Here is a 144,179-nt window from a genome sequence, read left to right as displayed (position 1 = left end):
AAACAAAACAAAACAAAAACAAAAAAACAAACAAACACCCCAAACAACAAAAAACGTCCTTCTTAGCTCTCTGTGGTAGTGCATAGCTTTAACCCTAGCACTCTGGAGGCAGAGACAAGCAGATCTTTGTGAGTTTTAGGACAGCCAGAGCTACACAGAGAAACAAACAAACAACCCCCCCCAAAAAAAAACACAAAAAAACAGAAACAAAACAATAAAATAAAACAGCTCCCTTCTTTACTTAGTAGCCACAAGTTTGCTTCATCCTGACTTGTAACTTTGTTTCTGCTGCTGAGATTAAAATACCCTGACAAATTGAGACTCAGTGAGGGAAGGATGTTCTTTAGCTCACCATTCAGGTAACAGCCCATCCTTAAGGTGAAGACATCGCTGTAGGAGCTTGAGACAGCTAGCTGGTCACATCTCAGGCAGGCAGGCAAAGAGAAACGAATGCACACATGTTCAGCTTCCTAGTGCTCAAGGAGATTTCTCTGCTCCTCCACAGTTCAGGACCACCACCCCCCACCTCCACCTCCACCCCCACCACCTCTACTCCTCCACCCTCACCTAGGGCATAGTGCTACTCACAAGACATGGCCACAGGCCAACTCAAGGTGGGCAGTCCCTTGCTGAGACGCCTTTACCAAATGATTATAGACTGTGTCAATCTGACAGTTAAAGCTAAGGATCTCACAGACTCCGTCTGGGATTCTTTCCTGAGGCATAAGCCAAGATCCGATCCAGCAATGCCTGCGTGACAACAGTGAGTTCCGTCTCCCATTGCCACTTTGGGGTCTAATCTGGGACCCTCTGAAGCTTTGCTGACTGGTGCAACTGGCCTTCTGGATCCAACCAAGTAAGATAAAAGGACTAAGATGTTTTGAATCTTGTCCTCTCAGGTCAGCTAAAGCCCAGAGGACAACCATCCTCTCTAGGATGGTGCTACAGCTCTCATAAATTAAGGAAATCCGAGGAAAGGTACCCCAGTGGCTAGAGGCTGATGCAACACGGGACTGCACGACAGTAAGACACCATGTGACCACTCAAACTCAGTGAAGACACAGGAGCGCTCCAAACCTGCTGGGACCAGTATGGCTGTGACAGGATTAACTGTCCTTTGTTTCACTATAAAGGCTTTCTTGCACCATGAGTTGAGCAATATGCAAGCTTGTTCAGAAAACCTGGGGAGGTCGGAGCAGGAATGGAAGCAGAAGCCATGGAGGAACACTGCCCCCTGGCTTACTCCTGTAACTTGTTTAGCTTACTTTGTGATACAACCAAGAACCTCCAGTCCAGGTATGGTACCACTCCTGATGGGCTTCCTCCTCCTTCTCCCCCTTCAGGTAAGGTCATTCCGGTTAGAGCATAGAGGGGGAGCCAACTCTCATCTGGGAAAATCCCAACCCATTCTTGGAATTTTCCCCACTTTTTCCTATCCCTCGGTTAAAATGAGTTCCTAAAGTGGGCCGTCCGAGATCCAGCTCACTTCTTAAGAGCACATGCCTGCTTCTTGCATTTCATGTATGCTACCATTAATTGTCTTAATAAAATTCCACATTTCTATTGGCTTAATCCACTTCTTCTCCACTTAATCCCGCCTGGCTTTTGGCAGGGAGGTAAGACAGCATCTGACTCTGTAGCTCAGGCTGGTTTAAAACTCACTGTGTAGCCTAGGATCACCCCAGACTTGTAGCTATCCTCCTGCCTCAGCTTCCCACATACCTGACAGTAGCCCGACTCTGCAACAACAAAAATAGCTGGTAGAGCAGCTGTTCAGAAGCCAATGGTATGGTTATTTGAGTTTGATTCCCCAGCACCGCATTCTCTTTCCTCTCTCTCTCTCTCTCTCTCTCTCTCTCTCTCTCTCTCTCTCTCTCTCTCTCTCTCTCTCTCTCTCTCTGTTGTTTTTGTTGTTTGTTTCGAGACGGGGTTTCTCTGTGTAGCCCTGACTGTCCTGAAACTCACTCTGTAGGCCAGGCTGGCCTCAAACTCAGAAATCCGCCTGCCTCTGCCACTCAAGTGCTGGGATTAAAGGCGTACGCCACCAGCATCATATTCTATGAAAGGATTTTTACCCGTGCTCGGCTTCTTCCATCTGGCGTATTGGATGTCTCCAGTTTTCATGTTTTTAAAATAGTTACAAAATAAGTAGCAATTTCTTTACATGTGCGGGGTGCGGGGGGGGGGAGCATGTCTTATTAGTCTGCTATTCCTGTGAAGATGTCTTCGTCTTCCGGACCCAAGGTGACGTCATGACTCCAACTGCAAACCAGCCAATCAGCAGCAGGGAGACTGGCGCCAAGTTACACCCCAGAAAGCAGCACTTCCACTCACAGTATGGTCGGCCTGGTCAGAGAACCACGCCTGCTTCTCAGGGAAGCTGGGAGTCTTTATGGCAAGGAGCCCAGTTAGAAATGTAATGCAACAAAATAAAACAAGAGAGAGGTTGTGGGGGCCGGAGCCAGCGGGGGGCGGAGCCAGCAGGGTCAAAGCAAGAGGGAGAAGGGAAGAGGGAAAGAGGGGAGGAGGGGCGGTTGGGCATGGTGGGACATGCTTGTAAATCCGGTGCTTAAAGGACTGAAGCAGGAGGATCCTGAGTTCAAGAACAGCCTGGGCTGTACAGTGAGACCCTGACTCCAAAATAAAAATAACAGCAAAAATAAATAAATAAAACAGCAGGGGAGCGGACAGTGAGACAGCAAGTGTGCCTAGGACAGGGTGTATATATAATCATCAAAGTTAAAATCAGGGCAGCACCGGCAGCCAAGCACAGCGGTCCAATGAGTCCTGCTGATGGAGCTGAATTCATGCCGCACCTTCGCCTGGTCTCCTGCCATGTCGAAGATTTATGTTTCCGTTGTTGTTGTTAGTAATTGGTGTGCAGGGGTAGCAGTAGCGCCTGCAATATACAAAAATGTCACAAGCTGAGCATGGTGGTCACAACTGTGATTTCAGCACAAAAGAGGCTGAGGCTGGAGGTTTTCTGTAAGGTTGAGGCTTGCCTGGATTACATGGTAAGTTTCAGGCCAGCTTGGGCTACAGTTTGAGACCTTGTCTTAAATAATGAAAAGAGAGAAAGGAAAAGGAGGAGGGAGGGACGGAGGGAGGGAGGGAGGAGGGGGGAGGGTGGTAGAGGCTCCGGAGGGAGGGAAGGAGTTCTTCTGCTGACTTCTGAGCCTGTTGTTGGAACATTAGTGCTCAGGGGACATTGAAACAGCACACTGCTGCTCTAAGGGGAAACAAAACCATTCTTTACAATTGACTTGGTAATTCTGGGGGAAATTTCAAGACTGCTGGGTTTATTTCTCTCATGAGTTAAAACTGAAAGCCCCAACCCTTGGTGAAGAAGATGGAGCCTGCTGTGGCTGAGTTCTTTGTGTGGTAGACTTCAGAGCCTCTCATCTGCATTGCTTCTCAGCAGAGGAGAAGCCATCTTGAACAGCACCCACAATTACCAATGCTATCTAGGCCCAGAGTGAATGCTGGTTGCCATGGCGCTGCTTTTAAAAGTTAAAATCAGGGCAGCACCGGCAGCCAAACACAGCGGTCCAATGTGTCCTGCTGATGGAGCTGAATTCATGTCGCACCTTCACCTGGTCTCCTGCCATGTCGAAGATTTATGTTTCCGTTGTTGTTGTTGTTGTTGTTAATAATTGGTGTGCAGGGTGTTAATAATTCCTGTGTTGAAGCATCTTGTCACACTGTCATATGCTGCCCCCCCTGCACGGGGACCACATTTCTCTCATCCTGCTGTTTGCTGACTGATGCTTCAGCCCTGCACCAGAAATTGTGCTCCATCACCCAATGAGCAAGTGCATGTGGACGCCACACCCCCTGCCTCGCCCATCTATAAGGTACAAGGGTTGGAAACACCTGCACTAGAAGACCAGCGACCTAGATTTCTACTCCCAATTCTCCACTGCATGCCTTTGGCAGAGGCTTTAATCTCCACTGCATGCCTTTGGCAGAGGCTTTAATCTTTCTGTGCCTTGGGCGCCTCATCTGCACCGTGGAAAAGACCGCAGTCTGTCTCCACAGTCTCTCCCTGACGTAATCACTCTGATCCCACGTGCCTCTTCCCAGCCTCGGAGGCTCAGCTGAGCGCTGCCATCCGAATGCAACTGAGGCAATTCCTGTAAACTCTTGCGCAGCCCTCCCAGGATGACTCTTTCTGAAACTCCCCTCTAGGACCTCAGGGCTGTAAGGGATTTGTTTTGAGTTAATTCCCTGGCAGGATTCCCTGGGGATTGTCAAGAGATTCCCCCCACCACCACCACCACCACCACCACACACACACACTTATGCGCTCAAGGGACGTGTTCTGCTCTGCTCAGGTCATTATTTGCTTTGAAAATGCTTTCTTCTCAAAATCCCTGATTAGTGCTTTGGCCTCAGAGTTAGCTCGCTACCCCAAGAAAGCAAGATCTAAATTTAGAGAATGGCCAACGTGGGAAGCTGGCCTGCAGACCTGATTTTCAGAGGAGTGTCTTAGGGGAGCGAGGGCCAGAGAAGATGACTCTGATACCTGTCTAGCCAGCATGCAGCTGGGCTCGCTGGCCAGAATACAAATGAGGTCATCTTTCTGCTTGTTTTGCCAGACCTCTGGTGTTCACATGCTGGCTGCAGAAGCTGGGCTCCCACCTTCAAATTCTCCTTCCCACCCTCACTTACTTCTGGAAATCCCCAGTTGGGGTTTCACATACAGCTACAAAACCAAAAGGGTGGCCAGGAAACTCAGTTGACAAAGATAGCAGGGTGTCTTGGTACAGATACCCTAATATCAGGTGTGGTGGGGCAAGAGGGGGGATCTTGGGCCTCAATTACAATTCTTTGTTGTTGTTTTGGACTGTTTGTTTGTTTGTTTCGTTGTTTTGGGCAAGGCCTAATATGTTTCAGGCTGGCTTTGAACTCACTAGGTAGCCAAAGATGACCTTGAACACCTGTTCTTGCCAGAACCTCTTGAGGATATATATATAATCTTATGTAGCCCAGGCTAACCTCACACTCTTTCTCCTGCCTCTGCATCTGGAGGACTAAGGTTATAGGTTTGTGACCACTCAGCTGATCATCCTGATAATATGGGCTGCACGTATCAGTTTTCCTGATAAGGAGCAAAGAAAAATCTGGCCAGACTTCAGGGAAGGCAAAACACTGGCTGGCTCTTGAAGACCGGATGCTGGGACTAATGATGACGGTCCGAAGGAATGATGTAGTGAAGCAGGCATCTAGTGCCCTGCTCCTGGGTAATAGAGCTGTGCAAACCAGCCTCCAGTTCGTCTGCTTGCTTGTGTTGCTTAGTGTCAAAAGCTTATTATTATGGCAAAAAGATAATTGCAGCCGGGCGTGGTGGCGCACGCCTTTAATCCCAGCACTCGGGAGGCAGAGGCAGGCGGATTTCTGAGTTCGAGGCCAGCCTGGTCTACAAAGTGAGCTCCAGGACAGCCAGGGCTATACAGAGAAACCCTGTCTCGTAAAAACCAAAAAAAAAAAAAAAAGATAATTGCATGTCCTTTCCGTGTCATGCCTGAGCGTTGTGTGGCAAGCCCACTCATTCTGGAGAATAAACTTCTAGTTAACTTATTTATTATTATTATTATTATTATTATTATTATTATTATTATTTGTTGCAGCCTGCCCGCAGTCCACAACACGAACGGTTCAACTGAGAATGGCAGTTCGAACTGAAAAGAGAGGAATCTAGACGGGGCGGAAGAAACAATGGAGCCAAGACAACAAACATTCTGATCAAGGCTCAATTTTACTATTTTCAGACACTCAGTTATAAAGGAAGGGGGAGGGAACCCAATATCCCGCCAAGTAACTCAGGGTCCAGTAGCAGGACAAACACGTGTGTGCCTCCAGGCAGCAAAGGCAGGTTCCAGCAGTAGGCGTGGCAGGACGAATGAGCACGTAGCTCCACCCTTGAGCAAGCAGGTTCCAGGCTGGGGGAAGGGAGGCCACAATTATTATTTATTAAAGACCAGATTCTGTGAAGTTAGCATTCTGTTACGTATGCCAGTGACTCCCAGTCAATAGAAAAGATAGCTCCAAAGACTACAGCTGATTAGCCTCTAGGAGAGTTACCAGACTTCTAACCTGGCTAACTTATTTCAGGCCTTCCCTATCTCTGAGACAGGCACACATAAGGAATGGCTTAGCAATTTAGGATTCCATTTGGCATGGCCCATGCATACACCCCTCTTGAACAATGCAGCTAAGCAACCTGTTAGTAACCAAAGCCCCCCTTGTATGAGTCTCTAGTTCAGCTGCTTTAAACAGTAGGAGTTAATCACTCGCTTTAATAACTACTTGATAATGATCCAGGAACTACAAAAATGGGTTGATCTGGCCTAGACTAGTGTTGGTACAAACATAATAAGGCAGACTATATTCTTCAAAGTGAACTTTTAGGGATATTCCCCTCTCTACCATTTTATGGCTGTACATAAGTGGATGTACATATGATTAAAATCGGATGCGTTATGGGGAGTTTCTTAGTCACTGTTCTGTTGCTGTGGAAAGACACTGTGACCATGGCAACTCTTAAAAAGAAAAACATGTAGTTGGAGATGATTAAAGTTTCAGAAGTTTAGTCCATTATCATCATGGCTGGGAACATGGTGGCACACAGGCAGACGTGTCGCTGGAGAAGGAGCTGAGAGTTCTACATTCTGATCTACAGGCAGTAGGAAGAGCGAGCCACTGGATCCAGATTAGGATTTTGAAACCTCAAAGTTCACGCCCAGTAACACACTTCTCTAACAAAGCCATGCCACCTAATCCTTCTCAGGTAGTGTCACTACCTGATGGCTAAGCACTCAAATATATGAGCCTCTGGGGGCACTTATTCAAACCACGGCAGGAAGGGACATGCACAATAGAGGAAGTGGTTATATCACTAAATCTGTCAATCCCAACTATGTCCCTTCACAAACAATCTTGAACCCCATAAAAAGAAGCCCCAAATAGTAATTGTGGCCCTTGGGTATCTTCATTCACGTGTCCTCTGTCAACCTCAACACTTAATTTCTGACCCATCCTCTTGCTATGCTTTGAATAAAATCCCCTCACTACTTTGCCATGTGAATGAACTTTGGTTCCATTCTTGAGGCCCAGGGCCTGGAAACATTCGGCCCAGATCCCAATCACCAGTAACCACTCTATAGAGACTTCTGTTCTATGAAGTCTCACTGGACCAATTTTGTACCCTGCCCCCCCCCCCATCCACCTAGTTTCCCTCTCTTTTAGTGCCAGCCTGCCACCTGTCCTTGTGAGCTGCTGGACGGCTCGCAACACAAGTTTATTGTCTTGATGGTTCCTTTTACTAAATGATTTAAATAAATTTGGGGGTACATGTTTATCATACATTTCACAACAGCCATGTTTTTTTTTTAAAGATTGATTTTATTTATTGTAAGTAGATGAGTACACTAGCTGTCTTCAGACACACCAGAAGAGGGCATCAGATCCCATTACAGATGGTTGTGAGCCACCATGTGGTTGCTGGGAATTGAACTCAGGACCTCCGGAAGAGCAGTCAGTGCTCTTAACCGCTGAGCCATCTCTCCAGCCCCCAACAGTCATGTTTTTTTACTGTTGGAAAATTATCCCTTGGTATTTATCCAAATAATAATAATACTTTTTTTTTCTTTTGGTTTTTCAAGACAGGGTTTCTCTGTATAGCCCTGGCTGTCCTGGAACTCACTCTGTAGACCAGGCTAGCCTCAAACTCAGAAATTCTCTTGCCTCTGCCTGCCTCCCAAGTGCTGGAATTAAAGGTGTGCGCCACCACGCCCAGCTATAATAATACTTCTTGATCAACTATTACAGCTGCCTAAGTCCATCAAAGCTGCTATAACAAAATACCATAGACTGTGTTGGTTAAACAATAGAAAGTTTTTCACAGTTCTGGAGACTGAGAAATCCCAAACCAGGAAAACATGCTTATGGCTCAGAGACAAGTTGGACAGCATAGAGGGACTTTCTGGTTTTTCTCTCACAAGGGCACTAATCCTATTCATGAGGGCCACGCTGTCATGGTTCAAATCCCTCAGTCCTCAGCATTGTCTTGTTGGGGTTTAGCATCTTAATGCCTCAGTGTGGGGCACAAACCTTCAGTCTGCAGCAACAGACAACTCCCTCTGTGTGGGCCCAGAAGCCACACGGAACAAGACAGCTGGAGCCTCTGTCCTCATGAAGGAAGCAATGACTGCAAGTTCACAAAGTATAAATGATGATTAGGACTGTGTTACTGTGACAGGAGCTCTCGGAGCAGATGACATTAAGATGAGCTAGCAAGAAGCAGAGAACATGGGATCCAAAAGAGTGAATGGTGAGCCAAGGACCAGAGGTCAGAGTTCACCAGAGTTCACCCAAGCAGGGTGAAGATAGAGCTAAGCAAAAGAAAAATGGCAGACAAGCCTCAAGAGATAGAGTGCTTGAAATTGAATGTCAGTATTCCTCATTCCTTTAGAACTAAGGAATCAAGAAGAAGAGGTCTACCTGCCAAACCCTGTGGGGTAGGTACAATATCCTGATTATTCTAACATGTCATGTTGTTGGTTTTCCATAAAGCTATCTTAAAGTTCACAGATTACATATTATGGTACATCTCTCAAAAAAAGAGAAAACAAAAACAAACAAACAAACAAACAAACGGGGAAGTAGAGGTCAGAGAGACAGCATGTGCTTAAGAGTTAGGATCTGAGCACATACCAGGCCAGCTACAACTACCTGTAACTCCAACTCCAGGGTATTCAGTGCTCTCTTCTGGATTCCCCTGGCAACTTCATATACAACATACACACACACGATAGATGATAGATAGATAGATGATAGATAGATGATAGATAGATAGATAGATAGATAGATAGATAGATAGATAGATAATTTGGACCAGTGAGATGGCCTGGGGCCCTGAGTTCAATCCCTGGAACCCACATGACAGAAGAAAAAAAAACTGGCTGTACACATACATCAACCATGCTGTGCTAATAGTTGTGCATATATACTGTATTAGTTAGGGTTTTACTGCTGTGAACAGACACTATAACCAAGGCAAGTCTTATAAAAAAAACAACAACATTTAATTGGGGCTGGCTTACAGGTTCAGAGGTTCAGTCCATTATCATCAAGGTGGGAGCATGGCAGTATCCAGGCAGGCGTGGCGCAGGAGGAGCTGAGAGTTCTATGTCTTCATCCAAAGGCTGCTAGTGGAAGACTGACTTCCAAGCAACTAGGGTGAGGATCTTATACCCACACCCACAGTGACACACCCATTCCAACCAGGTCACACCTATTCCAACAAGGCCATACCTTCAGATGGTGCCACTCCCTGGTCCAAGGATATACAAACCATCACATATACCCTACTGTGTGTGTGTGTGTGTGTGTGTGTGTGTGTGTGTGTGTGTGACTTGACATTTGTGCAGTAGTACTGACCTCTAATCTCTGTTTACTCAGGCATCTCTGCTTCCCACTGTGCTAGGTTCCCATCCCAGGACACAGGCCAACACCAGTCCTGTGTCACTGGTGGTCTCCTTTTCCAGCTTTGTTGATTTTTCTTGGCTGTGACACCCTTCAGCAGAGGTTGGCATTTTGGACAATATCCTTTAAGTTAATCTGATGATTAGAGTGAAGTTACAGATTTGAACAAAGATAGCAACAAAGGTTTCCACTCTTCCCTCTCTTCTTCCTCCTCCTCTCCCTCCCCCCTCCCCACCTCCTTCTGCTTCTTTCTATCCTTATCTTTAACAGAGATATAACTTAAGACCTTGGCTGAGAATTGTCTTGTGATACTCGTGGGAGGAGGAATTTTGTGATCCTTCAGAGAAAAGGGGAGATGCTGAACCTGAGAAGGGAGAGAGGGTGTGTAGAGAAGGGACCATGTGGCTGTGAGCAGGAGACCTGAAAGCCCGTCTTCTGATACTGACAGAGCTTGGATCGAATGGGAGACTTTTTCCTGCAAAATCAAGTGAGGCACCATGTCCTGCAAAGTCATGATGAGCTAAGAGTTTGCTGGATGTCAGCTTTTTCTCACAGGCAGTTTGAGTAGCATGAAGCTCTACTGTGGGGTTGTTTTTCCTCCTCAGTGAGTGAAGGCATGGCCATGTGAGATTAAATAGGAATTGATTCCAAGACAGACAGGAAGCAGAAAAAGGATTTTAGCTTCAAACTGGTATTCCTAGCTTAAGAAACAGCATATTGAGGGACATGGGCTGGGGGTGGTGGCCCTCTGATGTCCCCCAAGCCATTTGGGAGACTTAAGTAGGAGGACTTGAGCCCAGAAGGTTGAGGTTTCCCTAGGCGGCATCATGAGATTCTGTCTCTAAAAAGAAAAGTAGGAAGAGGCTGAGGGAAGGAAGAAAGAGAAGGAGGGGAAGGACAGGGAGGAAAAGCCAGGCAAGCAAGTCAGGCTCAGCTGAGACTCCTAATCCCAGCACTCAGGAGCTAAGGGAGGGGAATTTCTTCAAGTTTAATGCCACCCCTAGGCTATATAACAGAACCCTGTTTCAAGAAAGAAAGAAAGAAAGAAAGAAAGAAAGAAAGAAAGAAAGAAAGAAAGAAAGAAAGAAAGAGAGGAAGAAAGAGAGGAAGAAAGAGAGGAAGAAAGAGAGGAAGAAAGAGAGGAAGAAAGAGAGGAAGAGAGGAAGAGAAGAAGAGAAGAGAAGAGAGGAGGGAAGGAAGGAAGGAAGGAAGGAAGGAAGGAAGGAAGGAAGGAAGGAAGGAAGGAAGGAAGGAGAGGGAGGGAGCATCCCAGTATCTTGAAAGGTCAAGCCATAGCTCTGGAGAAGCTAACAGGCCAGCGAGTGCGTGGGATGCTGCATGGTCTTCGTCAGCACAAACAACAATCCTGATTACTTGTTAAAAGTGTACCTGGCCGCGGCAGGCAGGCCTGTAATCCCATCAGGCTGAAACAGGAGGATCAGAAGGAGTTCAAGGTCTGCCTGGACTTCACCCGAGACTCTGTTTCAAAATAAAAAGTTAAAAATAATAACGATAAAGTGCAGGGAGAGTGGGCTGTAGAACAGCGCTTGCCTTATAAAACAAAGAAAGAAAATGAATCCTGTGCTGAGGGACTGCATCTCAGGGCCACTGTGCAGTGTATGCAGTGTAATATATCTGCCTGTGCTGGTGAAAGGCACGACTGTGTGGCCAAAGCCTTTCTCGTTATTCTAGCAGTGAAGTTACTACCCTCACCAGCTCCTTAGATCAGTGGTTCTCAACCTGTGGGTCTCGACCCCCTTTGGGGGTAGAATGACCTTTGCACAGGGGTCACCTAAGACCAAGAGAAGACACAGTTATTTACATTCCAATTCATAACAGTAGCAAAATTATGAGGTAGCAACAAAAATTATTTTATGGTGGGGGTCACCACAACGTGAGGAACCGTATTAAAGAGTCAAAGCATCCGGGGTGGGGGTGGGGGTGGGGGTGTTGAGAAGCACTGGTCTAGAGCTTCTGCTTCCTTAACAGTGGCTTTGCTACTCCCTGCCATTAGTTATCGATCCTGCATCTACCTTCTGCCCATCTAATGCTCTATTCAACATGTGTGTGTGTGTGTGTGTGTGTGCTGCAGATGTGAGCATACGTGAAGAACAAATCGGGCATGGAGATGACATTGAGATGACAGCCTTAATCAAGGTTATTGGCATCAGAAGCTGCTTACAGTCTCTGAATCTGGCGATGATGTCACCCCTAGGCAACAAGGACCCTCTTGCATCTGTTGCCATGGCAACCAGCACACACCTATGTGCCTCACCTATGCACAGTGGTGTGTGTGCATCGAGATGCGAATAAAAGGCAGCGACCCCAATCCCCTTGCCCCTTCTTGCCCCTTCTTCCTCTTCCCTGCTTCCCCCCATAAACCTCTTCTTGTGGGACTGTAATGGCTTGGTGTAATCTGTCCAGATACGAGTCACTTACTAACACAACAATGTCCCCACCTTATTTTCGGGGAGAGGGCAGTGTTGTTTGGTTGGTTGGTTAATTGATTCTTGTGGTTATTTCAAACAGTCTCGGAATGGAGCCTGGCTGGCCTGGAAGTATCTGTATAAGCTAGGTTGGCCTCAAACTCCGACATCCACCTACCTCTGCCTCTCAAGAGCTGAGATTAAGGGAATGGACCACTCTAGCTGGCTTCACGTTATATGTTAAGGCAGGGCTCTGTGCTAGTTTGCTCTTCAGTTGCTACTATAAAACATTCTGACCAAAAGCAGCTTGGGAAGGGAAGGAAATGAAAACTTGGCTCGCCCTTCAGGTCACAGTCTATCACTGAGGGACCTCAAGGGAGAAAGCTGGAAGAAGGAACTGAAGAGGAGACCATGGAAGAATGCAGCTAATGCAAGCTTGCGAACTTGCTTCCTCAAGAAGCACAGGACCACCTGGTCAGGGATGAGCCTGCCCTCAGGGAGCTACATGCTCCCCTTCAGTCAACACTCAGGAAAATACCCCCCAGACATCGCACAGGCCAAGCCTCCAACTGAGGCTCCTTCAGATCACTCGGGGTTGTGTCAATCCCAGCAGCTACAAAACACAGCTCTTTTCCTTTCTTCATTTGCATCAGGGTCTCCAACACAGGATGTCCTCAAACTCACTATGTAAGTGAGAATAACATTAACTTCTGCTTTTCCTGCCTCTGCCTCTGGAATACTGGAATTGCAGGTGTGAACCACCGCACCCAGAGTTATGCGGTACTCAGGCTTGAAACCAGAGTTTTCTGCCTGCTAGGTAGGTACTCTACCAACTGAGCTACATCAACAAAACCCTTATCTCCCTCTCATCAACACAATCTGCTCCTCCTTTGTGTGCCTCCAGTCACTTATGGGAACAGCCAGGCATCACATCCCCCAAACCAGAACATTTAGTCATCCTTAAAGAAGAACTTTTCTGCTTCCCACGTCTGATCTACTGTCAAAACAGAATCCATCTTAAAATGTGTTTTCTCTTCCTTGGTTAGAAATATTCTACGCCCCCATCGCCTTTCACCTCTGCCTTTTCATCTTTCAGTGACTACTGCTTCTATGAAGCCTGGGGCATTACCTGGGGTTGTTTATAACAGTAATTTCTCCACTGAACAGCAAAAATTAGATGCCTGAGGGTGCTAGCTGGTCTTTGCCCATGAGTGAAAAACAGTCAATCACTCACCACAAGAAGTGAACAATATTCTGACACAAGAAAAGTCTGGTTCTAGAATTTAGTATATTTAGTCCCCTATAAAACTCAGGGTGCTTGACGCTGAGTAAACTTGAGCCTTCTTCCTTCCCTTGGCTTGATCTCCTCCAGGAAGAACCTCGAGCTAAAAGAGAGTGGATGTGGCTGCACCCTCCTGCTCCTCCAGCGACCTGTCTCTTCCAGGCCCTACTTTCTGTGATTCCTGACCACTCTAGATATCTATTAAACAATTTAAGATGGCAGGTCCCTCTTTGTTACTTGGATGTACTGACCTAGAGCTTCCATGACTGCTCTCCATCCCACAGAGGAGATGGGTGTGGCTTCTGGATCTTCTGGACTCTACGCCCTTACTCACCCTAGAGTGGGAGGACCACCGCCACCACTCTTTCCGATGGATCTCATCAAACCCACAGGTAATCCTCCTAGGCAGACTCTCCCTATGAATCAAAACTCTTTTACACTTGATCTCGGGAAACGAGTACATTAGTGCAGAGACGAGCAAGGCAGCTTCCCACCTTTTTAAAAAGACGATTCTAATAAGATACACTCAAATGTCACTTAATGACAGCGTTCTTGGAAATGCACTGGCAGCTCAGAATACATATACACAAACCAGAATGGAAACACTATCATTAGGTAATATAATCTTTTTAAATTTTATTTGTGTATGTGCGTGCATGTGTGTGTGAATGTGTGTGTGTGTGTGTCCTCCCACCATATGGGTTTCTCGGATCAAATTCAGATTGCCAGTTACATGAGGCAAGCTTCTTTACCAGGTGAGCCATGTTCCCAGCCCTAGCTTACATAATCTTAAGGGACCACTGCTAGAATATATGACCCATGATTACCTGAAACATTATGCAGCACATGACACATAATGCATGTATTATAAAGTTCACCTTTTAACAAACACATCAGGGGACTGTAGAGATAGCTCATTGACTAAAAGCTCTGACAGATATGACAGCTCTTCCAGAAGACCCAGGTTAAATTCCCAGCACCTACATGACAGCTCACAACCACCTGTAACTCCAGTCTCAGGGATCTGACACCCTCTTCTGGCCTCTGTGTGCACACAGTGCACAGACATGCATTCAGACAAACATTCATGCACATAAAATACAAATAAGTAAAGTCTCAAAAAAAACCTTAAGTCTATATGTCTGTGGACTTTAGCATATCCATACACACTTGTGCAATCATCCTCTCTCTAAACATTTTCTCTTTTCTTTACGATTTATTTATTGTTATATGTTAGTAAACTGTAGCTGTCTTCAGACACCCCAGAAGAGGGCATAAAATCTCATTATGGATGGTTGTGAGCCACCATGTGGTTGCTAGGATTTGAACTCAGGACCTTCAGAAGAACAATCAGTGCTCTTAACTGCTGAGCCATATCTCCAGCCCCTAAACATTTTCTTCATCCCCAGAAGAAACTGTGTGTCTGTTAGCAATCAGCCATTACCCCTCCATCTCCCCCCCGCCCCCTGTCTTTGGAAAACTGTTATCCGCATTCCACTCCCATGATCTTTTTAATCCTGAAAAGTTAATACAAATGGAACCCAACAATCCATAAAAGGCTGAGTCTTCCTCCTTCTTCTGTCTCCCATCTCTCCTCAGTGACAGGACCTCTATCTAGTACTGAGAAGATGAGGAAGTTTTATACCTGGTTTCTTTCAGTTCACCTAATGTTTTCCAGGTTTGTCCTCACTGTAGCACAGACCCCTAGCTCTGTGCTGTTTGGATACTTTGTATTTTCTCAGTGCTGTTTGGATACATTGTGTTTTCTCAGTGCCATTTGGATACATTGTATTTTGTTTATCCATCAGCGGATGGACAGAACTGATTACATCCATGTGTCAGCTATCCTCAGTAATGCTGCCAGGAGCCTTCAGGTGTGAGTCTTTGTTTAGACATGTGCTTGCAGTTCTGCTGGGTATATACCTAGCAATCATACAGTGGTGACTCTGTGTAAAGCTTTTTTGAAGAACTGCCATTCTATGTTTGCAAGTGCCTGTATCATTTACCCATATGTTTCCTTCAACAATGTGGAAGGATTTTTCTTTTCCGCATGCAGGCCACCTTTCACCATTGACTATCATTTTTATTTTTTAAATCCTTCCAGCCATGGAACAGTATCCTACTTTGAGTATAGTTCCCTGGTCAATAACGATGCTGAGTGGTTTTTCAGGTACTTCCTAGCTAGTTGTGCAGTTTCTCTAGAGAAAATGTTTTCAGTTCTCTGCTTTCGTTTTCTTTTGAGACAGAGTCTTGTGGTGGCTTTACCCACCCAAGTGCTAAGGGTTCCAGGTATGTGCCACCAGGGTCAGACAGCCAGTGGGGGTATGCCAATTGCTCAGACTGTTGGTTCCAACTCCATGCTAACTACTGAGCCTATTATATACAGAGCCAGGTTAAATGCTGCTTTTCATCTGGTAGCCATTAGACCCACCCCAGCCAACGTAGGAATCTTCTGGTATTGCAGATGCAGTATTCTCACTTCCTGTAAGGTATATGTCTCTTCCTGTTCCCACATTCCAATACACAGTTACCAGAGTAAATGGTCCCTATATTTCTGAAAGCCAAAAATGAGGTTTCAGATCACACCAGTGGACACCATATAGGTCTTGGCTGCATGAATTTGGTTGGTGTCCTTCCAACCTCAGGCCTGTGAACTGAGGGGCTGTGACTATCATGGTGCCTCAAATCAAGCCTCTGTTCACCAAACCTGAAGCTTTGGCTGCCTGTAGTTAGTCTGACTGTGGTGGGTCTGGCTGCTTAGTTTTATTTCTCCAGCCAGTGTGGACACAGATATGCAGGCAGAAGTCCCATGCACATGACCATGACTTCCCTACTTTTTGGTCTTAGAACCTTTTAATGCTCAGTGGGCTTCTGTGTATGGGTGAAGTAAACTTGCTGACACTATATTCAAACTTAGCATTGAATCACTTTACAAATATTTCTTCATTCCTTTTAAGTGGAACTGAAAGAGTCGTGACCTCTTACATGTTAACATAGATGGCATTTTAATAAAAACACTTTTTCAAAACAAAATGTAAGAGTGACATTGTTTTCTATCTTAGGGAATCTTTCTTATATTGATTGGACTATGAGAAAGCTGGATTTTCATGTCAGTTCTTCACTGGATCTGTTTCACTTGTTGTTTTGTTTGAATTAGGTCAAGAAAATCTAACTTCCCACAGATAAGCAATTGAGAAGGGAAAAAAAACATATTTGTGGGAAGCCACATATGCCATTACAAGGTGGCACTGGCTACTGCTGGCCACCACACATAAGGTTGGGTAAACAACCAATGTGTACATATGCAGTAAAGTTTTTTGCCAAGTCACTGCCTGGCCCAGGCATGATAATGAGGTTCTGTGAGGTGCTGAGAGTATAACCAATCGGATGAGAGACATGTAAATGAGGTATGATACTGAGAGTATAACCAATCAGATGTGAGACATGCAAATGAGGTGGAATGCATAACCAATCCGGGTGTGAGACACGCCTCTCCTAGGCCTATATAAGCAGCACCAGTTCTTTTCGCCTCTGCAATCAAGCTCTCCCAATAAACGTGTGTGGAAGGATCCTGTTGTGGCGTCGTTCTTGCTGGCGAGTCGGGCACTCACAAGACATATTCAAGTTTTTTCTTTTAAGCTGGAACTACACTTAAACTAGAAAAGACTCTTTTCCCCAAAGTTCTGTTAAAATGAAAACTCTAGCATTCTTTAAAGGATTTTAGTTTTTATTATGTGTCTATATGTACACTTCGGGGTGTATCCGTGCACATAAGTGCAGTGCTTACAAAGGCCAGAAGAGAACAGAAGAGGGCACAGGATTCCCTGGATCCAAGGTGGCAGGCAATTGTGAGCAGCCCTGCTAGGAACCGAACCTGAATTTTCTGCAAGAGCACTGCATGCTCTTAATCACTGGCCCAACTCTTGGGCCTGAAGTCGAGCATTTTGATGGACATTTGTGTTACATTAGAACCCACTGCATTTTGTTCTTTGTTTGTTTTCTTATTTAAGGCCCTGTGTGCACCTCCTCCTCTCCTCAGCCCACCTGAGCCCTTCTGATCCTAGTATTGGACCTCTCATTTTCATTCTGTTTGTATTCCTTCACCTTCCCCATCCCTCACTAAACCCTCTTTCTTCCCTCTGCCCTGGCCTCTGTCTAGATTTTTGGCATCTACAGTTCCTCACACCCACATCAATAAGAGAGGCTTCTTCTTGTAGAAGATGGTAATTAACACAGAGGTCCACACTGGACATGTCAAAGAGTGAGAGACTTTGGAGCACCCAGCGCTAATGAAATGCCATCATCAAACCTCTCCACTCAGGGCTCAGGGATCAATACAGAAGAAGAGATGAAGAGGAAAGACTGTGAGAGCCAGAAGTGGTAGGTGGCTGCAACGGAGCCAGAGGCTTGCAGACACAATCTGGCTGATGCACGATGAACCACAGAGAGCGTGCACAGGACCTGCACAAGTTCAAGACAGTCTTTACTTTGCTTTCCATTGTAAGAGAATCTGGTTCCTCCCGACATGTTTTATGTCTTGGCTCTGTTGAACCCATATTGGCACTGGGTCAGCATACCAAACTCTAACACATACCGAGAGACATCAAACTAGCATGTCCTTGGGCTGGTGCCCATGCCTTTTTCTCTGGATGAATCATCCTTCAGGTCCCAGAAGCCCCCAGAGGACTTGGGTCCATACTACACCCTCTCCCCAGCCGTCACCTCTGGACCAAATGTCGCCTCCTCCAAACACTTTTCCTTGACTTCACCACAGGGAGAATTAATAGTGTTCTCTTTCTGTGGTCCAATACAGTTATTTATAAATGAAATAAACCCTTGGCATTCATAGTTCAACACTGCTTGCTTAGCCAACTTAAAAATCACTCTAGCAACTGTTGTGCCAGAACGCATCTGTGAACCTCAAAGACCACCAAGGAGCAGTCTCCAATGTAATAGCATTAGGGTCTGTTTATCACAAGCTCGGGCTTGGGCTCTCCCCCAACCCAAACCTGACACAGCAGGACAGGAAGAGAAGGTGGAGCAGCCTCAAACCCTCAGCAGGACAAGTTTTTATAGGAAAACAGGAACAAGTGAGGGGGTGTCTGGTCTGGCAAGCATCAAATAGAATGACTATAAGCCAACAAGTGGGTGCTCTGAAGCAAGACCATATACAATCACAAACCGTCTAAAAGTACATCTGAAACAACCAGACTAGTCTTTGACTAACTGTTGCTAAGAAATACTTAGGGAGTAACTCTAGGGTATGGGCCAAGGACAAGCCATGGAGTCCTCCCTGGTACTTGGGTATAGCTTGGGTTCTGCTGCAGGTCAAGTTCTCAGGTTTTTTTTTTTTTTTTCCTTTAAGATGGAGGCTGATCCCAAGATGGAGTAGATTTGGCCTCTCACAACAAGTCCACAACGTGCCATCATTTGACCAAAGCAAAAGTGAGAACTGTTCTTTGAAAAGGCAGGAAAAGAAAATGAGTCACTTGCCGTTGGAAGCCTCTTCTTACTCCAGCCATACGGGTGCAGATCGAGCACCTCTGACTAGGTTCAGCTCTAACGACAATATGTATTTGGGGACAGGGCATGTAGCTCAGTGGTAGATTGTTTGCCTAGTATGTGTGAGGCCCTGGGTGAATCCCCGGAATGGGGATGGGGTGGTGTCCTCCTGTGGGATGTCTTCATATGACGACGATATTTATACTATATAACAAAAAAACCTTATAGCCTGCATGTGATCCTAATTCCATCTCCAGCCGTTAGCACGGGGGGATAAAGTAGAAACAAAGAATCTGAAGATGCTGGATTTAAGGTTTGTGTAGCTCTTCAACAATGTCAGGAAATGGAATCAGTGCCATGAGCAGACTATGTCAAAAACAGATGCGCATATTGGTCTCGTTCCATGTCAGAATCTATTGAAAAACAATACTCTCATGGGCTGCATCGGTTTCTTGGCAGCAATTTGCAAAGTAATCCCAACTTTCTTGATATCTGGCCAAGGCGAACACATGTTCTGTAAGTCCAACTTTAGCTGTTAACAGTAACTTTGAGATCACTCGTTACACATCTTGCCATAATATATGCATGCTTATCAATCAAATATACAGATAGGTGTGTGTGTGTTTAAAGAATTTCCATGGGGAGTGAAAGAGCACACCAAAATAGTGTTTCTCAACCTGTGGGTCACGACTCTCTCAATAGTCAAACAACTCTTTCACAGAGGTCACGCCCATCTGATAATCCTGCATATCAGATATTTACATCTCTATTCCTAACAATAGCAAAGTTACAGCTATGAAGTAGAAATAAAAAATTATTTTAGGGTTGGAGGTCACCACACACACCATGAGGAACTGTATTAAAGGTTCGCAGTATTGGGAAGGTTCAGAACCACTGATCTGGAGCCTGAGAGGTGGGAGTCAGGGAGGGCTAAAGAGTCTCTGTTGGGGGTCAGATAGCTAACCTCACTGGAGGTCTGCTGTGGAGTCAGCATTGGGAGGCACTCGGAGAGATGCTAAAGCAACCTGCCAGACTACGGAAGCTGCAGAAGCCAAAGGGAAGATGGGGTTCAGAGGAGCCAACAGACTGATGGCAGGTCCCGATGTTCAAATGGGCAGACAGACAGCTAGCAGTCTCAGCAGTGGGGACTAAGCTGAGCTAAGCCCCTGTGACAGTGGGGAGGTTTCTGCCTGCAGGTTCCTTGATGTGCACACAGGGCGGTCAGATGGCAGGTAGGTGGGGCTATCCTGCCATCAATGCACTAAAAGTCCAGCATCCGGGTGAGGGACTGTGGCCCGTTCCTCAGTCTGGCAAGTCCAGGAAGTTATTGAGCCTGGTATGACTTCTCCATTCCCATGTGGTCCTTTAGCCCCAGGGTACCTTGATGAACTTATAGGGTGCAGTCCTTTCTGCTTAAGCATCGTACCAGGCAGATACTGTTGTTTAAATGCCAACCAAGGGCAGAGTTGGCTTCTGCATTTGCACCCAAATAAAGTCAAGTTCTGCTTGTAAAATGGAGACTCTCCCAGCAAAATACAGCCTGGAAAGGGTATTATTGTTGTTGTTGTTGTTGTTGTTTAAGATTGATTGATTGATTATACAGTGTTCTGCCTGCATATATACCTACATGTCAGAAGATGGCACCAGATCTCATTACAGATGGTTGTGAGCCACCATGTGGTTGCTGGGAATCAAACTCAGGACCTCTGGAAGAGCAGTCAGTGCTCTAAACCTCTGAGCCATCTCTCCAGCCCAAAAGTTTTACATTTTATACAACCTGGAGTAACTTGGGGCATGGCAAAGCCTGATGTCAACAGTCAGGGTGATTGTAGGAGTCTTGGCAAGCACACATGGGCACATGCTGCGCCAAAAGGCCAGCTCCAAACAGCAGTTCCTCACCTAACCTCTACACCAGAGGGCAGCAACAGGAGGGCCTGCCTCCCCACCCCAAATTTTAGCATTTTACCGAGTTCCTGGAACTCTCAGGTGCCTTTTGCTTTCTTTACATCACCCAGAACTTGGGCGAGTTCTTTCACTAAACCACACACTCATCCATCTGAGCCCAAGGGGGAGGGGCTCCTAGGCCTCTCTGAGGACACCAAAAGCCCAGAGGTACATTATATAACCTACATATATCCTCTGTCTACTTTAAATTATCTCTAGTAATTAAAATCCCTGATACAATGTAAATGTTATGTAAGTGGTTATTCTATTGTGGTTCTTAAGGAAATAATAATAACAATAAGGAAACCAGATCTGAATATGTTGAATACTGGTTCAAGTTTTATAGGCCAATACCTTTTTTTTTAATTGGTTTTTTGAGGCAGGGTTTCTCTGTGTAGCTCTGGCTGTCCTGGAACTCACTCTGTAGACCAAGCTGGCCTCAAACTCAGAAATCCACCTGCTTCTGCCTCCCGAGTGCTGGGATTAAAGGCATGTGCCACCAACGCCCGGCAGGCCAATAGCTTTGAAGCCATGGTTGGTTAAATCCATGGTTGATGGTGATGAGGTCTAGCACAGGAGTAGCTTAGCAACCTAAGGCACCACTTGGCTTGTAACATACCTTTGTAACTAAAAGTGCTCCCAGCAACCTGTCGGCAACCTAAACCTACACCTATATGTATGCTTTAAACAGTAAAAGTAAATCACTCCTCTTAGCCACCTCGTCACAATGTCCTATACCCGTCCCATCCCAACATGGATATAGCAGGGGCTGGAAAACAGCAGGGCAATCCGGCTAGCACTGGTTTGGGGTATACACGCAGTTAAGGCAAATCATGTCCTTTGGATGAACTTTTAGGGAGACTTCCTTATTTACCAACTTATGCCAATACGTCACCGGGCATACATATGACCAAAATCAGAGGTCTCAATACAGAGAAACCCTGTCTCAAAAAAAAAAAAACAAAAAACAAAAACAAACAAACAAACAAACAAACAAAAAGATGTTTCCTGGAAAAGGGCATTGCAAAACGCAAAGGCTTACATAATCCAAGCCTGTCAAAGAACTACCAGGGGTGTGTCCTTGGGTAATAAAACTGACTAAAGGCGTGCACCACCACTGCCCGGCCCATCCACCTATCTTATCTTATCTATCTATCCATCTATCTTATTGCTTATCTATCTTATCTATCCATTCATCAACCCATCCATCTATCATCTATCTTCTATCTATCTATCTATCTATCTATCTATCTATCTATCTCAGGTGGGGCATCAGGTCTCTCCCTCTGCCCTATAGGTTCTGGGGATTCAGGCCAGGTTGTCAGGCTTAATCAGAAGTGCCTTTACCTACTGAATCTGGGACGTCTTGCTGCCACTATAATAATAAAAAGTGTGTGTGTGTCTGTCTGTCTGTCTGTCTGCCTGTGTGTGTCTGTGTCTGTGTGTGCGCGTGTGTGCACGTGCATGGTCAACCTGTGCTCCCCCACCCCCAACCCTCTGAAACTGGGGCCTACATTATGACAGTGGGTACAAGTCTGCACTTCCTGCCTTCAGAGACGCATTATTTTTCTTCCTTGTTTTGGAAAATGATACCCAGTTCTGCGGTATGTGGGTGTCTTTAATAAACAAAATGAAGTGTTACTCAGGGGTGCAAAATGTGGCACACAGACTGGGGTATCTGGATGTTTCCTCCTAGGCAGCCATCTCCCCTGATAGCAACAGTATGGGGTGGTGGGTGGGTGAGAGGGGTTCGTTCCCACCCCAGCAGACCTAAATACTCCTCCTCTTCCTTCAAGTTGGGTGTCCATGCTAACTGAAGCAATTGCTTACACTGGAAGGCTCCTGTGCCTTACATCAGGTGGAGGACTTTTCTCACACTGTGGTGAAAGAAAGGTTTACTTCGCTGTTGGCTGTTGTGGGTACCAGACCTCCTGTGATGTTAGCAGGCATTGCCTCTGGCTTGTTTTGTGAAACCTTGCCTGAGATTCAGGCCAAAGAAGACGCTCTACTGAGTAAGGAAGAGAAGGATCCTAAGGACACTTGATGGTCTGGATTCAGTACTACCCCATGCACGCCATCTTAGTCCTGTGTGCTAACTCCTGACCCCCGTGCCTTTGCTTTTAACCACTCTGCAATTACACTTGCGGTCCCGAGTGCCCCACCTCATAAAGGCGGCTTTAGAAAACCCAAGAGGTTTGTCCAAGTCTCTGGGCTAGTCAGAACAAATAAGAACTGCTGCTAGCGGCCATTCTCCGGCAGGCAGCCCGAGGGCTTACTTCCAGATCACGTTTGACTCCCTGTGTACAACTGCCTCTGAGAGAGAGGTCCAGCCAGAAGCTGGCAGTGAGAACTCAGCTTAATAATCACCATGTTCGGTTCTGGGCTATTGTATAGCTGTGTTCTCTGAGGACAGCCCGAACAAAACATGAATGCGCAAGAAGGTTCGACTGCATTCAAGAAGCCGGGGCCTCCGCGTGTCCTGTATGCAAAAGCGATGATTGCTCTCAGACTCCCTGGGAGAGACAGCTCTTGGCTCCCGCACAGGAGCCACTGTGAAAATGTTCCCTGAATGGAAAGCAGCAGGAAGCAGCTGTTAAGGGAACGGACAATTAGAAAGGAGAGGCCACTTTAATATTTTATCCTCTGGACAGCAAGGGCTGCTGGATTGCTTCTCTTGTGCTGGGGCTGGAAACTGGAATGAAAGGCAAAAATTCATGCCCTCGGGAAGCACGGTTCTGGGTTAGGAGTGGGCAAGAAAACCAAAGGGAAAATGGTGCAAGCAGTGTACACATACGGAGATAGAGTAATACAAGAATGGAGTCCACCAACAGCGTTGTCTCTTCCTTTGCTGGAATGCCGTTCATTGCAGGAGACCGGATGCCCAGGTAGGACCAGTACAAACTGTGATTTTTAAGCCAGTGATTCAGAATTCTGGGCTTGTTGAAACCCAGAATTCCGAACTCCATCCCAGAGGTTTTGGTTCAGTAACTCCAGGCAAGGCCAATGAAGCCGCATTTCTAGTAAGTTCCAGAGCGATGCGGATGTTGCTGGCCTGAGGATACTCGATGAAGCATAATTATCCTACTGATTTGATCTGGACCATGTATTTACAGGTCCGTGACATCAAAATCAAAGACTTAAAGAATCACATACAGATGGCAAAGTACACAGAGCAAACCTACTGTCAAAGAGAGCAGAGGGCTCCTTGAGATGAATCCTCAAAGGATCTGGGGGCATGGCTAAGAAGGTACAACAACAACATACTTGCTGCCCAGGCCTAACAACATGAGTTTAAACCCTAGATCCCACCATAGAAGAACCAACTCTCAAATAATATTCATGGACTTCCACATACATGCTGTAGTGTGTGTGTGTGTGTGTGTGTGTAATTTAGTTTCTACCACCATCTACCTCAACAGTCGGCTCCATACCACTCCCTCCATCCTGTCGCCCCCAACACACTCCCTTCCCCCTCATCTCAAACTCCCACCACTTCTTGGCCTGTTTTACTGTCTTTTGTAATCTTCACTTAGCAACTGTGGTATTTTATTTGTAGTAGGAAAGGTTTTCTTCTCTCTCTCTCTCTCTCCCTCTCCCTCTCCCTCTCCCTCTCCCTCTCCCTCTCCCTCTCCCTCTCCCTCTCTCTCTCTCTCTCTCTCTCTCTCTCTCTCTTTCTCTCCTTCCCTCCCTCCTTCCCTCCCTCCCTCTGTCTCTGTCTCTATATCTCTGTCTCTCTCTGTGTCTCTGTCTCCCTCTCTCTCTCCCTTTCTCCCCCTCCCTCCCTCCCTTCTTCTTCCCAGGGTTAGAGTCGAAATCGATCCAAATAACACAATGAGGCAGACAAGCTTCTTAATAAAGTATCCTGGTGACTTTTTAAAGCTGGGATATGTCAGGGATTTGGATCCCTACCTCTGCCACTCCCCCAGGGCAATCCTGTTCTTTCCAGCACTTTCCTGGCTCAAAGCCCTGGGTCCATCCAGGAAAATCGGAGATGAAGCTGCAAGTTCAGGCTGAGGGAGGGGTCGAGTGTTCTGGGAAAAAAAATAAAATAAAATAAAACCTGCTACAGCAAGGCTGAGGGATAAATGCAAGGAGGGCAGAACATGGAGACTGGCTTCCCCTGTTGTCTTTAGGGAGTTCCTCCCACCATCTTCAAGTGAATACAAAGCATACTGTAGAAGGAGATAGACTCTTTACATCAAAACCAAGAGTGTCCTCCGTCCCCTACTCAGCTTTTACTGCAAGTTTGAGGACTTAAAAAAAAGAAATTAGAAGGCAGTTAGGAAAGGGAGAGAGGCACAGTGCTTGCCTCGAATGCTGGACTAAACATTTACAACTCCTAGTAAAGCAAATATTGGGGGGAGGGGGAAACAAGGCAAGGAAGGAGCAACAATCTGTCTTAAACCATTCAAAACTGAACGCCTGCACACAAAGGTAGAAAACCTGGAAGAAAGACCTTAAAGCAGAGAAGAAAAAGGCCCAAATCTTCAGCTCTCCTGAGGACCCCCTGAGGAAGACTGCGCAGACTCTGTGCCTGCACTTCATCAGAAAGCCATGTGCAGGCTGCATCAGACAGCTATTTCCTTTCCAACGGGGGTGGGGCGGGTGATTGCAGAGGCATTTATGTTTAAAGGCATGCAACTGGAGGGTTGTAAATCTACATAAAAGAATCTTTTTCTGGTTTCAAGATCTCTGCTGTGTTTATTTCTCAAGCAAATATATGTTGTCCCTTCTGTGGAAATTGTGACTCTCCTTCATGGAACTTAATATTATATACATCCTTCCCAATGAACCTATGCTGTTAGGAAGAGCTGTCTCTGTCTGCCTCTGCCCTCCCCCTCTCTCTGTCTCTCTCTCTGTCTCTCTCTGTCTGTCTCCCTCCCTCCCTCCCTTCCTCCCTCCCTCCCTATCCCTCTCTTGTTTTGTGTGTGTGCAAGTGTATAGGTGTATTTAGGTCTGGTTTTTCTGCAGGTGTTACTCTGCAGCCCAGGGTGGTTTGAGCTTAGGATCTTCCTGCTTCAGCTTCCCAAGTTCTGGTAGTGAAGGTGGACACCTCTGGCGGCTCTGAGTTTCTTTTTTTTATGTTTTTTTCCCATTGCAATTATTTATTTATTTATTTGAGAGAGGGAGATCTGTGTGCTTCACTGCGCACATGTAGAGGTCAGAGAACAACTTTATCTTTTAAACATTTTTATTGGCTCCATGTGAATTTCACACCATGCACCTCAATCCCACTCATGCCCCCCTTGTACCCGCTCTCCACCCTTGTAAACTACCTCCCCAAACAGAGAAAAACAATCTCATTGTGGAAGCTGTAGTGTGTCACAGTGTGTCCCACAGGACATCCTTTTGTCCACACTTCTTTGCATGCAAATGTTCATTGCAATGACTTGTTGGTCTGGTCCGAGGCCTCTGGCTTCTGCTACTCTATCAATACTGGAAACTCATTGGGACTCCTCTCAGATTATCTTGTTGTTGCTCTGTGTCATGGAGATTGTGTAGTTTTGGATGGGTAGGACCTATAGGATCTGTAGGAGCCCTTTGTGCACCCCAGCAGTTCATCGGTGGGGTAGATGTGGGAGTGGGCCAATTCAAAGCCCTGGATCTGGACCTGAGGCCACTGAGGCCTGTTCTGCCCTGCTCCCCAGGAACAGTGCCACTCTCCCCAGTATTGCAGCTGATGAGGGACAGGGTCACTCTCGTGACCCTGGGACCAACTCTTCCACATGCCACAGGTGGCAAGGGGTGATGGAGGGAAGGAGGGCCTCTCCCCTCATCCACACCACACACAGCAGACAAGAGGTAGGGCTGGCTCTCCCAAGTGCTGCAGCTGGTGAGACAGAGAACAACAGCTAAGAATTAGCTGGTTCCTTCTACCATGTGGTACCTGGGAGTCAAACTCAGACCATCATAAGGCTTAGTGGAAAGTACCATTGTTGAAACATTGTCCTAGTTAGGGCTTCTATTGCTGTAATAAAGCCCCATGACCAAAAGCAAAGGGGAGAAAAGAGTACAATTCTCAAGTCACACTCCATCATTGTACACAAGTAAGACCTAAACCAGAAGCCACGGAGGAGTTCTGCTTACTGGCTTGCTCCTTGTGGCTTGTTCAGCCAGCTTTCTCATACAACTCAGGACCAGTGGACCATGATTGACAACATGAGCAATGAGCTGGGCCCTCCCAAGTCAATCATTAATCAAGAAAATGCCCTACCAACTTGCCTATAGGCCAATCTTATGGAGCCATTTTCTTAATTAAGATTCCTTCTTCCTGAAGTAGAAAAAGCCAGTGGACCAGGGAGTTCACTGTGAGATTTTTGTCTCCTAGAAATGTCAGAGGCTATACTCATAGTCTCCCTGACATGACTGTCTAAAAAGCAGAGCCAGGATGACACCGATAGACAGGCTAAAGAAACGGGAACAACCCTTGGTCAACCCTACTCAAAGAACCACAGGCTGTTGCAGGATATTTGACCACACTGTGAACCCTGAGATTGTGTTATTTACTGGAAAAACCAGTTTCTACTTGTGGTGTGACTCAGCCTTAGTACACACCTTTACTCTCAAACAATGAAGGTGTCTTAGTTAGGGTTTTACTGCTATGAACAGACACCATGACCAAGGCAAGTCTTATAAAAAACAAAAACAAAAACAAAAACGAAAAAAAACCAATTGGGGCTGGCTTACAGATTCAGAGGTTCAGTCCATTACCATCAAGGTGGGAGCATGGCAGCATGCAGGCAGGCATGGTACAGGAGAAGCTGAGAGTTCTACATCTTCATCCAAAGGCTGCTAGTGGAAGACTGACTTCCAGGCAACTAGGGTGAGGATCTTAAGCCCACACCCACAGTGACACACCTACTCCAACCAGGTCACACCTATTCCAACAAGGCCACACCTCCAAATGGTGCCATTCCTTGGTCCAAGAATATACAAACCATCACAGAAGGTAAAGTTGGTTTGTAGAAAAAAGCACCAATGTTGGAAAGTGACACTAATTGAGTGGCAGACAAAGTGATGAATCAGAGAGAGATTTGACAGAATAGGATACGCCCAACTCTCATGAGAAGAGAGAGGAAAGGGGTGCTGCAGTGCAGAGGAGGGAGAGGAGAAAAATTTTACCAGGTCATTATAGAGAGACAGGTTGCAGAGAGAGAACAAGCTAGACCCAGGTGAAGACAGAATGAGTCAGAGAATGAGAAGGAGCCAAAAGACTAGAACAGATTGCCACAGTTAGTTTGAAGCCGAGGAGAGCAATTCAGTCAGAGTCCGAGAGAGAAGCCAAAATGAACCTGTCAGCTTGAAGAGGGATTTGAGTCAGAGCAGCTGAGTTGAAACAGTCAGCAAAAGACCAAAAAGAGCTAGAAAGGGTGAGCTTATTCCGCAGTAAGTCTCAGAGGCTGAAAATACTGTAAGCCTCAATAAGATTGTACAGAGGCCAGAAGCTTCCAGCACTAGGCCTGGGTTTGCAGATGGAGGCAACAAACCTCTAAGATGACAATTACATCAGGAAAATGAAAGACGCTATTACAACAGGGCGACTAAGGAACCCTGAGAGCAGGAGAAATGTCTTCTCCAGGGAAGAGCTCACTGACTGGCTATCCTATTCTGAGTGGGCAGCCCTGAAAAACATACATATATGTAACATTATACAAACTGAACAAGTTATAGTTAGGAGTGTGTGTGTGGGTACATGTGAGCAGGTGTGTATGTGCATAAAACAACAATTAATGAAAAAAGACCATGAATCTGAAAGAGAATAGGGAGATACCCCTTTCAAATATGGAGGAGGGAGGTCTGGAGGGAGGGAAAGAAAGAAGGAACTAGTATAATTATGTAATTATGTAATAATCTCAAAAGATAAAAATAATTTGTAAAAAAAAGATTCCCTCTACCCAAGTATGTCTAGGTTTGTGTCATGGTCACAAAAACCAATTAGCATAGTGGTCTCAGCAGCCCTCTCTCTGTGCTGCTTCTTATGAGACATTTATCTTCTTTCTATAAACCTCAAAGTCTCATCGAATTCCCTCCTCATGGATACAACCTTCTCTATCTTCTGTGTCACAATTGTTAGTGGGCAGACTGGAAACCTCCATAAGTTGGCTCTCTGTTATCATAGCAAATGCCTGAGAAAAATCGGTGTATAGAGAGAAAAGGATTATTCTGGCTTACAATTTTGTAAACGCCAGTCTATGATCACTTGGTCCTGTTGCTTTTGGGTCTGCACCAAAGCCCCATATCACCGCAGGAGATCAAACTTGGCAGTTTACCTCAGAGTCATCAGTAAGCCAGGGTGAAGCAGAAAAGAAAGAGGCAAAGACCATGGTACCAAAAACTCATTTGAGGGAACACTCTCAAAGACCTGAACATCTGCCAATAGGCCCCACCTCTCAAGGTTTCTGCCACTGACCAAAGCTGCTAAGCCTTTAACATGAGGACCTCTGGGGACATTTCAGATCTAGACGAGAGCACCAGCTAAGTGCCCAGGGAATTGGAAATAAAAACCTATTTGTGACATAAGGAACCAGGAAACCAGTCTTGGACTAGGAAACAAGCGGGGTAGAATCTTCTAATCATTACTGGCTGCTAACACTGCACACCACTTACCATGCCTTACAGGATTATGAACCACACTGTAGTCATCTTAGATTTATTTATTACAGCTTCCAGCAGATGGTGTCTTGTTCTAATATATTAGTATGCAAATGGCAGTTTTTTTAAACAGATGGAATCAAAGTGCGTTGGGCAGATTTAGGTATAATTTTCTACTTTTCTTCCCCCAGCGTTGCAGATCAAATTCAGGCCTTTGTGTGCCAGGCGAGCACTCTATTGCTGAGCTTCACTGAGGCTTAAGTACCGCTCGATGATTAATACAGTCACGTTGTACAGAATAGCAGCAGCCATGCCAACGTGCATAAAGCGGCAGAAACTCCACCACAGCTGTTCTAGAGAAAAAACAAAACCCTCCACCTTGAAAGAAGTCTCTTCACCCACAAGTAGGACTTTGCTGGGATTAATATTAGCTGAAACACCCTCAAAGTCGTGAAATCGCCAGGAGACACACCTCTGGCTGTGGCTATGAGTATGTGCCCAGAAAGGAGTACCATGCTTACCGTTCTGTTGCTGGGATAAAATACTCAGACAGAAGCTACTTGGGAAAGAAGAGTTTTCTTTGGCACAGAGTTCAAAGTTGTAATGCACCATTGTGGGGAAGTCACAGCGTCAGGAGCTTGAAACAACCGGTCACATGGCATCCAGGAAGCAGAGAGCGGTGGACACTGGTTCTCAGCTCCTTTTCTCCTCTTCATGCAGTGCAGATCCCAAGCTAGGGGATGGTTCCACCCACAGTGGACCCGGCTTGCCATCTCCATTAACCTAATCAAGAGAGTTCCCAAAGGCATGCCCAACAGCCCGTCTCCTAGATGATTCTGGGTCTGAGCAAGTTATCAATTGAGACGAACCATCACAAGAGGCAGGACACACAGATGCAGGCAGTATCATCATCCCATGGTTCCCAGAGTTAACAAAAGGAGGTCATGAACTGACCCCTGGTGTTCATCTCTCTCTGCTTCCTGCATGTGGACAGTAACATCCAAAAAAACCTTTCCTTCTTTAACTTGGTTTTGTCAAGCATTTTGGCACAGCAACTATATTATAACTGATATAAGTCTGTAGCTGAATGGGCTCTTAGGAAGTGGGGCCCAGGTAGAAAAACTACATCACTTTAGGTATGCACCCCCATCCCACCACTTGTCTTGCCTTTCACACTGCCACAAGGAAACAGGTTTCCTGTGTCATTGGCCTTCCACCACCATATTTCTGCCTTGTCCTAACACTCAAAGCAATGGAATTAGCCAACCACAAACTGAAGCCTCTGAAATCATGAGCCAATAGTCCTTCTTTAAGGTGGTATCCACAGGTATTTTGTCACTGTGATGACAAGCTGATTAACACGATTGCTATTGTGAAATATTAAGAGAGGGCACTGTAGAGAGGTGATTGGTCACTAGTACTCTGCCTTTATGAAATGGGCTGGCCCATTCATAAAATTGATGGTTTGCTGGATTCATGGTTATTTCAAGTGTGGCTTTGATAGGAGAAGGGGGCTCTCAGTGGCTTGCTAGCTCTGTCTTCTTATAAGCTGGCTCACCTTAGGATCCAGAGGAGCATTCCCATCAGCCATCTCACTTGAACTTCCCAGACTTCAGAACAATGAATCACACAAACCTCTATTTTTCATTAGTTATTGCCTGTGGTATTCAGTTATAGCAACATAAAACGCAATATGGCTACAATCTTGTGCCAAGTGTTAACCGCAAAGGAATGTAGCCAGCAGCTGCTGCCTAGCCCCTGTGATCAGGAATTCATGGAAGGATGCTCTGAGAGCCAATCCACAGGGGTGACCCAGAGATCTACAGTGGAGCACATCACTTCCCTGCCTTCCTGAGCTCCTGGAAAAAAAAAATCCTTTTATCTTTATACAGTGATGTAGGCCCTGTGGTGAGAATCTGGTATGGCAAGCAGGAGTCATTCTGGAATCAGCAAAAATGTGTGCATGTGTGAGTGTACGTGAATGCTGTGTCTGTGAATGGGTGAGTGAGGGTGTGTGTCTGTGTGTGTGTGCTGTGTCTGTGCATGGGTGAGTGTGTGTGTGTGTGCTGTGTCTGTGCAAGGGTGAATGTGTGTGTGTGTGTGCTGTGTCTGTGCATGGGTTTGTGTGTGTGTGTATGTGTGTGTGTGTGTGTGTGCTGTGTCTGTGCATGTGTGTGTGTTCTGTGTGTTCACATGTGCTATGTGTGCACATGTGTGAGTGTCTGTGTGCTGTGCTATCTGTGTGTGTGCTGTGTTGTGATGTTTTATTGTATGATAGGTTGTCATGTAGCGCACACTCACCTAAAACTCAGTAGCAGCCATGGATGACTTCGAGCCCCTGACCCTCCCACCTTTACCTCCCAAGCCCTGAGACTACAGGCATGTGCTACTACCATGCCCAATCAAAGATTCCTTTTTATGATTCATTATGCTTTGCAACTTACTAGTTGAATGCTGTATTATATTTACGATGCCACTAAGCAGCTCAGAAAGTTCTCCCTGTGTTACTTCAGTTATACTGACATGCAAATGGAGCTTTGCGGGGAAATTGGAGCACACACATTAATAATTAGCACCTTCGACACCTGAAACTCCATCCAGACAACAGGAAAGGGAGGAAAGAGAAAAGAAGTATTAACAGCAACGTGCTACCTTTACAAACATAGACAGTGTCTGACCCAGAGGGGAAATGGTAGCCGGTCAACCTGCCCCTAAACATCTGTCACTCCTGCAGCTTTGAGGCTCCTGACTTGCGAGCTCTATCCACTCACATCCCTGCAGGCCTCATAACCTCAGGGTCCCATCAGTTCCCTTGCCCCTCAACTCTCAAGGGTGCAATAAGAGCTGGCCAGTACAGATCACTTTGGAATACTCGGTGTGAAACCCTCAGCTAGTGAAAGAGCCACTAACAAGCCTGTGCCTCTTTTGCCCTGGAGGAATTTGCCATCTCTGTCATAGTGGTCAGACAACACAGCTGTCCTCTGATCTATGGGGGTCAGTACTTCAAACTTCCAAAGATGTTCGCTAGATACTGCTGAGAAGAGAGCCTGTGGGAGAATGTGCGAAACCATCAAACAATGGCCTCTGGACATCCCTAAGTATGACCAAGGCAGAAGGAAAAGGGAGGTGGAGACATAAAAGTTTGGGGGATCATTTTTGTTGGGTTGGTTTTGTTATTTGGGGAGGGGGACATGTCTCAACACTGCTCCAAGGCTAGGTGTAGAAATTAAGTCATATAGAATCTCCTGTCCCCTCACCTCCTAGGACCACTTAGGAATATGTCAGGAGATTAGACACTGAAGACAGAAGTGTCAGACCTTGTTTCTCTTATTCAGACTCCATAACCTAACCCTACTGTTTTGACATTTGCACTCTCTTGTGACTTAACCCTTTCTGATCTACTTCCTCTGGTCCATCTTTCCAGCTGGGGTTGCATTTCTGACAGGCCACGGCCAGAATCACTGTTAGCCTGATATGATCTGTTTTCTCAATGACAAGACTAATTTAGGGGTAACAAGATGCAGGAGACAAGACAAGCGAAGCAAAGAACCCAAAGAACAACCTGGAAGCTAATTCCAATAGAGAGATTAAAAACCTGTCTTACGCTAGAGAAAGGACCCAAGGAGCTGAAGGGGTCTGCATCCCCATAGGAGGAACAACAATATGAACTAACCAGTACCCTTAGAGCTCCCTGGGACTAAACCACCAACCAAAGAGTACACATGGTGGAACTCATGGCTCCATCTGCATATGTAGCAGAGGATGGCCTTGTAGGACATCAATGGGAGGAGAGGCCCTTTGACCTGTGAAGGCTTGATCCCCCAGTGTAGGGGAATACCATGGCCAGGAAGCAAGACTGGGTGGGTTGGTGAGCAGGGGGAGGGAGGGAGGAGATAGGGGGGTTTGGAGGGGAAACCAGGAAAGGGGACAACATTTGAAATGTAAATAAAGTAAATATCTAATAAAAAGAATGGACTCCAAACTAGAAAAAAACAAAACCAAAAACCTGTCTTACACTCTCTTCACGCTGCGTGATTTCATCAGCAGTTAATCCAGGAACAGTGCTGTTTCAGGTTGAAAACAGGAAGATGGGACCTGAGGCGCTTGGAAAGAATGCCAGTCTGCTTGCATCTTCACTGTCAGGAATGAGAGAGAAAAAGTTAAATCCATAAAAGAAAGGTCTACAGAGTGAGCTCCAGAACAGCCAGAGCTACACAGAGAAACCCTGTCTCGAAAACAAAAACAAAAACAAAAAAGACTCATAAAGAACAATAAATTCACGATTGAGACCTATGGCTAAGACTGGAGCATCTTAAAAGATGTAAAGCCACCTGTAAGATTTCCCAAATGCTCCAGATCGGGGAGCCAGCCAGCTTCAGAAAGTATGAGCTGTAGAGCTGCACAGGACATATGCATAGAACAGGCCTCACCCCTTGTTCATGCCTTGCTGTTGATATCTTGACATTGTTTCTGCATAGAGCCCAACCATCTTCATGTTGTGCCGAGTTGTGTAAATTATGTAGCTGGTCCCAGTAAAAACAAAACACTAGTGTGTGGAACTCAGAAAACAGAAGTCCCACGTACTTAGTTCATGTTTCACATTAAGGTAAGCTGACTTCTTTCTTTTTAAAAAAGATTATTTTTATTTTGTATGGTATGACTATCTTGTTTGCATGTATGCCTATGCACCAGGTGTCTGACTTGTGCCCTCTGAGTTTCAAAGATCTATGGACGGTTGTATCTGCTGCATAGATACTGAGAAAAGAATTTGATTCTCTGCAAGATCAACAAGTGATCTTAACTGCAGAGCCATATCTCCAGTCCCTAATTCTTTTCTTAAGTGATGTTTTTCCTCACCTTCTCAAATTATTCACACTTGGGACAGGATTAGAGCGAAGTCAAGTTGGACCTGTGTACCTGACACACATGCCCTTGATCCTTTATTATTTATTTATTTATTCTTCTCTCATACATCCCTCCCTCATCTCCTCCTATACCCTTCTTCCACCTCTCTTTTCCCCCAGACCCACTGTTCCTCCATTTCCCTTCAAAATACAGCAGGCCTCCCAGAGCCTTCAGCCAAACATGGCATATTGAGATAAAATAAGGCTACACACTTACCTCATATGAAGACTGTTGAGGCAACCAGTAGAAGGAAAGAGGTCCCCAAAACAGTCAAGAGTCAGAGACAGTCCCTGCTCCCACTATTATGAGTCCCACGGAACACCAAGCTAAACAACTTTAACTTCTATGCAGAGGGCCAGACCTATACAGGCTCCCTGACTGTTAGTTCAGTACCTGTGAGTCCCTACGGGCTGGTTAGCTGATCCTGTGGGTCATATTCTGGTGGTGTCCTTGTCCCCTCTGGCTCCTACAATCCTTCCTCCCGCTCTTCCATGAGATTCCCCGAGCTCTGCCCAGTGTTTGGCTGTGGATCTCTGCATCTGCTCCCATTGGTTGCTGGGTGGAGCGTCCCTGATGAGTACAGCAGATGTCATTGGGAATCATCTCATTGACTTTTCTTTTCCAGTCACGTTTAGCTCTAACCCAGATCTCTGGGCTATCTGTCCTCTGGTTCCCACCCCCCAACCCCAGGCAGTGTCACGGGTGGGCTCCCTCTTGTGGCATAGGTCTCAAGTTGGACCAGTCATTGTTGTCCACTCCCACAAGTTCTGTGCCATCTCTACCTCAGCACATCTTGCAGGCAGAACAAGTTGTAGGCCATTTTTGTGGCTGGGTTGGTGTCCCAATCTCTCCTTGATTCCTCCCACAGACACTATGCTCCCCCCCAAAAAGAGCTTTGTTGACCCCAGCAGCCTTCTCTGTGACCTGCAGATGGAGCAATCAGGAAGTTCTGGAGATCGCCTCCAGAAGCAAACTTCAGCCAATAGGGAATAAATAAGTGGGCCCCGAGCTTCTTTAGCCAGAGCTAGGATAATTCTAGATAATTCTAGATAATTCTAGATAATTCTGAAGCATGCTCTGTTATTCTGAACACTTCCTCCTGAAAGCTGTAGTTCACAGAGGAAACTTGAACTCACCAAGGGCTTTGTTGAGCCAGGTGTAGAGCCATTCTCTACCAGGAGAATGGAGATGAAGAATCAAAGGAGAATGGTTTGACTCTCGAATCTACCTCTTGCACTCAAATCCTCATTTTGGGTTGCTTCTGGGGGAACCTAAGTAACTACAGCCAGCCATATCCTAACATCTAGGGCAGGCTCAGGGAGCCTCTCACTAACACCGTCCCAGCCAAGAGTGTCTGAGGGGTGAAGAGAAATTATCTTTCCTCCCCCGGAGCTGGTATAGCATTCCAAGTTAGACTCGCATCTACTTTCTCTCCATCTGTGCTGGCAAACAAAGAGTACAAGAAGGTGAGACAACATCTGCCCTCCTCTCTGAAGGGTCATAGGTCAAGCAGCTCTGCAGCTACAGATCCTTTGTGGTCAGTGCCACTTGGGCACCTAGTCCCTAGCACGGAGGGCATTCTGTCCTTCATTTGTTAGAGAGTTAAGCGTTCTTCACCCGACAGATGGTAGCCAAGGGGTATGAAAAGGAGAACCCACCTCCCTCAAAACGGTAAAGATTGTGAAGCTAGAGAGAAAAAGAAGCAGTTGCAAGAAGAAAATAAAGTCTTTACTTGCCTGTAGCAAGATGGACCCCTCCCTTTCCTAACAGAGTCAGCAGGCCTGAACCCTTGAGGGCTCCCAGAGACTGAACCACCAACCAAAGAGCAGGCACGGGGTGAACCCAGGCCCTGAACACTTACGTGCTGCTTGGTCTTCATGCAGGTCCCCCAACACCTGGAGCAGGGCTGTCCCTAAATCTGTTGCCTGCCTGTGGATCCCATTCCCTTAACTGGGCTGCCATGTCTGGCCTCAGTGGGAGAAGATGTGCCTAGTCTTGCAGTAAATTGATGTGCTGGGATTTAAAGGATGTGGGGTGAGGGTAGGGATGCTCCCTTCTCAAAGGAAATAAAGAGGGGGTGGGGGAAGGTTGTGTGAGAGGGTGACCGGAAGGAGGGAGAAGCTGTAAAGTGAGTAAATCAGAATGTAAAGTGAATAAAGCAATAGAAAAAATAAAGATGGACTCCCTCCTCCTCCTCCTTTTCTCCTTCTCCTTCTCCTTCTCCTTCTCCTTCTCCTTCTCCTTCTCCTTCTCCTTCTCCTTCTCCTTCTCCTTCTCCTTCCTCTTCTTCTTCTTCTTCTTCTTCTTCTTCTTCTTCTTCTTCTTCTTCTTCTTCTTCTTCTTCTTCTTCTTCTTCTTCTCCTTCTTCTTCTTCAACACAATCTCACTATGTAGCCTTTTCTGGCCTGGAATTTGCTCTGTAGACCTGGCTCACCTCAATCTCATGGAGATCATCCTGCCTCTGCCTTCAGAGTGCTGAGATTAAAAGTATATGCTACCATGTCTAGCAGGATGCACACTTTTAATGACTATTGACCTCATCAGCCAGCATGGGCATCAGAGAAAACTGAAAGCAAATCAGAACCCTCTAGTTTCTCCTCCATCTCTTTCTCTTCACAATTCCTACCCTTCCATGTTGCGGCCTGCCCGCAGTCCATAACACGAACGGTTCAACTGAGAATGGCAGTTCGCTGAAAAGAGAGGAATCTAGACGGGGCGGAAGAAACAATGGAGCTAAGACAACATCCTGATCAAAGCTCAATTTTACTATTTCCAGACACTCAGTTATAAAGGAAGGGGGAGGGAACCCAATATCCTGCCAAGTAACTCAGGGTCCAGTAGCAGGACGAACACGTGTGTGCCTCCAGGCAGCAAAGGCAGGTTCCAGCAGTGGGCGTGGCAGGACGAATGAGCCGGTAACTCCACCCTTGAGCAAGCAGGTTCCAGGCTGGGGGAAGGGAGGCCACACTTCCAAGTCTAGAACTGCTTCTCTTTGTCTTGTCACTTCTCTAAAGATCTCTTTGTTGTTGCTGAAGACGCTAGGCCAGCCAGAGTTTGAAGCTGCTGCCTTTATTCACCTTTCCCGTAGGTTTCTCTCATGCCACACAGACCTTATGCATAAACGCATTTGTTTGTATTTCTCTGGTTAATCTGTCTTCTGTCACAGGGCTCCAACGGTGAACATGTAAGAGTTGAGGCTTTTAAGTCCTCCCCAGAAGCAGATGTAGTGCTCCAAAAATTGCTCCACTAGGCATAGCCTCCACTCTTCCAGGTCCCCTCATCCTCCAAAGGGACTGTTCATTCTCCAGTTACCTTGGCCATGTCCAAGGCAGCAGAGAAGAAGCAGATAGGAGAAAAGACGCCCCTCTACTCATAAGATACCTTAATGGTTGTTGTATATGTCTGGTGTGAGTCTATAACAATGGCCAGACTCTGCTCATATGGCTCTACCAAAGAGGGAGGAGAAGGAGGATAGCAGGAAGACAGGCTTCTGCAAGGAAGTCTGAGAAGTGTAATGGTTACTCTGAACATGAATCTAAATTTTAAATGTCCTTCTACCTCTATAGAAGAGAACATATACTGAAGAGCAGCTAACGGCCCTTCCCACCCGAGCCTCCAAGAGTTCCTTGTGCTTTAGTGTAACCCAGGAAAAGCAGAATAATTCATCTTGCCCCAGAAAGGTTCTGATATGACTGTGAGGGTTCCTAGTTCTTGGGAAGCATTGTAAACTGGGATGCAGGAGGCATGGGGAGCACTGTAAACCAGGATGCAGGAGGCATGGGGAGCACCATAAACCAGGATGCAGGAGGCATGGAGAGCACTGTAAACCAGGATGCAGGAGGCATGGGGAGCACTGTAAACCAGGAGGCAGGAGGCAGGTCACAGAGGCTGCATGGATGTCTTGTGAGGATGCCAACCTGAAGAGATGGCAAATGAGGTCCAGATGCCCTCCCATGATCCTCACAAAGGGATCCCAGGGGAAAAAAAGGTCTGAATTAGCTTAGAACACGGTCCCACCACCCCAGTGAGATGAGTGTGACAGCCATATAGGACTGTCATCAAATATTCTGCTGTCCTGCTTTACGAGTTCGTGTCCTCTGGAAGTGACACGAATCTATGTGATATGGTTTGGCCAGTTGCATTTAAGCAAAACTGAGCTGTATCCTGGGCAGACTGAACCGAAGAGCCTGTGATGGTCGGTTTGTGTCTCATTTGGGCTGAGCTAGAGTATCCCGCTTCTGATCAAGAAGCGAATTCGCTTTCGATGTGTTTGATATTTAGATCAGGAGACTCTGAATAAAACATTACCCTCTAAAATGTGAGTAGGCTTCGTCTGATCCACTGAGAATCATACGGGATAAGCACCATGATCCCCTAAGGAAGAAATTCTTGCTTCGGGACTGCCTTCAAACTCAAGCTGTCATGTTAGTTCTTCTCTGGTCTCCAGCCTCCTGGCCTCGCCTACGCTGTCGATTTCATATCTGTTCAACTCCCACAAATGTGTGGGCCAGAGAAATTTTTGGTTCTGCCTTTCTCCCTCTATTTCTCTTTCTTTCCAAACATTCACAAACACCCCACACACATACTGCCCATTGGTTCTGTTTCTCTGGAGAACCCGAAAACAGAACCTATAGCCCCTTGTTCACATTGTCTTTTCCTGCCACAAAAATCCTTGGGAACAAGTGTGGAAATTAATCTTCTTCAACCGGGGTCCTTGAGAGACTATGACAAATAGAGTGCAAGCAAGGGAGGCAGGGGAGTGGAGTGGAGGGTGGGGCGCATAGATCAAGCCTGAGCATCTGAGAGAAGCCAGGGGGAAGTGGGGAGGACTGGAACACTGCTACCCTGCCTAGCATCATGCCCATAGGTAACAGCTTGTATGGAGCATGCTCCAGCTGTGCAAACAACCTAGAGGTCTCCATCCTTTGTACTGCCAACTTTTCCTCCAGGTTCTCTCCGCTGCTTCTCTCAATGGCCTGGAACTCGCTGGATAGACCAGGTTAGCCTCAAAGTGAAATGAAAATATTTGTCAGAGTGAGAGAAGTCAAAACGTTGTAAAAAAAAAGAATACACAAATCCCTGTAACTCTCAATAGAAGCTTCATCTCCCCTTCCCCACCTCCTCCCCCTCCCCACGGGCATTTGAAAAAAAGATTTAAAAAAACAAAACAAAATCTGACTCAAGTGAAGCTGTAGGTGGGGAAGAGCTAGGAGGGAAAAATTAAGGAAGATGCTTGCCTGCAATATAAAAGACATTCTAGAGCAAGAGGGGGTATTCAAGGGCGCTTGCTAATACAACCAGCATCGTTCAACATTGCTTTGGGGTTCTGGGAGTTTCTCTGTGGCACAGAGCAGAGACCACTCAGCTTCCCTCGCAGAGGCCCCACTTACCCTTCATTATTATTATTATTATATATTTTCTTTATTTACATTTCAAATGTTATCCCCTTTCCTAGTTTCCCCTCCGAAAATCCCCTATCCCCTATCCCCTCCCCCTGCTCCGCAACCCACCCACTCCCATTCCTGGTCCTGGCATTCCCCTATACTGGGGCATACAGCCTTCACAGGACCAAGGGCCTCTCCTCCCATTGATGACCAACTAGACCATCCTCTGCTACATATACAGCTAGAGCCACATCCAGAGACTGCCCCACTTGGGGATCCACCCCATAAACAACCACCAAACCCAGTCACTAGGCAGATGCCAACAAGAGCCTGCTGACAGGAGCCTGATATAGCTGTCTCCTGTGAGGCTCTGCTAGTGCCTGACAAATACAGAAGTGGATGCTCACAGTCATCCATTGGACGGAGCACAAGGTCCCCAATGAAGGAGCCAGAGAAATACCCAGGGAGCTGAAAGGGGTCTGAAGGCCCATAGGAGGAATATCAATATGAACTAACCAGTACCCCCCAGAGCTCCTTGGAACTAAACCACCAATCAAAGAAAACACATGGTGGAACTTGTGGCCCACTTACCCTTCTGATGTCTCCTCATGTTGCTCACACTCTAGCTTTGAGCGTCTCACACCTCCTCCCTAGCCCCTCAGGTCCGGATTCTGGTCACTTAGCTTTACACAGGGCAGCCTCCCTGGGATGTGTTGCTTGAAGGCTGATGCAACAGTGTCACCCTGAGCAGTAGTCTCGCCTCCCACACACCCCAGGAGGCTTACCTCTCCTTCCACAGGCCATGTTTATAAGACATCACGTGGGAACTCCGTTCAAAATGCAAGCAGAGCAAGGCTGGAGGTCCAGATGTTCACGCTGGGATGCAGTCCAGAAAGTTCTATTTTTACATGCTCTCCTCCAGGTGGCTCGGTGAGGGCTGGAGGGAGGCTATATTTGCAGGAATAGTGCCCCAGAGAGATGTAGGGTGGGGGGATATTAGCTCAGCCTCCCTCCCCTCTTGGCTCCGCAGCTCTTTTCCCTAGTCAGCTCTGACTTCATTTGTTACTGATGTAGCCAGGCCATCTGCTCTCAACCTTAAAACCGAACAAACAAAAGCAACAAATGCAAGATGGAGCCTTGCTTCTAGGAATTTCGGTGCCATCTGTGATTCTTTCTGTACACAAAGGTATCTGACCTTCTCTGTGAGGTCATCACTGATGGCAAAGTTGAGAATGACTTGTGAATCTTTCTCATACTCCGTTTTTGCAGGCTTTGCCCTGGACCAGGGATGGGGCCTGAAAGGAAACACAAAAGAAAGCATCAGAAACCTGCTCAAACGAAGGCATCAGTAACCAAAAATAAGCACATTTGCTTTAATGTTCTATCTTAACAATGTCTTAATAACAGTGGCCACCGGCAGCATCCAAAATCAGACAAGACACATCCCACTCTGCCAGTCAAAGGGTTAATTCCCATGGCCCGTTAGAAAGAGGCTGCACAACCACTTCCTCACCTGCCCTACACACACGTGGAAAAAATTCCCTCAACCTTACTCCAGCACAGCCCAAGTCTTTGACCAAAATCCATGCACCCCCTGGTGGTCTGGAGGTAAACTACAATGTACAACAGGAGACTTTTAGGTTTTTCTGGTTTTGTATTTCATGTCTCTTCTAGTCAACATCCACACAGAACTTTTCTCTGGGATAGCTTTGCAGGAACAGCTTCCTCAGGACGTATTCAGACAATTTGGAAGGTGAGGTGTCACAGATCTTACAGGCAATGGATGGCAACCTTCTCCAGACACAAGCCTTGTGACAGATTATCCAATTCTAAGTGGTGAACCCTAAATATTCATACAGGAAACACTAAACAGATCCAGTAGGATGCATGTGTGTGTGTGTGTGCACATGTGCACATGGGCATCAATAGTAATTAAAGAAGAAGAGGCCATAGACTTGAGAGGGAGTGGGGTGGAACATAGGACGAGTCAGGGTAGAAATAATGTCAGTACAAAAATATCAACGTATCTGCTTTCTCTAAGACAGACGGTCTGCTCTCTGGTTACTGATATTCTGGTAGATAGGGAAATTTAAAAAAGGAAAAGGAAACAATATTCAAGTGCTATGGAAAAAAACAAAACAAAACTCCAAGCTGTCTCCAAGCTACTATAACTGTCTCCAAGCTAGAGTTTACTTACTTTTTATATTTTATTTATTACTTTGTGTGTGTGTGTGTGTGTGTGTGTGTGTGTGTGCATATGCACTTGGGTAGTGGTCAGAGGAAAACCAGATTCTTTCCTTCCAACAAGAGAGTTGTAGGGACTGGATTCCTGTCACCAGATTTGGTGGCAGGAGCCTCTATCTGCCACCAATATCTGCTGAATACTGTAACTGCCTCTGTACCTGTAACCTTTACTTAGTGTGAGAGCTCTTTTTCTCCTGTGGTAGTCCCCTTCCATCTTTAGTGTATCTTCTTGCTTGCACTCTATTAAACTAGTGGTTCTCAACCTGCAGATTGCCGCCCCTTTGGGGGGGTTTGAATAATTCTTTCTCTGGGGTCACCCAAGACCATTGGAAAATGCAGATATTCACACTGTGATTCATAACAGGAGTAAAATTACAGTTATGAAGAAGTAACAAAAATAATTTTGCAGTTTGAGTCACCACAACATGAGGAACTGTATTAAAGGGTCAGAGCATCAGGAAGGCTGAGAGCCTCTGGTTTAATTAAACACTTAATTTCTTTTTCCCATTTGTCTCCTTCCTTCAACGACTTAAACCTCTGACTTGCCTGACCTGTCATCTTTTCTAACTCCGTCCTCGTGTACCTTTCTGTATCCATGTGTTGAGGGGTGGGGGTGGGGTTTTGAGACAAGGTCTCTCCATACTCCTCAGTGTCTTAGAACTCTCTATGTAGTCCAGACTGGTTTCAGACTTAGAGACATCCTCCTGCCTCTGCCACCTTCTTGTTCTTGTTCTTCTTGTTCTTGTTCTTTTTTGTTTGTTTGGCTTGCTTTGTTTTGTTTTGTTTTGTTTTTTGAGACAGGGTTTCTCTTTCTCTGTGTAGCCCTGGCTGTCCTAGAACTCACTCTGTAGACCAGGCTGGCCTCAAACTCAGAAATCCGCCTGCCTCTGCCTCCCAAGTGCTGGGATTAAAGGTGTGCGCCACCACTGCCCAGCATGCCTCTGCCTTCTGAGTGCTGGGATTAAAGATGCCACACAGGGTTTGTATCCACTTCTAAACTCTTTTATCAACAAGACTAATGACAGAGACCCTGTGCCCCTCGATATAAAGGGGGCCAGGGGGAGAGAAAACAACAAACATAAACCACATGAGAAAGAAAATCACAACACAAGGCCAAGATTTGTCAAGCGTTTTCTCGATACTATTTTGGAGATGAGTTCGTATAACACATCCTTGCATCAGATATTATGTAGCCAAAGATAACCTTGAACTTCTGGTAGATTCTCTAGACTTTATCTCCTGAATTTTACAATTGTAAGCATGCACCATCATTACAACTTTATTCAGTGCCTGGCCTTGTGCATGCTCACAACCAACTGAGTCATAACCCAGCCTAGGCAAGGATTCTCTTCTTTCCTTTCCTTTCCTTTCCTTTCCTTTCCTTTCCTTTCCTTTCCTTTCCTTTCCTTTCCTTTCCTTTCCTTTCCTTCCCTTCCCTTCCCTTTTCTTTTCTTTTCTTTCATTTTCTTTTTTTAAATAGTTAATCAATTAGACTTATGCTGCAGACCCTCTGGGCCCCTTTGTCTGTGTGGAACGGGTCTCTAGTCACAGGTGGGCAAAGCGTCGGATGAATTGACAGACAGATGCACACAGGAGAGGTTGTGTAGAATCTGAATGTAATTTGTCAAATCGAGCATCAGACTTTTTATGCAGAAGACAATAAGGAAGTTGGGTGACATACTCCCAAGGTACAAAGAGGTAACCGGAATCTTACATAAAACAGAGGAATGCAAACACAGAAGGTCTAACAGGAACCACCTGGGGTAGAATTCATTGTTAACAACTGGGATCAACAAGGGCTCCACCTAAGATTCACTTAATCTTAGAAGCCAGGGTCAAGGGCTTCGTGCCCTTGCCATAGTTCCTATTTTAGTCTATTGTATAGTCCACCTTTCCCTTAGGCCATTGTAAATACGTGTGTATGGGTGTAACTCAGCTATCTATAGTTCTAAGTTTCTACTCTGGTTTCTCCTTAGGTCTGAAACTTCCTTCTTCCTAGGTGATGGTAAATTCCTGTGTAGGGCAGTGACTTAGCTTTTATTCAAAGTGATAGTGTAATACCAGAGGCAATTCTGAATGTCACTGAATAGGCAACATTCTTCCTGAATTCCAAGCCCATGGTCTGCTCAAGGACTTTCTAGGACTGTTGGAACACTGGGGAAGGCTTTAGCTATGTCAGAATTCAATCTTAAAAGGCACTTATAATAGGATAATGCTAAAAGAGAGCACGTGGATCCATACACTAGACTAACACGGGAATGGAGAATTAATGTATGGGTTAGAGAGAACGCCAGACTCCAGGAGGTGAGTTTCCGTGAAACTCTTCCGCCTCGTGAGTAGCTTCCAAGCCTCTCGGCTCGTCAAGCTGACTCGACCAGAGTGCGTGGCAGACTTACATATCAATAAATTCTCAATACACAAGATGCCAATACAATAATTTCAGAATCAATTGATAATGTTAAAAGCTGCCCACCTAGATTAAACAAATTAATCCAATATTCTAACACATTATGATATCATAACGACCTGTGGCTGGTCATAGCCAAGCTGATTCATGTCTGCTGCCATCTTCCTTTCCCTCCACTCAGATTTTCTTTTTTTAAATACTCATTCTTACATCTATTTACACTACATTTATTGATTTACTTAATGTACACACACACACATACGCGCACACTGTGGCTAACACGTGGAATTCAGAGAACAACTTCCAAGAGTCAGTTCTCTCCTTCCACCATGTGATCCTGGGAAACTGAACTCAGCTTGTCAGAGGTGGCAGCAGGTACGTGGACCCACTGAGTCATCTTGTTGGCCCCTGTCAAGCATTTTCAATAGGTAACATATGCTATGGTTTGGCTGTGGTTCAAATGTGTTCCTTCGATGGTTGTTCCCCAGTTTCGTGCAGTGGAGGTGTGATGTCCGTATGCTGATGCTGAGAGATGATAGAACCTGCAAGGGGTGGAGCCTACTGGAAAGAAACTGAGTCGTTTGGAGCATTAACTTTGGAAAGGATTCATCTGTTCCCTTGGTATCTTGGGTAGCTCTCATCTAATGAGTCGTTAATTAGCAGAACAGGACTGGCCCCTGATCCACACCACTGCTATGCCTCTGGCTCTCTGGCTCCCTGTGATTTCTTCTCCATATACTAATGCAGCTGTGACATCGACCAGGAGGCCCTCACCAGTACCAAGTCAATGTCAGCAGTACCAAGTCAATGATGTCAGCAGTACCAAGTCAATGTCAGCAGTACCAAGTCAATGTCAGCAGTACCAAGTCAATGTCAGCAGTACCAAGTCAATGTCAGCAGTACCAAGTCAATGTCAGCAGTACCAAGTCAATGTCAGCAGTACCAAGTCAATGTCAGCAGTACCAAGTCAATGTCAGCAGTACCAAGTCAATGTCAGCAGTACCAAGTCAATGTCAGCAGTACGTGCTTAAAGCTCTGGAACTAGGAGTAATAAAGTACCTAGTTTCTAGTATTTTAATGCAGCAACAAAGACTGCACTAAGGCCACAGCTAGCCACAGAATGCTCACTTACTGCTAGTGCTGTTCATCTGAAAGTACTTTCAGAAAACTTGGAACTCACCCATTTTATGTCTTGATCTCTGGGACGAAATAGAGGATTTTGTTACAAAAACAAATGTTAGCTGGAATGTGGCTTGGTGGTCAAGTGCTTGCGTAGCGGGTGTTAAAGTCCTGGATTTTTTTCTCCAGTGATGGTAAAACCATTCTGGTCCTGAAGAGGAAGAGTGTGTGGTGCGAGGTGCAGATAAGACAAGAAGGACCTCTGCCTAAACTCAAAGCTTCCTGAAGGAGATGGAAAAGACAGAAAAGATGGAAGTCCAGGGAAACCCAACTGTTCCAGGAAAAGACAGAAGAAAGTCATTCAAGACCTGAAAGTCAAATGCAGTTTGCAGAAAATGTGAGCCACCAAAGCAAGCCCAGAACCAGAGGGTGAGCAGATGGTGCAGGCCCAGCGTTAGCTCGGTGGACTGAGTGTCACTCCAGCTGGAATAAAGTGAGGACCGAGCAAAGAAGGCAGGTTTCCAGGAGACGCAGGAGCAATGTCTAATGAATGCTGGTAGTGAACAGGCTAGATGCATTTCCTGGGTGTCTCCACTGCAGCTCAGTCCTGCAAAGGCCTGAGTACGGATGGAGGACATCCTTGAGGCAGGCATGGCAGGCACACCTGTAATCCCAGGACTGTCGAGCAAGAGGCAAGATCAAGGACTTTCTCTGCTGTATAGCAAGTTTGAGGCTTGCTTGGGCTATGTAAGAGAGCATCTTGAGAGAAAGAAAGAAGGAAGAAAAGGAAGGAAGGAAAAAAGGAAGGAAGGAAGGAAGAGAGAGAGAATGGAAAAAAAAGGAAGGAAGGAGGAAAGAAGAGCGAAAGAAAAAGAGAAAGTAACCCCAAGAAAATATAAGAGGCTATATCAAAGAACAGAGCACCAAGTGGCCAGTAACACACAGAAAGAGTGAGATTTAGAAGTTTGCAGGCTGAAGAGATGGCACAGTGGTTTAAAGTATTTGTTGTGTAACCATGAGGACCATAGTATGGATGCCAGCACACCAATGCCAGATATGGTTCCACAAATACCTGTAACCTCTGGACTGAGGTGGGGGTTGGGGCTGGAGTTTGCTGGCTGCAGACCTAGCCAAAAATCAAGAGCTCTTGTTTTGGTGAGAGGCCCTGATTCAGAGGAGTAAGGCAGAGCGATAAAAAGAGGACCTGTATCATTCCGGCCTCCGTGCATGCACAGGTGCATCTACCCACACATGTGTGTGCATATATGATGCGCGCACACACACAAGCACAAGGACCTGAGATTGACTTCCCAGGACCCACGGTTTCTTTTAAAGCCCAGCATGGCTGCACTGTCTGTGACTCTACTGCTAGGAGTTGGAGATAGGCAGAGCTGGGGCGCTTGCTGGCTGGCCAGTTCAGTAAGAGACTCTTTCTTGGGAAACAAGGCAGAAGATGACAGAGAAGAAAACCTGATGGCCTGCGGTCTCTGTGAGCACACAGCATGCATCATATGCACCATACATACCAAGTAGATGAACAACAAACTATGAAAAAGAAGAACGCTGGAGCCAGATATGAAAGTGACACATTTACCCCAGCACTCAGGAGACTCAGGATTTCCACCAGTTTGAGGCTAGCCTGGGCTGCATGTTCCAGGTCAGCCTCAGCTACAATGCCCTGTCAAAAATAACAAAAGTTTAATACTGGTTGGGTGGCTCAGAAATGAACCAAAGATAAAATACAGTGACCACAAGAAACAAGAGTGTCTCAAATACTAGCCCCAAAAGAGGAGACCATTTTCTCCCATGTATATTAATGTATTATTGTCTATTAATAATGTCTATTATTAATAACTAATAATTACTCTAACTCACCTCTTAATGAAGTTATGATTCCCAGGTAGTAGGCATGGAATGACAACCTTGCTCGCTTGCTTTTTCCCTTTTTTGAATAGGATTTCACTATGTAGCTATGCTGGCCTTGAATCCAAGCGATAGGGGTGCCAGTGTGAACCACCACATTGGCCAAGTGGCCACTCCCTAATGGAACTAGACACAAGGGCTTTTTCTGGCTATCTTCCTCTCTTGTTTGCCACCATCTCGGTCTCTGGTAATAATATATTTTTTATATTAATACACATTGTGTACTTAGAAACATGGTGAGGTAGAAACGGGAGTCGTCAGTGAGATCAAGGCGGTTGCATGCAGCAGCATCGTAGAGAGTTCGTTTCTGAGACTTCCATTCGAGGAAGCCAGAGTCTCTGCAGGAAAGCATTTCAGGGCAAGTCGGCAGAAGGTGAAGCACTTAGGGAAACAACGCCATGCACACAGTGTGGGTGTGGGCTTCTCCAGAGAGTCAGTCATGCTTAAGGGTTCTCCAATAGCCACACACACATACACACATGAGGGCCTCTGAAACCACATCTTGAAGGGTTACTAAGGGACACAAATGAGATCACAGAAGGTCCCTGCGGTGTGCAGGATATGATTACAGCTGACAAGGTAAAACCATAGAACACGAGGACTTTCAACAGAGTCAAAATATATCCTTCCCCCTCCCCATAAACAAAGTTTTTAGTCTCATTTCCAGGGTTCCAGAAGATTGCAGGTTTATGTCTGGGAGAACAACAAAATCACACTCAAAGATCACAAGCACTTAGGCCTTCACCATGGCCCACGGCTACCTTAACCTTCTCATTTGAAATCTCTCTAAAGCGGATGTTGTCTCCGTGTCAACTAACTTCACGGCAAGTTTTCTTCATTTGATGGAATTCCTGACTCTCAGCTGGAGAGAACCTTGAACCAGATTCTGCAGTAAAGGGCTTCTTCCTCCATCCCCCTTAATTTTCTGTCTGTCTGTCTGTCTGTCTGTCTGTCTGTCTTCTCTCAGCCATAAGAGGGAGAATGTGGGATGCGTCAGAAAGCCTGAGAAACAATGTACTGAAGATGTCCAGGGTGGGAGAAAATGGCTTCTCAGTTAGAGCAAGCATGCTCACCTCAACTTTCTGTCATACTTTACGTGAGTAGGTGTGTACATTTGTCCCTTGTGTCTGGCTCCTTTCACAACGATGCCACCCTTGTCTTCCTTCCGAAAGTCATAAAACTCTACCATGACTTTCTTCAAAATCTAGCCCTGAACCAGATCCAATGGCACAGGCCCATAATCCTAGTCAATACGAAGACTGACAGCTGGAAAATCACAAGTTCAAGGCCACACAGGACGTTGCCAGAGAAACTGGCATTCCCTCCTTGGGTTCTATTACACCTTGAACTGCAGGCAGCAGCAGGAGACTGTGTGCCATACTGAGTGTAGCTTGAGCATGTGAGACCTCAAAGACTGCCTCGGCAGTGACACACTTCCTCCACCAAGGCCACACCCATTCCAACAAGGCCACACCTCCTAATAGTGCCACTCCCTATGGGCCAACCATTCAAATGCAAGAGTCTATGGGGGCCATACTTATTCAAACCAAGTCTATTATTAATAACTAATAATAAATCGTCTATTAATAAAGAATTTGGAAACAGACTGGAATGAGGACAGTTCTATCAATTTGAGAGAAAAACAAGGCAGGCAACATGTAAATCTCAGCAGTTCCCAGGAGGAAGATGATGAAAAAGAGAGAAAGAAGAAAGCTATGCCTTTAAGAAAACAGCCACGTTCAGGAATGGAGGCCCACAAGCAGCTACTTGGCAGATGAGCAGCTGAGACAAGCAGAAAAGTTTCAGAAGCGGGAAAAAGAGAGTGGGAAAGCTCAGACTGTCCAGAGGAACATACTCGGGTTTTGCTTAGTATCTGGAATAAAAAGAAGAGATGGAAGGAAAAGGAAAAGTCACACATTTATGAGCAGCTCAGGCAAGTGGGCGGGCTGTGGTCTTACATGATAGGAGATCTACAAGCAGTTGCAGGGGAGAGAAATTACTGGGAAGGCTACGTTTATTATCTCATTAAAGGGATGGTTACTCTTCCCATCTCCTTACCATGGCGCTAGCTGAACCAGCTTTCTAAGACGTGGTCTATTGGATGGATGACTGACAGGCCCGACTGGATTAACCCTTAAGAAAGGAGACAATAACCTGCAGTATTCTAATCTTTGCAGCAGATCAGAGTATCTCTCCACCCATTAGAACTGCATGCAGTTCCCACAGAGGCCAGAAGAGGGCACTAGACCCATCCTCACCCCCAGGAACTTTATGGTTGTGAGCGACCATGTGGGTGTTGGAATTGAACCTGGATCCTCTCGAGGAGTAGAAATGCTCTTAACTATTGAGCCATCTCTCTAGCCCCAAGATTCCATTCTCTTGATCTTTAATGGGCCTTAACAGAACCCTGATAGCTGTCCTCTTTTGTCTCCAGGGCTACTATAAGGAGTGAGATCATCAAAACAAAACTCCTTCTTTGTTTTTTTGTTTTTTAATTTTTTAAATGGTTAAACAATTTTGAAACTTGAAGGAGCACATTCTTTTTTTTTTAATTTTTTAAAATTAAGTATTTTATTTATTAAATTCCAGATGTCACCCCCTCCTGGTTCCCCCTCCCATAGTTCTTCATCCCTTTGCCTCTGAGAGGGTGCTCCCCCCCACTCCACCCTGGGCATCCCTGTGCCCTGGCGTCTCAAGTCTCTACAGGATTAGGCACATCCTTTCCAACTGAAGCCAGATAAGATAGCCCTCTGCTATCTATATGCTGGGGGTCTCAGACCAGTCTGTATATGCTCTTTGGTTGGTGGTTTAGTCTCTGGGAGCCTCCAGGGGTCCAGGTTAGTTGAGACTGTTGGTCTTCCTATGGGGTTACCATCCCCTTCAGCTGAAGGAACACATTATTAATAGCTAGAAATATCAATTATATCCAGTGCTCATTTCCCCTACAATATCAGGGAAAGTATTGAAATACTCCTTACATATAAAAATAAATTACTACAGAACCAAGCTTGCAAATGGAAAGCAAGGGAAAACGTACGCCTCTGTTTTCTTTTACAAAAACACCTTCAGCTGGGTGGTGGCAGAAAGAAGGGTTTATTGAATTCCGAGTCTGGAAGGCTGACCGGCCAACAGCGTAGCGCTGGCTTTGTGAGGACGCCTCTGGATCAACATCGTGGTGGATGGCTTCGTGACAGAATAAGAAACCAGAGAGGTGCGAGCAGGGCCAGGCTTTGTCTTTCGTAACAATCCTTTTTCACTAAAACTAGGTCCTAGAAAAATGACGCCAGGCCTTGCAGGGCAATGACTGCCTAGCATCCTCTACCTCAGAGCGTTCCCACAGGCTTTGACATGGCTGCTTTGGGACCTGCCTCCATGCACCGCAATCCTGGGGTCACACTGAAATCCACATCCAGGCCAGAACAAGGAAATGTCTTTGTAATTTTATGAAAACCTGAGGCATGAATATGCTTTCTTTTCTCAAGCCAAGCCTGGCTGTCTGATTGCACTGCATTACTGTATATATAGCTCTTTGGGTTAAAGCTAATGGCTTCAAGCTCTCTGTGCTCAGCCTCTCCACCCTGCTTTCTGTAACTTCAGCTTCCTAAGACTTAAATTTAACCCGGAGGTGAAAAATCAAGGAGGTTCAAAGTTGACACTGGAGGGTAAAAATCAGGACTGTGTATCAAAGCGACAGCGATAAAGGAGTGTCTTGAGCACCCAGCTCTCACAGTTCAGCCGCTCTTCCTCAATCAGGGCGTCTCCATGGTAACTCACTTGTGCCTCTGAACAGACATGAGGCACACTCGATTACTGTTCAGCTTTCATTACCCCCTCCTTGCAGTTGAATTATCACAGCCGTTGCCATGGGAGGCTTCAGGCTCTCTGTCTCTCTGGGGTGGGCAGAGACATTTTCATGATCCATGGACACTGGGCTTGACTAAGCAATGTGTTTGTCGATTGACTATTAATAGATGGAGACGTTTTTAAGGTGTTTGTATGGCTTGGCTGACACCTTGACATGGGAGACCTGTGTGGCAGCCTTGAACTGGATGGACCCACAGCAGGAAACAATGTCATCTGCCTTAACACTTACAGGTGGGATACACACATGTTATTAATGTTGGGAGCCATTGAATGTTGCTGGTTTTGTCTATAGTTGCATTATGGTGAAACCTGACAATTCCGGCCCCCTCCTTGGACTTATCCCAATGTTTATCATGATGTCCCCATGTCATTTCAACAGTTACTCACCAACAGATGTGCACCATGGCTCTGGTTACAGTTAGACACCTTCCTCCTGTGACTTATTCCCTGTAGCATCACCCTCATTTCTGCTGTCAGAGGCCACATGCTTTGGCTGCTGCTTCATTCAAATGCCTTTGACCAAGAAAACCCTATGAGAAACCCCACAAGTGGGGCCACTCTGCTATTACCTAGGGCCCTTCAGTTTGACTGATTTATAATAATAATTAGTAGTCATAATAAATTATTAATAGTAAAAATATAATAATTGTTGTTCCTGTTATTTCAATAAAAGACTTTTGTCCCTAGGGAACTGTCTTAGTTTAGGTTTTACTGCTGTGAACAGATACCATGACCAAGGCAACTCTTATAAGGACCAATTTAATTGAGGCTGGCTTACAGGTTCAGAGGTTCAGTCCATTATCATCAAGGCAAGAGCATGGCAGCATCTAGGCAGGCATGGTACAGGAGGAGCTGAGAGTTCTACATCTTTATCTATAGGCCGCTAGGAGAAGACTGGCTTCCAGGCAGCTCGGATGAGGACCTTAAAGCCCACAACAACAGTGACACACCTTCTACAAAAGGGCCACACCTTCTAATAGTGCCACTCCCTGAGCCAAGGATATACAAGCCAACAGTGAAGGGAAAGGGACAAAGCCTGAGCCATCATGCAGCTTATGTGAGGAGAAAAGGGGGAAGGAAATAGAAAAGACATAAAGACATCATTTTAAGTACAATTGAAAAAAAAAAAACTAGCCGGGCGTGGTGGCACACGCCTTTAATCCCAGCACTCAACTCAAACTCAGAAATCTGCCTGCCTCTGCCTCCCAAGTGCTTGGATTAAAGGCATGCGCCACCACTGCCTGGCTCAGGTTGTCCTCTTATGAGTGTGCATGCAAGCACATGCACACATACACACACTCATACATACACACACATGCACATACATACTAATAGATATAATTTAGAAGAACATATATGTCTATATGTCTCAATTCCCATCTACCCTGTGGTTTAATAGACACACAAGATAAAACATGCAGAATTTTATCTTTGAGAAAGGCACCAAAAGTGGTATTACTGCTTATTGTTGCTGCTGCTGCTGCTTCAACATTTTCTAGTTTACAGTTGACACATAGTAAATACACACACACACATATGTATATGTATGTGATGTATATGTATATGTGTTGTAATCTAAGATACACACATATACTACACAATGCTTAAATCAGCGTAAGGACTATTTCCTTCTCATTACATTTTCATTGTTGTTTTGGCCTAGGAAACGGAACTCCTTTCCTTTGGTTCTGTTGTTGCTGTTCTTGCTGCTGCTGTTGTTGCTGCTGTTGCTGCTGCTGTGGTGGTGGTTGCTACTGTTGTTGTTGCTGCTGCTGTTGTTGTTGCTACTGTTGTTGCTACTATTGTTGTTGCTGCTGCTGCTGTTGTGTTATTGTTGCTATTGTTGCTGCTGTTATTGTTGTTGATGATGCCATTGTTGTTGTTGCTGCTGCTACTGTTATTGTTGTTTTTGATGCCATTGCTGTTGCTGTTATTGTTGTTGCTGTTGTTACTGCTGCTATTACTGTTATTATTGTTGATGCCATTGTTGTTGTTGTTGTTGCTGTTGCATTATTGTTGCTGTTATTGCTGCTACTGTTATTGTTGTTGATGATGATGCTGTTGTTGTTGTTGTTATTATTGTTGTTGAGTTTTTTGAGATAGGGTCTCAAAGTAGCACAATCTCAACCACAATCTCGGTGGCTCAGCTTCCTAAGTGCATGGAATGCCAGACCCAGGTTCTCTCATCGTTCTTTATAAAGAACATAACCACTTATGTTCTCTGTACCTCTCTTCATGAAGGTGGAGTCCTCAAGAGTCTGGATGACCCTTCTAATTCATGCACAGGGCTGGGTGCCCTTGGCTTGTGTCTATAGCAGGAAGAGGCTCAGCTGAGGCTGTAGCTCCGAATCCAAAAGAAGCAGCCAAACCCAGGCTGGGCCACAGCCAGCCAGCCAGAGGAAGCTGACAATTTACTTTATGCTGTGCATGATTTCCCACACACTCTGTGGCCAATGGTGCCAATTATGGTGAGTGGGAGGAGGAAAATGAGGACGAATATTTCATAGCATCTGAACTTTTCAGCTATCTTTTCAGTGAAGATTTAAGCTCTAAAATAACTCTTTCACTGTTGCTAGGGCAGAAATCATCACCAGGAATCTAATTGTATTGAGTATATTAGACTTTATCTATACGCAGGTCTCTCCCTACAAGCCCAGACTGACCTCCAGCATGCAATCTTCCTATCTCAGCCTCTAGCCTCCTGAGAGCTGGGGTACAAGCCTGTGCCACTATGCTTAGCTAAATCTTTTTTCTCCCTCCACCTCTTCCTTCCTTTCTTTCTTTCCTTCTTTCTTTCTTCCTCCCTTTCTTTTCTCTCTCCTCTGTTTTTTTTTTCCTCAGAGACAGGGTCTCATGTGTCCCAGGGTGGCCTCTAACTCACTATGAAGCCAAGGATGACCTTGAACTTCTAACCCTCCTGTCTCCACTTCCCAGGTGCTGAGATTACATTACCAAGATGGTGGACCTGCACCATTCCACCTGGTTTATATGGTGCTGATAATCAGACCCAGGATTCATACATGCCGAGCTATCAATGGAATTACATCCCAACCCTACCTCTATTTATAATACTTGCAATTCATCTATTACAAAAAACGCAATGAAACCCAAAAACCAAAAAGCAAAGGGTAAAGAGATGGCTCGCTGTCAGTGGTTAAAAGCACTTCTGCTTTTTCAGAGGACATAGGTTTTGTTCCCAGCACCCACATCGGGCAGCTCCCAACCACCTTTAACGCTAGTTCCAGTGGACTTGGTGCCCTCTTCTGGTCTTGGTGAGCAACTGCATGTACATGGTACACATGCATGCACTCAGTACACATACAGGCACACATCCATATTAAATAATAAATGAACAGGTGCAGACTATCCTGTGCAGCACTGCTCTCATAACACAGTGGTTAACACAGAAGGCTTCCGTGATCTTAGAGGTGACAGGGTTGCTCCTTGACAGTGAGCGAGTAAACAGGGAGGAAGCAGAGGGCTCCGACTGAGTGTCCTCTGAGTGAATTCAGTTCTGATGCTACTGACCTGGAGACAGTGCCAGATCCCACAGCTTCCAAGGCTGCCCTCCGTTCCACTTTAGATGCCAGTTGCAGTTTTACCTGTGCTTCTGAACAACCAACTAAAAATAGGTCCCACAGACCCATTCTTGAGTTCAATTGTTTGCTTGGGTGGCTCGTGGAACTCATAGGAACATTTAATTATAGTTACAGATTTATTATAGAGGCAATTGCAGGGGATACAGGTAAGGCTGATGGGACAGCTCAGGGAGTAATTGTTCCTGTCATTGTGCCTGACAGCATGCCTAGGACCCACATGCTGGGAGGACAGATACTGAAAGCTGGCCTCTGACTTCTGCATACATACTATAATATACATGTGCCAATACATAGATAGACACATGTCATCTTAGATACTTTAATATTGTTGTTCAAAATAAATAAATAAAATAAAAAAGCATAAACTGGGCAAGGTAGAAAAGAAAGCATTTAATCGAGGGCTTGCTTTACAGTTTCAGAATTAGTCCAGTGGTAAGCACAGTGGTAGGCAGGCAGGCAGGCAGGCAGGCAGGGCAGGGCAGGGCAGGGCAGGGCAGGGCAGGGCAGGGCAGGGCAGAGCAGGGCAGGCAGCCAGGCAGGCAGGCAGGCAGGGCAGGCAGGCAGGCAGGCAGGCAGGCAGGCAGGCAGGTCAGGCAGCCAGGCAGGCAAGCAGGCAGGCAGGCAGGGCAGGCAGGGCAGGGCAGCCAGGCAGGCAGGGCAGCCAGGCAGGCAGGGCAGGCAGGCAGGGAAGGCAGCCAGGCAGGCAAGCAGGCAGGCAGGCAGGCAGGGCAGCCAGGCAGGCAGGCAGGCAGGCAGGCAGGCAGGCAGGGCAGCCAGGCAGGCAGGCAGGGCAGGTAGGTAGGCAGGGCAGGCAGGGCAGGCAGGCAGGGCAGGCAGGCAGGCAGGCAGGCAGGGCAGAGCAGGCAGGTAGGCAGGGCAGGCAGGCAGGGCAGGCAGGGCAGGCAGGCAGGCAGGTAGGCAGGCAGGGCAGGCAAGCAGGTAGGCAGGCAGGCAGGCAGGCAGGTAGGCAGGGCAGGCAGGCAGGGCAGGCAGGTAGGCAGGCAGGCAGGCAGGGCAGTCAGGGCAGGCAGGTAGGCAGGGCAGGCAGGGCAGGCAGGCAAGCAAGCAGGCAGGCAGGCAGGCATGGTGCTGGAGCAGTAGCTGAGAGCTTACATCTTATCTAAAGACAGAGGGAGACTAGGCCTGGCATGGGCTTTTGAAACCTCAAAGCCCACCCACAGTGATACACCTCCTCCTGCAAGACCACACCTCCCCATCCTTCCCAAACATTTTCATTAACTGGTAACCAAGTATCCAAACATATGAGTGGTCATTTGCATTCAAAATAACATACATACTCACCTACAAAATACATAAAGATATAATTTTTAAAATTCACTGATATAAAAGGTGAGCTTTGGGGTAAGAGGCAGAGAGCTTCCACCCCCTTGTTGATACAGGCAGCCATGACAGCTGTCCCAGGTAATCCCATTCTCTGTGCCCTGTGCAAAACTTCTTAGCAGGGCTGGAGAGATGGCTTAGTGGTTAAGAGTTCTGACTGTTCTTCCAGAGGTCCTGAGTTCAATTCCCAGCAACCACATGGTGGCTGATAACCATTTGTAATTGAATCTAATGCCCTCTTCTGGTGTGTCTGAAGATAGTGACAGTGTACTCATAAATAAATAATTTTTTTAAAGAAAAAAAATGTCAGTCAGTGGTGGCGCACACCTTTAATCCCAGCATTTGGGAGGCAGAGGCAGAGGCAGATGGATTTCTGAATTTGAGGCCAGCCTGGTCTGAAGAGTGAGTTCCAGGACAGCTAGGGCTACACAGAGAAACCCTGTCTCAAAAAGAAAAGAAAAGAAAAGAAAAGAAAAGAAAAGAAGAGGAGAGGAGAGGAGAGGAGAGGAGAGGAGAGGAGAGGAGAGGAGAGGAGAGGAGAGGAGAGGAGAGAAGAGAAGAGAAGAGAAGAGAAGAGAAGAGAAGAGAAGAGAAGAGAAGAGAAGAGAAGAGAAGAGAAGAGAAGAGAAGAGAAACTTCTTAGCAAAGAATCAGATAGTGGCTTCAGTCCCTAGCTCTTCAGCTTATTAATTATGTTAATTTGGAATGTCACTTAACTTCTCTATTCAGTTTTCTCAACAAAACCCAGGGGCAACATTAGTACCTTGCATGAAGCTCCATATTCACTCCCCAGCACCAAAATGCTAACAGCAACCCCTACCTTGAAGTGTTGTAAGAAATCAAACACATCTAGAATCTCAGTTGGCTGTAACATATAAACACTGAGTGCTTTTGACAGTTTTAGCATGGCCCTAAGGAAACATCATGTTGTGTGAGGCAGGACATGGCTGTGCTGACTCCTATCTGCTGTTTCTACAGACCATCTCACCATTTCAGAAAATTGCATCACCACTGTCCTAATTAGCCAGTCCCTGGCCCAGTTCAGTGAGCCTTTGCAACTGCTGTATCCCTGGAGAAGCTTACAAAAGGCACAAGCTCTGGTGTGGACAGTGTCTTCCCGAGAATGTTCCCCCAAACGCTAATATACAAGAAGACATATGAGTGTACTAGGAAGCTTTGCCCTCTCGCCTTTGCTTTATTCTTCAACTAAGGCAGCATATTGACTTTTAATTATAAAATTATACTCTTATTTATTTAGGTTTGTTGTGAAAGCAGGTGAAGTCATTGCTTTTCCTGTAACTATGGTTAATGTCTCACAAGATGCAGCTCAAAGGAGAATGGTTGCTTTGGGCTCACGGTGTCAGGGCATCCAGTCCATCATAGTGAGAATATAGTGGCAGGTAGTTCCAAGATGAAGTCTGCAGGAGCAGGGGGCTGAGACTCCTTGTAGCTCAGTACAACAAAAGGCAAAGAAGCTGGGCTGAGCTGTAAACCTCAAACCTCCTTCTCCCACAATAATCCATTTCTTCAAACTAGGCCCCACCTCCCAAACAGGCACAACCTCCCCAAACATACCATTGGAGACCAGATGGTCAAACCCGTGAGCCTGCACAGGACAATTGACACTCAGTTATAACATGCTCTAGCTGTGTAGCCCAAGTGGCCTCTACTGCTAATATTCGTGCCCCTGACTTCCAAGTACTGACCAAATTTTCACTTTAAAAAAGGCAAAATTAGGAGCCAGTCAGCTGGCTCAGTGGGTGAAAGTGCTTGTTCGGCAGGCCTGAGATCATTCCCCAGAGCCCACAGGAGGAGGAGAAAACCAACTCCAGAGAGCTTTCCTGACCCTCCACCTGCACACCATGGAGCGCACACACACACCAAACAAACAAACAAACAAACAAACAGATGATTGAGTAACTAAAGCTGATCACAGTGGCACACACCTGCAATGCCAGTCCTGGGAGGTGGGGGCAGGAGGACCAGGAGCACTAGGGGTTCAGGTCAACTGGATCAACTGGACCTACAGAGGGAGAGTTGAGGAAAGAGGAAGGGGAGGCAGGGGAGAAGGGAGGGAGGAAGAGAGAGAGAGAAAAAGGGAAAACTTCAAAGTTATATGCATGAGAAAGGGGTCGGTGAGAATGTGAGGACAGACCAGAGAGGGTAACAAGGCTGAGTATAATAAAAATACATTATACATGTTTGACAATGTCATGATGAAACCTATTATTGTGTATAATTAATATACCTAATAACAGTTACACATGCACTATGTGAAATTATCTATAATTCAGAAGAGAGTAGGATGCTTTAGTAAATCTGTTTTAACAACAACAACAACAAAGGCATAGAGCTGAGTTGAGTGGGTCATGTCTGTAGTCCCAGGACTTGGAAGCAGAGACAAGAGGAACAAGAGTTCAAACCAGCCTTGGCTTTAGGGAAAGGTCAAAGGCAGCCTAAACTACATGTAACCCTGTCTCAACCACCAAAACAGGGGTGGGATGTAGCTTGTGGTAAAATGCTGATCCAGCATGCGTGAGGCACCGGGGTTGGTCCCCGCCACCATACTGGACAGTGATGCCTGCCTGTAACCCCAGGACTTGGGCTATAGAGGCCGGAGGATCAGGAGTTCAAAGTCATCCTTGGCTGCATAGTCAGTTCAAAGCCAGCCTGGGCTTTATGAGCCTCTGTCTCAAAACAAAACAAACAAAAAAAAAAAAACAAACAAAAACAAAAATTTAAAAAAAAAATCGAAGCAAAGCAGATATAAGATTGATAGAGAAGCACTGTTCTGTGGAGCAATTAATATTAATTATTTTTAACTAAGTAACCCCTATGTTAAAGTAACAGTGCATTCAAGAATATATAAATCATGAATTAATTTAAGGACTTTCTATGGAGTACGTATCTATAAATTACAATTTTATGTTACCTATGCCCTTAATGAATCAGTCCTTTCTCAGTCACTGTGCACCAACTAGTTAAACTTACAGCAGAGGCTGGTGCTGCTCGCCTTCCAAACTTGATGCCAACAACAATGCAGAGTCTGTACCTGTTTGGAGGTTAAAGTTACGTCCACGAGAGTCACCCACGGGGCAGCCGAGCCTTCACTCCTGGTGCCAGTCGTCAGCTGCATGGATAGAATTTATTTCACCATTTGACTGTTAGTAGACACTTGAGTAGCGTCCAACTGGGGACTCATTTGAGTGGTTGTTTCTGCGAACTCTCTTGCGTTAGTAAGTATATAAACATATTTCTGAAGTGCGTCCGGGCCACATGCATCCTTGAACTTAATGGATTCCATGAAATGGTTCTGCAAAGCGAATGGAACTCCTGGCATCTCCCGCAGACTCCTGGCAGGTCAACTGGCAACACACTCTCGTATTTCAATATTTCAATGTTGTCTTCTATGCCCGTATCACAGGGAATGTTATCTATAGGACTGTGAGACTTTGCTACACAAAACTAGCAAAATGCTAGCATGGCCATGCTAACTAGCATTCATGTCCCTTCTGAGTGCACTCAGAGGCCAGCACTGCTTAGGGGAGCATTTGATTACACTCAGGGTGGGCACCGCTTAGGGCTACCACTGGCAAATCTTACAAGACAGACCATGGAGGCCCTCAGCCACGTAGAGGAGACAGTTCTAGGTCTTCCCACGCAATCTTGTGAAATGGATGGCTTGCTCCACACTCCTCCAGGCAGAGGAAGGGATTGTTCAGAGGCTCCTGGCCTCCAGCCCAGCTATGGCCACTGGAGCAGGAGGAGTCTGGGAGGGAAGAGGAAGGAGAAACAAGGGGGCTGCCTGACAGCTAGAAAGCAGACTCAAGGTAGGTGGGAACAAGGAGAGCCAGGGTACAAATGACTGTATTTCAAAGATGTATGCAAATCAGTGTAGCAGAACTAAGTTTGAAATGGAAAGATTAATTCATTATGTAGTGAAAACTTTTTATAGCCTCCACAGGATCAAGTAATGGAAAAAGTACAGTCTCTCTTGCCTCTCAGATTCACCAACCTCTGGTTCCTTCGCAATCAGCCTGTGCCTGGGGAAGTACGTGCACAGGACTCTTTGGCCAGTTATTCAGTTTCTCTGTTGTACTCTGTGTTTTGTAGACTGTTCACAGGGAGTAGAAATGTATTGGCCCATGGCTTCGGAGGCCATAAGTGTTAAGGGGCCAGCATCTGGTAAATATCTCCTCACTGTCATTATGTGACAGAAGGTAGAAGGCAAAGAAGAACTGCGTGTCCTCATATGACGAAAGGAAAATAAAATACAAAGAACTCCCTTCTGCAAGCCTTCTTTATAGTAGCTCTATTAATCACCTTTCTATTTCTGTAACAAAATACCCGAAAGAATGAACCTAGCCGGGCGTGGTGGCGCACGCCTTTAATCCCAGCACTCGGGAGGCAGAGAAAGGCGGGTCTCTGAGTTCAAGGCCAGCCTGGTCTACAAAGTGAGTTCCAGGTCGGCCAAGGCTACACAGAGAAACCCTGTCTCGAAAAAAGAAAAAGAAAAAGAAAAAAAAAAAAGAATGAACATTAAAAAAAAGAAAGATTTGTGTGGGCTTATGGTTTCATAGTTTTAGCCCACGTCCAGTTGGCCCTATTACTCTGAGACTGCAGCAAGCAGTCCATTGTGACTCGAACAGGGCAGAGGAAGCTGTATACCTCATGGAAGCCAGGAAGCAAGAGACACAAAGGAAGAAAACAATGATCCACAATCCCCTTTGAGGACATATGCCCAATGACCTAAAATGCCCCTGCGAAGCATCTCCTCTTGGGCTTCCAATGCATCCAAATAGTACCAGGCTGAGCATCCGTGTCTTTAATTGTGGGTCTTTGGGGGGGGGGCATTTTACATCTGAATTATATCAGTGACTTCAATCCATCAGCTCTGAGCAACTCTCATTGGGTGGAATTAGGGATTAAGCTCCCAACTTGTGAGTTTTGGAAGAAAAAAAGATCTGTAAGGTTATAGCACTGGGGTTAGGACAGTGTGCTAACTGTGTCTTGGGGACAGTGTGCCCAGCTTCCTTGCCAGTAAGGCTTATGAGGGAGGGGAGAAGACACACACAGCTTGTGCAAGCTATTGCACAAGCTATCCTTTCCATCCCAAAAGTCCTGCAATGCTGGTTTAGTGAGACTGCACTGGGATTCAGGGATCTGTATGGATAGAGGAATCCAGAGGTGGTCCTTAGCATCAGGAAGTTGGAGAAACATAGGATTTAGACGCTCCGACATGAACATGTTTTCCAGTTCCTTAGGAGCACAAATGTGCTGTTGCTTTATAGAGATGCTGAGGCTGACAAGATGGCTCAGCAGGTAAGAGTGACCAGAGTTAGATTCCCAGGGCCTTCGTGGTAGAAGGAAAGAACTGACTCACAAGTTCTCCTCTAGTCCATGTGTGTGTGTTTGTGTGTGTGTGTGGCATGCACATATATGTGCACATGCACAGACACATGCACATACAATAAATATAGTAATTTTAAAGGGAAGTTTCTAAACAATAAAGAGGCAACACATTATAATGATATACAATATGTACATATATAATACATATCTATATACATATGTATACACAAATATACATACATGTGCATATGTGTATATATGTATACATATATACCTATATACATACATATATATATACATGTGTGTGTATATTTATACACACATGTATATATATGTGTATGCATATATATATATATATATATATATATATAGAGAGAGAGAGAGAGAGAGAGAGAGAGAGAGAGAGAGAGGCTGGTGAGATGGCTCAGCTGGTAAAGGCACTTGCTGCCAAGTCTGTCAACTTGAGTTCAATCTCCAGGTTGGGGTGAGAACCAACTCCTTGCATGTGTCCTCTCACTATCACAAGTATACTGTAACACATGTGTGTCCATACACAAGTATGCAAAAGAAATAAAGAAAATGTGACTTTAAAAACTAAAATGTATCTCCTGCTGGGCACTGGTGGTGCACGCCTTTAATCCTAGCACTCAGGAGGCAGAGGCAGGTGGATCTCTGTGAGTTTGAGGCCAGCCTGGTCTACAGAGCTAGTTTCAGGACAGCCAGGGCTACACAGAGACGCCCTTTCTCAAAACAAAACAAAGCCAACCAAGCAAAGAAAACCCTAAAATCCCTCATTGGCCCTTTGACAGAACGTCAGTGATGGTGGTCACTTGGTATTATCGCTTTTCCACACACCACAGCTTTTATTTGTAATGGGCCTTCTCCTGATATGGATTCACAGAGAGGAATAGCTTCGCAAGGCACCCTGGTGAAGAGCCCAGCTCAGTGGTGAGGGTGCGTTTGGAACGTCTCTACAGACAAAGGAACAAAGGAGCGCCCAGAGACACAGCGCTGAGGGGGCACAGCGTGGATGAACGTTTTCCTCGCGGTAAAGTGCATCCTTAGGCCTTTGCTGAAACCACAGCTCAGATAAATAACACAAATGACACAGGCAAGGGTCTAGGAGGCAAAATCAGAAAGCAGCTGTGTGCCTAAGGACGGTTCACCACGGAAGGCTCGCTAAGCCGAACAGCCCAGGCACACTGATCTTACTGCCTAGATTGGTCCTTCTCCCAGGCCAGCCTCTGCGCCTCCACACACTGCTCTTCCTCGACTTCTAGGCTGTTCTTGTTCTGTTCCTTGGCACGTTGGATCAAACTAGTCAAGCTGAAGATGCCATCTGTTTTCTGCTAAGATCTTAACTAGTGCTGTGTAATATACCATGTGCTCCAGGAAGAAGAAGCCGAAGAATGGGATTAGCTTGCTCATGTGTGGGGGAGGTACCCACAGCTTCATTCTGCTCTGGACCAGGGCCATGAAGAGAAAGAACCTGGCATGGATTGGCATCGCGAGTTTTCGCACTAGGGCGGCTGAGAGCACAAAATGGAGTGAACTGAATTGAAAACCCAGTGACTAGCCAACTAAGAAAGCAGCCATCCAGAAAGCCTCAGTGGTCATTTTAACTAAGCCCCTCATCTGTGAAGTCACAGTGTGGGGGAGGGGAGGCATACCTAGAACGTAATTAAGGACTGCTGTGTTTCAGCATCAATTAAAGACCAGATTTTGGTTAAGTTTTGAAATTAGGACACAGGTGTAAAAGGACCCACCATAGAATGGGTCCACGTGGATGGGACAGGAAGAGCTCTGTCTGACCCCTTCTATACTCCCTGGGCTGCAGCTGCCCCAACAAAGCTTCTATACCGAGGCTGCCTCACAGACTAACGCCTCTTCTAGAGACTCACATCCACTGTACCAATAACCCGCATTACCTTAAAGCACAGTCCTTGGGACACGTCCTAGGAGTGTTGAGCCAACATAGGTTACGTTGGGATATACTCTCCTGTTGCCTGTGCCCTAGACTACACGCCGCCTGACCTGCCTGCCCGCCCTTGGGGGTTGGGGGTGAGGTGGCACAGAGTCAATGACACAGATTCCAGGAGCAGGTGAGACTGCTGCAGCAAGCTCACCCGAGCACTGCTGTAAGCTCCTTTAATCCCCTCCACCCAAGAAAGCATCTTTTTTAAACAGCAGTTCCTGCCTGGCCAGCATTGTGTGCGGAAGCCATCCTTGGTCTCTCAGGCAGTCCTTAACTAAGTCCTCCTGCAGGAGATGCTTTTGTGGCTACTGGCCCCACTCTTCCTGCTACACTCTTCTACATCCAGAAAGGCCAGTTTGGGTCTGAATCATCATGAACAGGCAATGAGGAAGATCCAAGTTCCAGTTCCAGCGGCTTTGTCACTGGACATTATGAGCACAGCAATGTCTGTGGCAGACGAACATTCAGTCCTCTAGTGAGCACCAGTAGCAAAATCAAGCACAAACCCTTTAAGGTTTTACACTCAGACTGTGTCAACTCTGTCAGCAGCTACTCATCCAGGGAAGAATCAACTCCTGAGAAGGTTCTGGGTCCCGGTAGAAACTGAACCACCGAGTATGAGACCCTACAGCACTCATTCTTACTTCATTACTGTAACAAAAAACCTGAGGCAGTTAAATTGATGAAATAAAAAATGTAGCTCATTTTCTAGAAATTCAAGAGTAAGCGCCAGTCATCTCATGGCGAGTGGTGGCAGTGTGACATTGTGGGTGCCTTGGTGGGTAGTGGGCAGTGTCACATTGTGAGAAGCTGTGGCAGATGAGGGTGGGCAGTGCCACATTGAGGGGAGCACATGGTTGAAGAAGAGGTCACAACTCAAAGCCAGAGCCACAATACACAATTTGTGTACTTGAAACTCAGAGGGCCTAAAAGAACTACCTCCATCTCTTCCAACACAGGGAGGGAGCTAAGCATCACCACCAGGCCCTGCCTCTTAAAGGCTCTATCTCCCAACACTGCTTGCTCACTGAGGATCAAGCTTCTAACACAGGAGCCACTAGGAGGCACACTTAAACAGTACCCAAACCACAGCAGACATCAAGTTCCCTCAGACAATGAGAACTGCCAACCACAAATCAAAGACAATCTGATTTCCAAACCACCAAATTAAACATGTTCAGCATTCCAAAACAGAATCTCCTGCAGACATGCACACATACATGTGTACATATCAGGGTGGGTCAGTTCACTAGGCGCTAATGAGACTATTAAAAGCAAATGACGCAGAATCTCTAAGCCTTGTGGCATAGACCTGTACCCCCAGGTATTCAGAAGACTGGGGCAGCAGGCTTATGAATGGAAGAGCTGCCTGCACTAGAGTGTATCCAAGGCCATGTTGAGCACTTAGGTAGACCCTGTCTCAAAGTATAAGAAAGGAAGGGGGATGCAGCTCAGGGGTAGAAGCCCATAGGAAGCTCTAGATTCAATCCTCAGTACAGAAAGAAGAAAGAAAAAGGAAGGAAGAGAGGAGAGGAGAAAGAGAGAGGAAAGAGAGAAAGTTCCAGAATGTCATGGTAACAGTTCCTTTTCCCTCGCACCCTCTTTTTGTAGCTATTTGTACAACCCCATGGGGTTCCCTATGAAAAGGGAAAAAAAAAAGAAGGAAATCAAGGGCCTGCGTCAGTGGTCAGTCACGTGGAAAACTGGCATGAACCGCTAGTGTTGATGACTGTCACCCTGCTGCTCTGCTTGGGGGCATTCTGAGGAGACACGGTGTTCTAATTTTAGAACATATGCTGCCAAAGTAAGCACCTGAAACACAGCATCAAAGGCAGGTCTGCAGGAATGTACCTTATCATTGGCTTCCTATGGAAAGGTGGTCTGCACATGGATCTAGGCTTGAAAATGAGTGTGAGTTGATAGGTTTGCCAGATGACCAGGTCCTAGGGTAAAATAAGGCTAAAAATTTTAATAATTCATATAGCTGTCTATAGTGTTTAAGTGTCTCTATGCATAGTCATACATGAACGGAACTCAGGTCCTCTGGAAGACTAGCAAGTGCTCTTAACAACTGAGCCGTCTTTCCAGCCCCGCAAGATGTTATTCCATTAGTGTAAAAGTATACATATGTATCAAAAAATTAGAATAAGAGAGATTTGTGTTGATAGACTTAATTGTGGATTGGAATATTACAAGGAATTGAATAATACAAAAAAAGATAAGAGAAAGTTATGACAAGCAAGTCCAGATACATTACAAACCTTTCAGAAAGGTCACAGGAAGTCAGTATACTCGTGACCCATGTATCCGAGGTACCCCAGACTTAATACACACCATTGTTCATAGCAAAAGAACTCTGAAGATATGATTAAGGTGATCCTGAATTACCCAAACAGATTCAAAGATCGCAAGAGAGGAAGACAGAAGTATAAGAGTCAGAGAATGAGGGCTGGAGAGATGGCTCAGCAGGTAAGAGCACTGCCTGCTTTTCCAGAGGTCCTGAGTTCAATTCTCAGCAACCACATGGTGGCTCACAACCATCCATAATTCGATCTGATGCCCTCTTCTGGGGTGTCTGAACTTAGCGAAAGTGTACTTACACATAATAAATAAATCTTTAAAAAAAAGAGAGAGAGAGAGTCAGAGAATGAGTTAGAGACATTACTGCTTAGATGATATGCTTGTAGATGATCTCTTAAATGTTTGCCTCTTTCATTAACATAGATAGATAGATAGATAGATAGATAGATAGATAGATAGATAGACACACACATATTTTTGTGTGTGTGTGTGTGTGCGTGCATGCACACATGCACATGGCACACGCATGTATGTGTAGAGGCCAGAAGATAACCTCAGTCAGCTCTCTTTCCACCATGTGGCTCCTGGGGATAGAACACAGGCCATCAGACTTGGCAGCAAGCATCAACACCTTGTGAGCTGTCAAGTCAGCCCTCGTTAACCGGTTAAAAGGTGGCTCCTGGTGAGGAGAAACCACAAGGATGTTAAGGAATTAGGACAAATTCATGTTATCAAGACTGAAATGAAGCTCAATGGTGGAGTACTTGCCTGGCATGCACAATGGTCCAGTCCCCAGAAACACACACACACACACACACATTTTTCACACAAAGGTCATTGTCAGCTAGTAGGAGAGCTGGGATTTGAACTTGGATCATTAGATTCCACTACTATACTATCCTATAGAGTAGACAGTAGTCACAGGTAGGTCTTTAAATTTAAATTTATATAGCTTCTGTAACACCAGTTGCATTTCAAGTACTCAGTAATGGCTACCATGTTGTGCAGTTAGAGAATGATTTCATATTGAAATAAAATCCTATTGGATAGTATTGTTCTAGAGTGTCGTTCCAAATCAATATGCCTTTTAGCATTTGCTTATTGATATGGTTATCAGTGTCTAAGTGAGAACACAGTGGCTGAGACTCTTCAAGCTGCATTTATTTTTATATCTTCATATATTTTTAGCAGTGCTAGGGCTGGAATCCGTGTGCACACTAGTGCCACCAAGTTGCAGCCAGCCCCTCCATGCCTTTAAATAGTTATTCCTCATGACTGTGTGGAGTTCTTCAAGTTCTTCAAATTCTTAGGAATGTATTACCGACACAATGAAACCCTTTATAACACTAGTGTTTAGATTTGAGATTTGGCAGTGAACACGGTGAGTCAGAATGTCAAGGGAGCCAGGAGGACAAAACTAGGTTGGTATTTCCTTATACGCCTGTTATCACGATGGGTGGTAGCTGGGGTTGGTAGTGGTGAAAGGTATTAACAACATATGTCTTTAATACGTTGCTGTCAAGTATTTAAGTGCCTACTTATTCTAGGCATGGTGGCAGGCATCGGAAACTCAGCGGTCGGATGTAGTCCCTGACCCTAAGGGGCTTATGTTCTTTCCTGAGAGGAAGAGAGATACACAGCTAGGAATAACAAGTTTATGAGTTGGGAAACGCAAAGAATGGGAGGGAGGCTAACTAGGGAGACAATGATGAATGTTGTAGAAGTTCATAAGGGAGAAACAGCCACAGGCACTAAGACGGAGAACAAACATAGCTGGTGACCTGCCACCAAGATCACATGTAGTGAGAGGTTCCTCCTTCATGTTTTGGGATCACCATATATCATAAAGGATTGGCCTGCTGGAGTCAGTATGTAAGCCTATAAAATTTAAATTCTGCCTCTGCGTAGCTTACTGGTTTTTTTTTTTTTTGTTTTGTTTTTTTAAGAACCACTGGAGATGATGTATTATAATATACAGGACTGTTCACATACTGCCATTTCAAAAAAATCTTAGATTCCTTATATCTCCATAGAGATGGGTTTAGGAGATCTGACCCTTACAAACAGATCAGTGGCCTGCTTAGACAATCTTAGGCAAGACACATGTGAACTAGGGAAGAACTGGGGCAGGGAGAGGAAGAAAAGTTTAGATATTAAAGAAAAGAAAAAGAAGCAGGGCATGGTAGTACATATTTATCACTCCAACAGTCCTGAGTCTGAGGTGGGAGAATTGTACATTTGATGCCAACCTAGGCTGCCTGCATCAGGGAACCCTGTCTCAAAAGGTATACCAACAGTCTCCTCCTAGGTATGAATCAGCAGAAATATGAATAGAGGTCATCGCAAGCACTCCCATCCCTGTGCTCCAAGTGTGATGGCCCACAGCCACAGTCCCAACACTGAGACTAAGGAAGAAAAGTCTCCAGCCTGGGCTGGAAAGCAAGACTCTCTCAAAACTTGACAATGGGACTTCAAAATACTATCCTAAGTGAAGAGAACTAGACCAAAAAGATAGATGTTCTTAACGTTTGTTCATATGTCCAAAATACACAAATCCATAGAGATAGAAAGTACTTCTATGGCCAGGCCTGAGGTGTACGCTGCTGGGTAATCCTCACAGGAGGCTGAGATGGGAGAATTGTTGCCAGTCTTGGTTACATTGTAAATAACAACCTAGATAGGGCCACAGAGCAAAGAAAAATGGGGGAGGGAGACTTGGATTCAAAGCTCTAGGTTCAATCCCTAGAATTTGAAAAATAAACAAATACCCGTTGGGAGAAAGTGAAGACACATGATTGCTAATTGGCATAGACTCCATTACTACAGTGAGAAAAATATTTTCAAGCTGTGGGAGTTCTATAACTCAGAGAATGTATTAAATGCCGTTGAGTTAAATACATTAAAAGAGTGATTCTCACAGTATGTGAAATACAGCCTTTCTTTTGTGAGGATAAGTTGAGACAGTCTCACTTTGCAGGGCAAACTGGTCTAAAACTCACCACAGGCTGGTCTCAAGTCTTGCTCTTCTTCACTCTAGTTAAGAGTTATTGCTGTGATAAACACTATGACCCAAAGTAGCGGGGGGCGGGGGGCAGGGGGAAGGTTGATTTGATCTTACAATTCTCAGATCACATTCTATCACTAATGTAACTGAGGGCAGGAACTCAAGGCAGGAACCTGGAGGCAGAAATGGAAACCATGCGGGAGCACTGCTTAGCACCAAGGATCACCATCCTGGAAATGACACTACCACCTCCAGTGAGCTGGGCCTCCCCCACACCAATCATTTATCAAGACAGAGCCCACGGACATGTCTACAAGAGAATCTTCTGGAGTCGTTCTGTCAACTAAGATTCCCTCTTCCCAAATATGTGTAGGTTTGTGTCAAACTGACTATAAAAACCAACTAGCTCTTGCTATTTATTCTTGATACATAGTAGCTAATGTGACCTGCTTTCTGCCTGGTTTATCTGTATTCTACAAGGTCTTTCAGGAAACCAGGCCTCAAAGGTGCAGTTGAAGACAGGCTTTCTCAGATGAGCTCCACCTTGTGGCTAACAGAACTGCCAATTAACATTCTCTAATTTGTCTTCGAATGCTAGTTGAGGTTCATAATTATCACCCCAAATACTGTGGGACTCCAGCACTACATTCTGACTCATCAAAGCATGATTAAGCTGTACATCCTCTTGTTTGATCACTCTTCAAGTGCTTTCTGGTGACTTGTCACTAGGCATTCGATATTGGCACTCTGCCCTCAGAGAGATCATAGTTTGGTGGGAGAACTCCACACCCACCGAACCATAACACAATAAAGTTGTAGCTGTGACGAGGCAACTGAGCAAAACCGCACTGTGCTCTGGGAGCACAATCACAATCAGATCAATCGAAGAGGTCACAGAGGGGACATCATGGCGGGATGCGGAGGACAGACTGCATTGAGTTTAGTCCTCCACTACCTAAGGCAAAGAGAAGCAAGAATTCTAGGCAAGGAGATTGTAAGATGCCCTGTGTGGGGGAGAGGGGACATGTAAACAGGAGGTCAAGGTTGTTGGCATGATGGGAATGCGGCGTTTATAGGCGATGAATAGGCAGGAAGGCCAGATCATGTCAAGTCTGTAAACTTAGAAGTCAGCTTTGTCCTGAGAAGGATGAGGAGCACAGACCTTGACCAGGTCCGCAGATCCTAAAATGAAGATGCTAGCTAGCATAGGTAGCTGACTCCAGTCAAGCATGTCTTTGTGTGTTCACCTATGTACCTCCTATGTGTGAGCTTGTGAGGGCCTGTATACATATGTGCATGTGTGTGGTTGCACATAGAAGCCAGAGGTGGATGTTAGATGATCTTTGCTCTCCCCCTCAGATTTTGAGGGTTTTTTTTTTTTTTTTTTTTTTGGTTTTTTTCGAGACAGGGTTTCTCTGTGTAGCCCTGGCTGTCCTGGAACTCACTTTGTAGACCAGGCTGGCCTCGAACTCAGAAATCCGCCTGCCTCTGCCTCCCGAGTGCTGGGATTAAAGGCGTGCGCCACCACGCCCGGCTGGGTTTTTTATTTTTAATTGCAGCTGAACTGAGTCCTTCTGATTGGACTGGCTAGGCAGAGAGCCCCAGGGATCTTCCTGTAGCGTCCCACTTCTGCCCTTCTCCCAGCAGAGCTGAGGCTGCAGGTGCAGGCCACTGAAGCTTTTCCATGGGGTGCTGAGGCTCTGCACTCTGGCTGGCATGCTAGCACGCCATGGACTGAGGCTCTATCTCAATCAGTTGCTTATTTGTTGCCGGTGCTATTTTGTTTGGAAGCAGGATCTCATGTATCCTGGGTCAGGCTCAAACTTCCTGTGTAGCAAAGGATGGCCTTGAATGTCTGACCTCCTGTTCCTATCTTTCCAGGGCTGAGATTACAGGGGTCATCAATTGTGCTCAGTTTATGTGATGATGGGGCTTAAAGCCAGAGCTTCCTGAGTGAATGCCAGCTTAGGCAAGGGAGTGCTCTACCAACTCAGTTACATCCTCAGCTCCAGGCAAAGTTTGTTTTCTATTCTTAGCCCAGGGGATTGTATGCTGCAGTGTGGCCTGGCTGGGTATTCTATGACATACTCCTCAAGCTTGAAGCCATAATGAAGTTCTTGGATTGTAGGTGGATATTCTGCATGGAGTATTTACTTACTAGAAGGTTGGTTTTAAAAAGAACATCCAGCCTTGCTTGTTTGGTGTGTGTGTGTATTACACAAGCAGATAGGTAGACAGACAGACAGAGATATACTTGTGTGTATGCCATGGACATAGGCAGAGGTTAGAGGAAACCTTGTAGAGTCAGTTCGCTCCTTCCACCTTTCCATGAGTTTCAGCTGTCAAACTTGAGCCTTCCTATGTTTGCACAGCAAGCACCTGAATCCTGCTAAGCCATCTCTCAGGGTCCCAGGTTTGGTTTTGGTTTGTTTTTAATAAGAAGTTTAGATGCTGCTTTAAATCAGTCCCGTCTGACCCTTACCACAGCACTCTGAAGAATACTTCTTCTTCTTCTTTATTTAGTGTATGTCTGTGTATATGTGTGGACACTAGAGGGAAGGGCAGGGGACATTTTGTACCTGCCTAGGGTCATTTGGCTTGATAGCAAGCACTTTCACCTGCTGAGCCATCTCAATGGCCCATATGAAGAAGATGCTGTTATTCCTATCTTAAGAGATTCCAAAAAGTTAAATAACATTAATCAGAATATCCCACTGCTAGCTCCCCCAAGACCCAGATCTTTTTTTTTTTTTTTTTTTTTTCTTTCAGTCTGCTCCAAACATCTTTCCTAAACAAGGTGAGGGCAAGCTAAAGTACTTACTATAGGCTAGCCTGCCAGACCCCTAAGGACCATCACCACCAAGAAGCCACTTTCTACTTCGAGTCCAGTGCTCTCTCCTGGAGAAGTTATCAACACTGTAACTCTATCCTCTCAAGACAAGCAGCCAAACAGAAAGCCAGCCCTCAAGAAATCAACAGTTACCAGCCGACTTTTCTCCTCCCATTTAATGCAAATAGCTTACTAGTGGTGAGGTTTTGGGAAGCAGCTAGCTGCTTAGCTAGCCTAGAGACTTCATTGTTCCGTGAAGTTCAAGGCAAGTCACTTTTCAACACAGTTCTAATGCCCCATATGTAGGAGATTTTTTCCCCCTTAGCAACACAATTGGGAACCATCAGTGTTCTCGAAAACAATGACACTGATTTTCCCCCAAAGCTCTACATTTTCTCTTTGAAATGAGAAAAAGGACAAACCAGGCAGGTTCTCAGAACCTGTACTGTTGTAGGAGGTGTGGGGGTTGTCGCCAGTAAGGACTGAGGCATTGTTTGCCTTAGGTAGACTAAAGCGCTGATTTCCATGGGTGAGTTCTGATTCACTCTGACTATTTTAAGGCTCATCAGACTTAAGAAGAGATAAGCAGCAGGGGCTGCTGGATGGCCACGAGGCAGGTAAGAGGTGAGGTGCAGCGCTTCCAATGCCTTGGTGAAGGCAGGGTAAGAGCAAGATGACAGAAATCAGTCCAGGAGTGGCTGGGGGATGGAAGGGGAGGGAGAGCCCAGCGGAAGCAGTATAGTGAGTGCCAGTCTCCAGGCCAGCCAGCAAGACCCTGACTAAAGGAGAGAGAGAGAGAGAGAGAGAGAGAGAGAGAGAGAGAGAGAGAGAGAAACGATCTCTAGCTCAGGTCAGCTCCATCCCCAGCAGTAGAAAAGAAATGGGTGTATGAGGTAGGGGAGGGGTGACTGAAAATGGCCTGAGAAAATACAGAGATAACAGAAAAGCATCTGTAACGAAGACACAGTTGCATGCAGTAAAGTACTATTTATAAAGTATCGATCCTGACCCAGGGAGACCTGGCACTCTTTTGAAGCTCAGGTAAGGAGCAGATAGGTGGGTAGTTTCTTTTTTGAGACACTGTCTCCCTCTGTAGTGTAGGCAGGTCTAGAACCCTGGGAAATCCTCCTGTCTCAGCCTCTCCAATGATGGGATTTATAGGTGTGTGCCCCTCTACCCAGGAAATCTAACACTCTCACAAGGACCTTTGAACTGGTCATCCCCCCACCCCCACCCCCCACGCCCGCACTCAGTTCTAGCCAGAGTGACTTCCTTGATACTCTAGACTTCTCCACTGCCCTTCCTCCAGGTAGCTACCTGGGTGGTTTTCTTGCTTCTGTCAGGTCTCTATTCGCTTCTGTCAGGTCTCTATTCCAGGGCTTGCCCTAACCGCCCGAACTCCCCTTATCTTCATTGTCCTGTTTTTATTCCTAATGCTCCAGTCCCACCCACCACATTTTCTATGTTTTTGGCTCTAGTGTGTCATGTGAACAGGGATTTTGTTTTGCTCCTACAACATGTCTCGTTTCGTTTCTAGCATCTACAACGCCCAACACCTTGTTGGGGGCCGCCAACATGACCCTGAAAGGCTCCTTGTCTGTGAGGTGGGGCGGGGTCTTGGCAAAATGTGTGACCCCTGTGACAGGCAGGGTTCTGGGCAGATGCTTGGTGCAGCACTTCCTCTGCTCTTCCCCCCCCCCCCCCCATCGTTGCCTCCTCCCCTTTCCAAAGGCCAGTGACAAGCAACAGGAATTAGGCCAGCTCAAATGTTAATGGAAATTAAAGGCGAGAGGAGGGCTGAAACAGAGAACAAACGCAGCCGCAAAAGTAAAGGAAACCGGTGAAAAAGTAAGGCGGCGAAAAGGCCAACAGACGTCATTCTATCTGGTCACGCTCCCCGACTCCCCCGCGGCCGAGCGAGGCGCTCTTCCTCCGCCTTGTAGCCTCCCTGCAGCGGGTGCGAGTCACCATCGCTTAGGATAAGGCCGGGCCCGTAGTCCCACGAGAGAACCCCACATCCGCACCCCAGAAATCCGCTCCTCGGGGGGCCCTGCGCCAGCCCCGGGTTGGGGTGGGGGGTGGGGTTGGCGCGGGGCGTAAGGACTACATCTCCCAGGATGCATCGCACTAGCGCGCTTGCGCGGTGCGGCCGGCGGCGGCGGTCTGTTCTCCGCTGAGGAGGAGTGGGGCAGAGGAGGGAGGCAGCGGGTGAGAGTTCAGAGTTCAGCAGCAGCAGCCCGAGCCCATGATTCCCATATGCCCTGTAGTTTCTTTCACCTATGGTGAGTCTAAATGTGGTCCGTGGAGGCCTCTGCCATGCCCTGCCCGGGCCCCGGGCGGCGGGTAGGCGCGGGGGTTGGGGCCAGCTCCGGGGAGGAGGCGGCGGCCGCCACCCGGGCGTGCGAGTGAGTGAGGGAGTGCGGGGAGGGAGGCGGACGGCGGCGCGGCCGCGGTCCCCGCCGGCCAGGGCGGCTTCTCACGGCCCCTTTTCTCTCCCTTGCCATCCCTCGGCGCCCCGACCCCTTGACGGCTGCCCTCCCGCCATGGGACCTGACTCTCCGTGCCCGCCGCAGTGCCCAGCCGGCTGGGGGAAGATGCCAAAATGGCGACCGGCAACTACTTTGGATTCACCCACAGCGGGGCGGCGGCGGCGGCGGCTGCGGCCCAGTATAGGTAACGGCTCCCCGCCTTCTCCCTTTTTCCTCTCCCTCCGCGCCCCGCGGTCGGGCTCCCGCCGACGCTCCGGCCCCGCGGCCGCATCCGCCCCCGCCCCCGCCGCACCGCCCCGAGAGCCCGGGTCCCCGCGGCAGGCGCGGCCGGGGGCCCCCAGCACCCTCCCCACACCCGCCCTTCCCTGCCCTGTCGCACTCGGCCTCCGGCTCCGGCCGGCAGCGGACAGCGGCCCCCGCGAGGGGCCGAGACGGGGGAGGGATGACGGCCGAGGGGTTGGGGACGTGGAGGGCCTTGGACGGCCCCGGAGGTAAAATGGCCTCCCGCGGCCTTGGAGCGGAGCCGAGCGGCCCGCTGCGGCCCCTCGGCTTCCCGGGTCCCCGCCTCCACCCTGTCACCCCCCACCTCTTATCTTCCCTTTGGCTCGGGGAATGGGGAGAGAGTGAGCCCAGGGGCCTCGCGCCGAGTGCGGAGTCAGCGGCCTCTACCGCGACGCCCCCGGAGCCCAGATCACACAGCAGGTCTTTGTCGGTACCTTCCCTTGGCCCTGGGTCCCCGACGCCACCAACCACCCCCCTGCCCCCAGCCCCTCAGATTAACTGCCACTTTGCCAGCGTCATCGCCTCCATCTCATTCCCTTTGGGTTTTCTTGCTCGCGGAGATGTTAAATATGCCAACCACCTGTGAATCGTTTAGCTGTTAGACCGAAAAAGATGTGCGAAGTTCCTAGGGCAGATGATGCGTGTGTAGCCCTTGGAGCCATTGAGGACGGCTCCAAGTGGACCGGTCGGTGGTTCTCCTTTGAGGTCTTCCCCCCTGCCCCCCGCCCCGCCCGGGGAAAAAGAAAATGCCAGTGACTGTATACTGAGTAGTTGTGGTGCCTGGGATGAATCCTCTACTTCCAGATAGCTGTCATTGCTAAAGTAGCTGTAATTCCTTGTACATCTTATCTCAGAAACAAGAGGCTTTTAACCGTGTAGTTATTGGACTGTCATGAATCAGAGTAAGACAGCCAGTCGCTTGGTTCATGCAGTAAACATACAGCTTTATGTGTGCCTTAGCATATTTAGGATCATCACGGTTAAATTCAGATAGCTTTTTCATCCCATTTACCTTAGGAGAGTCATGTATTTAAAAGAGGCTCATCGGAAAACAAAATTTTAGTAACCGTATCTTTGTGATTTTTATGGCACTTGGGACATATTTTTTGAGTTTCCTCTGTAAAATGGGATACTGGCTAATAATTAGGGGCCGAAAATTCTAAAGGAAAAAAATTACTTCATTTTAGGGAATCCTATGATACAATTTACTACAAGAGATACTGTTTTATATATTACTGATAAAGAAAAAAATCTATCAATCAAATAGATGAAATGCCCCCATTTTTTAAAAAAGAGGTGTTAAAATGTAAATTATTATATTACTGACATAGGTATTTTACTGATTGTTGAAAGCCTCAATCTTAAGGTGGTGGCTTAAAAGTCTTCAGGCCAGTGCTGAGAAAAATGACTGAAATTATATCTTCAGAGCAAAATCATGAGACATTTCAGACATTAACGTGTTATTTGTTTTACAGACTTAGATGTGAAACAAGCAAAGTCTTGTGAAGGGAGAAAACATAGTCAAACAAAATAATTTCTTTTTTCTTAGGAAATGGCCTCTGTGCCCATAAATCTATTGCTAATGAGTAACATGTGTTCTAGAAAATGCTGTGTTTAACCATTAAATTTTTCTGTTCATTTTGTACGATATTTTTCTGTTTTCTTAGCATTCAATGAATGACAGATTTGCATTTTAACTGTTTAGGTACTGAAAACTGGGAGCAGGAATGTTGGGAGTCTTTAAAGTTTTTTGTTTTGTTTTGTTTTCATAATGCAGGCCTATATATTTTAAAATTATTTCAATCCAATCAGTATTGTAAGAATGTTGAGTACCAGCTTAAGTAAGCTTGGTAAATCCTGGTTATAGAGAGATGGCTCAGTGGTTAAGAGTACTGACCTCCTCTTCCTAGAGGTCCTGAGTTCAATTCCCAGCAAGCACATTGTGGCCCACAACCATCTGTAATGGGATCCAGAGCCCTCTTCTGATGTGTCTGAAGACAGCTACAGTGTACTCATATAAGTAAAATAAGTCTTTTTTTTTTTAAGTAGATTTTTTAACTGCATGTATCACCAGAACTAATTATTAAGACACTCTTGTCTTTTTACAGAGGCATATGTGAAAATCACTGGTATTTAAACACAAGAATTCATGTACAATAATGCTAATGTTTGAGGAAGATGAATAAGTAACAATACTAACAATGTTGATTGTAGTTAAAAACAGTTATGATAGAACTTTAATAGGTGGAAAAGCTTAGTTTGCATATATATATATATATATATATATACATAAACATATATATGTATATATATGTATTCCTTAATTTGAAAGATCTCAAACTTGGGGAAGTGTTTTAAGTCTTTTACATATGGATAAGTTGCTTCACAGTCATTGACTATCGATAACTCAGAGTGAACATCAAAAATCTCAATTCTAGTTCTTAGCTTTCCTAGCCATATCAATATACAATATATTTGACTAAATTTCCCTTGGATTCCCCTGTACTCGATGCTGGAAGTGGAATGCTGATTCTTCATGCATGTGCAGTTGCTCTCCCACTAGCCCCAGGTTTGGTGTTTGTAATGCTATACTAAAGAATTAGTATGATATGTTGTAAGCAAGTTCCAAATAGATTATCTTCACTTGTGATAACTCATACTGAACATTTCTGTGTTGAGTGGTTATTCAATCTTTGTGCTGTAAGGTCCCACTTTCTGTTTTCCTATTTTGTATATTTTTTAAGGACAAAGTAAACTTAGGATGCCATTTGTTGTTGTTTTGGTTTTGGTTTTTTGAAGATTTGCTTCCAATTGAAACATTTTTTTGAATGTTCTGTATATGTGTTTATATATTTCTGGTAAGATGCTTAGTTAATGGGTGAGGGACACAAGACAAAGCAGGTTCTCCCCTGGAAAATGGTAACCAAGATGGCTTCATGGCAGAAAGTGAGTTTAGTTGGAGAACTCACGTGTTGAGAAGGTATACTGTTCTCTTAAAAAAAGAAAAGAAAAAAACTAAGGGAGGACACACTCAAAAAACAAAGATAACATGTTGACTATGTTAGCCTCACATTCAACCTTGAACTGTAGGTCTTTTTGTTTCCACCTTCTGGGTGTTGGGCTTTTAAGTATTCCCATCACACCAAGCAGATTCCCTTTTGTTTTTATTTATTTTTTTGTGTCGGGGGTCTCATGAGAGTCTCAGGCTAACCTTGAGCTCACTCTGTAGCCAAAGATAACTTAAAACTACTGATCTCCCAGCTTCTATTAGCGTCACACTCAGATTAGCATAATTCTTTTTATTATTGTACACTGTTTCCTGTGGATGTGTGTCCATGCCCAGTGATGTATGTATCCAGCTCACCTGTGGAGATGAGGTTGCAACAGAAATCCAATTCCCTCCACCAGAGTCATGTGGCTTATAGGGCATGTGCTCTTACCTGTCTTGCTGGCCCTAAGGTAATTTTTGATGGGGGGGCTGGCAAATCCTGATGCTTTCATAACAGACTTTTTTCATCCTCTTAATGACAATGAGTTTCTCATAGTACTCCAGGGATTGTTTTGTTGTTGTTTTGTTTTGTTTTTTTAAGAGACAAAGTCTCACCATGTTGCCTTGTCTGGCCTGGAAATCACAAAGAAATGCCTGCTTCTGCTTCCTGAGTGCTGGGATTAAAGGTGTGTTCCATCACTCCCAGCAGTACTTGAGCTAAAGGGGGTATATGGGATACACAAATATGTAATAAAAAAGGTCATTTATATTCTCCAGTGAGCAGAAATACAACCTTTTAGTGTTTTAAACAGCCATTTTCTCTTCACTTATTCTTGAGAAAAACCTCAAACATTTCTTGTAATTTTCATATTTGGTCAAATACTTGTGTGTTCTCTGGATAACTAAAATCTTTAGCTGGTACTTAAACTAGTTTTATTTTCCTAGCTGTAACGTTTGGTATCATTGATGTCTGAATGTTATACTCTACCTTCAATAAAGTTGCTATTTAAATAATCATTTGGAAACATTTTTACCATTCTTATCAATTTTATTGAATCCAAAGAATGAAGATTGTATAAATGTGCAAAATAATTACTCCCCTTATTCTTAAGACTCTTAGAGACCTGCAGCCTCAGCCTCCAGGTGTTAACATTTGTGGTGAGCATTTAAGAATCTAGTCAAAAAGATGCAGCGGGTCATCTAATGAGTTGACATGTCTTAGATCACTAAAATAATTTGGGCAGACAAACGATCACCTTGCATGGTCTGATTAGCCAGTGACTTTAGGGTTTTGCTTTTTCTCTTATACTTTGTACTTGAATGTGTAGAGTTAATAACACTGTCTTTAAAGAAAGAAAACCCGGGTGAATGGGTTTTGAAACCAATCATGAAGATAGAACTTTACTTGGCTGTTTGTTTTTTTTTTTTTTCCAACTTTCTTATATTAGTTTTCCCATTGCTGAATCAGAGACCCTTGGGATGCATATATGAGTTTGAAATGATAAAGTTGCTACCACACACACACACACACACAAAAGGAAAAGGATAGTTGCTATTAGAATTCTGGAATTTTCTATATATTTTACTAATAGCCTTGAGAGTGAGTTGAAAGGACTTGGGAATACCTGGATAAGCATTTGCATAGCATGTCCAAGGCCTAGAGTGTAATCCTAAAGTGTAGTGTATAATGGGGAAGGGAGTTAGAGTAAGACAGAATAACCATGTATAGAATATTGAAGTGTATATGGGAAGTATCCTTTACATCGCCTTTAGGGTAGCACGTTGTTACAAAAGGATTTGAATTGAGAACTAGTTAAACTTACATTTGAATCTAAGCTCCATTTCTTCAGTCTGTTGGCCAAGCCACTCACTTTTCTAAGAGTGTAGTTCTTTACCCATTCTTTTCTTTAGGTGAAGATTAAATACAATACTTCCTAGTGTAGAAAATGGTTTTTGCAAAGTGTGTACCAATGCTGTAGATTTTTAATTTATGGATTCCCAATTTATGTCTGCCATATGATTGTTATAAAATAGGTGTTAGTATTAGTGGTAGGTCTCAGTTTCAATTCATTTGGGAAGGAAGAAAAATTTTTTTACAGATGGTATGATTATTCAGTTCATCACGCACACAAAAATGGGAACCAGTAAGTTCAGTCCATTTTCTGTAGCTAAATCATACAAAAAGGAACTTCCTTGAGTTGGATACGGTGGTGTATACTTATCCCAGTACTAGAGCTAGCTCAAGTAAATTCAAGGCCAACCAAACAAATTCACATTCTTACTACAGCAATGTTTTATTAAGTTATTAAATTTCAAATAACTCCTATTTATGTAAGCCAGTGCTCCACATCTAATCTATATCCACAGCATTGCCCATGTTTATATATAGCTGTAAACCTATTGAAATAAAACAAATGAAATCTGCAAGGCTCATTAAGAAAAACGTACAAAGAATAGTCACAAGAGGGCTGGAGAGATAGCTCAGTGGTTAAGAGAACTGACTGCTCTTCTGAAGGTCATGAGTTCAAATCCCAGCAACCACGTGGTGGTTCACAACCATCCGTAATAAGATGTGATGCCCTCTTCTGGAGTATCTGAAGACAGCTACAGTGTACTTACATATAATAAATAAAGAAATCTTAAAAAAAAAAAAGAAAGAAAGAAAGAAAAAAGAATAGTCATAAGAAAGAGGTTATGTTAATGAAAATTTTTAAAAATCAGAACTGTTAACTCTAGTATACTTAATATAATCCTAGACTTGGGATTTCTAAAAATCCCAAGGTAACTTGATAGAGGGGTCTTAGTGGTTGTATTGAAACACTGATTATCCTAAAAGTAGTTAGGACATCTTGTAAGAAATGATTAAAAAAGACTTTGGAAAATAAAATAGATCACTAGATTAAAGAGTTTAGAGATAGAGCCAAGCTTATATAGATGAGTTAGAATGTTTCATATATAGAATGCTTAAAATAAAGGTAATTGTTTGTCACGCAGCTGGCTACATTATTACTATGAAATGATAGAGGGTGAAATAAGTGAGTCCTTGGGTTTAGAAATGCAGTAACTGGCAGTATTAGAATTACATACATTTTTAATCTACGTAGTAAAGATTGAAGAGTTAACACTGTCCTTGTCCATAAATTGTTCATGGCACCACTCTGTTAGAGCCCAAGATTAAGATGATCTTTCAAGTATGGCATCTTTCCATGTTTGATAAAGTCCTGTGAAGAGTAGCTCCTAATGCATAGAGATCAAATTAATTTTACACTTGTGCTCAAAGATGGAGACAGATGTAGCTTCATACAAATAGCTGTGCTGTAGTCACAGTAACTTTTTAAGACTTAGAGTGTATATGCCCACATCCACTGGTGTGCAGGGGCAGAGAGAGAGAGAGAGAGAGTATGAGAGAATATGAGCAGGTGCCCATGGAGAGCAGATGGACCCCCTGGAACTGGAGTTATAGGTAGTCTTGAGCTATATGAATGACGGGGGTGCAGAAAACCAAACCTGGATCTTCTTGAAGAGCATCAGATGCTGTTAATGTCTGAGCTATGTTTCAGCCACCATTCTTGACTTTTCAGGAAGTGCTAAAATAGAAAATTGGAAGATAAGACTTAAAGTATTACTTTATTTGGAAACAGTTTTATTCTGTGGTCTAGGCTGGCCTGGAAAGTCATCATCTAGTCCAGCTACCTTCAAACTTAATCCTGCTGCCTCAGCTTGGTGTGATCCATCATACCTGGCTTTTAAAACATTTTCATGGAAGTCTACAGAGATTACTCAGCAGGTGAAACACCACAGTTCAGTTCTCAGCACCCCATCAGCTGATGTCCACCTCCAGGAGATCTAACAGGGTATTCTGGCTTCCTAAGGTACACATAACTCTGTGTGTGTGTATGTATCTACACGTGTGTAATATGTATGTATATACATGTATGTGTGTGTGTGTGCATATAGTAAAAATGGAGGATTGAAGAGATGGCTGAGCAGTTAAAAGCATTTGCTGCTCTTGCAAAAGGACCAAAGGACCGGTGTTCGGTTCCTAGAACTCACATACATAGTAATGATTTAGAAACATCCCAAACTCTAGTTTCCAGGGATCCAGTACTCTCTTCTAGCCTCCTGAGGCAATACCCATACACATAAAATCTTTTTTAATATGTCTTAAAAAATAATAAAAAGTCTTTAAGAAGACTTTTAGATGGTGGTGCAAGTCCTTCATGCCAGCAGGTGGCAGAGACAGGTGGATCTCAGGATTCCAGGACAGCCAGGGCTACATAGAGAAACATTGTCTTCAAAAACTTAAGAAAACACACAAAAAACCCCATTGAAACATTGTGTATGTAAAAAGAAAAACACACATATGATAGTTTGGTAATCTGTCAAAATAAGCATACTTGCATAGCCCTCACTTTAAACAGAATATTATCATTCTAGGAGGCTTTTTTTTTTTTTTTTTTTTTTTGACTCAGTATTACTTTTGAAGTAATTCACAGTTCTTACAAGTGTTAGCCATTATTCCTGAGGTGTTTGCAAATGGGGTCAAGAAAGGAATAAGGGTTAGAAGTATAAATCTGGCTATTCTCATGTTTGGTGATCTACTGCTAAAGCAGAATATATATAAAACCAGAGAAAGTGTGGTGCCTGGCATGGAACATGTTTTGAATAACTAAATAACAAAAAGAATGAATTACAGACTTATGAGACATTTGGTAGAGCCAGAGAAACAAGACCAAACAATCCTTCCATCATGTAGGACCTGGGAATTGGACTCAAGTGATCAGACTCCAGTACAAGGGCCTTTACCCACTGAGCCATCTCTTCTCCCTTAGAGAGGCTGTTTTTATTTTTTCATCAGTGTGAATAGTCATCATTCTCTGAAGAAATGTCAGTGTTTAAGAAATGGTTTTTGGGCCAGGCGATGGTGGTGCACGCCTTTAATCCCAGCACTTTGGAGGCAGAGGCAGGAAGATTTCTGAGTTCAGGTCAGCCTGGTCTACAGAATGAGTTCCAGGACAGCCAGGGCTACACAGAGAAACCCTGTCTCGAAAAACCAAAGGAAAGAGAGAGAGAGAGAGAGAGAGAAAGAAAGAGAGAAAGAAAGAGAAAGAAAAAGAAATGGTTTTTGGTGCATTCAGTTATAAAGCACTTTATATTACCCAACAGCTTTTAGTATAACTAATACTTTGTTTCTTTTTTGAGCTATTCAGTTATTTAATATAGTTTAAAGGACTTCAAATAACAGCTTTTTGGACTGTTGTATAGTCCATATAGTTGTTGCTGGGCACAATTGTTGTCTCCTATGGTGAGGTTTTTTGTTGTTTGTTTGTTTTTCCGAGACAGGGTTTCTCTGTATAGCCTTGGCTGTCCTGAAACTCACTCTGTAGACCAGGCTGGCCTTGAACTCAGAAATGGGCCTGCCTCTGCCTCCCGAATGCTGGGGTTAAAGGCGTGTGCCACCACTGCCTGTCTATGATGAGTTATTAAAATTGGCTTCTACCTTAGCAGTCACTCATTCTTCATAAAGTGCCCCCCCCCCCCCCCCCCCGCACACACACACACACATTTTGTTTCAACAGGAGTGGAAAACTAAACTCAGCATCTTTAGAACACTTCCTACCATCAGGCTTCAGTCTCTTGTTTCCCTGTGCCTTAGGGAGCTCCTCATTGCCTTTGGTGCTTACTGTCTTTCTTTTAGGTATGTTGCTGTGAATTGGGATTGTTAGGGCTCCTAAATCTGAACATTGTTATTGCAGTAAAAAAAAATACTCTCTTTAATATTTCTTGTTTTTCTCTATTTGTAATACCAGGTGGTTAAATTAACATTCTTTTCTGTCCTCCAGGACTTTTTACTGTTAGTGGGGTTTTTTTGTTGTTGTTTCTTTGCTTTTATATGTTCTGAGTAATTGTAGGTATTTTCCATTTCACTAATTTTTTAGCCAACTATGTGTAGTCAGTTATGTGAACCTGGGTTTCTAATTGCAGTTTTTATGTATTGCATTTTTGAAAGTTATGCTTGATTCCTTTGAAAGTTCACTGGCCTTTTTTCTGTTTGTTTTTTGATATAGTATCTTAATAATACAGCTCCCAAGACCAGCTTTGAACTCCTAATGTTCCATACTGGCCTTGAATTTGTGGCAGTCGTCTTTCAGCCACTCAGGTACTAAGGATTGCATAGTGCAGGGCCTTCTTCCTCTGGTTTTTGTGGTTTTGTTTTTTGTTTCTTAATTCTTTGGCTTTTTGAAACGATGTCTCTCCCTGTGGTCCTGGTTGCTCTGCTTGATACACAGCCCATGCTGGTCTGGACCCCACAGAGATCCTCCTCTGTCTGTCTCCTTAGTGCTAGGATTACCGGCGTGTGCCACCACACCCTGCTATCTGACTTACTTTTTAATTTTTTTAAATTAAATTTAAATTATTATTTGTATATATGTGGAGATCAGTGGATCTTAATGGGGGTCAGTTCTCTCCCTTTAACGTGAGTCCCAGGGTTAGAATTCAAACTGTCAGGTTTTGGTGGAAGATGGCACTGTGCCATCTTATCTGGCCCACCTGATTAGTTTTGATCCATCTCTTATTGTTTGATCTTAAACTTGGTATTCTTTTATTTCTTTAAATGTATTTAATAACTCACCCAACTCCTGTTCATCAAAACTTACTTCTTTTTGGAAATTGTGGTTCTTATCATTTATTTTTGAGCTTTGCTGTCGGTTGTAACCACATCTGCAACATTTCTGGGAGGATAGTTTGTAGCCCATAAAATAATGGCAGTGTAAGATTGTATTAAGCTAACTTACTGGTGATTAAGATCTTGGTCATAAGTGATTTCCAAGGGGTTGCCTTTTTTTTTCTTTTAAAGATTTATTTATTATTATATGTATGTATGTATGTATATATGTACACTGTAGCTGTACAGATGGTTGTGAGCCATCATGTGGTTGCTGGGAATTGAACTCAGGACCTCTGCTTTCTCTGGCCCCCCACTTGCTCCAGCCCTACTTGCACCAGCCCAAAGATTTATTTATTATTGTATGTAAAGTACACTGTAGCTGTCTTTAGACACACCAGAAGAGGGCATCAGATCTCATTACGGATGGTTGTCAGCCACCATGTGGTTGCTAGGATTTGAACTCTGGACTTTCAGAAGAGCAGTCAGTGCTCTTAACCCCCGGGTCATCTCTCCAGCCCTAAGGAGTTGTCTTGTAGTTAAAGATTTTTCTTTTCTTTACCCAGAGTTATCACTAAGAGGAAAAGTTTTCTTATGGTTCTCCCTTAAAAAGGTGGTGGGGCACACCAATTCCAGGGCTTAGAGGAAGAGGCTATCAGATCTTTGGGAGTTCCAGGGTAGCCTGCTTTTACACAGTGAGGTTCAAGCTAGTAATAAAACCCTGTCAGTCAAACACACATGCACACAGGCACGCACACTACATCCCCCTCCCCCCCAAAGCTTTCTAATTTTTTTCATATCTCTGCAGCACAGAAAATGTTATTTGTGCAACCTTCACTACAAACAAAAATTGGGTCCTACCACTTCTGAACTGCCCATTCTTTCAGAATTAGCATGTCTGAAAGTATGGTAGTCTTTTGTGACCACTTGTTGGCAGCTGACAAAAGATGTTAATGCAGCTACATTGATAGACAAATGTTCAGTTTGGAGTTTTGGGTTGTTTTTTCATGTATTTTGGGGTACGGGAGTAGGGGGCTTGTTTTAGCAAAATTACCTGAAAGAAAGAAAGCAGGTCATTGATTTTTATATGTAGGTCTTCACCTCCTTACAGAATGATAGCTACTTTGAAAAATTATAAAAAATTTACATTGTCATGAAAATTGGCTTTTTCACTTATATTACTATAGCATCTTTAAAATTCATCCATGTTGCAACCATACAATAGAATTTCCTTCCTCTTAAAGATTAAACATATGCTACTATATGGATATATCATATCTTTTCCTTCCTCTCTTGGTGAACAGTTTGTGTTGTGTGTATCTCTTGGCTTTTGTTAATAGTACTGAATATATAGTCAGCTTGGACACTGTTCTTGATTTTCTCTCTCTCTCTCTCTCTCACACACACACACACATACACAAATGGGTTGCTGGATCAAATGTTAGCTTATTTTTTCTTTTCTTTTTTTTTTTTTTTTAAAGATTTATTTATTATATGTAAGTACACTGTAGCTGTCTTCAGACACTCCAGAAGAGGGCGCCAGATCTCGTAGCAGATGGTTGTGAGCCACCATGTGGTTGCTGGGATTTGAACTCTGGACCTTTGGAAGAGCAGTCGGGTGCTCTTACCCACTGAGCCATCTCACCAGCCCTAGCTTATTTTTTCATTTCTTAAACTTTTATGGATGCCTCAAACACTTGTTTTTATAAAACTCATTCCTGTGGACGTGAGAAAATCCCTCATTGTACTTTTGATTTGCATTTCTTTTATGATTAGTAGATTTTTTCCATGTTTTCATAGGCTCTGTCGCCATTTATTTATATCTACTCAAGATAAATATCGTATTTTTGTCCATTTTTAAAAAGATTTATGTATTTATATTTATGTACTTTGTCCATTTTGAACGTTGTTTAGCTGTTGGGGTTCCCTTAAGATTCATGTATATTTTAAAATGGATTTTTTTTTTTTTGTTCTTGCAAAAAGTCATTGGAATTTTGTCCACACTGAATTTGTAGATCACTTTGAGTAGTACTTAGACCCTAACATGATCCAACTCGAATATATGGGATAAATTGTTTGATGATCATTTATTTTACTTTTCCCAACTCCTCTCAGATCTCCCCACTTCCCTATCCACCCAACTTCATCTCCCTGCTTCTCTCTTTTCTAATCAAAGACTAATACAGACAAAACCAAAAGGAAACAAAAAGCCCACAACAAAACATGGGCTCTATTTTGTGCTGGCTAACTATTCTTGATCATTTGTTTATGACAAGGATCTGAAGCTATGTGGTCAATGATGAATTTGAACCAATTATCTTATCCTCTACCTCTTTAGTGCTGTGATTATAGGCATGTATCACCAGGCCTAGTGATTGTATCTTGAGACGTTTGGGTTTTTTGGTCTTCCTGGGCATCTTTTCTGTTACAGGTTTTGTAAGTCGTTTGATTCTAAACCATTGATCTTACCCTTGTCTCTGCCTGCTGCATAACTGTTGATCTGGCTTTCATCTTTCTCCAAATTTGCAAAATCTGTTAACTTGTTTTATATTTTGTTTAGTCCGAATACATTTCTTGTAGCTTCCTAGGAAAAGGTATACAATAGGAAAAGTTTGCCTCAGATGTCTTTTAATAAAAAGTACGTACTCTCCATAGTTAAGATGGGCATAGACTTGTATAGAATAATCTTTTCCCCTTGGATTCTGAAGACATTATTACCACATTGTCTATGGCCCACTAGTATCTGATTACTAACTGTAAACTATACTTCTTTTGTGTTAAAAATTGAAAAATGTTTCCAAGTTTGGTTCTTTGGTTTTCTTGTAGTAGGTTGGGTGATTGAATTTGAAAATATGCTTGCCTTTAGTAGTGGAAATTTTTCTTAATTTCATTCACTTGTTTGTTTGTTTTATTTTTAGAATTTTTTTCTAGTTAGATATTGGACCTCTTTTTCTTTCACATTTTAATCTTTATTTTATGAATATTCCTCTTTATCTTATATTATTTCATAGTCTTATCTTCTGACTAGTGTGAAGTTCTTGTTTTATGACCCAAATTAGAGGTTTTAAAAATTGTGCTATTTTGGGATATTTATTTCCTGCACTGTCAGACTTACCTGCTTTGTAGTTGAGAATCTGCTTCCTTTAAATACCTGATAATGAATTATCAGCCCCTCTTAAGTTATTTTAGTGAAGAAAGCAGCAAAGCTGCCTGAAAAATGGTATTTATTTATTTATTTATATGTAGCCTCTCTCTCTATCCCTGTCTGACCTGGGTCTCTGTGTAGACCAGAGTGAAGGTCCTCCTTTCCTCTGCCTCCTATGAGCTGGGGGTTTAATTTAAAGCGTGTACCACATGCCCACTTTAAAGAACTATTTCATGGCTTCTAGCTTACTTTCTGATAAGCAGGTAATGAAAGTGTTCATTATCATCCAGAGTAAATCCAAGAATGTGGAGAAATTTTCAGTTTGACATTAATAATTCTTTAGGTACTTTTTTTTGTTTCTCTGTGTAGCCCTGGTTGTTCTGGAACTCACTTTGTAGACGAGGCTGGCCTCGAACTCAGAAATCCTCCTGCCTCTGCCTCCCGAGTGCTGGGGTTAAAGGTGTGCACCACCACTCCTGGCTTATGTACTTTCTTCTGTTACTTTTTTAAGTGGTTTCAAGCAGGATCTCATGTAGTCAAGGGTATCTAGAACTTGTACATCACTGAGAATAACCTTGAGTTCCTGATCCTCTAGCTTCCACCTCCAAGTACTGACTTTACAGGTGTACACTACCTTGCCTAGTTTCTTTTCCATGTTTTATTTAAGTAGAGGAAAGTAGCCTCTTTTAGGTCAGTAACTCTTGAAGTGTTTCTTTTCTTTTCTTTTCTTTTCTTTTCAATTCAATGTATTTGGGTGTTTTCCTTGTATCTGTGTACCACTTATGTGCCCAGTGCTCTCCAAAGCCAGAAGAGATCCCCTGATTTTACAGATAAGTTGTAAGCCATCAGGTAGAGAGAGACTGGGAATCAAACCCAGGTCCTCTGGAAGAGCGAACAAGTGCTCTCTCTTCACTACTGAGCCATCTCCCCGGCCCCTTTTGTGTACTTACTCTTATTAATGTTTGGACTTATTTTATTAATATTTGGGAGGGTTTTTTTGTATGTTTTTGGAGGGCAGTGTTGACAAGGTTTCTTTGTGTGGCCCTGGCTGTCCTAGAACTTGCTTCATAGACCAGGCTGGTCTCAAACTCTGAGAGATCTGCTTGCTACTACTACCACCTGTGGGCTGGGTTGAAAGCATGATCCACCATACCCAACTTACATACCCAGAGTACAGAGATAATGATTTCACTGAAACAGGAGGCATCAACCCTGAGTCACATGCATCATTAACTGTTAGAATCATGTAGTATAAATCAAATTGCCTACCTAGTTGGTTTGTTTCAACTCCGTTCCCACCTACTTTTTATCCTACAGAACAAGAAAGTAATTTCTTGATTTTCTATTTAGTTTCCCTCTAAAACCAACTAAAGCTGATAAGATTCTATTATTCACAAGAAATAATTACTCAAAAGCTCTTGTCTTTACAGATTGAAGTCAATTAAATTTTACATTGTATGTAGGGAGATGATACCTTTTATTTTACTGCTATAAAATAGGTAGATTCCCTTGATTTTAACTTGCGATTTTGAACTTGGTGTTGACTTAACCTATCCTTCCTTAGGGGTCAAAATCAGGGCCTCTCTCACACTGGGCTTCACCCCTGGTCTTTGACCTGAATTTTTAAAGTAAATTTATTGGCCTCTGTGTGTTTGATTAGACTACTATAATTTTCTGATATTTAAGGTATTATTACAATAATATAATAGTCTTTAATTTGAACAAAAGTCAGCTCAGCTACCCTCAGAATTGGGACTGCATAATGCATTTGATAGTTCCAGGAGCTAATGATGTCGCTCAGTTGATAGATTGCTTGTACTGTGGGAAAAACTAGAGTTGGGTTCCCCAGCACACCAAAGACTAAAGCACAAGAATGAGGGGTTGGGGGGTTCAGGGTCTTCCCTAGCTACATAGTAAGTTCAAGGTCAATCTGGGATGCAGGAGCCTGTCTCAAGACAGCAACAAGAAGGCATTGCAGTTTCAGTCCAGATAATGAGTTATAGTGACCTGGATATGTGAAACTGAACTGGGTAAGGACGCCCTGGGAATGTATATATAATAATTGCTTAGTACCCCAGCATCATTTTTATAAAGTACTTGGGAAAGGACTTCATTATTCAGATTGAGACAGTTGGAAGAGTACAGAAATAATATGAATAATTTCACTGAGACAGGAGACATAAACAAGCCTATGGTCTTCTTCCCTGAGTCACATGCATTCTTAAGGGTTAGGATCAGGTAATATAAGTCAAGTTGCCTACCGTTGACTTGTTTCCATTCCATTCCCACCTACTTTTGTCTTATATAACAACATTTAGAATCAAGAAATGTTGATAATTGCAGTTGACTGTGTATGTGCAGGCTCTGCGTTATGAATAAAGACTAGATGATTTGGTTTGTTCTAATGAGCATTATAGGTGTTTTTGTTGTCCTCTGTTATTTCCTAAACTATAGTTGTTTACATGGCATTTTCATTAATATATGTAATATGAACATGAGATCTACAGTGTTGGATGTGATGTTTTGCAAAGGATTCTACAAGGGCCTTCTCATGTGTCAAACAAGAGGCTGTACCACTGAGCTACATTCCTAGCTCTTGAGAACTGTGCCCTTTTATGCAAGAAATTGAGCATTGTTGGGTTGTTTTTATTAATCATGTTATTCTGACCTGGAGCCAGCCTCCTACACATACCAAAGTATAATAATATGAGAATCCAAGGCTACATCTGAATTTAAAAATAACCAGTTTCCTCTTTAGACAGTGTTTTGTGTGTGTGTGTAAAATCAAGTCTTACTAGTTAAATGTTTACTACAAATTTGATAGACTTGGTATGTTTGTGTTTTAGTGTTTGGAACTAGTTCTTCTGTAACCAGGAGTGATCTTGACTATGTGATTGATTCCCGTCTTCAGTTCTCCAGTGTTTGGGTTACAGTTGTCTCTCCACACCAGCTGTATGAGATGCTGAGTATTGAGCCTGGGTTTATAGGATATTAGATAGGCAGGCACTGCGGCGCCAACTGAGACACACACACACACACACACACACACACACACACACACACACTTTTTTTTTTCTGATGGGAAGGCAGCACCATGAGCCACAGCATGTATGTGGAAATCAGGGCACAGTTTATGGGAGTCTGTTCTCTAAAGAGTATCCAATCATGGGCCATCAGGAAGATAAAATTTCAGATGATCTGAGTCAGAGGCCCTGAATCCACATAAAAGTAAAAGAGAATCAACTCCACAGAAATCTCTCTGACTTCCACATGTCACAAGACTAGCCTCCACATACACATAATCTTTAAAAACAAAAAACTATCAAATTGAGGCTTGGAATATAGCTTATTAGTAGGGACTTCACCTACTGTGTGTGAAGCTCTAATTTCAATCCCAACGCTGCAGAGTAAACCAAAAAAAAAAAAAAGAATAAAATTTTTTAAAAAGTCATATCCATAAGAAATGAAATGTTAGTTTTAGACAGATTTTCCACCGTAAAAATATGAGCTTATCTTTCCTTTTCTGTAATTGCCATATATGTAGAAGTGTTAGCTAGTTTTAATTAAAATATGGGAGCTTCATCCAATTAAAATTTGATTTTCTTTGGACTCTAAGTTTTTTGTTTGTTTTTTGTTTTTTGTTTTCTTTTTCATATTGGACTGAAATCTGGCACCCTGTAACTTCCATCTGTTGGTTCTAGTTCTGTTCTCTGGAGCAGCATGGAGTAAGTGTCTTCTTTTAGAAGGCAGCTATCACCTTTTCTAGACTCTTCCATTTTAATAAGAAATAAAATCCTTATCTATAAGATTCACATTCCCTTTGGTCACATTTTAGTAGTTCAGTGTTTTCCATAATATAAATATGGTGGCCCAAATACTTGTGCTTCCTCTGCTGCCGTGCACCTGAGGCCAGGCTACGGTGTGCTTTATATTTATAACCCATGGGTCCAGGCTATGGTGTGCTTTATAACCCATGGGTCATCCTTGTCATTTATTGGTGCTGTGTCAGCAGTTCACACCCCCAGCTATTCTTAACTGTTGGCTCATACTATACCTTGTTGTCAGCCAAGACATATCAGCTCCTGGGCGTCCCTGCTTTTGAGAAGGCGTGTGTACCTTGGTAGTACAGCCTTAGCAAGTGAAACGATGAGTATGTTGCTCAGAACCTTTAATGAAAACTAAAGTATGCTATCTTGTGATAACATCTGTATGACTTATGTTTTATGTAACAGAAGTAACATTCCAAAAAAATTTTTAGATGAAAATTCATTTGATTACTGTTTTTGGAAAATGCTTTTGCCTTTTGAGACTTAAATGGGACGACTGCACAGCATCTGCCTTAGAGCCCTTTAATCCTATATTAAATTTTAAAAGAACTTGTGTAGTGAAATGCTATGTGTAAACAAGATTTATCATATATTTCACTATAAGTTGTATAAGGTCTTTTTGTTGAGTTTTTTTTTTTAATGTATAAAATAAAATAATGAACTTTATATGTAAAAATGCTTTTTTAAACTCCTAATTTGGTTCAAGTTTTTTACTTCCTAGTGCCTCATCTTTGATATTCTTGCTTTGCAGTGTGATTCATAATCTGAAGTATAATATATTTGAATATACATTGTGATTAAGGAATGAAAATGTAAAAAACAATAACAACAGTATTGACTAGGAAGTATTGAGTTCAAATACTTTGCCTTCTGTAGTCAGTAATTATATTACTTGAAAAATATGGTTTGTAATTGATCATTTTAAGGTGATTCTTAAAAATTAAATCATATTTCTGTGTTTTTGAATTGATAAATAATTTTAAGGTGACTGCTTGATTTTAAAATTAAATTATTGTATTTATTCTTCTACTTCACACTATAGCCAGCAGCCAGCTTCGGGTGTAGCCTATTCCCATCCAACTACAGTTGCTAGCTACACTGTCCATCAGGCTCCAGTAGCTGCTCACACAGTTACTGCTGCTTACGCACCAGCAGCCGCCACCGTTGCAGTTGCCAGGCCTGCTCCAGTTGCTGTTGCAGCTGCTGCAACAGCTGCTGCATATGGAGGCTACCCCACTGCACACACAGCAACCGACTATGGTTACACCCAGAGGCAACAAGAAGCACCACCACCACCACCCCCAGCTACTACACAGAACTACCAGGTAAAAACCAAAACCAAACTGTCGAGTTCAGTAGCCTTAACACATGCATCTAATGGGTTCGCTATGATAGAAGGCCAAAGCCAGTACTTGTAAATGTACTTGCAGTGATGGAGAAAATTTCTTTGCAGTGAATTTTATGTAAGTTTTCCTTTGCTAGTTTTACCCTACTATACACATTTATATGTGTTTGTTTAGTTTTTTAAAAAGTTTTACACAAATCATAGATAAAATGCTTTCATTTTACCCTTAAGTTTTTGGAAAAAAGAAACTATACAGGGACTATGTTCTTTGTTTATTCAAGTGGGCACTACTTGTCCATCAGAGATAGGGTAGTTTGAAGCTCCTGGATGTAAGAAAAATTAAATATATAGTATGTTTTCTTTTTTTTTTTTTTTTCCTTTTTTTTTTCTTTTCTTTCTTTCTTTTTTTTTTTGGTTTGGTTTTTTTTTTTTTTTTTTTTTTTTTTTTTTGGTTTTTTTGAGACAGGATTTCTCTGTGTAGCCTTGGCTGTCCTGGAACTCACTTTGTAGACCAGGCTGGCCTCGAACTCAGAAATTTACCTGCCTCTGCCTCCCAAGTGCCGGGATTAAAGGTGTGCACCACCACACCCGGCTATGTTTTCTTTTTGAAACATCGAATTTTCTGGTCCTCTTGCTGATACTTTCATGCTATATCGCATGATCCCATGGAAATTCTTTCTCTAATACTATAGGATTCATTTTTAAAGGCAACAATGCAATTGTGAGTAATATGGGTTGTTCAATTCAGTAATTGGAATGTTTTGAAGTTCTGATTAAAGTCAAATGTAACTGCTTGAAGTGCTTTTGATTTGTAAAAGTTTTTAGTTATATTTGTATTAAAACTTGATTGTATTATTTAGTTTATATTATTAATACTGTTTATTATAAATTAATAATTGGGGGGGGCTGGAGAGATGGCTCAGCGGTTAAGAGCACTGGCTGCTCTTACGAAGGTCCTGAGTTCAAATCCCAGCAACCACATGGTAGCTCACAACCACCCATAATGAGAGCCGATGCCCTCTTCTGGTGTATCTGAAGACAGCTATAGTGTACTTACACATAATAAATAAATCTTTTTTAAAAAATTAATAATTGATTGATTAGTTGTATTGAAACTTATGTTTAGGCCTATATAACTAACTATGTTACATTTTTAGACAGTAAGGATTTTTTTTCCTGCCACTTAAGTCAAGCCTTTTTGTTGTTGTTTCATTTCTTCTCTTTAGGACTCATATTCGTATGTAAGATCCACAGCCCCTGCTGTAGCTTATGATAGTAAGCAGTACTACCAACAGCCAACAGCAACTGCTGCTGCCGTGGCTGCTGCTGCCCAGCCTCAGCCTTCTGTTGCTGAGACCTACTATCAGACAGGTAGGCTTTATGAACATAAACAGTCCTACTATAAATTATTGGAGTGTATGATTTGTGGTAATCTAATGAAGACAAACTGCAAGGTCTGTCTATAATGGTTCTGTCTGTTTCTTTGTTTTTTGACTACTATAATGCCATTGAGTCACAAAGAGAGATGGTTAGGAGAAAAGTAGGTGCCCCTTTGTTCTGGAAGTGTATACTGCTGGTGGTTTACAGCATAGGGCTCCCCTCTTGCTGTAACAGACAGCTCTAGTAATCAATGGGTACTTTTATGGATCCATATTTTTATCTGTAATGATAGGTGGTTTAGTTACCAACCACTGATAATGGTTTTCCCTCCTTCGGTTTGTAAAGCAGTTTGTTAAACAGCCCACACACACGTTTAACTGTTCACTGTTCACTGTTGTGGTTAGAGCATTGAGCCAGCAACATCCACTGGACATCCATAATGTTGAACACAGTGCATATAATAGCTCAGATGCAGAAAGTTGTTTATCTGTGTAGAAGCCTCCATGTTTGTAGACAGGATAGACTTGCTATATAGAGAGACACTTGAGAAGTTCACCAAAAAGTTTTGTTTTAAGAACAAAACAGCAACAAGCAAAAACATTTTTGAGGAGCTAGGAATATAGCACAGTTGGGAGAGTGTTTGCCTTGTATGCATGATGCCCTATGTTCAAATCCACAACACCAGATAAAATAGGCATGGTGACACATGTCTGTAATCTCAGCATTCTGTACGGGGAAGCAAAAGGGCCAGGAGTTGAAGACTGTCCTCAGCTACATAACAGATTTGATGCTCGTTAAAATTGAGCAATATCTTATTTTGAAGGTGGATTAGAATCTTGGTTTTAGGAGAAAAAAAAGTCAAATTGGTTTTCCTATTACGGGCAGAAAGTAATATTCTCCCTCCATCTCTGTTCTTTATATATAATCTACTCTGAAGTATGAAGTAGTTGACCGTATCTCTTCAGGATCCCTGGATTTTTGATTTTGCATATTTCTTAAAAGTGATTGAAAACAATTTTGAAGATGGGCATCTACATACTTAGGATCCTAGCACTTGGGAAGCTGAATTGGAATTCATGAATTTGAGGGTAGACTGGACAATCTAGTAATAATAAGACCCTGTTTCAGAATGTGTGTGTGTGTGTGTGTGTGTGTGTGTGTGTGTGTGTGTGTGTGTTGTGTGTTTGGGTATGAGTTACATTGGCTGGCCTCTTTAGAGTCACTTTTCTGTTTATTTGTATGCATAATAATGATCTTTCCTGAGCTTCATGTTATCCCAAGGCTCCTCTTTTGCTCAAGAGTGCTGACTTATGTAAGAGTCAGAAGATCTGACTAATTTTAAGTTTTGACATTGACTTTTTATTCATTTGGTTCTTGAATATTGGGTTTTTCTGTGAAATGCTATTTTAATCTATATTGTTTCGATCAGATATAGATAAGCTTTAAAATATCCTGAGCATCAAATAAGTTTTACTGTCTGGTATTTGAGCATTTCTCAGAAATGAAATCATTAATGTGATTAATAGTAATTAATCATTGATTCATAAGATTTTTTTTAATGTTTTGTTTTGAATGTTGTCAAAGACAAGTTTAGTAAAACATGAATAGAAGCCATTTAAGAATAGCTTTTCTCAAGAACTTGATAAGTAGTAGCTTTGAGTTGGAGTTAAATTCACTGAGTAAGTCAGCAAAATAGAATTGATGGTATATGAGTAGGTTTCAGGATTAAACTGAAATTTTTAACCTTAATTAAATTTAATGAAATGCAAATTTAGCTCTTTGTTCTGTTTGCAACATTAAGCATTTCAGGTATACTGATTGATTTAAATATATACATATCCACACGTTATACAAAAACAGTTGTTTATTTTAAAAATCCTGCTGTTCTGGTTGTAATTCTGATGAATTGTCATGCCAGAGATGTAGTGACATTTGGGGAAAGGTAGTAGGTGAATTAAGTGTTTATTCATATTTGTAGTCAAAATTGTATCATTGTTGCTCACAAAAAAATGCTAGCACTTCTGACAGCTATGGTTGTTAGTTTTTTAAGTATATGGTTACAATGATTTTTCTGCATTGTACTTAGCCCTTTTCTTTTTCTTGTGTCTTTCTTGCTTTAGCCCCTAAAGCAGGTTATAGCCAAGGTGCAACACAGTATACTCAAGCCCAGCAAGCTCGACAAGTGACAGCCATAAAACCAGCCACACCAAGTCCAGCTACCACTACTTTCTCCATTTATCCTGTGTCCTCCACTGTACAACCGGTGGCAGCTGCGGCTACTGTGGTACCATCCTATACTCAGAGTGCTACTTACAGTACCACAGCAGTTACTTATTCTGGTAAGTCTGACAAGCTGTGTTTAGATGGATAAACAAATTGCAATGCATTGATTAGAAACTGTCCTGATTTTCTCTGGAACTATTTTGCTTAAAGTAGCAGGTACTGGATTAATTGATTGTTGTTAATATAAATATTTGTACATAACTTAACAAAAGGTCCATACTATAAGCAGTGTTGTGGTGGTGGTGGTGGTAGAAGCCCTTAGCAGAATATACTGCCATTTGGGGGAATTTGAAAGCTAGTCATGTGTTCTGACCTAGTCTTTCAGTTAAAAAAGGAAACAGTCTTCTGCAGGGTTGGGTTCTGATAGCGAATTTGAAAACTCAACGTTAAAACTTAGGCAAATTATTTATACTTTTTCTTTTGGTTCTTGTTATTTCTTTATATTTATTGTCAGAAATAGTCCCCGAAAATATTGGCAACTTTTTAAAAATATCATCTAGTGATAGGACACACTTGTCTTAACCACGACTTTTGATTTCTGGCTTAGATAATATTGCAGAGGTGTGAAGTGCACGTGTGTTTCTGTGGGCTTTTGTACTACTTGGTGTGTATTGCTTGTGCTCTTTAGTGTACTGTCATCATGTTCTTTGGAGGCTCTAAGGTGACACAGGCAGTTTTAGTTAGTATGGTTTTGCTACTTTGCTTGTGCCCTGAGTATCAGAAGCCTACCTAGCTCGTGAATCTTAAAAGGTACCTGGTTTTTCCTCATAATGTCTTCTCCCTGACTTGAGGAACACAATGGAACTAGGCAAGGCAGTAGTTTTGGGGAGAGCAGTTCACCACGTTTCTAGATGAGACTGTGTGTGCTTAGAGCCTGTGTACTTGGATGTGGTTGCTGTCTTATCATGGCAGCATGTGGAGACAGACGGAAATGAGGAGGCAGGCGAAGTTAGTCAAGGCTGGGGGACCTGATTAAACAAAGTGGAGTCTCATTGTTTATTAAGAGTAAAGACATGTCCAGGATTTTCCTTATTTAGGGAATAAATCTTTTCATGTTTTAAGACACTGATATTTCTACCAAATAGACCTTCTGGTTAAGTAACTGCTGCTTTGGTTGGTTAATTGCAATTGTAGCCAGGATTATTACAATAGAATGCTATTGGATAGCTTTTAAATGTCTGCATTATCTTCACTCATGACTTCTCCTTGAACATGTTTTGTAAAATGTAATCATGAAATCTAGTACTTTGCACTGAGTTCTTCAGAAAGTATTTCCTATGAATGTGTGTGTGTGTGTGTGTGTTCTTTTTACATAGCCACAGTGTCAAGAATTCTCCGATGACCTGACTATGCTTTAATACTTAGTACACTTTAATGACAACTTTAAAACGTCGTTTTATTGGTGTGTCTGTGTGTGTGTGTGTGTGTGTGCGCGCGCGCGAGCGCATACAGGTCAGAAGACAACTTGCAGGAGTTAGCTCTCCCCTTCTACCATGTGGACCATAGGGATTGAACTCAGAGGATCAGATTTGGCTATAAACTCCCCAGCTCCAATGACAACAACTTTTCTTTCTATTTTACTTGGTTGACTGGGCTTCTTTGGCTGCCCTGGAACTTGGTCTGTAGACCAGGCATGTGCATAGTGAGGCACAATTTTAATAATAGGAAGTCAAACATGGGCACTATGTAATATATACATTTCTGATTAAGCTTGGTATTTTGTTTTGTCTTCAGATGATCTTAGTGAGTGTGAGTCTGTGTTTATTTCTTCCTAATGTAAACACTTTCTTTTTGTCCAACAATCTGAGTGGTTTGGTTTGAGACATGATCTCAGTGTTTCTGATGACAGCATAGAATTAGAAATAGAGCATAGGCAGGCTTTATATTCACTGTGATCTTCCTGCCTTGTCTACGCCCTGACTGAGATTTTAAGTATTCACCATCAAACCCGGTGTTGATTTATATTTTCTCTCTTCCTTTTTTAACATTTATTTATTTCGGTAGAGAGGGTGCACAGGCAATGACATGTGTCAGTATTCATTCTTTGTATTTAGGTTCAGCCAGCCTTTTAAGTAAAGAAAAACTATTTTGAGTGTTCTTTCTGTTCAGTTGCATCAGGAACATATTACAATAGTGCCTTTATTTCTAATCCATGACACCATCACAGGTTTAGGTATTGCCTCTCAGGTATCTCCATTAATAAGATAACTTTTCTCCTTATAATTAAGTAATCAATCTATGGACCTGTTGTCCAGCTACCTGCTGCAAGTTGTCATATTCATGTGTGTATGTGTGTGTGTGTGATTTCTTTGGAGGCTGTTCGAAATGTTTTTGTTTAACATGTTGTTCCTTAAGGATTCTATTTCAAGGAGTCCCCTCCACTTGGGTACTATAGAATCCTTTTATTATACAGTGTGTTGTAATCCATTGACTTATGTCTTTGGGGGATATTATTTTCATGAATTTGACCAATGGGATCCTTTTATTCCTGAGTCTTTTTAACATTCCCAAGTTAGTCAATGTGCACTTTTAAGATTTCTTTCCCTGGACAAAAAAAAAAAAAGCAAGCAACCATTTCCTTAGGGATCCTTATGGTTTCTTATAAATGGGCATATCATTTAGAAACTTTGAGTGTTTCATAGTATTTTATTCTCTGGGTAATACTGTATTTTGGTGTGAGTATGGGGAGCATTTGTAATGTTTTTATGCTGTTCTATACGTTTTTTACATTTAGTGGGAGGGGCAAACAGTGTAGCTGTGTGGATGTCACGGGACAGCTGGGAGTTGTCAGCTTGGGTGCTAGCGAGATGACTTACTACTGGTTTAGAGTATTTACTACTCTTGTAGAGGACCCAAATAGGGTTCCCAGCTCGAAAGAATTCAGCACATCTGGTCTCCCCAGGCACTCGCACTAGCATTGACACACACATATGTCCCCCTAACACACAGAGTGGCAGTGATCCATCAGGGCAATGTGCATACCTACCACTTCAAACACCATTCCTTTGTGTTCAAATAATCAAATACCTCACAGCTAACTATCTTGAAATATTTTCTGTTATTAACCAGAATCATCCTGCTATATATATTAAACATTAGAAGATATCTTGCCTGTACCTTAAATGCCACACTGTATACCTTAAACACACTATTTTATATACTAGAATATTATACAGTAACTGTCAATCAAAAATGAAATTAGTGAGCCAGCACGATGGCTCAGTAAAGATGCTTGCCACCAGGCTGTAAATTAAAAAAAAAATACCTAATTTTAATAATGTGTATACATTTGTGTCTGTTAGAGTAAAGGTAGTAATACCTGCCTTATGATGTCTTCCTAAACTGTATCTGGCACACTGCCTTCCATATGGTGGACTTTCAGATTTAAACAATACTCACCTCAAAGGTGTTTGTGGTCAGCTAAGTTTCATTTTTGCTATTTCTGTGAGGCCTTGGTTTCCAATACTGATTTTTAAAAGATGATTTTATGTCAGAAACATGTTTTTAATTATTAATAGTATAAAAGTAACTTTACTGGTTTTGTTTTTTAGTTTATCTTTTTATATTAGTTTATTTTCTAATCATGTTGCCCAGGCTGGCCTGAGCTCGAAGGCTCAAATGTTATCCTGTCTCAGTTTTCCAAGTAGCTGAGACTCTGCATGTATCACCATACCTGCCAGCTAAATTGATTTTACTCAGCAGGTTTGGGACCCAGTTCTGGTTCTGGTTCTGTGTGTGTGCACTTGCACTCAGGTATGCATAGGTATACATTTGTGCATTTAGAAGTTGGTTGTCTCCTTCCCCCCATTGATTCCAGGGATTGAATTCAGTTTATCAGACATGAGCAGCAAATGTAAACCTCTGAGCTATCTTAGAAGCCTTTTTGTGGCTCTTTATAGTGAAATTTAAACTGATGTTCTGACTGTATATTTGAAAGCACCATTTGTGCTTTTTTGTATTATTTTGAGTTTTTTGTTGTTTTGGTTTGAAAAGTAGATGATGATATTAATAGGACTGCCTAATAAAATTCATTGAACTACAGAACTTTTCTTAAAACCAATCAAGTATTCTCTTATCCGATCATGTGGTTATCACTGGTATATCTATCTGCCTTTTTCTTTTTTCCAATGTTTTCTTCTACCACATTTTCTTATCTTAAGATTTCATTAGTGTTTTATAATCTGATAATTTGACAACATTTTAAAAAGGCTTTTCTAAAAAAGTTGTCTGATTTCTTTTTCTGTGTTAACTTTGTCAGTTTAGAGAGTCTTTGGATTCTGGTTACTCATATATCTTAGCTCCTGTCTTCCAAGTCATTCATTCATTCATTCATTCATTTCATTTTGTGTAGATGTATTTGAGTCAGTAGGTCAAAAGTCATTCGATTATAATAGATTAGCCTTTAAGAACAAAACACTATACATTCATACACATTCTCTTCGCCTGCCCTATTCTCCATACTCTCTCTGTACTAAGGTGCCATCTGCTATGCCCTCTAATGCTGAGCAGGAATTCCAGGCCCAGTTCTCTTGAGTTTTGTGCTGTTTTGCCGTCTTGGTCTTCCTTCACTTCTTGCCCACCTCTTATATATGTTTAAGGAGCTAAAGGAGTCTGAATGGTGAATAGGCAGTGCACTGGGTTTTAAGAAACCTGCTCATATATGAGCCAAACTTCAAACTTAAAGTCTTCACTAAATATCAGTGTCTATGAATGTCCATTGTTGGTATAATGTGTTTATTCAGTATAGACTACCAGCAGTGTAAATTAACAGAATCTATATATTAAATCAGATAGTCACGCTGCTTTCATGGTTTGGAAGAAAGAACACTGCACTGAGTCTTGTAACTTGCCCTTTTTTTTTTTTTTTAACTGAATTTTATTATGTTGCCTCCTAAATTTGCTTGCTCATTTCTTGTTTTTACCATTTATACAGTCCATAAATTGGTCACTGGGACTTAAAATCTTATTCTCCTTATCTGTTATTCTCTTGATTTGTCAAATCTTACTTTATGAAGTGCTTCTGAATTTTTCCTACTTTACATTCTTCTTCAAAAGTCAGTGTTTTGTGAAATGTGCTCAGAGGATCAATAGGTTCTGGAACCCACACAGTTGTCAAACACGTTCCTTCAGTTGAGCAGTAAGCATCTTTTAAGTGAAGGGCAACATCTTATACTTTTCTTATACATCTTTACAACACCTGACTGTCAAGTAAATATTTAAATGACTTGGTGTAGAAGGTTGGTAAGTTTGGGGGGGGGGGCGGAGATTTCATGAGATAAGATGCATATATAATTGTAAATATGCACATGTAAATCTACCTTTTGACATTTTTTGAATTTAAATTTATAATTGACATTTAACTTGTCCTTTTATAATCATATAACATAATCTTTGTTTCGTTTTATTTGTAAGGTACATCTTATTCAGGTTATGAAGCAGCCGTATATTCAGCTGCGTCTTCCTACTACCAACAGCAGCAGCAGCAACAGAAGCAAGCAGCAGCAGCAGCTGCTGCTGCAGCAGCAACAGCTGCCTGGACAGGGACCACCTTTACTAAAAAAACACCATTCCAAAATAAACAACTGAAACCAAAACAGCCTCCCAAACCACCCCAGATTCATTATTGTGATGTTTGTAAGATCAGCTGTGCTGGACCACAGGTACTTATATTGTGTATTTACCATGAGTCTCCGTGGTTATTTTTCATAATTGAGTAGGGTTGATATTCTAACTCCTGTGCCTACAAAGCACATTCACATCTGTGTATTCTACACTCAGCAACTCACTCATAAATCGAAAATATGCATGTGGAAAACTACATTGGTGTAGAGTCCCTACACTTTTTTTTCCCTATTGCTTTCTAAGCTGAACAGTAAAACTGTTCAGTAAGATTTACAACAGGTATTACAAATAATCTATAGATTTTAATGTATGCAAGTGAAATAGATTATGTACAATAATTTTGCTATTTTATTTAAAGAACTTGAGTATGCTTGGATTTTGGTCAACAATTTCCTGCAGACACTGAGAGATGGCTGTATTTCACTACTAAACATTTCTTTGAAAGTTGTTTGTGTTGAAACACAAAAGCAATAATCAGGAAAACTGTAAAAGTGGCTATAAATGTTTGAAAAATAAGGAAATTGAGCCCTCCACCCATTCTAGGGTGCCTCCTTTGCTTTTTATATAAAACTTTACAAGATTTTTAAAATTCCAATTAACCTATAATTTTGATTGTATTTCTAATGAGTCTATTTTGTACATGTTTTATAGAATGTAACTTCTATAACTTTCTCCACAAGGGGACTGGGAACATTGGAAATGAGAAAAGTATAAGAAAGATGACCTCCAGTGCTGGGGATACAAGTCAGTCAGTAAAGTGCTTGCCTCTGTTCTGAGCCCTAGACTCATCCTCACAACTACAGAATCAGACATGGTAGTTGCTGCACGCCTGTAATCCCAGTACTGAGAGGTAGAAATGTTTATTGTTGTCCTTGGCTATATAGTTAGTTTTAGGCCAGCTTTGGTGAGAGACCCTGTTTTCTTCTACTCACCTAAAAAAAGATCAACCTATGACAAATATGAGTCCTTTATTATTTTTTTTCTTGTCATGTTCTACCAGCTATACCTTAAAATGTTTGTTTTAAAGCATGGGTCTGTTAATGAATTCATCCCTTTCTAAACTCTACCTTTTTTGACTATAAGAGAGCCCTATTTTGTCAAGTATGGGGGTGTACACTTGTAATCCCAACAACTTGTACAGCAAAAGTAGGAAGATTTCACACGGTAAGCCTAGGCTGCAAAACAAGAGCCTGTCTCTTAAAAAATGTTTTTAAGCATAGGAATTTACATAAGAATTGGCTAGAGGGATGGCTCAGTGGTTAAGAGCACTTGATCTTATAGAAGCCTTGGGTTGGGTTTCCAGCGCTGTGTGCTGACTCACTTAACCACAGTTCCAGGGGTGTGGTGCCTCTTCCCTCTGCGGATATCAGGCATGAATGCTTTTGATTTGTTTTCAAAAATTTTAGCAGCTTGGCATATAAAAAGCATATCTGAGGAGACTAGATCAAATTTAACTCTTCACATATTTCTGTTTCCAGCTCTATTCTACAAGTATATCCCCCCCCCTCCCCTCTTTTGAGACAGAAGACAGATAGACACAGGGTCTCACTATGTAGTGCTTGGCTCATATTCCCTCTACAGCACCAACTCACTGTGTATGTAGACCAGGCTGGCCTCAAACTCACAGAGATCTATCTGCCTGCCTCTCCTCCCAGGTGCTGGGATCAAAGGCGTGTGCCATTATGCTTGGCTTTATATGTACTTTTTAATTTATTGGATTAGTTTTGTTTTTAATACATAATTCTGTAATATTGTTGATTTTTTTTTTTTGGTGTTTTCTGAATTGTTGACACCTACTTAGTATTAAAATATATGTACTCGTATTCATTCTTTTTTTTTTTTTTTTTTTTTTTGGTTTTTCGAGACAGGGTTTCTCTGTGTAGCCCTGGCTGTCCTGGCACTCACTTTGTAGACCAGGCTGGCCTCGAACTCAGAAATCCGCCTGCCTCTGCCTCTCGTATTCATTCTTAAGTAATCTATTTAACTAGATTAAATATTAAAGTGCATTCAGATTTTCAAAATTAAATTTTGTAAATATAACTTTATAAAGAACTACTATCATGCAGTAGTTTTGTAGATTAATTCTATAGTCAGACTTTTGTGTAATGATTTTTTTTAAGTTATTATTTTCTGTCCAGTGTTATACACAAGCAAAAACAAAATAAAAGTTCTTGAAACTACGGGCAGTTTATCTTACAGTCTAGCTGTTTATGAAAGTACTTTTGTAATTCAAAGCTATTGAGTTAAAAACAAAACAGCTCAGTAGTGTTTTCCAAACAGACTTCTATAAGTTTGATCCCCAGAAGTCATATGTAAAAGATGTCTCCTGTTGCCTGAGCTTAGAATCCTAGTGTTCACTCAGAGAGCAGTGATGGTCAGATCCCAGGCACTCCCTGGATGGTCTCAGGAAACCTTGCCTACAGAAAGGCTGGGCTACCCTCTCAAACAGAAACACAGGTTGTGCTTGCCCTGTTTACTCTTCAGCACACACACTCAAGCATGTGTACCCATACAGAGAAAGAATATTGAAGAACATTGTTCTTAGAAGGTTAGAGATGTAGTCCCTAAATTCAGTCCTTGGCACCAAATAGCAAACTATTGTTAAATAACCTGCAGAGAATTACAGATCATCCATACAATCTCCCCTGTTCTTAAGTGCTTTGAAAATAGCAGATCTCATCCATGCTTTCCTCATTCTCTCCCCTTTTATTTTATTTAATTTATTTTGAGACAGTAAGTATACTATTACAAAGCCTGGGATAGCCTTGAACTCAATGATTCTCTTCCTCAGCTTACTGAGCATTTCTATTACAGGTCTGCACCATACACTTGCTGGATTATTTCTTTTGTTTTAGGCATCTGTTCGTTTGGTTTTGTTTTTTGTTTTTTGTTTTTTGTTTTGAGACAGGGTCTCACCATGTAACTAGCTGGCCTGGAACTCACCATGTAGACCAGGCTGTTCTCAAACTCAATGCAGTTCTGTTCTGCCTCCTGAGTACTAAGATTAAAGGCATGTGCCAGTCAGCTTATGATCCCATTTTTAATGAGTGTTAGAGGTCTGAAAATTGAATAGAATGTTATAGAAAGAAAATTTGTACTTTTTGTTCAAAACAGACTTATAAAGAGCACTTAGAAGGACAGAAACATAAAAAAAAGGAAGCCGCATTGAAAGCCTCTCAAAATACCAGCAGCAGCAACAACTCAACTCGTGGGACACAAAATCAGCTACGTTGCGAGCTCTGTGATGTGTCTTGTACAGGAGCAGATGCATATGCTGCCCACATTCGTGGTGCTAAGCATCAGAAAGTAGGTGTTTTGGTCCCCCCTCCCAGCCACACACAGCCTTCTGTCCACTCTGCTTACTTTCACTTTTCAACAGGGGTTTGAAAACACTTGACTTCCATTCTTGAAACCTTTGAGTGTGTTATAAACCTTGCTTAAATGTTAACATACATCACGGTAACATCAAGTAGTCATTGCTTAAAAGACAAACACTAGCGACCTTTAAATTGAATTAAACCACTTGCTTTACAATTTGGGATTCATTCATTTGTCTTGATTAACTACAGACTGATTTGCTTATAGACAAGTCCTTTCATCAATAAACACAGATGTTAAAATGAGTTTTGTCTGTAACTGAAAAAAACATAGCAAAGAAAATTAAGTTTTGATTTTCATTTTATAGTCTTACTCAGACAAACTTTAAAAAAAAAAACACACATTTGAGTTTCCTGACAGGTGTGCTTTTTGTTTTGTAGGTGGTTAAATTACACACAAAACTTGGTAAACCTATTCCTTCAACGGAACCAAATGTTGTTAGCCAAGCTACTTCTTCAACAGCTGTATCTGCTTCAAAACCAACTGCCTCTCCTTCAAGTATTGGCGCAAGCAATTGTACCCTGAACACGTCATCAATTGCAACTTCTTCAGTGAAAGGTCTTTCAACTACAGGAAACTCGTCTCTTAATAGTACATCCAACACTAAAGTATCAGCGGTACCTACCAATATGGCTGCCAAGAAAACATCTACACCCAAAATAAACTTTGTTGGCAAGTACTAAAGATTGATTCTTTGTGTTCCTCCTAACTGTCAGAGTGGTTCTTCTTTTCCATTGTGTTGCTGGCTCTTAAACCCTTGATTATTATGCCTTATATATGCCAGGCAAACACTGTACAACTAAGCAGCCTCTGTTCTCTCTGCTTCCTACACAATAAATACACAGTCAGATACCCTTTTCTGAAACCTATTGCAAGACTCACCAGGTACCTAATTTCTTAAGAGCCAAGCATGTCTCATACCTATAGTATCAATACTTGGGAGACTGATGAGTCAGAAGGATTGCGGAAAGTTTGAGACCAGCCTACATTTGGTTCCAGGCCAGAATAAGCTAATATGATAAAAACTATCTCAGAAAAATAACAAAACAAAAAAGCAAATGGACAAACAAAAAAACTCAGCCCCTGCCAGATCCACTGGTCAGTTTTGGTTTCATCCTATTGACTGCTTTAACTTAAACTTGACATAATTGACTGCTATACCTTAAACCTAAAGTAAATCTTAGTTTCTAGCATATATGTCCATCCATCGTTTTTGGGGGGTGGTATCTTACTGATTCTCTACCCATGTTTTGTTAAATGGCATTATTCCTGAAATTGTGGTTCTGTGTCCCATCTCTGTGTGCAGCAGCATCCTTAGGCAATTCCATGCATTCTAGTGTATGCAGCTGTAAAAATCTGGCAAAATCAGAATCCCACCTGAGTTTGAGAATCATATTTTGGTTGCCTGGTGATCTTGTAATAGATATCCCCTTTCTATTGTGTCCCATTACAAGGATCCTACAAAATTCTCATTAAAAATGACTGAATTTTTTTCCCCCTTTTTTAAAGGGAGAGCTTCACTAACATTATTCCTTCTTTTTAGTTGCCTTTTCCCTGTTGCTATTTCCTATCTATACAGTGCCTTTCATATATTTATTCTCTTCAACATAATCTCTGTGTTCTTGTTAGTGTACCTTCTCTTTTAAAATCTTTACTGGCCAGCCTTTATATGTAGGATAAAGTCTATTAAGGACTGTGTCATCCAAGCCTCTATAATTGACTTGTACCTCCTCTCTTACCTTTATGTCAGCTCCACCTGGGGAGGAGCTGATGATGCTAAATTACTGACTTTGTTCCGTTTACTACAGTCTTTAATTCCATGTTACACTCTTTTATACATGCTGCACTTTGTGTTTAGACATTATTCTCTTGCATCTGACTGTTCATTCTCAATAGTAGTCTCTCAAAGCACAATTCAGATGATACACCCTTTGTGAAGTCATTCCTACCAGATGAGGGAAAGGCTTTTCACTTTGACTGTTCTGCTTCATTCTTAAAATATTCAGCTTCTACTTAGCACAGGAGACGAGAAATGCTTGAGCCTTCCTTTAAATTATGAGCAACTCAATCATAGTTGCATTGTCTTTTACGTTTTTTATTACTTACTTATATTTAAAGATTTATTTATTTATTTATTTATTTATTTATTTATTATATGTAAGTACACTGTAGCTGACTTAGACACACCAGAAGAGGGCATTAGATTCCATTACAAATGGTTGTGAGCCACAGTGTGGTTGCTGGGATTTGAACTCAGGATCTCTGGAAGAGCAGTTAGTGCTCTTAACCGCGGAACCATCTTTCCAGCCTGTCTTATACTTTTTAGTACAGTTTTGCTAAAGTTGTTATTTGACAATTTCTTACATGTGTATAAAATTGTCTTGTTCTTTTTGTACCTACTTAGCTTTAAGATCATTAACAGTGTGTTATTCTCCTCAATATGTTAAATTTAATTGGTTAAAGTAAAAGCAGTGATTTGTAGGGGGTTTTTTGTTTTATTTTTCCATTTTTGAGGTTATTCACACTTTGAATTTAGAATAAAAACAGATCCAAGCTGGGAAGACCACAGTGGGTAAAAGATATGCCAAGCCTGTCCCTGTTAGCATGTGGTAGGAGAGAGGAAAACCTGACATGTGCTTATGGCCAACACAGACTGAATATGTAGTTCCATTGAAGCTTGCCTAGCATGTATAAACCTTGGCTCAATCCCCACCCCCACATAAACTCCACATTTGGGAGGTAGAGAACTGCCAGAAATGATAATGCCCATGTCAGAGATGAAAAAGAAAAAAAACAATAAAACACTGTGGAGAGGTGGGGATAGATAAATACCAATTTGTTATTAATCACAGTTTAGGGAGTTCAGAATCAATATAAACATGGGTTATATTTAATCCCTTTTCATGTTCCTCTGTTCACTTTGGAATCTTAATGTTAGGAGAACCAAAATGGGATACCTATTTTGCATAAAGTTTAGTTAGTAGTAGTAGTAGTAGTAAAGATAGCTTTTAAGTTTCATCTTAATGGGTTTATACATTTATACAGTGATAAGATTACTATAATTTTTTCTTTTTTAGGTGGAAATAAGCTACAGTCAACAGGAAATAAAACTGAAGACTTAAAAGGAATTGACTGTGTTAAAAATACTCCTGCTGCCTCTGCTGTGCAGATTCCAGAAGTAAAGCAAGATACAGTGTCAGAACCGGTCACCCCTGCATCCCTTGCTGCTTTGCAGAGTGACGTACAACCAGTGGGACATGACTATGTTGAAGAGGTAGTGGTCTGAGTAATCACTGCTCCAAAATTATGCAAAAGGAAAAATGTGTCAAATAATATCCAGCTTTATTTTAGATTTCAGTTACCTATAAAATTAAGGTTGATAATCTGATTTATACCATTCATTTGGTTTCTTGAGTTGATTAGGACAGTCCCTGTTTTTAGGTTAAGTAAAGGAACAAGGGAACATCCCACAGGCTTGAATAAATAGTTGCTATGAACAGAAGGATCATAAGGTAGTGTAGTGTAACACTACAGTTTGGTATTACTCTATAGGAAGGCATGTATACATTTCCAAGGACCAATTTAGGTCTTTGAAATTGGGGTGTTTGCCCAGCAAACTTGTGATTGGATATAATTGAGTGGTTTTGGTAATTGACTGTTTCATAATCTGTCTATCAAGAGATTACATTATATATTGAGGTTTTTGTTTATGAAGGTACACAGTAATTTGTAAATTACTATCTCTTATAAAGGTAAGATTTGGTTACCTTTTAAAAACATGTTCTCAGACACCTTTATTTCTAATGACTTAGATTAGTTTAGACAATTTGACTCATATTGTATTAATAGCACAATTTCAACTTAATAGTAACATCTGAATCAGTTTTTTTTTCCATTGTGCAGTAGGAAAAAAGCCTGCATCTTAATTGACTTCATATGTACAGAAGTCTTGAGCTTTGAGAAGTTTGTATATCAAAGTTGTGTTTTAAAATCACTCTCATCTCCAAGAAGCCAGTGTCAATAACGTTTATGAATTTAAGGCATCTAACTATATTAGAGAGGCATTGTTGACTCATACAGGATCAGCTTAAAATGGAACCAATAAACATTCAGTCATGGATGGTGCAGGGCCTCATGGAGCTAGACTGCTACTTGTAGATCTGTTGACATTTGCTGACTGCTGAGAAGAAGTGAGAGTTACTATCTTCAGTGATGTAGACACTGCCACATTGCCCATGCTTCTGTAGATAAATCCACAGATCTACCTATGCAGGTAGCCCAGTTGAATCTGTTAGATCACAAAACAAAAAGACGTGACATTATAAAAGCAACTTATTTGGGGGAGGAGAGTTGGCAAAGATGGGAATGAATAATAGTAGATGGGATATGTGTATGAAATGACCAAAGAATTAATAGAAATGATTCAAAAAGAAATCCAAATACTTTCAGGCAGATATTGAAGTGAAAGATACTTTACAAAAAGGCAGGTATATGCTGGTATTCATCGCAGTCCCAGTTTCTATCATTTTTTAGAAAAATTTGGTCTGCGAAGTCAAGAAGCAGAGATGGGTAGAACTATGTCAGTTCAAGGCCAGACTGGTCTTGACTAGGCCAGCAAAGGCTGCAGTACTGAGACAGTGTTTCCAAGATTACTTCCAAATTGGTCAAAGGTTCTATTTTTTTCCACACCAAGGTACGAAATGATGAAGGAAAAGTCATTCGCTTCCACTGCAAATTATGTGAATGCAGCTTTAATGACCCCAATGCTAAAGAGATGCACCTAAAAGGACGAAGACATAGACTTCAGTATAAAGTAAGTAAATGCTAACTATAGAACTACTGTCCTTTTAAGTTTTTTAACATGCATTTTTATTGTTTTATGCATACGGGTGTTCTGCGTGTAAGCATTTCTGTGCTTCTAATGTTTGCCTGTTGCCCAGAGAGGCCAGAAGAAAGCATTAGATTAGCTGGAACTGGAGTTATAGACTGAGAATCAGTTACAGCGCTGAGAATCAAAGTCTTCTGGAAGAACAGCCAGCATTCAGCCTCTGAACCAACTGTCTCTCCAGCCCTTGAGTTGTCCTTTTGTAAAACAAATAGCTCATTCTCTATCTAAACACAACTCACGTAGTGTGTGATCTCCCATTCTAAATTTGCATGTCATACTGATACATTCACTTTGATAGAATAATAGTATGACTCTAATTGTAGTGTAACTGGCAGAAGTAGAATATAGCAAAACTAATACAATTGCTTGGGTCAAGAAGTTGTGTAATGATAGTTGATTCATGTTAAATGTAAAAAATATCATCACTTCACCTACTCTCTCCCTCTTTGGTTTTCTGAGGCAGGACTTTTCTGTGTAGCATTGGCTGTCCTAGTACTCACTCTGTAGACCAGGTGGTCCTAGAACGCAAGAGATCCACCTGCTTCTGCCTCCCAAGTGCTGGGCTTAAAGGTGTGCACCATCACCACCTGGCTTTCACTACCTCCATTATGGTGATAAATTCTCAGTGAAATTAATTTGGAGCTAGTACTGGAAAATGTCTTCATTTATTTTATACTAGGAATTCATCATTCACACAGGATGGGAATATGTCACTCATGTAACTGGCATCACTCAATATCTGGCTCCAGCTGGATTAAGTAATAAACCCTTTAAGGCATATACTTAAAATCATCTATTAACAAGCAAAATGAAAAGTCCTCCAAGGATTTTATGCTTTCCTGTTAAGTCAGCACTAAGTTACATAGTTTTTATATGTTCTTGAGCATGAATAATTAAGCCTATAACAAATATTTTCTCTGATTTAACCTAATTATACAGGTTGTACTATTCAGTAGGAAATTTTTACAAATTCAAGGACAACTTGACACACACACACACACAGGAATGAATATGTGTGTATACATATATACATATACATACATAAAGTTCCGTCTGTAGCTTGCTAAGCAAGCTGGCATGCTCAGGCCCTGGGATGCATCCCTGCACTGCACATACTGGGTGTGATGGACAGTGTCTGTAATCTCCTCATTTCACTTTGGGTAGAGGCAGACAGAACAGTTTAAGGTCATCATCTAGGTAAATATAAATCTGTTTTGAAGCCAGCATGGGTTACATGGTACCCTGTCTCACAAATGAAAACAAGAAACCCAATGCATCTCTACAGCACAAAATGTGTTATTATAAGCCTTTGGTGAAAGACTGTAAAACTGTGTAATTAAAAATGGTTTGGGGCAGATGAAGGTACTTGGAACCTGTCTGATAACCTGAAAGTAATCCCTGGGATCCACGTGGAGAAAGGAGAGAACTTATTTATCCAAGTCATACTCTGATCCCCATGCATGCTACACATGCACAGACAATAAACACAAAAATAACTGGCTTTTAATGAATTGTTGGTTGAAGGTACCTGCTCCGTTTTAAAAATGTATTGTTGGTGTTAACAGAAAAAAGTAAATCCAGATTTGCAAGTAGAAGTGAAGCCCAGTATTCGTGCCAGAAAAATTCAAGAAGAGAAAATGAGAAAGCAAATGCAGAAGGAGGAATATTGGCGGAGACGAGAAGAGGAGGAACGCTGGAGGATGGAAATAAGGTATGCTGTTAACTTGTAGCTCTGCCGTAAGTGGTTCTTCTGCCTTTAGAAAGAAAAACCATATTCTGTGAATATGGCTTCCATATTCAGATTTATTTACTTTATGTGCTTTCAGTGTTCCCTAAGATCCTAAGTCAAGAAAGATAGACATTAGAATGCTAAGTATACATAATATTTGATTTGTTACCCTACTACTAAGGATTTTCTGGTGGTGGCTCACTTTTTGATCCCAACAAAGGAATGTGAATTCAGGGCCATAACAAGACTCCATCTCCATGAAAAAAGTGGTAAAAGGAATTATATATAAGTATGTGAAGAAATTGGGGATTCTACAGGTGGCTCAGGGTTTAAGAGCACTTGCCACTATTATCATCACCTGAGTTTGGTTTCCAACACATCAAGTGATTGACAACTCCAGGAAATCCAGTGCCCTGTTGTGAATCCTGAACTTAAACGTGTGCATACTCCTAACACAGACAAACACATGTAATATTTGAAGAAAGGTCATGGTTTGATGACTAGAACCAGCAAAAAACTCATTTAAACTGAATAATTGAATTACAAGATATTGCTATATACACCAAGTTCTAAAGCAGTTGCCACCATCAGTTTTTGAATATTTCATCACTCCTTTAAAAATAATAATAATAATGACAATCCCATTAACAATAATTCCCAATGTCTTCCATGTTTCCTGTCCGATCTCAGTAGCAGGGAGCCATCTTTATAAATCTACTTGCCATCTTTATAAATTCTATAGTTTTTTTTTTTTTTCTTAAATGAAATTGGTTTTAAATGATTGAATTGTACATACAGTCTTTTGTATCTGGCTTCTTTGAATTTAGCTGGGGAGAAAGAGTGAGAAAGTGTGTGTTGTACAGATAGGTGTATATATACAATATGTATGTTTATGCACACAAAGTCAAGAGGCCATCACTCTTTGACTTATTTCCTTGAGGCAGATTTCTCACGGAACCAAGAACTAAACTTGGTGGCCAGCAAGTCCCTGTTATTCCATCTTCACAAACACCCCTCCCAACACTGTTATTTCAGGTGTACACACCCACAGGTTTTGGATTTTTATTTTTTTAAGATTTTTAATTATGTGTATTGATGTATGTGTATGTTTACAGAACCTGTATGTTTTTTTAAAAAAAAAAAAATCTCTTCATGGCTTTTGAGATAGACTCTCAATGGATAACCCAAGCTGGCTAAGAACTTAAAATATTCTAAAATATTTTATTATAAAACTACTTATTCATACTTTTATTATGTTCTACCTTCATGTTTCGTGATAGATAACATCATTTTTTATGTATAGTAAAAATAAATTATATTCTTTTTCAATTTGTGCTTTTGTAATAGAAATTCTATGACTAGATCATATAGTTAAGTTTCTTTTATTCATATCTTAAGTACCTACTCAATACTTGGAAATGTATGTGTGCTGCCAAAGCAAGCACTCTCCTTTTATTTAATATACAGAGTAATTTTTTCTGAGCCAACAGCCATGAGGTTCCACAGTTAGATTTCTTTAGCAATACAGCCTTTATTCCTTTTGGCAACACTTAATTAGGACCTGAGCTTTCTCCTTTTGTTATAATTTGCCATTGCCCTTGTGTATCCCTGACATTGAAATTGTTGGTTGCTACCACAATTCCTTTTACCACCAAGTCTTTGTAGCAGAGAAATATTTTGTAGTGCCTATATCATAAATGGAGAATTTTACTGTTTTAAAAAGAAAATAGAACTCAGGCTAAGAAGATGGGGCTTTGGATAAAGTACTTATTATACAAATTGAATCCCCAGAACCTGTGTAAAACTGGACCTGATGGTTCATATCTGTAATTCCATGTTTGTAGTGGAAGGTAAACTTCATTTCTTTGAGGACATGAAATAAATGCCTGAACTTACTGTGTATGAAGTGCTTCTTGCATATACATTATATGTTAGGCATCCTCAGTTGTGGGCACTTGGATTTACAGTCCTTACCTTAAATAATTAGAATAAACTGAGGTGTCTGTTGTTACACTTTGTTCTTGTGTGAAATTTTATTCTCCTTTTCTCATTATTGTCTCTAGTTTTTTTATTCTTTTTTTTTTTAGATTTTTTTTTTTTTTTTATGTATATAAATACTCTGTAGCTGTCTTCAGACACACCAGAAGAAGGCATCAGATCCCATTACAGATGGTTGTGAGACACCATGTGGGTGCTGGGAATTGAACTCAGGGCCTCTGGAAGAACAGTCAGTGCTCTTAACCGCTAAGACATCTCTTCAGCCCTTTGTCTCTAGTTTTTATTTCATTTACTTCTCAATGAAAATTAAATAATGGAAATAAGGTAAAAGTACTAACGTGATTTAGAATAGGTTTTTATATAGTTGTTGATGAAAGTTCTTAAGCTCTGGGGGGTTGCTTGTTTTTATGCATCAGACGTTATGAAGAAGACATGTACTGGAGAAGAATGGAGGAAGAACAGCATCATTGGGATGACCGCAGACGAATGCCTGATGGCGGCTATCCTCATGGTCCTCCGGGCCCACTAGGTCTTTTGGGAGTCCGACCAGGCATGCCTCCCCAGCCGCAGGGTCCTGCAGTGAGTGTCTGCTCTGCTTATCTAAGGGATGAAAATTTAAGCCTCCTTCAACATTAGATGATGTTTTATGAGCTGAATTTTTAGATTTAATAATGTCATCAGTTTTCATGTTGATTATATTTTTAGTCCTCTTAAAGATTCTTAGGTTGATGTCTTTATACATAAGGACTTAGTCAAGTTTCCTTTGCTCTTCTTTATTTACAAAACTTGCAAAAATCTGCATAAAGACCTTCGTTTTATAAATATTTTATACGTAAGAAACTTTCCTTATCTTTATTTTTCCTTTGGGTAGAAAGAGCTTTTAATTTTAGAGGTAACTCTTACCATTATAGTGTCTTGAGCAATTGTATGTAAATTTATTACTGTTAGTGAAAGTAAGGTGAGTTTCAGATCACTAGAAAGCAGTTAGGAGAGAAAACCCATCAGTAGTAGAGCACTAACATTTGATATTCTATTTTTGAGTATAGCACTACAAACTTTTAAAAGCATTTTTATAGTTTTAGGATTTATACATAAGTACACATATATGCTCACATGATTTTGTGTGTGTGTGTGTGTGTGTATAACAATTTTGCTTTAGGGGCAGATGCTTGAGCTTTCATTTTATTGAAAAAAATTTAAGTGGACAGTTTGCTTAATTGCCTTTCTTACTTTAAAGCTAGCAACTGTATAATTGAAAATTCGTAATTTTCTTTTATTCAAAAAAAAAATCACTTTTCCCCTCTCTCTAGCCCTTACGGCGTCCTGACTCATCTGATGATCGTTATGTAATGACAAAACATGCAACTATTTATCCAACTGAAGAAGAGTTACAAGCCGTTCAGAAGATCGTCTCTATCACTGAACGTGCTTTAAAGCTTGTCTCAGACAGTTTGTCGGAACATGAGAAGAGCAAGAACAAAGAGGGAGATGATAAGAAAGAGGGAGGTAAAGACAGGTGTGTTTACAAAATACTCATTTCCTTTACATGGACATTTTATGGTAAAGATTAGGGACTGGTAAGATGGCTCAGCCCTTAAGGATGCTTAGTGCTCTAGTTCCAGAGTACCTGGTTCATTCGGTTCCTAGCACTCACATCAAACAGCTCACAACCATTAGTATCTGCAGCTCCAGGAGATCTGATGGCCTCTTCTGGCCTCTGGGTATCTGAACTCACCTGGCAGCCATAGGCATGTAAATAAAAGTTGAGGGGAAATTGGTGTTAGTCCACACATGTTAACTATACTTGTATTTTTGCTAAAATGGGTAGTATACATTTCTACTACCACCAGTTTTTATTGTTGGGTTTTTTTTGTTTTTGGGTTGTTTTTTTTTTTTGGTTTTTCGAGACAGGGTTTCTCTGTGTAGCCCTGGCTGTCCTGGCACTCACTTTGTAGACCAGGCTGGCCTTGAACTCAGAAATCCGCCTGCCTCTGCCTCCCGAGTGCTGGGATTAAAGGCGTGTGCCACCACGCCCGGCTTTATTGTTGGTTTTTAAAATATACTAAATATTATAACAAACATATTCAGGGGTTGGGGATTTAGCTCAGTGGTAGAGTGCTTCTTGCCTAGCAAGCGCAAGGCCCTGGGTTCGGGCCTCAGCTCTGGGGAAAAAAAAAAAAACATAATTCAATGTCTCAAAGTAGCCCTTATATAACTTTTCAGTTTTATCCAGCTGTTCTTTCCTGCTTTTACTTATGTTCCATCTGTTGCTCATTTGTCTATATTTCAGTGACTTTTAGAAACATGGACCATAAAACATAAATTAGCCAAGCTCTAGCATATTTCATGTTACAAAACATGGGCTATTTCATGTGATGTTTCACTATGATTTTCTAAGTTTTCTCTTTCCCCTTTGGGAATATTTTTTGTGTTAATATTCCTCTTACAATTTTGACATGTAAAATAAAGCACAAGGAGCTAGGTGTTTGGGCCCACACATAAAACACAGGAAGCAGAAGCAAGAAGGTAACAAGTGTGAAATCAGACTATGCTATAGTGAGATTCTGTGAGATAGACAATATTTGTCCCTGTACAAGCTCAGACCTTGAGAGATTTATTTTTATTTGTATCTTATGTGACTATGTGCACATGTGTGTCTATAGAGACCAGAAGAGGACATCAGTTATATGGAGCTGGAATTGCAAGTGTTTGCAGAATATAGATTGCTATGGGGGATACTGAGCCTTCTATCCACCCTTTATTTTAATCTATATTGTTTATTTGAATGGCATATAGTCTGTCAATGTAATTGAAGAAATTTTTTTTTTTTTTGGGGGGGGGGGGGGGGTTTTCGAGACAGGGTTTTTCTGTGTAGCCCTGGCTGTCCTGGCACTCACTTTGTAGACCAGGGTGGCCTCGAACTCAGAAATCCGCCTGCCTCTGCCTCCCGAGTGCTGGGATTAAAGGCGTGCGCCACCATGCCCGGCGAAGAAATTTTTAATTGTGCAGAAGTCATTTAGTTTACTATTACGTTTGGAGGAAATTACAGTTCTGGTTGAAGAATATCTTATTTTAATATAAGTGGATTTTGCTGCAGAGCTCTGAAAGGGGTGTTGCGAGTAGGCGTGCTGGCAAAAGGATTACTTCTCCGAGGAGACAGGAATGTCAACCTTGTTTTGCTGTGCTCAGAAAAACCTTCAAAGTCATTATTAAGCCGTATTGCAGAAAACCTACCCAAACAGCTTGCTGTAAGTATGATGGAAATGTTCAATTTACTCTTTGTCCAGATCAGAAGTTTTTGGCAGGACTAACTATGCTTAAGTTTAAACTTCAGCCTACCTTTTAATTTTGGGCTTGGCTTTCTATAATGAAAAGGTTGGCTTGGGGTGTTTTCTTGTTTGTTTTGGTTTTGTTTTTGTATACACACACACCCTTTAATTATGTGAACTGAAGAAACTGTTTATTGCTTCATCTTTTGAGGATCTGCAGTGCTGTAATTTGACAGGAAGCCATCTTGAAAATTTTAGCATATATCCTAGTTTTCCAAAATTGGACTTATGAGAAGACATAGCAGAAAAAGACTTTTTTCATACTTTACTTAATGTGTATACACACTTATAGTGTGTGTAGCAGTCCAAGGACAAGGTCTGTGAGTCAGTTTGTTCCCTCCTCCCTCGTGGATTCCAGATATCAAACTCAGATTAATCAAGCTTGTTAACAAGTGCTGAGCCATCTCAACTGACATGATTTTTCTAAATAAATAAAAGAAGAAAGAAAGCAAGTAAGGTAGCTCATGTATATCAGGTTTAATTTTTTTTCTTTTAATTCACAAATCTCTTAGTTGAATGTGTGTTTTAATGTAATTAAGAGTATGTATTACTTGAATTGTCTGGTTTTATTAATACAGTAGTTCCTCTGTACCCTTGGAAAGATTTCTGGAGATTTCCTGAAGCCCCCAGGATTCTTGAAACCTCAGAGAGTATATATATAATTTTTTCCCTACTCTTGCATACCTGGGATAAAGTGCTAATTAGGCAAATATTTATAGTTCAGCATAGTAGATAGCAACAAATTCTCCACCATATGTCTAAGTAGCTGCCACCTTAGCATGTTGTTACCCCCAAACCCAGGGGGATACTGTCTATAAGCCTATGACCTTGTACATCCTGAATAGGTGCTATACCACCCAGCAGTATTCCCCAGCCCATCTCTCCTCAGCTCCAGAACTTTCACGTTTTCAGTAAAGCTTCTGTTTGTCGTAGTTGAATGCCAGCATCACTCCTCCTCCTGCTGCTTTAGTGTAATGACTTAAGAGCCACTTTTCCACGTAGTGGCGCTATGACAGTAACAACTCATCTAATAAGTAAGTCATGGACAGGTAGTGGATTGAGAAGGAGGATTCACAAAGCAGGCCAGAGAGGGCAGGGCAGCTCTAGGTTTTGGTCATGCTATTGCAAACAGCACTCAGTTGAAGATGTATGAATTGCTTGTGTGTCTTTCCATTTAATATTTTCTGATTGTAATTGACATTAGACAAGTAACTAAAATTAGTGAGACCATAAATGTTTATAATGCTAGGAAATACTTCCTCTTAGCAACAAGATAGTTGAGCAGTTAAAAGTACATTAAAGCCTCGAGACATGGGAGTTCAATCTCAGAACCCACATAAAGGTGGAAGGGAGAACTAACTTGCCACAAACTTGTCCTCAGATATGAGCACACGCTCACACGCACTTCCTGCATACACAGTTACACAATAACTATGTTTTAAGCTTCTTGTCTCTAATAAATTGTGACAATGTACAAGCAATAGAACGTTCTTTTGTTTCTGTCAGAACAAAGCTTTTTCTAAAGATGAGATTTCAGAAGCTAATATGGTGGTGTATGCCTGTGATACAACACATGGGAAGTATAGAGGCAGGAAGATCGTAGTTCAGAGTGGTATTTGACTACCTATAGAGTTTTGACTCTGGCCTGGGCCACATGAGAACTTGTCTCAAAAAGCAAAACAAAATCTGCCAAATATAAATATATCTACTACATGTATGTGTGATACATATATCAGAATGACCAAGATTTAAAGTAATTTTTCTTGAGTCACCTACAGTATCAGTCTTGTAAAACATTACAGTTTAATTAGGCATTCTAAATTTAGGGATTGATGTTTTACTGGATTCTACAGTAATAATTGAGAATTGTACTTGACCACAGTATAGCAACACAAAACAGAAGGTACAGTGAGGTGTCCTGTTGCTTAAGCCATATTGAATGCATTGATACTTCTTTTTTCATATTAACATTGTTCCCAGAACTGAAAATGAATCTTTCCAAATAGATTATTCTCACTTCTTTTTCTTTGTTGATATGAGTAGAACTTAAGGACAAGGACAGTGACGGATAAGCTTTAGGGAAAAAATCAGAAAATTTTAAGGAACAGCTTGATACTAATTGGGCATGCATTTATACTGCAAAGAAAGGGATACTTGATTTTTTTAAGTAGCCCTCCAGGTGGCTTTATTAATAATGGTGCTTGCCTTCAAAGTCTGATGACTTGAGTTTGATTCCCAGAAGCTATGTTGAGGAGAGAGCTGATTTCTAAAAGTTATCTTCCCCTTATACATGTAATGGTATATATATATATACTCAAATCACCATATACACTCAAGTCACACACATAGAAACATAGAATAAAGTGTTTTAGGGAGGGGCTGTTGAGATGGCTCAGCAGTTCTAAACATTTATTGTTCTTGCAGAGGAGCCTGAGTTTGAGTCCCAGGACCAACATATCTGCTTACAACCATCCAGAACTTCAGTTGTAGGGCTTCAAACCCCACCACCACCACCTCACAAGCACCAGGCACATACTTGGTACAACACATGTAATAAAATAACTTTCTAGAGATCAAGAATAATTAAAAGTATTAAGCAGTTAATATTCAATCAAAAACAAACTAGTTTTCAAATCACTTGCTCTTACTGTATATGTGCATAAACAGGTAAAATAAATTAATCACTCTCATTAACATTTAAGTAGTAGTACTCTACTTAAAAAGCTAATCTGGGGGGGTGAGGCTTGCTGCCTAGTCTGATGGCCTGAGTTCACAGTTCACACTCCTCAGGACCTTACTTGGTAGAAAGAAAGAACTATTGCAAGTTGTCCTCTGGCTCCACTCTTGTACTATGGCATGTGTAAGCGTGCATATGCACGCATAATAAATTGAAATGTCTTTTTTTTTTTTTTTTTAAGTCTCCAGCAATCCTGTATGTATTAAGTACAATATCACAAATAAAGTCAGGTACAATTGAGGCTAAAAGTATTGCTGTTTAAATTTCATGCTTCTATCTTGTTTTCAGTGGTGGGGATAGACAGATATTCTGGTTCAAACCAAGAGCCTTTCACACACCAGTGGTTTAATCAACTGAGCTATATCTCCATCCCCTATAATGTCTGTGTAGAGGCTTCATTTGTTCATGTAACCTGGAGCTGGATCGATATCTATCAAATTGTAGATCCTGTCATTGACTGCTTCTGGATAAGCAATACATGCTAGAGGCGCAGAGAAGGAACTGTGGGGACAGTGAGCTAGGCTCTTTGAGGTGCTCATACTTATTTTACTTCCCTTGAAAGTTTTTAAGTATGTAAGATAAATAATGGCAACAGCTATTTTTTTAAAGGAGACGTGCATGCACATGTACAAATATTTCCTATTAACAATAATGGAATGATCAGTTTACAATAAAAGATGACTGATAGCCATCCATAACTGCAGTTCCAGTGGGGCCAAGCTCTCTTCTTCCCAGGTGGGCAACAGGCACACACATGATGCACAAGCACACGCGCAGACAAAACACTCATAAACCGAAAAAAAGGACAACAGAAAAGTTTTAAGAGAGTGGGAAATAATAGTTCTACAAAGCATTCTGAAATTAAGGAAAGACAAAACATAAATGGTAAGGGTAATCTGGCATGTGTTTTTAGAGGGTAGAGAGTCCAGCATTTGTAGAGCGATTAGTATAATAAAGCCGCAATAAAACTGCATGTCTTTTTTTTTTTTTTTGCATTTGTCTTTTAATGCTGAAGATGTAACTAATTTTTTTATAAATATTTTTTTTATTACGTATTTTCCTCAATTACATTTCCAATGCTATCCCAAAAGTCCCCCATACCCTCCCCCCCGAATCCCCTACCCACCCATTCCCACTTTTTGGCCCTGGCGTTCCCCTGTACTGGGGCATATAAAGTTTGCGTGTCCAATGGGCCTCTCTTTCCAGTGATGGCCGACTAGGCCATCTTTTGATACATATGCAGCTAGAGACACGAGCTCCGGGGTACTGGTTAGTTCATAATGTTGTTCCACCTATAGGGTTGCAGATCCCTTTAGCTCCTTGGGTACTTTCTCTAGCTCCTCCATTGGGGGCTCTGTGATCCATCCGATAGCTGACTGTGAGCTTCCACTTACGTGTTTGCTAGGCCCCGGCATAGTCTTACTAGAGACAGCTATATCAGGGTCCTATCAGCACAATCTTGCTAGTGTATGCAATGGTGAACTAATTTCTTATAATCTTCATCTTCATTACATAGGTTATAAGTCCTGAGAAGTATGACATAAAATGTGCCGTGTCTGAGGCAGCGATAATTTTGAACTCGTGTGTGGAGCCCAAAATGCAAGTCACTATCACCCTGACATCTCCAATTATTCGAGAAGAGAACATGAGGGAAGGAGGTTGGAAAGCCAATTAAACATTCTACTTTTCTGTTAACGTTTGTTTCCGTTTTCCTACCCTTTATGATGGCATTCAGCCCTAGAAGGCAACATGCTGGCATTACATATGAATTTTAGAGATTGAACTCACTCAGCAATTAGTTTTGCTTTAGATGATTTCTAACAAAGTGAATGCTCTTCTTAGTGATGTACTATTATAGAAAACATTTATATCATGTGATTGGTTTTCTTGATATATTTTTTTTTTCTTTCTTTTCTTGTGGACCTCAGATTTCTGGAAAAAAAAACTTCAAAAATTATTTTTCAAAGAGTTGACACGTGAAAAAGTTTGAAATGCTTGTTAATAACTAGGGGCCACAATTTAACTTTTACTAAGACAATGTTGGTCTTGCTTTGTCTTGATGAAAACGATTTCACAAATTGGCGAACAATATTACTTAAAATTGTTATGTATGTAGTCATGGATCTGGCCTGTCCTGAAGTAAATATTTCTAGTTCTCTGAGGTTGCCTTTTGGTTTTGTGTAATTTCATTACATGCAGACCATGCTGATGCACAGAGATTGGGGCCTTTGGCCTGCATACCGTGCTAGAGCTCTTCATGAGTAATGTGGATAAGTGAGTTACAGTACAGTACAGTTTTTCTTTCTGGTTTTGGTTTGTTTGTTTGTTTTTTTAATGGAATTTGCATTTGTAGAATATGAAACACTACTGGTGCCAGCACTGTTGCTTTAGGGACTACTCTGTAACATTTCCAAAGCTTCCAAAGCTTCCAAGCCAAAAGCATGACTAGTGTCTGCAGTACTGTTGGTTCTCTGCTTTTATGGGTCAGATAAAATTTACTTTGTTTCCTTTCATGTTGTTTTTATCCATCTTAAGTTGTTGAACATGGAATTAAATTTTACACTCTTAAAGATTATCAATTACTATTATAATTTGTTTTATTAAGACAAAGCAATTATTTCTAAGAAAATGGGCTTTCTATGGCCCAAGAAAAGAATATTTTAGTCAGTTTCATTGGGAGACTTGTCTGATTTTGTATATTACATATGTGTACCATATTAGCATTTTTTATGTTGTATCTTAACCTTTGCATCCTAAAAAATACAAGTTTTATGTAAAGGCTCGTTTGTATGAACATGAATCCATCTCGAGGTCTGGCTGTCATACTGCTTGAGGAAGCAGTTCCTGAGACAGTCTGGCCGAGTTGTATGGAGCATAGATGATCCTTTACTTCAGGCTTTAAATCTAGTATGATATGTTATAAATTAATGTTGCTGTAATTCATGTACAATTATGCTCTTGTCATCATTTAGCTTTATTTCAGAGTGTTTCTGTGTATTTAACCTCAGTTCATTTCCAAGCCATTTTATAAGTTCATAGTGTCATATTTGTAGTAAATCCTTTAACATGCCCTTTCTAAAGGAAACAAAATTACATTTTTGTCTGACCCAGACTGAGATACAATTACCATTCTGAATTTTATAAATATGATCATGAGGGAAATGGTCAGCTTAAAATCGAAAGATTTTGCTTCAAGACACTGAGCTGGAAAGTTGGATCTACAAAAGTATAGGAATGTTGATAAGTGTTCCTTGCTGCAGATGACTGCAGTAAACCCATGTTTTTAGCTTTATCATGAAGATTGCTTTTTTCTAGCTGCAGAATATCGGTATGTATCCTCTCTCACTGCAGCTCCCGATGCTCTGTGTCTTAAAATCATTGAAAGCCTCTAGCTTGCTTTGGGGAGTTAGTACAGGGTGTAAGGAAGGCTTTGCCGGAAGAACTGTTGTAAATCATGAGACTTAACTATTACATTTCCACATAGTGTGATAGCCTCTTTAATGCGTAGTGGTCCTGTTTGATACGAAAATTATTTAATTAAAGACATGACTAAATTGTTGAAATAACTGTTAAACACATAACAGATCTCTTTCCTGGTACTGTGTTTGACAGTTAACATGCAGTAAACATTTAATTGAATTTAGCTTGAAATGTTCAGAATGCTCTAACCATTGCTACAGAGTCTTTTCTGCAGCAAATCAAGTATTATGTGTGTTTTTTTCTACCTGTAGCTTATCAGGCCCGGTCCAAAGCCTTCTAGCAGAAGGGATTGATTCCTGTCAGGGGTTGCTGCCAAGACATCGGAAGGATTTTTGACCAAGGTTTTCAAAAGCTCAGTGTCACATCTGCCATTTGATTAAGGGGGATTTTGGATGCAGAGTCTGGCATTTTTTGTCTTTTGTGTGACTATTTCGTTTGTCTTTTGTCTCTTCGAGAATTGAGCAGTGTTCACACTAGTTTTTAAATAGTTGAGTGAATTGTATTTTACATAACCATGTTAATTGAAATTAATATATTCCCATTAACTTTTAATCATAAAATAGTGTGGACACAGCATGTCTTCTAATTGGTGATTAACCCCTTATAATTCATAAAATACATGTAGGAAAAGAATTTGTATTTTGTTTTTATAAATTAACAGATTTTTGTTTTGACTGTTAGGGAACAAGTATTGTTTTAGCACAATATATCTAAGGGGTTAATCTACTTAGAACATTGAAATGGGTACAAAAATCCACACTCTAAATTTAACAAAAATTTCCTACTTTTAGCTCTTATTTGTTTTTAACTTGGAATAGGTGTTCTGTCATCATTGAATTTGCATTATAGATTACAATTTAAAAAGTTATGCTTTTGTATAAAAATTTCCTGCGTTGGCAGAATTTATAAAATTTTGAGATACAGTATACAGAGTAATTTTGGCTTTAGCAATACTGTAAATAAGAGCAGTAGTCAGAGATTCTTTCCCATACATGCATGTTTTAGAAAGTGGAAGTGGTGGGGTGAACTTTTTTCTTTTTCAGGTTAGTTAGCTATCCTTTCTTTGTCCCTTTTCCTTATTTCATTTTTAGATGTCTTTTCATATCTCATCTTCTCAGAATGACAACTTACCTTTTAAGATCTCTACATTCTTGAGCTGGAGAGATGGCTTCTTAAGAGTGCTTGCTACTCTTGCAGAGGACCTCAGTTCAATTCCCAGCACCCATGGTCAGGCAGCCCACAACCAACTATACTCCTACCCCAGGGGATCTTAAACCTTCTGCACTCTAGACACCCACAAAGATGAATCAATAAAAATGAATTTTAGTAAAAATCAGTTTCTAAATGTTTAAAAGACAAACTTTCCAGTGCTTTACCCAGACATTAAGTGCTCCCATTATTTCTTTGTCCCTCAGAGTCATTTGAAATCATAAATTACTGTATCCTAAATGTGTCATCTCTCTAGCTACTGCTTATACTCAACAGATTGCTTTTTATAATTTTCTTGAATTTAAAAAGTACACTATGGCCGGGCGTGGTGGCACACGCCTCTAATCCCAGCATTCGGAAGGCAGAGGCAGGTGGATTTCTGAGTTCGAGGCCAGCCTGGTCTACAGAGTGAGTTCCAGGACAGCCACAGCTATACAGAGAAACCCTGTCTCGGAAAAACCAAAAAAACAAACAAAATACACTATAAGCCAGGCATGATCCTCACACTCTCAATCCCAGCTTTCAGATGCTGAGGGAGAACAGCAACCTTTGAGTTCAAAGCAGCCTGAGCTACAGGTACCAAAAGCCAGGAGCAAAATACACTGTAAAGTTGATGGCAACTGTGAATTAAATTATTGAAGTATTTGCTCTTTAGTTATATGATAGTTTGACCATTGAACTTATATTTTATATATACGTGTAGTTGGACTTTGGATGTTCACTTTTGTGAATGACTTATTAATGTAAACTTAATTTCTTGTCATGATTTCCTATTTTCTCAAGCTTTCTGTAACACATTTTAACCAACTTAAAAGACCCTACATATTTACCATCAAAGTGGTGTGCCTATGGCTTCTTTTCTGTACTTAATGTATCTAACTGTGCTAGTTCCTGTAGCCTTTTTCTGCTTTACTCATTGTTTCTCTCTGCTTCCTGCTTGGAATACTTTTAATGACAACTTTTCATTTTAGAAGGTATTTTTGTATTCCCTTACAACGTGCTAAAGTTCTCCTATTGAACATCAAGAACTGAATTCCCAGAAGTAAACCTCATTTTGGTCCTTTGTTCTCTTTTTTTTTCCCCCTTGTAATTGTTGTACTGATCATTCCATATTTATTTAAGTTCTTTCTTATATTAGCCCCAAAATAATCTAGAATACTTTACCAACTTGGTAGTTTATTGTACATTCCCATTTAAGGTGGATTTTTGTGTTCCCTTTTGTCTTTGTCTTCTTTGTGCTGGTGCGCTGTGTCCAATAATCTTTCCTTTAGATTTCATTTTGGTGAGTAAGGCTTCTATTTCCAGAAAATTATTGTATCACTGAAGATTTTATCTTAATTCTCCTTTTGTTCTTCATATTATGTAAATTTGTTAAAAGTCACTCCCCGGATGAATTTAACTGAAAAGTTCTCAAATGGCTCACGTGACACTGATGCTGCTTTAAGGAAGTGTCTTGCTCACCTGGTCAAACACCCATTCCTCACTGCATTTTGCCAATTCAATCCATTTTAGATGTAACCTCGGGTATGGTGAAAGACCCACCGGACGTCTTGGACAGGCAAAAATGCCTTGACGCTCTGGCTGCTCTACGCCACGCTAAGTGGTTCCAGGTTCGGAACATCATTTTACTTTTTTCTTGTAGCCTTATGAGAGAGTAGTTCAGTACAACATGTTTAACTATGCTTAAACATTTCAAACAATTGCCTAAACAACACTATTTTAAATTAAATCTCAGAAAATAAGTTACCATAGAAAGCTGAGTGTAACGATCTGCATTTTGCGGTTACTATTAATTTGACAATAAACAGGTTTGGGGGGAGTTTGTATAGTCCGGGTTTTTTATTTTTAGTGGCTATATTTAAAGTTGACTTGCTTAGGAACATCACATGTTTTTGTATATATATTATATTCCATAAGGCTGCAGATTAACTTTGCTTTAAATAATGGAATATGTGTTTAAAGCTTTGTGTAGAGTTGTAAGACTTTTCCTCTCCTGTCTCTTAAGTTAATAAGTGTAGGGAATGAAAGGTGAGGAAGCAGCTGCTTGGTTTAGTGACTTTGCAGACATGCAAAGGCACAGAGAGGAAACCAAACAGATTTCCTTAACCTTTCAGTCCCTAGACAAACTTTAGCTCCTTACTTTTCCTTTTTATTTCTAATGTAGGCAGATTTTTTTTTTCAGTTTACTGTTTTGTATGAACATAGGTCAAGGTTCACAGGGGATCAAGAAATATTATTCTTGTATAATCTGTTTACTTTGACCTAAATACTAGCTTTTAAATACTAACTCTGGCATAAAATATTGCTGTAAATGGCAGCTCATTGAAACCAATTTAAACGTAATTATTTTTATTTTTAATCTGAGCTTCCATTGAACAGTGGTATTTTAACTTTTTTTTCACCAAGGGATATTTTTAATATTTCTAAGATTAATTCAGTTGGTTTTTGTGTTGCCCTCAAGGCTAGAGCTAATGGCCTACAGTCGTGTGTGATTATCATACGTATTCTCCGAGACCTTTGTCAACGAGTTCCAACGTGGTCTGATTTTCCTAGCTGGGTAAGTAGCCGGTGACAGCACAGTGTGAAAATGAGTATTTAGAAACTTCTTCTCTAGTATTCTTTGTCCTCTGATTTCATTTGTCCTATGTTTTCATTTACATGTTGTATTTTTCTGTTTGACAAATCCAGGAGATTTGAAATTACTTATACTTTCTTAGGATTTACTAATTTAAAAATTATGCTTGTGCTGGTAAAATACCTTAGTGAGCAAAAGCATTTGGTACCAAGCCTGAGTTCCATTCCTATGGTAGAAGGAGAGAACTAACTTCTACAACTTGTCCTTTGACCTTCACGTGCACTCCATGCACACATGCACGGGGGAGAAGGGCACCACTCTTGGAGAATTGCATGAGTGAATGAATGGTAGTTAAAAAAGAAAACGAGGGAGGTTTGCTCATTTTTTTAAAAACAAAAAAATTATAATGGGTTGTGTAACAACTCAGCTGTGCTAGCTTAGGGGCCTAAGTCCCCAGAACTCACACACAAAAGAATAAAATTCTGGTCTTGCTGTAACCTTGTTTACTGTCTTGGCCAAGACAGGGGGATTGCTATCCATTAAGCTAATTCCAGGTTTGATTAAGAGACCCTTTCTCAAGGAAATATGATAGTGACAGTGTTAAAGTTCAGTCACACCTGGGCTTACACGTATGAGAGCCTGTCTTAAATATAAAAAGACTCGCTGCCTTTATTTAAAGGCAAACTGTTGTAGAATAATAAAAATTCAGAGATTTGTTCAGAAATATGATTGAACCTGTTAATTTTGAAGTTAGGTTATTGAAAGTTAAATAGCTAAGGTTATTTTTTACTTATTTTTTTTGTTTGTTTTGTTCTTGTGTTTAAGAATTCCTTGCTTGGCCTGGAGAGATGGCTCAGTGGTTAGAACACTGACTGCTCTTCTAGAGGTCCTGAGTTCAGTTCCTAGCAACCACATGGTGGCTCGCAACCCTCTGTAATGGGATCTGATGCCTTCTTCTGGTGTCCCTGAAGAGAGCAATAGTGTGCTCATACATAAAATAAATAAATCTTTGAAAAAAAAATCACATGCTTTTTTTAAAAAGCTTGTACTTGAGATTTATAGAGGCCAATTGGTTTCGGTTTCAAGGTGGGTTTTGTTTTTTTCCCATTAAATTTATATATATATATATTAGAGCTACAAATTATATAGTTAGTATACTCCCAAAACTCCAAAAATGTTCTATTTTAGCTTTTAACAATTATTTCTAAGAGTTGTGGGAGGAAGAAATAAGTAAGATAAAGAGCTGCAGTCTTTGCTTTTTATTGAGGAAGAGGGAGGAAATCATGACTGTTACTTGTGCAACTAAATTATCTTTAAATTATGAGTAGAATTCAGATATTCTTACATATATATATACACACACACACACCTCTGACCTCAGCACTGGGGAAGCTTAAGGCAGGAAATTGAGTACATTGTTTGAAAGACCGTATATCCAAAAGCCAAGTGGAACAAAAATACATAAATGAATCAAAGATGAATGCTATGTATTTTCTAAGACACTTTTTGCCCAGAGAAGGGGACCAGTTTTTTGTTCTTCCTGATGACTATGATCTCTCTATATAGAGACAATTACCCTGTTGATCAGATCAGCTTTATCTGCATGACTACTGTCTTTTCTGCTCTTTGTTTTCAGCTTTGTCCTGTTCTTTGCTGTTTGCTATTCATTTATTAATTGCTTTTCTATTGCTGGAAGAGACACCATGACTGGGGCAACTTAGAGGGGGCTCAGGTGCACCTTCAGAAGGTTAATCAAGACCATTATGGCAGGGAGAATGGTGGCTGGCAGGCAAGCAAGCGTCATACTAGAGCAGTAGTTGAGGAGAGCCTTCTTGCTGAGCAGCAACCAACAGTCAGAGAAAGCTAGCTGGGAATAGGGTGGTCTCTTAGTTAGGGTTTTAGTCCATTATCATCAAGGCAGGAACATGGCAGCATCTGGGCGGGCAAAGCTGAGAGCTAAGAGGTCTACATCTTCATCTGAAGGCTTCTAGTAGACGACTGATTTCCAGGGTGAGGATCTTTTATAGCCCACGCTCACAGCGACACACCTACTCCAACAGGGCCACACCTTCTAATAATGCCACTCCCTGGGCTGAGTCCCTGCAAACCATCACAGGTGGGCTTTTAAAACCTTGAAGCCCACCCCCAATGGCATAACCTCTTCCAATAAGTCCAAAGCATTCTACCAAATACATAAGCCTATATGGACCATTCTCATTCAAACTACCACATTCCACTCCCAGCCCCCATAAGGGCATGGCCATACCATAATGCAAAAGGAATTTAGTCTGACTTCAAAAGTCCCCAGATTTGTCCTTCAATCTCAACAGTTTTAAAACATTTAAAGTCTCTTTTGAGACTCACTTGTCTCCTAGTTGTAACTCCTGCAAAAATAAAACTAAAGTTATATACTAGATATACAATGGCACAGAATATACACTACCTTTCCAAAGGGCTGGAAACTGAAGTTATATACTAGATATACAATGGCACAGAATATACACTACCTTTCCAAAGGGCTGGAAAGGAGGACATAAGAATCCTGGACCAAAAAGCAAGACCAAAACCCAGCAGTACAAATTCTACATCCTGTAGGTCTAGGATGTCAAAGGGCTTAGAATGCTGCTTCCAGTTTTGCTGACTGCCATAGACCTCTCTCTCAGCCTGGTTCCACTCCCTGTCTGCAGCACACCTTGGTAGACATCTCACAGTTCTAGTGCCTCCAATATCCTGGTATCTCCAACACAATCTACCCTTCAATTTCACAACTTTATGCAATGTCCTTTCTGGGCCTTCATGCAGGGGCTCTTCAGCCAGACACCTGGACTCCGTGGCTTTCATTAGTTGAGAAAGAAAATTCCATAACCTTGAGCTAATATGTCCTTCATGATTCTGAAGCCAGAACAGCATGGTGACGCTACTTGGGATGGAATCTGGTCCCCTCTTTGAATTACATTTGCATAAAGTTTCCTTGGTTATTTCTCAATTAGAGCAGGTCATTCCTAGTGCTGTGATTCTCCACTCGTGGGTTAAGACCCCTCTGGCAGTCTGAATGACCCTTTCATAGGGGTCTCACATCAGAAAGCCTACACATCATACATTTACATTGCAATTCATAATGGTAGCAAAATTACAGCTAAAAGAATGAAGCAGTATAAAGTAAAATTATAGTTATGAAGCAATGAAAATGTTATCGTAGGTCACCTACCACAACATAAAAAACTACAATAAAGAGTCGCAGCATTAGGAAGGGTGACAATCACTGACTTAAGCCATTTCTTTTCACAAATTACAGGATTAACTCTAAGGGCACCACTCATTTGTTTCCATTTCTCCTTATGTCTTTGAGCACAAACTAAGGCTTCAACATCATATTTCCTGGTGCTCTTTTTTTTCAGTGTAGAACTGCCCAAGAGTGGTTACTAATACCCATGTGACAGAGTCAACAGTAGACTATTTTGAAATCTCCTCTACCATTCAAATTAGCCCTTAACTCTTCAATTTAGTCTGTTTCTTAAAACAAGAGCAAAAACCAGGCACATATTTTGCCAAAGTATCACAAGAATAGTCTCTGATCTAATTGCTAATATTGGTTCCGTTCAAAGACCTCTTGAGCTAGGCCTTTGTAGTCCATATGGCTCTCAGCACTATTGTCTTCCAGGCTCCTACTAGAATGGCCTGTTAAGCACTGTTTATATCAGTCTACTGCTTTCCTAGTCCAAAGTCTTCTACATTGCTCCAAAAACAGAAAGATTGGTCTTTTACACAATAATACCAGCCTACTCTCTGTACTAACTCTGATAACTTGTGTTGCTGTGAAGAAAGACTGTGACTGAGACAAGTGATAGAAGAATTTACTGGGAATTCAGGATTTTAAATTCCATGACCGACATAGTGGAGAGCATGGTATCAGGCTGGCATGACACTGGCACAGTACTAAGAGCTAACTCTGATCCAGAAGCAAGAGGAAAGAGAGCTAATTGGAAATGGCATTAGCTTTTGAAACTTCAAAGCCCACCCCTTCCAACAAGACCACACTTACCCTTCTGAGTTCCACCAATTGAGGACAAGCATTCAAATTAAGAGTCTGTGGGGGCCATTTTCATTCCAACCATCACAGTTCCATAAGGTTTGGGGTTTTAGCTTGGCATATAGTAAGTAGCCTTGGGTTCTTCCTATGTATCTGAACTTTGACTTCATTTTGTTGGCTTCATGTAGTCGTTGAGTTCTCTTAGAATCAATTTTAGATTGTGTTATAATTCTTATAAATTAAACTCATGCAGATTTTTTAATGTTTTGTTAGACTTTACTTTAGCATGAGCTTTGTTCACAGAAATACTGATTGAAAAGAGCCCTCATCTATCTTTTGCCCCTGCATGTGCACAGCCACCACGTCAGCACTTGTACCAGGTGGTTACATTCATTATTAATAAACTATGAGCCGGGCGTGGTGGCGCACGCCTTTAATCCCAGCACTCGGGAGGCAGAGGCAGGTGGATTTCTGAGTTCGAGGCCAGCCTGGTCTACAAAGTGAGCTCCAGGACAGCCAGAGCTATAAAGAGAAACCCTGTCTCGAAAAACCAAAAAAAAAAAACAAAAAACTATGTTAATGAAAAATTGCCATGCAAAGTCTATACAAGGTAGACTTTTCATAGTACTCTTAACATAAGTGCAAGATGCCATTCAAATTTGTTCCCATCTATTTTTGATATTTGTGATATTTATTAGATACAGTGTGAGCCATTTCAGTACATTCATAAAATGTGTAATGATTTGGTCAAGTCATTGGCATCAGCTTTTTTGTTCTGAGAACATTGAGAGTCTTACAGCTACCTTGAAATAAGAGGTAGAGATGTAGTTGCTGTTAGAGCACTTGCTAAGGATATACAAGATTTTGGGTTTGATCCTCAGTACCCATCCCCCCTAAAAGGTTTATGACTAATTGTTAAGCATCGTCTTCCTGCATGCTACAGAACATAGATTATTCTGGTTTTCTTTCTTTAACAAATATGGCCATTAGCTGTCTTACCATCCCCTCCTTCACTTAGATCCCAGGCTCTGCCGCATTCTATTTATGGGACCAGAGAGAGTACTTGTGCACGGCTTATTTTCACATAGCGTAATGGCGGGTGGTTTTTGATCTATGTTGTTGGAAATGACAGACTAACATTATTTATCAGGACTTAATTCCACAGTTTATATGTCCCACATTTTTTATTAGTCACGTGTTGATGAACCTTTTTAAAATGTCTCTCCTTTTTCTTTCCCTGTGAGTTAATGCGTTATGGACTGCTTGTGGGAAGAAGGATAACTTGACAGGTTGTTATTGTTAGGTTATTAAATGTGGGTAAAGTGTATACAGCCCTTGTACTCTTCCAAAGGCTTCAAGATTACAGATTCTCTGTTCCTGCATCTGGGAAGGTGAAGATGCTCAGAACAGGCCTGGGTTTTAGGAAAATGTCCTGCAGCACAATCAGTTGTTCCCCCAACTTAGAGATTCTTGTGAGATATTGGAGGTTTTGTTCACTCGCCAATCCCACTCTCACGTTCCACCTAGTGAGTGCAGGAAGAGCTGCTTGAGCAGGATCACTGTCTCTTGGGGAGTGCCCTTTTACTAGTCTTTCCTGTTGGCTGCAAGAAAGACAGGAAGTAGCATGTGCATTGTTATGGGTTTTTTTTTTTTATTACGTTATGGAGGAGCAAGAGATCTTGAGATTTGATTCTATACCTTAAGATTGGTCTGACACAGTCTTACCTCTGGCTTTTATCTTTCTGGTTTTAGATTTATTATTTTATGTGTATGAATGTTTTATCTATATGTGTGTATACATCATGTGTGTGCCTCGTAACTGAGTTCAGATGTGGACTGGAGGTAGATAGCTGAGAGCCACCATGTGGGTACTGAGAATCAAACATGGGTCTTCTGCAAGAGCAATCAGTGCTCTTAACCACTGAACCATTTCTCAGCCCATACCAGTATCTTTTTTGATTTTTATTGTATAACTAAACATAAGTCTTTCAACTTCTAAATCATTTTTGGATTTCATTGTAATTGCAAACTATCTGGTTTCTTTGAATTGTTTTTGAGCTCCTATTTACTGCACTCCTGTGTTTGATTTGTGTATTCTGAGCAGTATGTGTGTGTGTCTGTCTGTCTGTCTGTCTGTGTGCCAGAGAACAATTTGCTGGAGTCTGTTCTATCCGTGCCATTAGTCCAGGGATCAAACTCAGGTTGTCAGGCTTGACAGCAATGCCGTGCTTTGCTGAGTTGTTTGATAGGCCCTATAATTCCTATTTAAATTTTAAATAAAAGCTACAGTGGCCACTGGAGAGATCACCTAACAGTTAATTGACCTGAATTCAGTTGCCAGCACTCACCTCTAACAGTTCACAGTTGTCTATAACTCTGAACTCCAAAGGGTTCCAACACCTTCTTTGGCCTTGGTGGGCAACTCCAGACACGTGGCAGACACACAATACATATACACATGAGTAAAGATAAATAAAAAGCATCTTTTTTCAAAAGCTATACTGAATTAATCCAAAGCTTTTGTTTGTTTGTTTGTTTTTTGGCTTTTTGAGACAGACTAGACTCTGTATAGCCCTGGCTGTCCTGGAACTCACTTTGTAGACCAGGCTAGCCTCAAACTCAGAAATCTGCCTGCCTCTGCCTCCTGAATCCAAAGCTTTGTACTAAATGGAAGATGCCCGTCAAATGGTTCAATCTGTGTTAATGTCAGGAGTAGGCAAGTCTAGAATATGAAAGTGGATTGGAAGAATGAGTAGAGAGGAAGAGATGTCTGCTTGTAGCTATACAGTGATTTTTTTAAAATTCTGGAATTGGACTGTGGTAATAATTGAATAATTTTGTAAGCCTACCTGAAGCTTCTGAATGGTAACTTTGAAAGAAAGAATGAATTGTAAAAGCAGTAAATACTGCAAACGTTTCTAAATAAAAACAAAATTAAAAAAATAAGACAGATTATTTGGGGTTGGTTGGTTGGTTGGTTGGTTTTTTGGTTGGTTGGTTGGTTTGCTTTGGTTTTTAGATTTTTAGATCTTAATTATTATTATTTTTTTTATGCACACGAGTGCTCTATCTGCTGGCCAGAAGAGAGCATCAGATCACACAGATGGTTATAAACCACCACATGGTTGCTGGGAAATGAACTCAGGACCTCTGGGAGAGCAGACAGGGCTCTTAAACTCTGAGCCATCTTTAGCCTGACTGGTTGGTTTTTTAACCTTTTTTTAACTGGTTGCTTTGTTTACCTTTAGTCATTGGTTTAAGTTGGTTTTTGTTTTGTCTCTTAAATATAAAATACAGTGAAAGTATTGGGTTTTGGGGGATTTTTTTTGTTAATTTTCTTATGGGTGATAGAATTCCCATAATGCTTTAAATGAAAGTTGAGATACCCATTGTTTACAAACTAAAACACAGGTCAGATGGGATAGCTCAGGCTTGTGTAGTGTCAGCATTCAAACAAGCTAAGCATGAGGATGATCTTAGTCAGGCTGGGGCTGCTGAGTGAGACCATGTCTCAGCATTACAGACAGACTGGAGTGAAGGCTCATCTCATACCTGAGATCCTCTTCACAAGAATCTGAAGCAAGCCTGCTGCGATCAAAGCATTCATGAGGTATATAATGAGTTCTAGGTTAGTTTTGGGGTGCAAAGTGAGATCCTCAATTTAAAAAGAACACAGAGTTAAAATATTAGTGAAGTGTTAGCTTGCTCAAACTCCTAGAATCAGTATTCTTTAGGTATTAGCCTGATATTTCTCATTTTTAGGTACAAATCTTAAAATGTAAAGTTTTCTGATCCTACTGCCTTGAGTTTACTTGTTAGCTTCTTTTCAGGTGAATTTTCTCTGTATTTCTGTTTGTCCTGGAGCTCACTGTATAGACTAAACTGACCTCAAACTACAGATCCTCCTATCTCTACCATCCCATAGGCTAGCAAGGTTTTTTTTGTTTGGTTGGTTTTTTGTTTTGTTTTCTTTTATTGAGGGGGTACTACTATTTTGCCCAGAGTGGACTCTCAATCAACTCATGTGCTTAAATAATTCTACTTCATCCTCCAAAGAGATGATATGAGAGACATGAAAACTGATGCTTTTATTTAATTTGAATATTGTAAAAAACTACTGTTTAACATTTGTGTGTGTGTGTGTGTGTGTGTGTGTGTGTGTGTGTGTGTGTGTGTGTAAGAGTGGGGGTTGGGGGGAAGAATTCGAACAACTTAGAGAAGTCAGTTCTTTCTCCTCGAAGGTTCCACAGGGTGTTGTCTGCTGTGGAGGTCCCATCTGGCTCCTCAGCTAGAGCTCTTTACCAGCTGAGCCACCTCACTGACTGGCTCGCTACCTTAATTTATCAGAGCTTCATAATCTTTAAAACCTTATTATTCTGATGGTGTTTGAAATGGTCTTTAAGCTGTTGGACATATTTTAATTTTAGGCTATGGAGTTACTGGTGGAGAAAGCAATTAGCAGTGCTTCGAGTCCTCAAAGCCCTGGAGATGCCCTGAGAAGAGTATTTGAGTGCATTTCTTCAGGGATTATTCTCAAAGGTAAGTGTTTTTCTTAAATAAAATTAAGTTTATTTCTTTATTGAATAATAGGCCTACTTTCCAAAGTAGATAATGCTACTAACACTTTTTCTCTTTACAATGACTATAGGCAGCCCTGGACTTCTGGACCCTTGTGAAAAGGATCCCTTTGACACTTTGGCAACAATGACTGACCAACAGCGTGAAGACATTACATCCAGTGCACAGGTAATTGAATTCTTGTTGGATTACTGTCTCTAACGCCTGGGAGTTTTATCATTGTTTCTTTATGTGTAATAACCATACTAGTCATTGTGATACTTATTTGGGAAGTAAGCCTTTAAAGAGGTTATTAAAAAGATTTACTCGTGGGTGGTGGTGGCACAGGCCTTTAATGCCAGCACTCAGGAAGCATAGGCAGGCAGACTTCTGAGTTCCAGGATAACCAAGGCTACACTGAAAAACCCTGTCTGGAAAAAACAAAACAAAAAAGATATACCTTGCCAGAGATGGTGGAACATATTCACTTAATCCCAATGCTCAGGAGATCCAGGCAAGTAGGTTTAGGGCATACTGGGGCTAAACAATGAAATCCTGTCTCTAAAATCAAACAGAAAAGATTTACCTTAAACTAGAATTCACTGATAAGATTTTAAATATTTATTTATGTGGATGAATCTGATTATTGTATAATTTTGTGTTTGTCTTTATATACCATGAAAAAAACCATTAAACACCTCATTAATTACCTAATCAAGGAAACACTTACAAAGCTAATCTCTTCTTCCCTAGTCACTTACCCCAAAGATCCTTACGGGAATCCAGATACACGGAGCTTAGTGGTAATGTCTTCCTAACATACACAAAGTACCCACCGCCCCAGGCTCTGTCCCAGCACTGCAGAAATAAACACTAAGTATTGATAGTGTCAATTCTAAGATTAAGGCTAGAGAGACGGCTCGATGTTTAAGAGCATTTGCTATCTCTGCAGAGGACCCAGGTTTGCTTCCGAGCATTGCATGGCAACCCACATCTATTCATAACTATTTCTAGGGGATCCAACATCCTCTTTTGGCTTCCTTTAGCACCGGGCAGGCACTCATACATACTCAGATATCTTTTTGTAACATTCTAAAATTTTAGGAATAATTTGTGTGAATCCCCTAATTATATTTGCTACTAATTAATATCCACTTATATGGCAGAATTCTCTAATGAGCCACATTAGAAATGCATCCAAACCAAGATAGCATGTGGCTCAGTTGCTTTAACCACTGACATCTTTCCACCACTACCACCACCCCTTATGAATAGGCTAAATTTATTTAAAGGTTGATATTTTCTAGCTTAATTTTTGGAAAGCAAATAAGCACACAGAAAAGCCTCCTCCCAAAAAACATATAAATAAAAAAGTCTATCAGGACATAGTATATGTCCCTTCTGATTAATCGTTGGTGGTGAAACAACCCATTCAGGGTGTGTCTTCCATCACAGTGGATTTTTTTTCATATTGTTACCTGGAGAAGTTAACTTAGTAAGAATTGATGTGCTTCTGTGCCAGTGAGATAGCTCTGCAGGTAAAAGGGAGACTGACCCCCAACTTGTCCTCTGGCCTTGGCAGTCATGTGCACACAAGGAAATAATGAATCAATATGAAGAGCAGGTTTAGAGTGTTTTGGCTTTAAAGTAATTGTGTATTGTCACTCTGTTTGCAGTTTGCATTGAGACTGCTTGCATTCCGTCAGATACACAAAGTTCTGGGGATGGATCCACTACCACAAATGAGTCAGCGCTTCAACGTCCACAACAACAGGAAACGAAGAAGGGATAGTGATGGAGTGGATGGATTTGAAGCTGAGGGGAAGAAAGACAAAAAGGATTATGATAACTTTTAAAAAGTTTGTGTAAATCTTCAGTGTTACAGTAGGTGCCGGTTTATTGGCTGTTTTCCATTCATAATAATCTCTACTTTAAAAGTTTATCAAGAGTATAAAGAGTTTCATGGAAGAACCAAGTTTTTCTATGATTAAAAACTTATTGTACAGTGTCAGGTATTATATGGATGGAAAGAAAGAGATTTGACTAGGGGGAATATATTGGTTCCCCCCCCCCTTTTTCATTATTTTGATTTTATTGACTGGTTGCCCTTACTCCCTGTATTTTTGTGTCTTTTATTAACTAGTGCATTGTGTTATTAAATCTTTACTGTATGTAATGCAGGATTTGTGCTTCAGTTGCTCTGTGTATTTTGATACTTTTATTGAGAAGTTCTGTTTGCTTTGACACAGTTGTAAGTTACTTTGTGTTGTAGATGGCACCCTTTACCCTTACTACTTTATAGCAGTGCGGTTTTTTGTAACGTGAAAACTGCAGGCGTTTTCCTTTGTTATTCTGTATGTGAAGGATTACAATATAAAAGCTACCCTGCCATCTAAGTGCTCAGAAATAGCTGTTTCTGCAGATCTTGTGGCATTTGTCTATCTCGTGTGATATATAAAGGTGTAATTAAGACAAATTCCTTAATCTAATCAAGTTTGCTGTTAGTTGTGCATTAGCAGTATAAAAGCTAATATATATTATATGGTCTTGCAACAGTTTTAAAGCCTCTGCATAATTGATAAAAAAATGCATGACATTTTTGTTTTTAATAGACATTTAAAGTAATAATTTTAGGTTTAACACATAGATCTTTGTACAGTTGACTTTTTGACATAGCAAGGCCAAAAATAACTTTCTGAATACTTTTTCTTCTGTACAAGTGGAAAGGGGATTTTTCACATCTAAGCGGGCTATTGTTTTCAAAAGAACTTTATCATTGTGCAACAAATAACTAGCCCTGACTATGTGACAGTTCCCTGTTGATGTGTGCAATTACTCTAGCGGCTTCTACAGTCTAACACAGTTGAATGATCCCCACATCCTGTCACCCAGATCATTTATAGGTCTATTAACTGTGAGATTGATAAAGTATTACTGATTTAAAAAAATAAGATTATCTAAGGAAAAAAAAAACAGAAAATTAGTTGGTGTGGCCATCCAACATGCTTATGTCTTATACAGAATGCTAATCCCCTGGCAGTGGTGTAATGAGAGGTCACACCTTACTGTGATGTGTGTGTGCTCTGGTGCACAGATGTCATTTTGTTGTCACAGCACTACAGTGAGATACAGAATAAACACTTAAATTCATGTAATGACTTACTTGTGTTATGTGGTAGGCTTGATGGTGACAACTTTTGCTTGATCTGCTACTTGCGCTTCAGTAAAACTGTATTCATATATACTACGTGTATATGTGTTACTCCTGACAAGGGTGTGGTGGCTGACCACATAATCCTAACATTTTTAGGTTTCACCACCATATTGGTTCATTTTTCTAAGGTTGGAACCCTTCCCCATATGAAAGAATACAAGACTGGCATTTTTGCAGATCTGTCTATATTATCTGTTGTGTTTATAAAAAGTTAAGGAGAGAAGGGGATATGTTTTGGTGAATGTGTAGTCAGGTGTGGTAACGTGTGAGCTAAGGGGTGCCTCCGCAGGGAGGAACCAGCCATGTGACCGGATAGTATAGAATAAGTTTATTCAGGGCATGGGAAGGGAAATTGAGAGAGTAGTAGAGACGGAGAAAGGCAGAAAGAGTAGAGGTCAGCCATGAGGACGTGGAGATGAGGGAAGGGAATGGGGAGAGAAGGGGAAGGAGCGAGAAGACAGTGGAAACAAGAAGACAAGAGCAAGAGAGAGAGAGTGAGGAGGGGCAAGCAGCCTCTTTTATAGTGAGTCAGGCAAACCTGACCATTGCCAGGTAACTGTGGGGCGGAGCTTAGACAAAATGTTAACACCATCTGTGACTTCAGCAAACCTTTATTATCATGGTTTATATTTTTGCTATGAGTTTTTTAAATACATTTTTTAGGAGAGGAAGTGTTTTACCTCAAGATTTGAGGTCCAACAAAAGTTCTAGTCTCAGAATATGAGCTCTTCATCATAATGCAGCACCACAAATATTTTTTAAACTTTTCCATAAAATAGAAAAGGAAAGCCATACCCCTCACTTTCTGTGACACCAGTATTGTTACCTAAGATACTTGAAAACAAATACACAGAAAAGATTTTCCTGATGAGTTTAGATGTAAAAATTCTCAGCAATATATTTACAATCTGAAATTAAAACTGAAAAAGATAATCAAGTTGGCTTAACCTGGTGGAACAGGGATGGTTCAATATATGTACATACAAATTACATAAATGGACTCAAGGGCAGAAATCACATGATCAGCTCCATAGAAGCAGAAAATTCCTTCGTGTTCAAAATTCTGAAGGAGCCAGACCATAGTGTGTACACCTTTAATCCCAGCACTTGGGAGGCAGAGGCAGACAGATTAAAGACATTACCTAAAGGAAACATTTTCAATGGGAAGGAACTCAAAAGCATTTGAACTACAATTGGGAATAAGACAATGATAGCTATATTCTACACTCTTGGTATCCAAAACTGGATGGTATGACCCTATTGCTGAAGATACAACAGTGTAGTTGGTAGTAGAACAGCAGAGAATCAGACCACAACTGATGGAAGACTTCTCCTTTGCTGGTTAGATTTCAAGTCTGCAAGGGGTATTCAGGCTTCTGAGTGAGAAAAGCCACAGATGGTATCACCCAGCAGAAAGCCCTACATGTTACAGTACCATCCTAGCAGGCACAGTGTGTCTACTGGTAAGCTAGTGGCTGGGATGTTGTGGGAATATTTTTAGGACTGAACTGGGGAGTCATAGGCCCAAAATGGGAGCCTATTGCCATTGTCTTGATAAAGAGATATGCTATCAAACTTAGGTTTATTCACACAGACTAGTGCTGACCTCAATACTGGGGAGATAACTTCTCCGCAGTGTTCAGCTGTTAATGTGAAGACACCCAAATGGTCCAAGAGCTGAGAATAAGAAGTTAATGAGGAAAAAAAAATCCGGACATGGTGGCGCACACCTTTAATCCCAGCACTTGGAAGGCGGAGGCAGGCAGATTTCAAGGCCAGCCTGGTCTACAGAGTGAGTTCCAGGACAGCCAGGACTACACAGAGAAACCCTGTCTCAAAGAAAAAAAAAAAAAGAAGTTATTACTGAATATACATAGAACCCTAAATGGGACATTTGAATCTATTCCCTTCTGAAGACTCAGGGGACACTGAGAAAGAGGAGACCAAAAGAAGAGTAGGGTCATGAGGGTGGGGAGGAGCATTGTAGAATATTCTCTTCTGGACGTGACTTGACCATTAGACTCTTGAGTTCACTACAGCTTTGGGTACCTTCACAGGATCAGTCAGTCAGCAAGATCAATCAACATTCTAGAAGGCAGCACAAATTACACTCAGTAAGCTATAAAAGAGAATCACGATTCAAAGGATATGGTAGAGAGCCTGGGAGGCCAGCTCAGGGTGTACGTGGCCAAGATTGATTGGTTTTATGTGGAAAATTGAATAAAAGTATATTTTATTTCTGAAAAAGAATCAGGAGATTAGTTACAACACGATATGCCAAAGAACTGGTACTGCTCATGTAAGTAAAATTCCTCTAAAACCATTTTAAAAAGAAGTACTAAGTGGGCTTGGTAGTTTTGATAAGACTCTCTCCACCATAGGCTCCTGTCTTTAACCTGCTTGGATATCAGAGAGTGGTATTACTTGAGAGAGATTAGGAGTTGTGGACTTGTTAAGAGTAGATAGGGCTTTATTGGAGGAGTGTACTACTCAGGTGGGCTGTCAGGCAGGCCCGCAGTCTCTGATGCCTGGAAGATCTGAATGTAGACCTCTGAGGTACCATGTCTGCGTGCATGCTGCCATGCTCTCTGCCATAAACAGAGTGGACTAATATTCCCCCCGAAACTGTAAGCCTCAATTAAATGCTTTCCTTTATGAGAGTCATGACCAGGTCTGGAGAGATGGCTCAGCGGTTAAGAGCACTGACTGCTCTTCTGAAGGTCTTGAGTTCAAATCCCAGCAACCACATGGTGGCTTAGAACCATCTGTTCAGCTACAGTGTACTCATATACATAAGTCTTTAAAAAAAAAAAGTCATGAGCAGAGAAGACTGCTCAGACGTAGGTTTAAGCCAGTAGAAAAGTCTTCATGACACTGCACTGGGTGTGCAGGACCCCAGTTGTAGCAACAATCCTTCAGAGTGAGCTTTTAAGCACAAAAGCCATATCCTGGGCTGACATACTTCAGTGAAGAAGAACAGGTAGCCAGGAGCAGAATTACAGAAGCCAAAAAGCAAGGTCAGTACAGTTAGAGACTTTTCCCAAAACTATGAACTTTAGTGGATTAGACAAACTAAAATTTGTTGTAAGTTTGGCTGTCTACATGTTGTGTTTCACAGCCTGAGTGGTACTTCCCCCATGGAGTCAGTTGTGCTAAGGGCTGGGACCCTGTTACACTGCCTCCAGCATTCCACCTCACTAACCCAAAACCTACAGCCCCATTCTCTTGGCCCCTGCCCACAAAAGCCCCCTTTCTAGTTTTCTGGCTTCCATTTATGCTCCAAGTTAAACACACAACCCAAAATATTTGAAGATAAAAATATGAGGGAAAACATAGAGCTTTTTTGTGGTTCTGAGTCTGGGCTACCTCACTCAGTATAATTCTTTCCAGTCCCGTCCATTTACCTGCAGATGTCACAATTTCCTTTTTCCACTCATCTGAGTAACTTTCCGTTGTGTGTATATACCGCATCTTTCTTACCCATTCATCTGCTGATTAACATCTAGATTGAGCTCATCTAGATTGAGTTGCAATGAACACAGGATTGCAAGTCTCCCAGTAGAAGTGTGGTATAAAGTGCAGAGGTGCTATACCTGGACTAGATGGGAGTTCTAGTTTTAGCTTTGAGAGAAACTTCTAGACCGGCTTCCCCAGTGGCTGCAGCAAAACAAATCCGTGGCTTCCCCGACATCTCTTCCGGTGTTTCTTATCATTTGTTTACTTTCTTTCTTTAATTGAATATCATTTATTTATTTTTACATCCTGACCTCAGTTTTCTCTCCCTCTTCTCCTCTCAGTCATCACCCCGTCATCTATTTGTCAGTTTCTCTTCAGAAAAGGGGAGACCTCCAATGGTTATCAACCAACCCTGGTATACCAAGTTGGGTGTCTCCTCTCATATTGAGACTAGAGGAGGCAGCCCAGAAGAAAGAAAGGGTCCCAAAGACAGGCAACAGAGTCAGAGACATCCCCTGATCCCTCTCGTAGGTGTCGCACATGAAGACCAAGCTACACCACTGTTACATGTGTGCTGAGGACCTAGGTCAGTTCCATGAAAGCTCCCTGGTTGGTGCTCAGTCTCTATGGACCCAGTTGATTCTGTGGACCATATTCTAGTGATGTTCTTGACCACGATGGCTCCTACAGTCCTCCCCATTTTTGCAAGATTAGCCACGCTCTGCCCAATGCTGGCTGTAGGTCTCTGCATCTGTTTTGTTTTGGGGGGGTGGGTTGGGGTTTGGGTTTGGTTTTGTTGTTGCTGCTGCTGTTGATTTTATAAAACAGGGTTTCTTTACGTAGCCCTGGCTGCCTTAGAACTCATTCTGTAGACCAGGCTGGCCTCAAACTCAGATCCACCTGCTTCTGTCTCCTAAGCGCTGAGATCAAAGGCATGTGCCACCACCACCCTACATCACTTGTTTTTCTTTTAAAAAATAAAAATAAAAAGATTTATTTTATGTATGTGAGTACACTGTTGCGGTCTTCAGACACACCAGCAGAAGGCATCGGATTCCATTACAGGTGGTTGTAAGTGTAGTTGCTGGGAATTGAACTCAGGACCTCTGGAAGAGCAGACAGTGCTTTTAAACCACTGAGCCATCTCTCCGGCCCATCCTTTGTTTTCTTAATCATAATCATTTTGACTGGAGTGAGATGGAGTCTTAAGGTCATTTTAATTTGCATTTCTCTAATAGCTAAAACATCTTTTAAAATGTTTTCTATCCATTTGCATTTCTTCTTTTAAGAATTTTCTGGGACCAGACATGGTAGCTCATGGTTTTTAATTCTAACACTTGGGAGGCAGAGGCAGATAGATCTGTGAGTTCAAAGCTAGCCTGGGCTTCACAGAGAAACCTTGTCTCAAAAACAAAAAATCAGTAAGAAGGAGGAGGTGGAAGAGGCTTACCAGGTATATGGAGCTGGAGAGTTGGCTCTGTGGTTAAGAGCACTTGCTCTTGCAAAGGCCTTGAGTTCGATTCCCAACACATGGAGGCTCTTCATTTCCTTAGGAATCACACATGCATGTGATGCATAGACATACATGCAAACAAAGCATCCATACATGCAAAAGTAAAATAAATCTGAATAAAAATCTTATAATGTTCTGTTCGGTTCCATAGCTCATTCCTTCATCGGGCTGCTTATTTTCTTAGTGTTTAGTTGTTGTTTTTGTTTTTTTATATTCTCGATATTCATCCTCTGCTGGATGAACAGCAGCTATCATTTTTGTGGGCCACCTCTCTATCTCTAGTTCAGTGTGTGTGTGTGTGTGTGTGTGTGTGTGTGTGTGTGTGTGTGAGCCCTAACATGTATGTCATGTCAGAGGTGGAGACACTCCTCTCCTTCAGCTTTACATGATCCTGGGCTTTTGGGGCCAAGTGCCTTTTCCTGCTGAGCCATCTTGAGGACCCCTTCTTTTCTCTCTCTCTCTCTTAGTCTCGACAGTTTCACTCACAGTCTCCTACTTCTTACTCTTTCTCAGCCTGTTTCCTGTCAGCCATGAGCTTCACTGGGGCCAAAGGCAGTGGCGCTAAGGACCATAGGCT

At 42.1% G+C, this 144,179-nt stretch overlaps 1 protein-coding gene across 3 annotated transcripts; it reads left to right on the top strand.

Moving 5' to 3' along the window:
• The first annotated feature begins 73,606 nt into the window (after nucleotides 1–73,606).
• On the top strand, nucleotides 73,607–138,569 carry Zfr (zinc finger RNA binding protein). Of its 3 annotated transcripts, XM_021182871.3 has the most exons (21): nucleotides 73,607–73,762; nucleotides 74,054–74,153; nucleotides 90,754–90,777; nucleotides 91,922–92,204; nucleotides 93,451–93,595; nucleotides 95,725–95,943; nucleotides 101,300–101,547; nucleotides 104,624–104,815; nucleotides 105,268–105,559; nucleotides 107,965–108,161; nucleotides 109,581–109,700; nucleotides 111,341–111,486; nucleotides 113,919–114,081; nucleotides 114,813–115,018; nucleotides 116,600–116,750; nucleotides 121,085–121,226; nucleotides 125,770–125,867; nucleotides 126,719–126,814; nucleotides 135,290–135,401; nucleotides 135,511–135,608; nucleotides 137,096–138,569. In XM_021182871.3, the coding sequence occupies exons 1-21, from the start codon at nucleotides 73,726–73,728 to the stop codon at nucleotides 137,273–137,275; spliced, it is 3,249 nt and encodes a 1,082-aa protein (XP_021038530.1). In that variant the 5' UTR covers nucleotides 73,607–73,725; the 3' UTR covers nucleotides 137,276–138,569. The 3 variants fall into 3 exon arrangements, with proteins under 3 accessions (XP_021038530.1, XP_021038531.1, XP_029325258.1); XM_021182872.3 differs by lacking the exon at nucleotides 90,754–90,777; XM_029469398.2 differs by lacking the exons at nucleotides 101,300–101,547; nucleotides 104,624–104,815; nucleotides 105,268–105,559.
• The last annotated feature ends 5,610 nt before the right edge of the window (nucleotides 138,570–144,179 follow it).

Source organism: Mus caroli, unplaced genomic scaffold (genome assembly GCF_978045245.1).
Source record: "Mus caroli unplaced genomic scaffold, Mus_caroli_1 scaffold_16, whole genome shotgun sequence".
Taxonomy (NCBI): Eukaryota; Metazoa; Chordata; class Mammalia; order Rodentia; family Muridae; genus Mus; species Mus caroli.
This window is presented reverse-complemented; position numbering and strand designations above follow the sequence as displayed.

Excerpts from the sequence above, each read along its gene's own strand:
- Zfr (XM_021182871.3), top strand. The coding sequence starts at position 73,726 with ATGATTCCCATATGCCCTGTAGTTTCTTTCACCTATG. Across the intron at positions 93,596-95,724 it reads TGAGACCTACTATCAGACAG|CCCCTAAAGCAGGTTATAGC; the intron begins GTAGGCTTTATG and ends TTCTTGCTTTAG. Across the intron at positions 101,548-104,623 it reads TCAGCTGTGCTGGACCACAG|ACTTATAAAGAGCACTTAGA; the intron begins GTACTTATATTG and ends TGTTCAAAACAG.